Source organism: Centruroides vittatus, unplaced genomic scaffold, assembly GCF_030686945.1.
Source record: "Centruroides vittatus isolate TY-2023 unplaced genomic scaffold, ASM3068694v2 contig_350, whole genome shotgun sequence".
Lineage (NCBI taxonomy): Eukaryota > Metazoa > Arthropoda > Arachnida > Scorpiones > Buthidae > Centruroides > Centruroides vittatus.
In genome coordinates this window covers 284,933-403,441 of record NW_027122173.1, presented here as the reverse complement: position 1 = coordinate 403,441, position 118,509 = coordinate 284,933, and the positions used below count along the sequence as shown (strand labels likewise).

General features: G+C 31.6%; 6 protein-coding genes and 1 long non-coding RNA gene across 7 annotated transcripts; 3 read left to right on the top strand and 4 right to left on the bottom strand.

Moving 5' to 3' along the window:
* Positions 1 to 1,376: 1,376 nt before the first annotated feature.
* Positions 1,377 to 31,913, bottom strand: bys (Bystin). The gene is made up of 9 exons (XM_067269438.1): positions 31,686 to 31,913; positions 30,981 to 31,063; positions 25,891 to 26,002; positions 25,007 to 25,139; positions 17,836 to 18,076; positions 9,686 to 9,764; positions 8,956 to 9,021; positions 8,671 to 8,879; positions 1,377 to 1,620 (listed from the first exon to the last, which is right to left on the bottom strand). Exons 1-9 carry the CDS (start codon positions 31,821 to 31,823, stop codon positions 1,407 to 1,409), a joined length of 1,275 nt encoding a protein of 424 aa, XP_067125539.1. The 5' UTR covers positions 31,824 to 31,913; the 3' UTR covers positions 1,377 to 1,406.
* A 3,314-nt stretch (positions 31,914 to 35,227) lies between these two features.
* Positions 35,228 to 49,275, top strand: LOC136974527 (techylectin-5A-like). The gene is made up of 6 exons (XM_067269430.1): positions 35,228 to 35,317; positions 35,585 to 35,706; positions 35,770 to 35,945; positions 36,025 to 36,130; positions 46,454 to 46,618; positions 48,576 to 49,275. The coding sequence occupies exons 2-6, from the start codon at positions 35,586 to 35,588 to the stop codon at positions 48,824 to 48,826; spliced, it is 819 nt and encodes a 272-aa protein (XP_067125531.1). The 5' UTR covers positions 35,228 to 35,317; position 35,585; the 3' UTR covers positions 48,827 to 49,275.
* Positions 49,276 to 50,902: 1,627 nt separating this feature from the next.
* LOC136974542 (meiotic recombination protein REC114-like) lies at positions 50,903 to 52,565 on the top strand. Its single transcript, XM_067269447.1, has 6 exons — positions 50,903 to 51,061; positions 51,248 to 51,331; positions 51,399 to 51,482; positions 51,777 to 51,926; positions 51,997 to 52,041; positions 52,106 to 52,565. Exons 1-6 carry the CDS (start codon positions 50,966 to 50,968, stop codon positions 52,268 to 52,270), a joined length of 624 nt encoding a protein of 207 aa, XP_067125548.1. The 5' UTR covers positions 50,903 to 50,965; the 3' UTR covers positions 52,271 to 52,565.
* Positions 52,461 to 69,892, bottom strand: LOC136974544 (ATPase inhibitor mai-2, mitochondrial-like). The gene is made up of 5 exons (XM_067269450.1): positions 69,774 to 69,892; positions 63,771 to 63,813; positions 56,924 to 56,949; positions 56,762 to 56,825; positions 52,461 to 52,786 (listed from the first exon to the last, which is right to left on the bottom strand). Exons 1-5 carry the CDS (start codon positions 69,830 to 69,832, stop codon positions 52,634 to 52,636), a joined length of 345 nt encoding a protein of 114 aa, XP_067125551.1. The 5' UTR covers positions 69,833 to 69,892; the 3' UTR covers positions 52,461 to 52,633.
* A 1,554-nt stretch (positions 69,893 to 71,446) lies between these two features.
* On the bottom strand, positions 71,447 to 74,991 carry LOC136974561 (enkurin). The gene is made up of 5 exons (XM_067269476.1): positions 74,767 to 74,991; positions 74,528 to 74,673; positions 74,237 to 74,457; positions 71,790 to 71,936; positions 71,447 to 71,715 (listed from the first exon to the last, which is right to left on the bottom strand). Exons 1-5 carry the CDS (start codon positions 74,883 to 74,885, stop codon positions 71,530 to 71,532), a joined length of 819 nt encoding a protein of 272 aa, XP_067125577.1. The 5' UTR covers positions 74,886 to 74,991; the 3' UTR covers positions 71,447 to 71,529.
* A 3,971-nt stretch (positions 74,992 to 78,962) lies between these two features.
* On the top strand, positions 78,963 to 109,464 carry LOC136974538 (E3 ubiquitin-protein ligase RNF138-like). The gene is made up of 11 exons (XM_067269443.1): positions 78,963 to 79,152; positions 82,103 to 82,156; positions 82,661 to 82,735; positions 82,865 to 82,959; positions 84,633 to 84,730; positions 87,705 to 87,786; positions 100,225 to 100,279; positions 104,706 to 104,845; positions 108,929 to 108,996; positions 109,089 to 109,173; positions 109,250 to 109,464. Exons 1-11 carry the CDS (start codon positions 79,088 to 79,090, stop codon positions 109,360 to 109,362), a joined length of 930 nt encoding a protein of 309 aa, XP_067125544.1. The 5' UTR covers positions 78,963 to 79,087; the 3' UTR covers positions 109,363 to 109,464.
* Positions 85,306 to 85,555, bottom strand: LOC136974560 (uncharacterized). Its single transcript, XR_010880653.1, has 2 exons — positions 85,496 to 85,555; positions 85,306 to 85,411 (listed from the first exon to the last, which is right to left on the bottom strand). It is a non-coding gene; the product is annotated as an uncharacterized lncRNA (long non-coding RNA).
* Positions 109,465 to 118,509: the final 9,045 nt, after the last annotated feature.

Genomic DNA, 118,509 nt, shown 5'->3' with positions numbered 1-118,509 from the left:
CATTGTCTTAATAAATTTTTGTTGATTTAATCAATTGTTATCAATCTGTTATTATTAATACATTTTGATATTATTTTACTAAATTGTTGTTACTATTATTATCAAACCTTTTAGTATTTTTTAAAATTTCCATTAACTAGTTTTTTTGTCAAAACACCATTGATTTTTTTCTTACAACTCTGCCAGATCTTCCCACTATAGACCCTAACATATGGTTTACACAAAGGATCAGGGTCTTAGTGCTCCTGCATGGCAAACTAAACCTTATGCATGGGTATGTGAGAGTACAGGCTAGACCCAAAATCAATCATATAATCTGTATTAATTGATTAATTAAACTCCTTTTCAAAACTGATCTTTATTGATGAATCTCTAGAAAAGGAATAAATAAACAATCTGTTACTGCTCTGAGATTCTTTACCCATCATCCACAAGTTGAATGAAAATAAAGTAAACAGTAGGTAATTTCAACAAGATACACTACTGTTTATACAGCTACACAACATTCCTGGCAACATACTGTAAATCTTCCAACTCATATAATTGAGATGGGTTGATAATAATAAGTGCAGAGCCCAAACAATTAGGAGTTAAAAGTTGAAATTTGGTACACAGGGTACGCCATGAGAATGCACACTAAGAAGGAATTTTCAGAAATTCCACCCATGAGAGAGAGGGTTAAGAATCACTTTGAAGAACCCTGGCTTCTACTGTGATATTTTAGATGTGGTTTTTTGCATTTTTGCAAGAAATCGAACATACTCATATTTTTAGATCCATCTAAAAATTCTCTAATTAGCCTCGGAAGAGGAGGACCCAATTCTTGCACCCGGTGAAAATGGAAAAGATCAGCTGTAATCTAATAATATTAATATTTGCTATCATTACTTTTTGCCCAAGCAATGCTGGGCTCATCTGCTAGTATATGATATAAATGATGTTTCAAGTGCTATTGGATGTATTGTTTATTTTGTGTATGAGTTGGAACATTTGTCTTGTGAGTGAAGTTTTTGAAGATCAAATTAATATTAAAATATCTTGGCAACCTCATTCACAAATTTGAACCTAAACTAACTTATACCTCCAGGGAACAGCAAATAACAGTTGTAATTCTTCCAGTAAAGGCATAATGATGAAGCCAAAGAAGAAACCCATTCGGGCTTGTTTGGATACTGTTGAAGTCACTTTCAATATCTGTTGTGAAAACTAAAATGTACATATTAACAGAATAAAAATTGTCAGTTATAAACTATTTGTCATAATGACAAATTACTTTTATATGGATTAAATGTATAGACTCTCTAGATACTCAAAAACAAACTCAGTAAAAACATTATTCATTCTACAAGTATACAAAAATCAGAACACAAATCAAATCAACTTTTTTAACATTTAATTTTCAATGTTTACAACATTGGCTCATCCGCTATTTCATCAAGACATTTCGAATGTTGATATTCCCGCCGTATTTCTGGAGTTATTAGATAATGAGACTGAATTTTCAACAGTTCTAATAAAGCTTCTTTTTGTTCACTGGATATTTCTGTTTTGTATCTCTGAGCAAAAGTAAGAAGACATTGATGCCACAATACAGGAAGTTCTCGTTTATCATGAGTAAACCTAAACAAAATAATTTAAAGTCAAATTACATTATAATAACTTAAAATATGCACTTATTATTATTTTTTATGCATTTTGAAAAATTTTCTATGTTGAATAATTTATATAGATAGATTATCTTCAACTAACACAAAATGATATCTTAAATAAACAGCATCCTAATAAATTATGGAAATTGGCTAAATACTCCGTTAAAATTGAAAAATATATAAACAATGTCAAAAAAAGGGACTTTTTCAAATTCCCTACCAAAGTACTAACTTTTTGTTGTCAACTTTTTTAAAGTAATTTTTTATTTTTTTTATGCTTATGTAAGCTGATTGAGATAAGTAAATGATGTCCAAATAAGCCCTATTGTAATAAATGTAAACATAGCCTTATCCACTTTAAAATTTTGTATTATGCACCTATTTTACAGTAAATTAACAGTTGGAAAACAATAGTTTTTCAATGTGGATTTTGTTTGAATAACATTATGTTTGCACAAAACTAAACACAATAATTTACAATAACTGCTCAAAATGTCCTTCATGGATATGGGCACATAACTTAATGGCATACAATAAATCAGCTATTTGCACAAACTAGCTAACACATATTCAGAAAAACAATTTTCAACATTTAAAATAAAAAGCTTCAGTTTGTACCATACATATTGGTGCACAGAAGTGAAAAACAAACAATGGTATCTTTTTGATGAGAAAAAGTCTTATTGGAAACAGTCTCAGTAAAAAAGTCTTATTGGAAACCAATTTTAAACAATTGGTTTCCAATAAGACTTTTTACTGGCCTATATCTCAAAAACAAAGCAGATTTTAAAAAATCTTTTTAGAGGATTCTAGAAGCTAGCCCTACAATATTGGCACAGTGTATAGCATTTTTTCTTCTAAATTAATTGATCTGAAAGTGAAGATCAGCTAGATGCCTGAGTAGCACATCTTCATGGTAAAGCAGGAATTACAAATTCAAATCCCATTTCGAATCATAATTTAGAATATTCTAAATTAATGTATTTATTTCTAATTATTAAATTTAATATAAGAGACAGCTTAACCATCTACTTTTACTCAAATTATGTAATGTCATTATAATTAATTCCACATTATAGCCTGATTAAAATCCACTGTCTGTGATTGATTAATTAATTAATTAATTAAAAAAACTGAATAACTGAAGATCTATTATTAATACCGTATTTTATGGACTATAAGACGCACTTTTTTCTTCGAAAAATTGCCTCCAAAATTCAGGTGCGTCTTATAGTCCGTAGCGTCTTATAGGTATTTTTTTTTTTAAATTAAGGTGCGTCTTATAGTCCGTAAAATACGGTAATTATTACATCTTCCAGTTATACAATTTCTGAATTGTGTTAACATGTTCTTTTAATATAAACTAGCAGGTAAACCCAGAATTGCCTGTGCAAAAAATAAGAACAAACATTAAGATTATTAGATTCTTCTAACCCTTCTATTATGTTACATTATAGTACAGTAGAGAGTCGTTCATCTGAATCAATTGGGGACTGAGGTTGTTCGGATAACCGATTATGTATGAAAAAATATATTAACCTGTCCGATGTTCAAATTTTTCTCAGTTGCGCGTCGCTTTGTGTTGAATTTTTCTCCGTTGCGTGTCACTTTGTGTTGAATTTTCGTTGATTTTAAGCCTAACGAAAATTTTTATAATAATAATCGAGGCTATTGTATCGCTAAAAATTATTTCTTTATTTTGTACAAACAAAATAAATATATTGAAGAATATAAAAACATAAAAATTATACTTTAGAAGTAAACCTAGTATCAAAAACGTTTGATTCAGCATGACACAGTCCGACTGAAAATCGTTCGGATTACCGGGGTTCAGATTAATGACTCTCTACTGTATTTGGTTTACACAACTACAAGGGTTATCTTATGTAAGGGTTTATCATACTGAGTTATCAATCTAACACATTTTCAATATTCTATATTCCTCTACCGTACACAATTTAAAGAATTTTTAAAATGTGTTAGATTGGTCACTTGGTGTGATAAACCATTACATAAGATAACTTTTGTTATATAAATCAAATACTATAATATAAGAAACATTAAAACGAAAACCATATAAAGAATTTGGTTATTTTAACCTGCCATGGTCATGTTTATCACAATACTCAGATGGTACAAAATGGCATAATTTCACTGGTCAAGTAGACAGCACTTTTTCTAATGTTAGTTCTAACAAACTGTTCCATTTACAGTTGAATGTGAGATTGTAGGGTTGATTTTGTAAAAAAATTAGAAAATATTTAAACTTAATTCTCCATCACAATTGTTAGAAAAACATCGCTAAAAAAAATGGATTGGATGATGCTCTTTCTGTCAGCAAATGGACGAGAAATCTAACAGCCAAGTGTAAATTGATAACATCCAATTGTTAGGAGAGTAAAAGTCAAGCGTTGAACAAATTAACAGATTAACAGTGGAGGTCCCAACCAAATACGGGCATGACAGCTGCAATCAAACGACATCTTTATGTCATCAATGGCTCACCTCTGATCCAACACCTGCAAAATCAACATTCATCTCCATCAATAGGTGATCACATGATCACTTTCTCAGGCCAACAAGAATAAAAGAAGGACTCGAGAGTTTGGGATGGAGTACTTGAAAGGAGGTATGGAGTACTTGGAAGAGGTGGAAGTACAAAGAAGGTGAAGGTAGTGAACATCCTGAGCAAAGATAGAGGAATTCAACCCTCCAACTACCGAACAGGTCCCCATCTCGCCCATACAGGATTTACCAACCCAACTTCAATATGTCACTGAGCAACCTCCAGAAAATGTCCATATACTACTCCACCAACCAAGAAGATAACATTCTCTCCAAGAGGTATCTTGTTAGCCAATTGTTTGTAAACTCTCTCTCTTAGATAAGCCTGGCACAAGCTTGCAACATAAGAAGTAGGATAGTCTCAATGCCTTGTAATATTTGACTACGTCTGCATGTAATTGCTATATTTAGTTATATAGTTTGTATTTCTTATGTATCCTACATTAGATATATATTAAACTTGTGTTATGTTTGTTAAACCTGTTTGCCTGTCTCTCACTTGGGAAAACTGACATCCTCTCGACTTACCTGGACACATTCCCCACTCAACAGTTTAATCGACCCTCCTATTCACATTTATTTAAGAATTGCGAGTTAGAACATGATTTAGCATTATCCTAACTAGCGTCAGTCCTGACATCAGACAGATCTCACAATTCTGCTGACCCTTCCTCGAAAGCCATACACAGATGAGAGCGTTGCCGATATAGTGGTCACTAGGGATCACCCTCCTTGGCCCCCGGCTTATCTCACATAAATATCAAATGGCAATCTGCCAACAAATCAAATTTTGCAAAAATGGACTAAATATTTAAACTCAGCACCCTTGAAAACCACTTAAAACATATTTTGTGCTCACCAGTAATCTTGCATTATGTAATTTTCCTTTTCAAATACCACCATTCCACTTGGGTCCAATAGGAAGAAGGGAATGTTGCTGAAGGGGGTCAAAGTGAATTGACCAAAAGTAGTTGACCTCTTCCAGAAGAGAGAATGCTCAACAACTACTAATTAATACTGATCTACTATTAATATTTGAAAAGTGATCCGTGTTGGATAGGTTGTGATGGCCCTGCATTTGATCAAAGTTGCTAACCTTAACATCTGAAATACTTCATATAAAACTTACTTAAATGATACAATCTTGTAAAAATGTGAGAAAAACTACTTTTATGTGATCGCATAAAAAATATTTAAAAAAAACTGGTGAAACCAGGTTGAAAAAGAAAAGCTCAGCAAAAACATCTAAGTAAAGAAAACTTTTGAAACTTCTGGCATAAGAAGATGCAGATTTGACAGTAAGACTCAACATGTATAAAGTGCACATTACACAGACTACAACTACAAGAAATTTTGAATGAAGCAATGTTGCCATGATAATAAATATGAAAAATAAACATCGGCACAGAAAAAGACTTTGAGCTCTACTTTGTGCCTTAAAATCGTTGCACGTACAGTACATTAATTTGGCTAAACATTAGAACATCTTTCAACAGTATCAGTAGAACGTTTTGGGCAATTTAGAATTAGTTTGGTTTATTTGGTTACAGCAATGTAACATGTGAGTGATCTTGCCAAAGAGGATGCATCCTGGAAAGACTTTTATGTAAAACTGGTTCCTATTTAGTTGTCACTAATGCAAAGAATACCCAGAAAACTCCACATGGCCAGTTTGTTGACAATGCGCAAACCCACGACCGACTACCAGTGTTTAATGGTTTTATAGGCTCAGTTATTGGAAGGTACAGTATTTATTGGGCTGCAATTTGAAAAAAACTGTGGACCTATAAATTCCCACTGTCATTCCTCTGTCTGTCTGTCTTTCCTAAATCTCAAGAACAGAGTTAAATAGATGAACGTTGAGACTAGAGAAAAAGCTTAAGAGCAGGAGACCCAAACTAACTATATATAAACTTCACGTTATTTCAATTCAAAAAATTTTCCCTGAATGGAGTTAGATACATAACAGGCACAACTCTATTGCTAACAGGAAAAGTGTGATGTACAGGGTCAAAACTCCACTCGATGAAGGCAAGTGCTATGTGCTACCTGTCGCAGTAATGGTGTAATGGCACATCTCTTTCATATTATATCATTGTTGCAGTATTTAAGTGAATATAATATATATTTTTAAAAATTATAGTCTTGTTTTTTGTTAGAATTATATATAGTTTTATTATTTTCTTAAATTTTTTGCCAATAGTTGGCACTACATGTAAAGCCAGCAAATGAATGTAGACAGAAATTAATTGATATATAGAAATCCAATCAATATTTTGGGATGGAATGTACAACATTATCTAAGTTAGAAGTATGTAAATGTAACTGTAGAGTTTTGTAAAAATTGGTCAAATGGTTTAAGCATGCATAGCAAACAAACAAACATCCTCATATATATGAGGATGTTTGTTTGTTTGCTATCATATATATCTGTATATAGTATCTATTATACTATATATATAATTATAATATATATGTTGGCATTTACATACAATTATCTACTGATAAACATTAAATTAAATAGGCTACAATTAGTGAAAATTTCTGGTTTTATTGATTCTTTATATATATTACAGTCAAACCTGTTTTTATGCGCTCTTTTTATGTGCAATTTTATTTGTGCGATTTTTTTAATGCGAATTTTTTAATTTTGTGCGGTATAGTTGGCTGACTAGTCTCGTGCGATTCGTCATGTCTTACGTTGATTATTATAGCTATAATAAACTTATATATAAGCATAAAAATTGGCTCAGCATATTATAAATTGGAACTAAGTAAATTATTGCTATATAAACTAAAAAGTAAATTATTTTATGTAAAATATTAAAATAAATTAATGCCTATAAACAGAAGATTGCCACGAGGTGGCCATCTACCACATCACTATGTAAATGAATAGAGTCATACGCAACAAAACCAATAAGAATTCGTTTGTACAACAGAATCTCTGGCCTCGATGAAAAAGATCGACTAGATGATAAAAAATTAATTAATGTACAGAGAGGTTTTAAAACAATTTTATGTTTGCAAAAATCTGTGATTTAAAGTTGGCTGAAGAGGGGCGTCAACAGCCCGAAACGTGTACAAAACTTAATACACGTATCAACTGAGGAAAACTTAGTGATGAAATTTGCCATGTGTCCGAGAAAATACACCATATAGTTTGTGTTCAAGTTGCAGAATAAGCACCGGCACGGTTTCATAAACACTACAATCCTCATATATATGAGGATGTTTGTTTGTTTGCTATCTATATATCTGTATATAGTATCTATATACTATATATATATATATATATATATATATGTTGGCATTTACATACAATTATCTACTGATAACATTAAATTAAATAGGCTACAATTAGTGAAAATTCTGGTTTTATTGATTATATATACATATATATATATATATAAAGAATCAATAATTGTAAGTAATTGTAGGTAATTGTATTTAAATGCCATCATTATCATACATTCAGTAAATTCTACTCTAAAACAGAAAAATCTGTGAAAACTGGAATCTTATGGTACAGAATATTTTTTCTGGTTTGGCAGGTTTGTTTTAAACAAAAAGAATTATTCCTTTCGGAAGAATTTTTTTTTCAGTTTAGACAGGTTTCATTTTGTTCAGGTACTGTTTTGGACGGTTGCTGGACAACAAACGTGGAAAAAGGTTTATGTATGGAACATTAATTGGAAAGCAAACCTTAAATCATTTTTAATAGCTGACTGAAATAATTAATTTTTTAATATTTTATTTAATGTGATAATTTTAATTTTGTTATATTATTTATTAAAAATTAGATGCAAAATACATTATATTCTACTTGAATTTACATATGCTCAAAAAGTTCAAGTTGGGAAGAGTGAAATTACTTATTTTAAACCTGTAATTTCAGTTTATTTGATGCTTATGCATATTTTTATTTATTTATTCTTCAATACTTCATATTCAGTTCATATTCAATTGTAATTAAACTACAAAATTATGGCAAAACTTTTACCTAAAGCATTTTCTTAAGTTAAACATTTTCTTTGAAAGTATGGCTATCACTTTAAATTTTTAATAAAGGAAATGTGAATTACATTAAATATTCATCAGCATCAAATTATTATTAAAACTGTTCAAAGAATAATAATTAAAAAATAATAATAATCTGCCAATCCCTAATTTAGTAATGACAAGAATTCATAGAACATTTTCTTTGTAAATTATAAATGTTTAAGAGATGGCCAGATGACTGATATGTTAAGGTGGTAGCCTACCATTCTGGGAAACTCAGATCAAAAAACCCCTAGAATTTTTTAGGAGTGGACTGTCTGGATATATTGGACTATGTCCTTTACCAATTGGCTATCCCATTGTGGGCCTGGCCAAACCTATAATGGACTTGCTAAAACAATGCCCACAAAGCAGAGTTTTAAAAAATATGTTTAAAAGGAAAAAAAGATCTTACCTGAGAAAATGATTAACAACTGCATCGATCACTTTATATGGTAGTGCATACTTTTTATCCAATAAAATTCTCATAAATATAGTGTTAGCACCATTATAATCCATTTCTGCTATTTTGATCAGAGCAGCAGCTGAATGTAATAAGGGAACAGAATTTTTACTTAACACACTGCCAATTATAACTGCTTCCTGAAGTGTGCATGTACCTGACTAATAATAAAAAAAGTTTTAGTAAAAATCATTTCATAAAAACAATTGCATAAAAATATATATATAAAATATTTACTTCACATAATGGTAAAATAATTCCTTTAAAAAAAGCACCTGGCTTAAACAAAGCCTTCCTCAATGCCTGAAAAATAAATATTAAATGCCTATTTAATATTTGATATATTTATAGGGTCCTCCAAAAAGAATGCTACCATTTTAAATTATTGTAATTATGTTAATTATTATTCAAGTATGTTGTAGTGTATATTAAAATGTTATAAAGATGTCCATTACAATTTCTCAATGTTTGAACCGTGTGTCACACAGCATACATCCAACCAATACTTAATTCTTCCTACATTTGCTACAGCATATTCATTGTCACTCCTCCAATAGCAGCCACTATTCTACAGCTCCTGCAGATTACTTGTGTTGCACAATAATGAATGATACTGACTTTGCAAACTGCAGAACATAAAATGCCTTCTCTGTTGTAGTGTCACTATTTTCATTTTCAGCACTTCCTATGGTGGCAAGCAAGATGTTTGAATGCAAATGGGAGATGAAATTCAGACAGTTACTCTATAGACTGGTGTGTCACATACTTCTCAGATAATAACTAATATAATTACAGTAATTTAAAATGGCAGCATTCATTTTGGAAGACACTATATTTAGAGTATATGAATCCTATTAAAAATATATAATTTTTTAAGTTTAAACAGTTATAAGGATAATTCTTATTAATTATTGTATTTTATTTTATTTGAAGTTTATTGAGAATTAATATCAAAAATTTTTCTTACTTGATATAAGTGAAAATTAAGTTTTTTAAATTCGGCAATATCATCGCGGACGCGAGGCAATAAAATTAAACTATAAAATCTGTAACAAAATGAAATCATATGTAAATACTTTTATCATTAAATTAGCACTTCTTTAAACTATGCATGTAAATAACAACAATTCAAATGATAATTGTTAAAAATTCAATTTGTCCTGAGAATTCAAGCCAAGAGAGATGCTAATTAGAAAAAATTAGCATCAATGTCACTTGTTATTTATGGAGACATACAAGCTGCCTAAAAAGTTAATGTGCTCTGAGAAATTTGTATTGATATTAGAGTTATATGTATGGTATTATATATAAGACCTGTAAGTTAAATGTTTCATGTTTCCATTTTGCAATAGATGGCATTACTTCTTGCTCAGATATTCTGGAATGTCTACTCACAAACACAGTTGACTGAGTGTGAGTGCAGGTCCATATTGGCTGAATGATAATGATATTGACGATTAAGCAGCAAATGTTCCTGGTAAACCATATCTCAGGCCTATGGGGGACAATTTTACAACATTTGCTGTAGGAGAAACTGCTGTATAACTTTAATGTCATTTACAAATTTCCCACTGCACAGTAACTTTTCAGACCCCTGTATAGGTGCATCCAGTTAATATCAATCTCTTGTATTGGACACCATACAGATATAATATGATATGCATATGAAACTGTAAAATACAATTTTGTACAATTCTGTATGCTTATTATATTAATACACTTATAATAAATATAGTAAATAGCACTTTTAGGCACTTATAATAAGTTTACAGGAATTTGAAACATATTTTCACACATTTTACATTTTCAATACATTTAGATTTGTTATTACAGTCACACCTTGTAGGATGATAAAAGTCCTTTCATAAGCAGAAATGTGAATAGAACATACAAGAGAGTGAATATTTAACAAAACAAAATTTAATGCATATTCTTTGCTCAATCACACTCAGCATTTTGAAAAATCACCAGTGTAAAAATTCTTTATACACAAAACAGGCATTTATTTGCAAATGAAAACATACGATGACATGGATTGCTGTTAGATGTCGATGAAAGTTGTACCAAATGAAAAAATATGATGAAAGCATCCTTTTGCATGTGTGCAGTTTAAATAAACCATTCCCAATACTTTTTGATTACAGTAGTATTTACTTATTATAATGCATGTTTTGTTTTACTTGTTTGTTACAGTACTTTATTTAGGCAGTTGTGCAACATTTATCTTTAATTAGTGTAGCTGGGCATTGGTTAACTGTTAAATTAGATCAATTGGTTATCACTAAAAGATAATCAAGCAAATTTAATATTAAATGCATAAGGTATTCTCCTCAAACACCCTAGTTTTAAATTGTTCTATAAAATCCATTTGTTCAGATATGTAAATAAAATGTATTAGTGAATACTAGTCAATACTCCAAGTTTCACATGCATACACTCAAAATGGCCATTGCTGCTGCACAGTGGAGATCATCAGGACCCCATTTCTTGGTCCACCCAATCATCCAACATCATCTGTTTGAACTTTTTTTCTTTGTGGGAATATCAAGGGTCATGTGTATGCTGCAAAAGTATCAGATGTGGGAGCCTTGTATACAAGAATTGCAGATGCCATTAACAGCAAAGCTCCTAATGTATTAGCTAAGATGCATGCTGCATCTCAATATACAATTGCCACATCAAGAGCATATGTGAAAATGTACTGATTTAATGTAGTAACTAACTTTTTCAGATGCACATTTTATTACCATTGTCTATAGTACTATATTCATGTTTCTTTTCCAAAAATTAATCCACATGTTTATAACCATAGTCTGATTTATCATAGAATGGATGCAATATTAGATAAACACATTATATGGTGTTAACATATGAAGTAGGTTTGCTTCAGTCTTAACTTTGCCCATTATAGGAAAACTTGATCTGGAATGGACAAGGGATGATAATTGATGTTGCAATCTGAACTTCATACAATCATCCAGATAAGGTTCATATATGAATCTTAGTCACTATATACATGATTTTATTCAGTGAATACATGAAAATTTTCCAATAATTAATATGAGCTATTCTGTAGTTGCAAAATCAAAAATTCAAATAAAAATTATAATCTTGTAAATACTTCAATTCAATTAACAAACATATTCAATAGAAAATTATACTCTGAATTATTTCAGATTAATTCACTCTCAAAGATATGATGACTAAAACTTATTAATAATAGTATCTTATTGAATACTTTAGAACAGTGTTTCCCAATGTGGGGCCAATGCCCAACAGGGGGGCTATTTGATTGTTAAGGGGGGCAATTCAAAAATAGACATGTCCAGAGTTTAAGTTAACTGCTGTATGCCATATTTATTGTAAATATTGATTTAAGTTAGTTTTAGTTTTCTTTGTTTTCCTTTCCTTCTAGAACTTTCCTTTATAACCCTTTTCCCTTGGGGTGGGATTAACAATTCCGGGAACCACTGAGAACAAAGAGATGAACAAGGCCCTGAGGCTGGTGAAAGAGGAGAAAAGACATTCTTTGCCCAGACGTCGGAAGTGGACAGACGTGAGTTTGTTGTTTCCCAGGTGGCAGTTTGGCAACTCTATAGGAAAATGCAAGAGACTTTGGTGAAAGAATTGGGTTTTATTGTGGTTACGAGAAAACAGTGTGGCAATTAAGTGCAAGTGAAACTTCAACAAACACAACGAGAGGCCTTCCAAAAGAGTTCAACATGGTATCCCACCCAGAGATTGTAGAGTTCAGCAAGAAAAGAAAACCCTATCAATCTTTTCTATGTTCTATTTCCTATCTTCTCTTTTCCCTATAATTTTTCTATCACTAGTTTTTAAGTTAGTTCATAAGTTTCAGTTATAGTTTTTATATTGTCATGAACGGTATATGTTGTTCGCACTGTATTATTGTATTTTATTTTATAATACTGTGGAGTTGGAATCTAAAATAAAAACCTGTACATTTATGCAAAATAAATTACTTTGTTGACCATACCATCGCATAGTCATTGAAACATGTTTCCTTTGTCAGTCTACAGCTCTACACCATTTCGCGTGAATCCAACATCATATTATGTTTTTTAGTTTCTAACTGATTTTATATTTATTTTTCTAGCCCATAAAGAAATGAGTGGTGCAAGCAAGAAAAAGTTTGTCAGTATTCAGAGAAATATTTAAAATTTGGTTTTATACCTGCTGTCCATGATGAACGATCACCCTTTTGTCTTTTATGCCAACAATGCTTGACCAACAAATCAATGAAACGAGATCGTCTTGAGGCACATTTGAAGGCAAAACATAATGCTCATATTAATTCAGATTTGAATTACTCTCACACTTTGAAGAAAGATTTTGAAAAAAGAGTAACATCAAAGTCTCTATTTACTGCTCATAATGCAATTATCAATCGTACTCTGAAGGCTAGTTATCAAATTTCATTGCTCATCGCTAAATCTGGGAAAAGTCATACTATAGGGGCGAATTTAATCAAACCAACAATATCAGCATTTCTTAAAATGGTTCTGGAAAAAGATGACAAAGATGTTAAAGCTATGCCACTAAGTAACAGTACTGTTAACAGAAGAATAGATGAAATGAGTGAGGATATTGAAAAACAACTTGTTGAAAAGCTAAAATCAAGACAATTCTTGATGCAAATGTATGAATCAACTTTGAGAGACAGTGAGGCGTACTTATAACTTATGTATGATATATTGAAAAAGGTGAGTTTGCTGAAGAAATGTTGTTCTGTAAATCACGAGAAAGCACTACGACCTCCAAAGATATATATAGTAAGCTAAAAAATTACTTAGATGTCAATAATATACAAATGAAAAATATAACATCTTGTGCTGCAGATGGTGCTCTTAATATGATGGGGAAGAAAAATGTTTGCTTAAAATTGATGAAAGATGAGAATCCAAAAATACTTCTTGTGCATTGTGTTATTCACAGGGAAAACTTAGTAGCTAAAAACATTTTACCTGTTCTAAATGAAGTACTAAATTTAGTTATAAAGTGTATCAATACAATTAAAGCAAGTGGCAAATGTGAACGTCTTTTCAAGTTATTTTGTGAAGAGCAAAATGAAGACCATGTGAGACATACTTCACACTGAAGTAAGATGGCTCTCAAAAGGGAACTGCTTGAAAAGATTTATGGAACTATTTGACACTCTTAGTGATTTTTTACACGACAAACCTGAAATGAAAAATCTGTTAGCGGTTGATGGTAAGGCATTTGTGAGTTATTTAGTCAATATCTTTGAAAAACTAAATATATTAAATAAACAACTTCAAGAAACAAATAAAACTCTTGTCAATGCAAAAGTGAAGATATTTGGTTTCATTACCTTTATTGAATTATGTCAGACAAATATTTACAACAAAAATTTTGAAAGGTTCATTGGCTCCAAAAATGTGAAGTTACTGGATACTTGTTATTGTCGATCATCTGAAAATTTTATCGGCTGATTTAAAAGAAAGATTTTCTGATTTGAAAAAAATTGATTTCCCAACTTGGATGATGCAGCCAATGTTATTGGATTTGTCTAATATTTCAAATATGCAGTACCAAGAACTCACAGAAATGAAAAATGATGAGTCAATTAAAACTTTATTTAATATAAAAGGTGCAATGGCATGGCTTTGTGAGAAACCGAAATCAAATATCCAAATGCAACCAATTGTGCAAGAGAATTATTGTTACCTTTTCCATCTTCATATTTATCTGAATGAGGATTTAGTGCCATAAATGATTTGCTGCTAAAAAAAAAGAAATTGGCTGGATATAACTAAACGGGGAGACTTGAGACTAAAGTTAACTAAATTGGAACCTGACATAAAATCTCTGCAGCAAGCATCAAGCGCAAGTGTCTCACTAAATTTAAATAATAAATAATTACTAATAATTAAAATATTATAGAAAATCTTTCATTAAAATTATTTTGTACTTGAATTTCAGTTCGCCATTACATGTTCTGAAAATTTACTTACTGTGTTTTCTCAATAATTTCCTAATGATTTCTTCCTAAAACCTATCATTGAAGTTTCTTTAGTGAACATCTCAATTTTTAAATGTTAAAAATTGTGTATATGTTAGGGGGCATAAGAATTTTAGAAAGACTTAGGTGGGGCATAGCACAAAAAAGGTTGGGAAACACTGCTTTAGAATAAGGGATATTTGCTGTTGACAGAATTATCACTTGAACCATAAATTTTGATATGATAAATTACAACATAGTATGAAATCAGTTGTAGAGCTCTTAAATATTTCTTGTGAGACATTTAAAATCTTTTTTTACTGATTACAATTTACATCAAAATTAATAATTTTATGTAATTTTTCCTAATTATAATATGAGCTCCTGTACAACTGTTATTTTCCTTGTAGTTCAAAAACAATTTCAAAGATATTTCCAAATTTAAAATGTTTTTCTGAAACAATAAAGACCATAATCATTGAATGAAATGCAGTAAATAGGATGAAGTATAGAATATTGACAAAGAGTTATTTTAAATTGATATATTCATTATAAATATTTTTTTTAAATGTATGAAAGTAAATATATATTAACAGCCAGATGGCTGAGCAGTTAGCTTAGCAGCTTACCACTCTGGAGGACCCAGAATCAAATCCAAATCTATGATCAAAAACCCTAGGAATTTTTCAGAGGTTGATCCACCTGGATATGCTGGATCCCATCCCTCACCACTTGGCCACCCCATTGTGGGCCTGGCTGAACTCATAATAGGCTTGCTTAAAAAAGCACTCTTAATTCCCACAGGATGGAAAGAGTTTAAAAAATATATAAATATATAATACATATATAATATATATATATATATACAGTCGAGTCCGCATAAGTCGACACCCGGATAATTCAACACCATTGATTAAGTAGTCACTTTTCTGTGGTCCCGACCGACTTACATAGGCATTAATGTTAAAAAACTCTGGTTTACTTGACACTGTTTAACTCGTCACCACTGGATAAGTCAAAATACTTTTGTCGTCCCACACTCCGATAAGTTGTCACCCCCTCCCAAAAAAATGAATTCACTCTGCACGTGTGGTGCAAACTCATTTTTTTTTCAAGAAGGTGACTCGATTTATTTATTAATATATAATTAATATATTTAATAATATAATAATATATTATTATATTATAATATATATATATATAATATATACAGTCAAACCTGTTTTTATGCGGGGGATAGGGACCGCATTAAAAAAAATCTCACGAAACTTCACGAATGGCTGTAAATAATAGTTTTCGCAACACAATTAAAAAAATAATTTTTTTATGCGGTCAACAGGGACCGCATAAAAAAAGTCTCACATAGAAAATAACTCAAAACCGTACGAAATAGAATTTATTGACAACAGATGTCAGCATTTGACTGCATCGTCTGGTCTATCGTCTGTTTTACATATTTTTGTCCAGGTGGTGTTTTGTTGACTTAAAAAGTAAATTATTTCATTTTTTCGCATATTCATGCAATAATATTACTATAATAAGTGCATTTATGCTATAATAAGTTTATTTAGCTATAATAAGTCAACGTGAGACATGACGAATCGCACGAGACTAGTCGCCAACTATACCGCACAAATTAAAAATTCGATTAAAAAAATCGCACAAATAAAAATCGCACATAAAAAGAGCGCATAAAAACAGGTTTGACTGTATATACACACATATTAATAAAAATGCCTTAACATTTTATGTATAAAATAATCTATATATATAAAAACGAATGTATGTCTGTCTGTCTGTTTGTCCTTCATGCATTACTACACCATTTATCTGATTGCCATGAAACTTTGGGAAGTTGTTTAATACACTCCCGCGAAGGTTTGTGGCATATGTGAAGACCACCATTTCCCCCTTCCAAAAATATCTTTATATATGGATTAAGGCTTTTATGTCCAACAGATGGCGCTAACTTCTGACGACTTAAGTTTGCTTTTCTGTGAGGCATTATGCTTTTCTGTGAGAATAGACTAAAGCAGATCATTTTCTGTCTATCTATATAAATAAAATATAACGTTTGTTTGTTCCTACCGATTCCTTTGAAATTTTGACACAACATCGCATTCGAATACGCACGTGTTTTTATATAATATACATGTCGAAATTCCCCCTACTGGGGGGAGATGGACGGGATTAAGGCTTACCGTGAAGAACTCGGCTTCTATTATACTATTTTACATGCGGTTTTTTTGCGTTTTAATAGGTTACGTCAACAGAATATACACTAGAAAGGGATTTTTCGATATTCCCCAGCGGGAAAAGTGACGAGATTAAGGCTTACTGTGAAGAACTCGGCTTTTATTATACTATTTTAGATGCGTTTTTGATTGCGTTTTAATAGGGTACGTCAAGAGAATGTACACTAAGAAGGGATTTTTTGAAATTCCCCCCACGGGGGAAATGTTATAAATTTATAATAGATACATTTTGAGCCACAACAACGCGTGGCCGGGTAAGCTAGTAACAGATAAACAAAAAGAAAATATACAATCTACATCAATGTCACACCGGAATCCAATTTTGCATTTTCTCACACTAGAGGCATTAAGAATCCATAGACGTTACTTGCCAACAATTGACAATTGCGAAGATGATGTTTTCAAGGTGTTCATGATCATTGAAAGAGAGAAAGTCGAGACAGTTAAGTGCTCAAAACAAACAACACTAAACGAATTTTTCAGTTTTTCATTTACAGAGTAATTGTAAATGGAGGACACAATGTATTGTAAGCCTATACTACTGTATAACGCAGTACTGTATTTTATTAATTGTAGTTTTGTGGTTTTTTCGAACTTTGCTTTAGTCGTCACATCGGATAATTCGTCGACACATTTCCACTTCCCCTTGGGATGTTGACTTATGCGGAGTCGACTATATATATATATATATTTTTAGCAGAATTATGATTTTATACATGTTTGTGGAATACAACAAAATTTATTTTATATCCTATGATTAAAAAAATTATGCAGTAACTATTTCAAGAAATATATATATAAAAATAACTTAATTTATAATTTTTAAATCTTTAACAGTATAAATAAGATTAATTTAAGAAAGGAGAAAAATATATTCACCTCTGAGCCATTTTTTCTTTTAAATTAGAAGCAAATATTCGTGTAGCTTGATACATAGCCGCAGCAGTCCAATTATCTGGATCCGTTAAATAAAGTATCTGTTCCCAATTACTCAGAGATGGTATAATTTTAAATGCTTTAGGAAGTTTGCCACTTCGATAATGTGCTAAAACTTGCTTTACTCCTTTATACATCTCGACTATTTTTTCATCTAAATCAACAACATTAACACTCCCGGCATCTATGTGTTGATATTGAATAATTAAATGTTTAATAAATCATTGCAAATAACTTATAATAAACTGTAATATAACAACATTGATAACTACACATATACAATATTTGCACAGTTTAAAACATTTGCAAGTAATTAAATCTACTCTTATTGATTGTGTAATCTTTTATTTAATTCCAGATTATATTTAAACTACCAAAAATCACATTCTTAAATAAAAATTTCAGATAAAATTATATTGAGATCATTAAGCAAACTTATTCCATGTCCAAGAATGGTACAACTTTGAAATAATTTTCTTATACAATTCATGTTATACAATGAATGCTAATTATATGAGTTAATGTGGACCAGATAACAAAATGGCTATGGCTGTCAGATAAAAACAGCCATAGCCATTTTGGATTAAAAATCTGAATATATCATGGATATAGAACCATATACTGTTAATTATAAAACCGTAATTTTCAGAAAATAGAACCAACCTTTAATCAGAAGAATGTTTTCTTTAACATTTACTTAACAACTAGTTTTATTACATCTGATTAATTTTATTTTTTAGTCACCCTGAGGTTTCTGGCATTCTGGCATGCGGTTGCATTTTTGCATAATTCTGCAAAAATACAGTATTAGCTAACACATTTGCAGCTTTGTTCTGTGGTAGGTATGTGCAAAAATCCCTCACTCCACAGAAATTACAGTGTGTGCAAACAAGACATCCAATGCTGCATTACAAGATTTCTTTAGTAGGGAAGTGTACTAGTTCTTTTTAAATATTTAATAAAGCTGTTTTCAGTTGTTCTTTGCTAGAGTTTTTTTAAATCATGTTTGTGCAAACTGAGACAGGACTGACTGTCCTTAATGCAAAACGATTGCCAGATTACATTGGGCTATAATAATGCAAGACCCTAAATTCACAAACATATACTTGCCATAATAACTGATTGCAACCATGTGCATATGTTGTGATCAGTATGGTTGGCTTTAACAGCACAGAGCTGTAAACATGCATGCTAAGTCATACCTTGTGATTTCCAGCCATGCAGGCAACTGCAACCACTGTTCCCAATAACTAGTAAACCCCTTCTGAAAACCCTCGTGACTACAACTGCAACTATAAACAAAAAGTTTGTTCTACTCATACCAATTGAAATGTGCATCCAATCAACAAATGCCTTTGTGCTCCATCATATAGTGGTATGTTTGAAAACAGTTAGCATCATGGTGGAAAGTGAGAAGACATACAACTTTAGAATTGAGACTGATCTAGCTAATTCAGGCTCATGAATGCCTATGGAATTTTAATTCTTCATTTTATAAAGAAAAGATAAAATAGCCATGTCATAAAATAAGCAAAGTTTCAGCATTGATTGTATGTACCATTTTTAGATTTCTGGATTTAACCTGTCCTGTGTTATTCCCGACGATTCTCAGGGTCATGACCTCTGATCTTAAGTGTTTGACCCGAGATATCTTGTTACAGTATCTGTATGTTTTTGGAACTAGATGTTGCTAATTATAATTTTTATATTAAAACTAACTTCCAAAATATAATTTTTTTTGTTTTTATATTTATTAATATATCTATTTTGTTTGTGAAAAATAAAAAATAATTTTGGACAAGACAATAGTCATGATTATTTTTTAAAAAAACAAAATTTTCATTAGGCTTAACATCGACAAAAATTCAACATGGCGGCCACATGCAACGGAGATAAATTTCAACATGGGATAGGTTAAAATGTTGATTGTTTTTAGTTTAGTTGCAATAATATTATTTTAAATATAGCTATAGAACTAAGTAAAAAGAGCCATCATTTGCAAATGACATTTCTTCACATTAGAAAAAAAAAAAACCAGATGTTAGTTTATTATTAGGTCACATGTTTGTGAGTTGCAATACAATAAACAATGTGACCACAAGACACACAACTCGTACTCATTGCAGTTGCAATTGTCTGAAAGGCTGGAAATCACTAGATGTGACCATTGCTTAATGCAGCTGTTTACATGCTTGCCTGTCCTGACTTATTTTTATCTTAATTTTATATACATAACTTAAATCGACAATGGCCAAATTATCAAAAATTATCTCAAAGTAAACATTCTTCAATACAGTCAAGTCAGTGAAGCTGAAGCTCACTTAATTTTTTAAAATTTTTATTTTTATAGTTATTTCATTTATGTAAGAAATATTATACATAATTATTATCACAAAATATACTAAAATATAAAATTTTCAGATCTCTAATGTAAAGATATTTATTTTTCTTAACAAAAATAAAAAATACCATATGACAAAAAGATAAGTTCATTTGCATATCTCTAGAATTTATGCAGTATAATTTGCATATTTGTCACATTGTCATCAAAAAGATATTATTAATGATTATCTGCAATTTACAAAGCAGTTTTTTGAACACTGAATATGGTCAAAGAAAATATTTGTCGGAATTTGAAAAAGGATAGTCAAATAGAGAAAGTGCATGTTTAATTCACTGTAGTCCTCATGTAGTTAATAGATTTTTGCAAGATCCTATAAATTATGGCCTAAAGAAAAGCACAGGAAGACCATGTGCTATTTATCAACGTGCATCTAATTCCCAAAAATCTGCTAGACAAATAGCTGCTAAAGCAAGTGGGAAACCAACATTAGAAGTGTCCAAAGACTATTGTGATCTAATTCCAACTTCAGTAGAAAGAAAATCAAGTAGAAACCAAGACTTCTGCCAAGACATTTGCCCATTTGAAAGTTGCCAGACAGTAGATGCCATAGACCACTCACTCACTGGAAAAATATTGTATTCAGTGATGAAAAAAATTTAACCTAAATGGAATTGATGGCTTTGATTATTTTCATAACTTAAAGAATAAAAATTTTGTCTAGAAGAAAAATGGGAGGTGGATCAGTGATGATACAGAAAGCAATAGGATTTAAGAAAAAGAACGATCTAAAAATTATTAGTGGACAACAGAATGCTCAAGGATACATTCAGCTAATAAACAAGTATTTCCATGGTTTGGATGATTAACGGCAGGTCCTAAATGGCAGTTTCAACATGACAGTGCTGCAATACACACAGCAAAAGTTGTGTTTGAATGATTAAATGAAAACAGAATTAAATGTTTTCAGACTTCTATATTATCCTGATTTAAATTGTGTAGAAAATCTTTAGTGATTGCTCTCTCAAACTGTACATCAATGGAAGACAATGTACAACAAAACTACACATGGCAATTATCAATGCCTGAGAAGAGACATCTCATAACTACATTAAAAAAATTACATGATTCCAGGGACAAATCCTGACCAAATTTTTTGGGCATGCTGATATAATAATAATAATAGGCCTATCTCTAGTACTAAACAATAGGCAGAAATGTTATTTGGTGTGAATAAAAAGTATGGACAATTATAAAGCCCAATTATATCTATAAATGCTTTGAATGATGTCATGCGCATGCACTTGTTTGCTGCAGCAAACCTTCACACAAGCAAGTGATCGAGTTCCTGCAAGCATGGCACTGACTTAAAACAACTAGCCACTAGCTGTCAATGTAAAAATAAACACAAATGATAAAAGAGGTTACATGTTAGAATAAATTATTATTGGCATATTTGTTCTCAAATAAAAAATATATTAATAATCAACTTTCTCTTAAGCATGTGGCACATGCTAAGCAAGCCCAGAGAATTCACCCCTGCATAATTCAATGCCAAATTATATCTTTGAATTAATTTGTGCAAAAGGCTCTTACAGAAAGTATTAAACTGTAATTGTTTTATTTGGATTTACAGTATAAGCTTTATTTTTGTCACATGCTATTCTTTATTTTTGTTAAGAAAAATAAATATTGTGAGAATCTGGAGAAGTAAAGTAAATGCCTTTCCATAAATTTGAAAGTTTCCTCCCAACTTTATTCAATAATTAATAAAACTAAAAATAAATTTTTGTTACAAACGACAAATTTTTACACTTTCATGAGAAACTGTTGAAAAAGGGAAATAAAACTTCCTTTTTGCCTATCAACTTCCGGGGCAAGATCTTATCACACTGTTGACAACATGTAGTAGTTCGAATCATCATTAATATCCTGTCATATGGACAAAAAGGAAACACCCGATTGGAGAGGATTACGAGATAAAAGGGGAACAATCTGAGTCTTGAGGCGGACTCTCCCATAGAAGCTAGTGGACCAGGCTCCCGTCTGTCCGCCCTCTCCCAGCCCTCGTCCGTCTCCATTCTGAAAGCCAGCTCTACGAATAGAACCTGAAGACATCTGACCATTTAAAAGATATCATGCACAGGTTTATGTATAAGTAGTTACATACTCAATCTCCTATGATATAGTAGCTGACAAAGATGTAGTAACTCTACTTAGATATAGTCTTATTGTATTAGTTCATATGTAATCATTGATTTATCAAGAATATTAAACTTGTTGTTTTGTTAAATTGGTTTCAAATCAAATTCTTTCAAGGACCGGTTACCAATTGACGAACTCCCAGACTCCTCACTGAAACAAACCCTCCTAATACATATCATTACCTTCTGAAATTGTGAGTTAAAAAGCAAATAACAATCTTAACTGGTGTCAGGACCTGACAGGAGAAGAAAATTTCACAATTTTTCTATCTCCAACATATTTAAGCCATCCAGCAACAGACTGAGTGGGATTAACAGTCCCGATGTCGCTAACAGGGGATTTGAGCCTTATACCATGTTTGCACACAATCCACGACTCACTTCAGTCTCGATTTACCTACAGTCTGGATTGTGACTGTCGCCAGTCAAACATCGTGCTGTTTGCACAGGCAGTCCGCTTGAAAAGAACCCAGCTATTACATGCGATGATAAAACTGACATAACTATGCGGTAAGTCACGAACACCAAACAAACAAAATGGAAGTTTTGGTTAGAAATAAATACTTTTTCTTGCCATATATCTAATAAGTCATAGTCTCTTTAAATATCTTTTTTATTTCTCTGTTCATAGCCTGACACATGTTCCGCAGCCATCTTGTATTTTCTCACACACCTGGGATTGTGGGATCTCTCTTAAGACTGGATCTAGTTTCCAAGAACTCTCTTGAGTCAATCGCAATTGAACCTCGTTTCAGTCGAGATTGAAACAGTCGAGAGAGGTTGTACCATGGCATAGTCAACGACCTTGGTCATAATCTAGATTGAAATGCTCGGTGCAAACAGGGTATTAGACTCATTGCCAGCGACTTCTTGTAATATCTTTATGTTAGAGGTCTGAAAATTTTCTATTTTACTATATTTTGTGATAATAATCATATATAATACTTGTCATGAGGTGAAATGATTGTTAAAAACTTAAGAAATGAAGTGAGCTTATCATTTTGTCACTGACTGTATAAGGAACAGTTACTTAAAAACCAAACACATGGTGAAAAGTCACAGTGAGCTTGAGTCAGCTACACGTAGTTATCACACATGTTGTGACACTTGTCCCATTGAGAAATGCAATGAAGAATATCTCTGTGGAAGAATTCTCTGGGTTGCTGCTGAAACCATGTAGGATGGCAGTCTTCAGTCATCATCTGATTTGAATCATTGATCTTTTAGGGCAAAAGAAAAACTTCAACTCTCCAAATATGTGAAAATCATATAGGGACACGTCAGGACTTTAGGAGAGTTGCACAATCATTTCCAATCTGAATTTCTGCAATGTGGCATGGACAATGTTGACAGCATGCAGTTGGGCATTGTTGTGGAACAGAATGATACCATCCAAGAGCAATCTAAAGTGATTTGAATTTATTGTCCACCACAACTTTGTAAGCATTTCAACATAACAGTCAGCATTAAGAGTTGCTCCTTTCTCCAGGAACTTAATGTGGAGGGCATATTGATCAAAAAACAATCTCATCATTATTTCTTTGGTAACAGGAAATTAGCATGTTTTCACTGATGGTTCTGCCTCTTTGTTTTGGGCTGGTAATGATGCCACCATGTCGCCCATCACACGTGTGATATAAACTGGTCACCCAGTAGTTGATATCACTGCAGATGCTGCAGGAAAATGGTCATGCAATAGCTCTTTTGACCATCATCAAGGTTATGGAGAACCCACTGAATGCAGATCTTCTGGTACCACAGTATGTTGGTGATGTGATGAATGGTACCATGACTCAGACCACTAGTGCTGTGATTTCATCCACAGTGAGACACTGGTTACCTCAAATCAATTCTTCTACATGTGCAACAACAATACTCATAGCTTTTTGTGGTTATCCAGCAGGTCATTATCACTGAAGAAAATCCGGCCTTCTAGAAACCATTGTCGCCACATGTGTACTTGTGTCAGGCTCATGCAATAATCACTGTACATTGCTTTCATCCACTTATGCAACTGCCTGGTTCCAACACTTTCCTCTGTTAAAAAATGCACAACAATGCACTGCTCATCTTTACAGGTTTCGATTTTGGCAATTGGACATGTACACTATCACCAGTAGTGTTTGCATGCACAATGTGTCAGATGTACTAGCTTCCTTTTCATGGGACAAAACTCACCAGGATCACAGTCACATTTTTACAATCATATATGTTCAATTTTTAAGTAACTACCTTATACTTTCACTCATAAAAACTGTTTCCATAATGTTTAGAACAATATTAAAATTACAATTAAAAAGTTTTAGCTTAAATTTTTATTTTAAAATTTGTCTGTGTAATTTAACTTCAGAGTAAATTGGATAAAGAGTTTATAATATGCAACTAGTTATTCAGCTAGTTGCTTTTAAACCTAACTTGTTAGTTTATCAATTTATCAAAATAAATTTTAATAAAATTACTTTAAAAAATTTTAAAATTAATAAAACTCTTTAACATAAGAGATGAGTTTAAGAGATGTATCAACAATGTTGTTATATTTCATTTATAGTTATATGATAAATTTTAATACCAGAAAACATTGTATGCATTTCTGTTTCTTTTTCAGTTAGTTTTTCTTTTATTAAATCAGCCAATGTTCTTCTAGCTGCAGGTTCCTGAGACATAAATCTTTCTAAAGCTTTTTCATCCTCTTCATTAATTTCCTAATAAAATATTTATTACAAATTATTTTTTATACAAGATAATAAACTTACATATTTAAGTTTATGGTTATACTGCATAATTCATAGAAGGAATTAATTTTGTTTACTGATTACTTCATATAAAATTTTTGAAAAAACTAAAATTTATGAATTATCAAGTTAAAACAATTTTTTTATATTAAATTAACCATCTGCTGTTTTCTACAAATTATAAAAAGCAAAAATTGCATAGCTGCAATAATAATATCTAAATAAAAAACAATATTTTCTTCCATAAAAAATGAATAATTTTGTTTTTCATACAAAAATTAGTCAAATAAATTATCTCAATGAGTTAACATATTATTTAATTGTTTTCTCATTTTCTGCTGTTTTTATTTTTTCTCCCAATAAAGAGGATCTTGTCCTTTCCTCCAAATTTTTTTTCCTATCTATTTTAAGTTTTGGCTGTGTAGAAATTATTCATCCTTTTATTATTGTATATTACTATTAATTAAATTTCTATCATTATTATTATTTTGACAATTAAAACAAGTATATTTCATTTACATGTATTTAAACAACCTTACAGGGTTCTATAAATTCTTCAGCAAATGATATTTGATCTATCTTAAAGGATAACCTTATAAGGTAGTTAAAATATATGTAAACAAAAAAGTATAACTGAAAATAAACTTACTATATAAATATATAGCAAAAAATAACATTTTCACTATATATTTACATATTACAATTATAATAAATTACTTACAATATCATCAAAGTAATTATCTTCACTTTCAGAAAACTGATCATCATCACTTTCTTCATGTTGTGTTGCACCAAGAATAGTAAACTTTTCAGAAGGTTTGTTTTTGGGTTTACTAAAAACAAATAATAATTATTATTATTATTGTTATATAATTCAAATTTATAGTTTATATTTTAAATATCGACAAATTAAATTTGTTTTTATAATTTAAAAACAAATAATAATAATAATAATTATTATTATTAACTTTAAATATACAGTGGGTGATCAGTTAATGAACAAAGCAAATAACAAACACTTTTGCGTGAAAGATTTTTATGTTCGGATAACAAACACCTTACAGAACAAACACAAGAAGAAGCAATGTAAAATAATAAATACAGGTACTCCTCACTTTACGACCTATCTGCTTAACGACCACTCGCACTTACAACCAATTGAGTTTCGACCTGCAAGTTGGGGAATCTCCTTTTGCAGCTTAAGTGTTAGTCAGTGGCGAATGGTGACATGCACACTAAGCATACTATAATAGTCTTATAGTACTATAATAGGCTAATAGCATACTATAATAGTCTTTTTATGAATAAATTTAAAGTTTGTTGCATAATTTGTATAATTTTACAACGATCCTATATTCCCGGCACAAGCTCCTCGCTTATCGACCAATTCGCTTAATGACGTATTCATCGGAACGGAACTCTGTTGTAAAGTGAGGAGTACCTGTACTGATTAGTCTTCCTCGTCTTCAGGCAACAATTCGAAACTTTTCGGAGTGTGGGAAACGTTGGCATCGACGTTCAACCCAGTATATACTGATTGAATAGTATTCCTCTCAACTTTGAAACTCTCCATTGTAATTCCAGCCTTTTATTTTTCTGACAGAAACAATTCTTTTGTAGTATTCGTGAAACTGTCAGGCGGGCACTCGTTAAGTATTGCATGGTTTTTATTTCCAAAAGGTGAGAGTATAATAGCAAAGGTATAGAGAGTGGGCAGAAGATGTCTGTTGTTGCTTGGCAGTATGGCTTGAACAGTTCTACAGTAGGCCGCAGTTCAATCTTATCTAAGAAAGATACAGTTATAATCAAGATGATTCAAGCAGCTAAAGGAGTAACAAAAATCACATCTGAGAAATAAAGAACATTGAAAGAAGAGCTTATAATGGAACCTGAAACGGATCTGACGACAGAAGAACACCAAGAAACTTGACGAGATATATTTTTTTCTGAAAAAGAGGATTAATGCCAATATCTGCTATTAAAGACCTTTTAAAGAAGTGGGAAGATGTCAGAATGACGATCTTAAAATGGCATCCAAACCAGGTTGAGGTTAATAGGCTCAGGGATCTCTACAATTACAATGCTATTTAATTAATTCTGAAAAATCCTGAAGAAGAGAGAAAAGCAATCAACACTGAACAGATTCTTTAACCCCCACAAACAGAAAAAACATGACTAATAAAAATGCAAGACTGTGTATATATGTATTTTTATTATTACATATAAATGAACGTAGTAAGAAAGTATATATTTTTTATTTTTTGGGGTATCCAGAACAAATTAATCAAATTCCCATAAAAACTTATAGTAAATCGATAATCAGGTTAACGAACAATTCGGATAGCAAACAAAGGAATGAATTATGTTCATTAACCGATCACCCACTGTAATTTAAAATTATATTATAATTATAATAATTGAAGGCTTCATGTAATAACAAGTCAAGTTCATTTTATTAAATTTTTCAGAAGATAAACATTTTACACTTTGAATAGATAAGCACAACACACAAAACAAATATCCAGAAAAAACTACAAAAATATACCTAAAACCAAACATGTTATGCTTAACCCATGTTAAATGCTCACCATCAGGCTAAAAGCAGAGATTATGTAGATTTTTGTAGTTTCTTACTGGATATTGGTTTTACATATAGTGCTTATTTACATATACCCAGTTTCACAAGGGAAACCCAACAGTTTGTCCTCATCAATTTCAACAAAATTTTATGGATATGTAGTTTTTACCTGTACTTAAACTAGCACATACAGTCCTACACAAAAATATAAGTTCAAGTAATACTTTTAGACTATAAATGAATAAGTTGTTTAAATGAAATGATAACATGCAAAAATAATCAATTATACCGTATTTACTTGCATGTAAGAAGAGGTTTTTATTCATTTTTCACTGCTTCAAAAATGTAGGTCCTATACGCACGAGCAAAGAATATTTTGCGTTTTTGCAATAATTTTTGTGAACAGTGTATTCGCATTTTTTACCAGATGCTCAACCTGATGTTTAAAAAACAAAAGTATTATATCTGGGTCGTTTGAATCATTCTTGTGTATTGTCAGGAGTAAAGATGAATAGCAATAGAAAAAATAAAGCTTTTGAATTGAATTCCAAATTAGAATTCCATAATCACATGGGAGCCCGATAAAAGTTCTAATCCATTCCTATGTGAAAACAGATGATTATTTAGAAATCAGAATTTGGAGAAACTCATAAGTGTAATCAACATAGAGTGGATTCAACTATTAAGAATTGGTAAGAAAAATTCCCGATTATCCAGCTTTACATGAACAACTCGTGTTGTTGATTTTACAAGATTTTTCCTTAAAGTTTAAAATGCCAGTAATTTTTGCAAGAGAATGTGTGCATTGACGTGCATTTGATATTTTATTTGTGATTAAATGAAATAAAATTAGAATTGTATTAATAAATATGTTAAATACAGTAGAGCATCGATTATCCGACCCCCGATTAACTGACTTATCGGTTAAGCAACCGTGTTCTAGCCGGCAAATTCAAATGTCTGCTAGTGATGTGGCGCTACAATATTTGGTTGTGTCTTGGCTAGTTTAATATTATTTTTGTTAAATTTTTACATGTTTTAGCTGGCAGCACTGGCTCGACCATGAAAGGGAGGCTAGTATTTAAACCAGGCCTAATACACTATACTAATAATGTATTTTTTCATACTTTTTGGTTATCCAACTTTTCAGTTATCCAACCAACCCCAGTCCCCAATTATGTTAGATAATCGATGCTCTACTGTAGTTTTATTCTCTCAATTATTTGATAATAAAATATTTTAAAAATTTAAAATATTAGAGACAAAATTATACGTTCAGCATAAATTTCATACACAATCATTGGAGAAAATATCCAAATGAAAGTATATGAAATATTTATATATAGCATACAAACAGATACATTACTTTTAATAATTATTGAGAACAAGAAATATTCCATGTGAATCCTGATTAACCTGTCCTGTGTTGTTCTCGAAAATTTTCATGTTGACCTCATTGACCTGCGTAGGCGACCCCGAAAATTTTTGTCTCTGCATCGGAATGTTTTTGATACTAGGTGTCGCTATGCGTCATAATTTTTATATTAAAACGAACTTTTGAAATATAATTTTTTTTGTTTTTATATTTTTGATATATTTATTTTGTTTGTGCAACATAAAAAAAATAATTTTTAATGACACAGTAAACACGACTATTATTTAAAAAAAAAAATTCATTAGGCTTAATATCAATGAAAATTCAACATGGCATCACAGGCAACAGAAAAGAATTTCAACATCAGATAGGTTAAGGAGTCTATAAAAACCTACATTACATTAAATAATACAAAATGTGATTATTATGTTGATATATGTACAGTACTTTCTAAAGATGGAGTGATCAAAGTAAAAAATATATTTTTAATGACCTTAAAAATTGTACATAAAGCATTTTAAAATGATAAGATTAAATTATAAATGTAAAAAGAAAACGAAAAAACAAACTTTGCATACAGGGATTGAACCTAAAATCAAAGCCTCCACACATGTTGTGTAAACTAACCATGCCACACTGCTAGTTTGTGATTAGGTCTTCCAATGGTTGTGAAAACTTTTATCCTAATTTTCAAGAGAATGCTTGAATAATGAATCCCATGTCTTTGGTAGAGTTTAATTACAAGCAAATACTACACACCCACAAAATTCCATCAAAATTGGTGATGACAAATTGCCAGGTTACCTTTGATTTGTTGAATTCATTTAATAGATTTTGACTTTATGATGTTCAAAGATATGCAAGTAATAAAATATTTGGATGTGTTTTTAAACTTTTTTAGTTTTTATTAATTCTGTAAATAAAATATTTAAAACTGTACTTGTCCCATTGTTGCACCAAAAGAACAAAATTTACATTATATAATGCATTTTAAACTAGCTAAAAAGTGTGTTTTATTCATTGTAAGTTCATATTTACAATATTCAGTTTTATAAAATTAAACATTATAGGATGTTGCTGCATATGTCAGAGCTATAAATACTCTTCTGCTATGCATGACTTTAAAGAAAAATTGAGCAGTTAACTTTATCCTAGCAACAGTAGTAAGTTTTCAATGTATCATGATGGTCAAAAGGTACAACTACCGTATATTTCCGCATATAAGACGACCTTCGGATAAGACGAGATATAAATTTTCGTCAAAGTTTTATAGTTTTAGCATATATCTGTCCTATAATATGACCCCCAAACTATCAATGGCCTATGAATTTAGTTTAGATCAGCAATCATCATCTGGATAATAATACTGTATAGCGTATACGGAATTATGTCCTATTCATAATTTTTCGAATGAACAAATTTTATTTTCTGCCTTGCTGTTGTTGCAAACGTTTGCACTGATTTGAGCATTTGGGTAATGACCTTGACGTATGGGTTATTCTATTTTGTGGACATGCCTTACTCTCTACTAGTAAATAATTACAGTTTGTCCAGTTTTTATAATGGTTTTAATTTATATAAATTTCAATCTAATTTTTTTCTATCTGTCCTATAAGACAATCCTGGATTTTGGGGGCCTTTTTTTATGATTCAACTATCATCTTATCTGCAAAAATATACTGTATGTTTATAAAAAAATGTAAAAAAGCAAATTTTAAAATTTTTGTCACTTGACCAATTGTTGTACCAAGTCCTCCAATTATTAAATTATGATTTACTATTGTCTTAATTAACCATTAAAAGTTGACTATTAAGAAAAGAAAAAATTTTAATATTCTTTTTATGTTTGATTTCTTACCTAATTCCAAATTCTTCTTCCAAATCCTCTTGCTGTTTCCTGGCTTGATTAAGAATTTTCTTTGTTAGTTTTTCGTCAACAAGCTGTAAAACAAATAACATATTAATCTTCGGTTATATTTATTTCAATTACATCAATTTCTCAACCCCTTAAAAAATATATTTAAATTAATTCTTATCAAATAAGACAAATAAATTAAAACAAAACAACTCCAAAGGCCAGTTTTTACTGTGTACCAGTACTACTGTCTATTCACCATGCTCCGCGTCAGTCAAGGTGATCATTACAGTTTCCCTCGACCAACTCTCCGCATGTAGTGGTGCACTTTGGTGCTCGCACCTCAGCACCTGCATGGGGGCAAGTTCCCAAACCTCTTAAAACTATATAACAGCAAGTACTCAAAGCCAGCATAGTGATGAGGGCTAAATAGTTAAATGTGATAAGTTTTAGCAGAGCAACTCGACTCCCAATTGCATATGTCTTGAAAATAGGCTAATTTCAGGGGGGCTATATCTCACAAAGGGTTTCAATGTAGAGGTATGGTTCCTTTGCTCCTATGGGTATGGTCTACAGCTCTGTTAAGGTCCCAACCCCCTCACACAGATCTAGAATTGTACCTATATCTCAGGAATTACTGATCAGAACAGCGTATCGATTTCTTTTAATAATAATTAATAATTATTTAAAACCATAATAATTCCTTACTTGTTCGTCATCCTCGTCTTTTCTCTCGCGCAATTTAATTCTAGTAGATGGTTTAGGAATTTTTTCTATACCGATCTGATAATCTAAAGGTACTTTGGTTTTATTAACTGAAACTTTTAATTTTTTCGCTTTTCCCATATTGATATTTTAAACGAAATCAGTATTGCTATTATAAAAACGTGTTCACAATACCCCTACCATGTTGAAATCTATAAAGTGTTGCCAGATTCTTGGAAGAATTAGCATTTTTGCCAAAATTTTCTAAAAGTAGCCCAAAACTAACTAACTCAATTCAACAGATTCTTTTTTGATAAATAACCTGATATCTGACGATAAAATAGAAAAAACACGACTTTCGTACTTTTTCAACAATAATAAGTATTAAAACGTTATCACAAAAATTATATTTTAAAAAATTGCTTCATCAGACATTTTCAATTTTTACTTCGTAGATACATTTTCGTCTTTTATAATAAATAATTTATTTTTAAAAGATATATCTTTGTTTTATTTGGGTATATACAGTGGTGATATTCGGCGGGTTCGCACAGGTTCGGCCGAACCCGTTGTTAAAATTTTCAGTTTCCCGAACCTTGTTAAACACACGGAACATTTCTCAGTGGGGTTTTTTTTTAATATATTAAAATATGCGTATTATACTCTGTAATACTACTAAACTAGGGCCTTATACCCCGTTTGCACCGAGCATTTCAATCTAGATTGTGAGCAAGGTCAGGGTGTATGTCTTGGTGCGATCTCTCTCGACCGTTTCAATCTCGACCGAAACGAGGTTTAATCGCGATCGATTCAGGAGTGTTCTTGAAAGTAGATCAGTCATAAGAGAGATCCCAGAATGCCATGCGCGCGAGACAATACAAGATGGCTGTGGAACACGTGTCGGGCTATGGACAGGGAAAGAAAAAGTATAATGTATCTAGAGAGATGATGACATGTGCCTATTTCTAGAAGCGCCATATTGCGGTAAAGAATTTCTCTGCCTTGAAAAAAAAAAAAAAAAAAAAAAAGGGTCGACAGCTCAAAAATACTATTGTTACCTGGCCTTCTTCCATGGCTCGTTACGTTCTAAATACGCCACTGATTGTTAGATATATGGTTGCAAGAAAAGGTATTGTATTTCTAGCCAAAACTTCCATTTCATTTGTCGGTGATTGTCAGTCAAAAACTTTCTGCTAGCGAACCCCTTGTTAAATATTTCGAATATCACCACTGGGTATATACTTAATTAATAACAAAAACAAAGAAACACCATTATAAAGTGCATTTTTATTCAAATAATACAGTCAAACCTGTTTTTATGCGGGGATAGGGATCGCATAAAAGAAAATGCATAAAAGAAATCGCGCGAAACTTCACGAGTGGCTATAAAAAATAGTTTTCGCAACACAATTAAACAAATATTTTTTTATGCGGTGAATAGGGACCGCATAAAAAAAGTCTCACGTAGAAAATAACTCGAAACCGTACGAAATAACTAGGAATTGCTTTTTTAACTCCTTGGGCCTTTTTCTGCAACACCTAATGGGGAAAAAATCCTCTAAGAATTTTAATTTTTATATTAATTAATTATTTCCACTTAAATACGAATCTAACATTAAAAAGTTAAAAATAATCGTTAAATAATGATTTTATTTGATAAATATAGCTGCAGGAAGTGTTATTTCATTTAACAAGGCGTGAAATTTCACACCCCCAGTCTAAAGTTGGAGGGGAGCTAATCTACCACATCTGTTCAAATATAACATAATATTTATTGGTTTTTATGCTATTAAAATAAGAGGGGACCGAAATAAAAGTATGAGAAAAAAATTTTACTGAATAAAAAATGAAAAAACCTGCTGATGTCATAGAAAACAACCAATAGAGTTTTTAAAAATTTTACAGGAGTCAATTATGTTCCAATTTGATTGAAATTTTCATATACCGCACAAAAAAAATCGCACAAAACAAATCGCACAAATAAAAATCGCACAGAAAAAGACCGCACAAAAACAGGTTTGACTGTATATTTATAAATAGGTATACAGCCAAAAATGTAGTTAAGTCAAATTTTTGTAGCCCAAAAAAAGTAGGCAATGTGCCAAATGATTTTTTTACGCCAAACTAAAAAAAAGGTTGCCAAATTTGATGCGAATTAGCGAAAAATCTAGCAACCCTATTTGGAACAGTATTATCATGTTGTCATTCGTAGCTTTACAAATAACACGGAAAAGATAATTAAAATTTTATTTATTTTTGTTACGATCTTTCAATAAGATATCAAATGAGTGAGATATTACTTGTATAACGTAACATGCCGACTGAATGGCCGAGCGGTTAAGGCGTAACCCGTAGCTCTAGGGGACCAGAGATCGAGTCAGGACTACATCGAAAGACCTAGGAATTTTTAGAAAATAGTTTGTTCCGTATATTTGGGCCATATCCTTCATTACCTGACTGCATCGTAAGCCCGGCTGAATCCATGATGTTCTGTACAGTACATAAGAAAGCCATTTTCCAAGTCCATATTTGGGTCGACCAGGCAAACAATAGTACGCCGGATGACGAGTGACGGGACTCGACATATCTGGTACAGACCTATTACTGCTCCCTGAGAGGAAAGAAGTTTGTGAGCCAGTGGCGGGTAGCGTAGTGGGGGCGGCAGGGGCGGCCCGCCCCGGGCGGCACTTTTAGGGTGCGGCAAAATTTCACAATAAATAATAATAATACAATACACCTGTACAATACACAATAATGATGATTGTTCTTGCTGAAAAGTTCTTTAGAATTACTGTATATTTTAGTCTTTTAAATTGAGGTACCTAAATAAGGGGGCGGCGAATTTTCCTCCGCCCGGACAGCTGACACCCACGCTATGCCACTGCTGTGAGCACATTCCCAAACTTCCGTATCCGGTACATATTGCCCACAAAAATTCCTGGGATTTTTAGCCCATCATTGGTCGAGTAGATAAAATCACTGAACACTAGGTTCAGGAGTTCATGTTTCTCAACAGACTGGTCACGTGGAGTTCATCGGGTTTCTTCACTTCTGTAACGCCTAATTAGGGACACTTTCCCTTAGGCATTCCTCTTCGAGAGATCATCCACGTGTCGCGTTGCCAAGAAACAAGCAATCAATTTCATCAGTACGTAATTACATTTCCTTATTTTAAATTAAATTAAATTCTCATCAATTTGTAGTCATTTCAAAATATATACTTTATTGTAATATAAATTACTTTCTATCGAGTAACATCAACCTATCCAGATTTTCTAAATTGGCTAAAATTATTATAAACTAAGTTTTCCCTTTTCCTGTCTGAATCGATTTCCTTATTTGTCGTTTGCCTAAATTCTTTTATAAGAATTAACTGTTAATTTTGTTTTATTTTGCAACTTTTCATAAAAGAAAATAAATATATCTTTTTATAAATATAAATTATATTATTTAAAAAGAAATAAATAATTACATGGATAAATATTTTCGATCGTAACCAACGATCAGATATACTTGACGGTTTTTGAAAGAACAAGTACACTGTTAAGTGGTGTTTCGTAACTCAAGTGGTATACTTTTGTATGATAGTTTCAACTAATAATTCTTTTAGTCCTTTCCATTGAAAAGCTGCTGAGGTAAGATTTTTAAATCATATTCTGGTATAAAAATAATTATACAGTCAAACCTCTGAACAACGGCCATTGACAAAAACAAAAAAATTGCCGTTGTTTGCAGGTTATTACATGGACAGCTGTTATATACATATACGTTTTTGTTCAATGTTTCTGAAAAAATATCCGTCATTTAAAGGTGACCGTTGTTGGCGGTTAGACTGTATTAGAATAATAATTATATATTCGCATTTTTTATTATTGAAAAAAACTAATTTTTTTTTCATTCAGAATGTTTTCGTCCGTATTATACTTCATATTACTTAATTCTCGATATACTTTGATCGAATCTACTTGTAATTATCAGATATTGTCACAAGTTTTAAATTTTACAGAAGATTATATAAAGAACGGTAAGACAAATTTGAAATTTAAATTTAAAATTTTCATTTAAAGTAGTTCATTTTAATTTCTAGCAATTAACACTGTTCAGCAAGAAAAATATTTTAAACCCGGTCCTATAGATTGTGCAGAAATTCTTAAAAATGGTCAAACTAAATCTGGAATTTATAGAATTTGGCCTGCTAACTGGCAGGTTGTAGGGAGTTTCAGAGTTTATTGTGATATGTCTACTGAAGGAGGAGGATGGACTGTAATTATTATTTTTTCAATTATTTACAAATATATTAAAAAATTATTTATAAAACAATATTTTATGTGTTATGCATAAGGTTATTCAGAGACGAGGAAGATTCGGTAATCCAAAAAATTATTTTTATAAAACCTGGAACGATTATAAAGTTGGATTTGGAAATCTCGAAAAGGAGTTTTGGTTAGGTAAGAATTATTTATTAGGTAAGAAATACTATGTAACTGTATAGCAATGGTTTGTTTGATGGGATAAAGCATTTAATAATAAGCCAACATAAGGATAATCTGTCAACGAAGTGCCTCCCTGGAGGACTTCCTATGGGATACTGGTCCCTATTTAGGTGATAGACAAGTGAAGAAAATCCGGAAAACTCCAAGTGGCGAGCCGTTGGTCAGACGCGAATCCCATGACCAACCTGTGTTCAGTGATTTTATCCATTTAGCTGCTGGTGAGCCAGAATTAGATATTATTCGTGCTTGTTAGTGTTTGTTAATCAATACTATATTCTCAAGAGAAAGAATTTCATTAGCGTTTCTTATTAAACAATTTTTATTTTGAGTTTTTTTGCCTTTGGACACAAGGACGGAAAGGGCCAAAGACACCAAAGAGAGGCATACCCAAAACCACGATGGGGACTATCGGATGGCAAGGGACAGATCACCCATGAAAAATTCTTGATGTTACTTGACAGTGTTTGATTCAGGGTCAACTAGAGCAGTAGGTTAAGGCCGGATGGTCGAGCGGTCAAGGTAGCAGCCTACCGCTCTGGGGGACAGAGTTCAAATCCGGAGGGGTCAGTAAATCCACAGGAATTTTTCGGGGGTGGTCCGTCCGGATAGATCTGGCCTCGTTCTTCTCCATCTGGCCGAACCCATAGTGGGCTTGCTAAAAAGAGGCCGTTTTAGTACTCACAGAACGGAAAGAGTTTTTTAAAAAAAGTAGTATGTTATTAGATATCAATTTACTTCATATTGTACAATTTTTTTTACTATTTAATGACAATTGTATTTTTTAATAGTTAAAATCATCGTGATGGCATTCTCTAATCATAATACAAGATGAGATAAAAGTCATTCAACACTTATAAAATGAAATTGAGTTGGGAAGAGGAAATTTTGGCGTGATATAAATACAGTGATATCTCGGTTTTCGTCGATTGTTTTTGGACGGATTATCGACGAAAACAGAGGTATTACTGTATGTTGTTTCTTTGTGTGGGTCATTGTGTGTCACTTGGTTTTTAATCGACGACATTTTCATATAGATCGTGTCTCAGATGTAATTTGCACAAACACTGCAAAAGTTTCGAAACTGGATCAGTCAAAAATAAGCTACGAGCTGGTCGTTATGTGAACTCTTAATTCCCGGACATCAATATAATCTGGATTCACTATTCATACTTTAGAGGCATCACGATGTTTTTTTAACACATCTAGGAATGAAAAAATTGATTAGATTCATTTCTTTATAACTTTTTACAAGATTAATCAGGTTAAGTCTTGCTTTCTCAAGTTAAGCCGTTCTTCAGGTTAAGCCTTGCTTCTTCAAGTTAAGCCTTTCTTCGGGTTAATGCTCTTCCTCTCCCCCCACGGGGAATTTCGAAAAATTCCTTCATTGTATGCGTTTTCATGACATACCCTGAGTGTGTACCAAATTTCACCTCTTTAAATTCAGCGACTTGCTCTGGGCGATGATGAAACAATCAGTGACTCAGTCAGTCAGTTAGGACAAAAAATTTCATATACTTAGATTAAGGTTGTATTGTATGAAACGATTATACACCCTCTCAAGCGAATAGGATCTTTTTTCTTCGTCTTCTCGGGCTGACTCGGTATGACCGCAACGTTTAAGTAAAAAAAAGTTCATTGTTTCCAGTCATCAGTCAAGGTCAATGCGGTTCTTTAAGTGTGAAAAATACATTTCGAGCACGTTAATTTGTTCTATTACTTACATCTAAGTTACCTTGCTGGTATTTTATTTATTAACGAATAATACAATAAAATTTTAGGAATCCAGTTTTACTTTAAAAAGTAAGGGGAGAAAAAGTCTGTATAGTGCAAACATTTTTTTTTTTTTTTTTTTTTTTTTTTGCAAACTTTGTATACTTGGTTTTAATTCAGAGAACATGTCGTACAATTTATAAATATTGATATGACAGGCTACCCTTTACCAAACAGTTTTGGCCCTGAAAAGGGCCGTTTAATATTATGAAGTTTACTTTGAACTGGTGTACTTACTTACAGCTTTAGTGCCTTCCGAAATGGCGTGCTTGGCCAATTCTCCAAGCAACAAAAGACGGACAGCAGTTTGGATTTCCTTCTTCGCCCAGTCGAGCAGATTATCGATCTTCTTTCTTCACCCCTACAAGCAGACTATCGATCTTCCTTCTTCACCCCTACGGGCTGACTCGGATCTTCCTTCTTCGCCTTGCAGGCAGACTATCGATCTTCCTTCTTCACTCCTACGGGCTGACTCGGATCTTCCTTCTTCACCCCTACGGGCTAACTCGGATCTTCCTTCTTTGCCCTGTCGGGCAGATTATCGATCTTCCTTCTTCACCCCTACAGGCTGACTCGGATCTTCCTTCTTTGCCCTATCGGGCAGACTATCCATCTTCCTTCTTCACCCCTACGGGCTGACTCGGATCTTCCTTCTTCGCCCTGTAGGGCAGACTATCGATCTTCCTTCTTCACCCCTACGGGCTGACTCGGATCTTCCTTCTTCGCCCTGTCGGGCAGACTATCGATTTTCCTTCTTCACCCCTACGGGCTGACTCGGATCTTCCATCTTCGCCCTATTGGGCAGACTATCGAATTTCCTTCTTCACCCCTACGGGCTGACTCGGATCTTCCTTCTTCACCGCTACGAGCTGACTCGGATCTTCCTTTTTCGCCCTGTCGGGCAGACTATCGATCTTCCTTCTTTGCCCTGTCGGGCAGATTATCGATCTTCCTTCTTCGCCTTGTCGGGCAGACTATGGATCTTCCTTCTTCACCCCTACGGGCTGACTCGGATCTTCCTTCTTCGCCCCTATGGGCTGACTCAGATCTTCCTTCTTCGCCCTGTCAGGCAGACTATCGATCTTCCTTCTTCACCCCTACGGGCTGACTCAGATCTACGTTCTTCGCCCTGTCGGGCAGACTATCGATCTTCCTTCTTCACCCCAATGGGCTAACTCGGATCTTCCTTCTTCGTCCTGTCGGGCAGACTATCGACCTTCCTTCTGCACCCCTACGGGCTGACTCGGATCTTCCTCTTTCGCCCTGACGGGCAGACTATGGATCTACCTTTTTCACCCCTACGGGCTGACTTGGATCTTCCTTCTTCGCCCTATTGGGCAGACTATCGATCTTCCTTCTTCGCCCGATCAGGCAGACTATCGATCTTCCTTCTTCGCCCTATTGGGCAGACTATCCATCTTCCTTCTTCACCCCTACGGGCTGACTCGGATCTTCCTCTTTCGCCCTGTCGGCAGACTATCGATCTTCCTTCTTCACCCCTACGGGCTGACTCGGATCTTCCTTCTTCGCCCTGTCGGGCAGACTATCGATCTTCCTTCTTCGCCCCTACGGGCTGACTCGGATCTTCCTTCTTTCGCCCTGACGGGCAGACTATCGATCTTCCTTCTTCACCCCTACGGGCTGACTCGGATCTTCCTTCTTCGCCCTGTCGGGCAGACTATCGATCTTCCTTCTTCACCCCTACGGGCTGACTCGGATCTTCCTTCTTCACCCCTACGGGCTGACTCGTATCTTTCTTTTTCGCCCTATCGAGCAGACTATCTATCTTCCTTCTTTGCCCTGTCGGGCAGATTATCGATCTTCGTTCTTCGCCCTGTCGGGCAGACTATCGATCTTCCTTCTTTGCCCTGTCGGGCAGATTATCGATCTTCCTTCTTCGCCCCTACGGGCTGACTCGGATCTTCCTTCTTCGCCCCTACGGGCTGACTCGGATCTTCCTTCTTCGCCCTGTCGGGCAGATTATCGATCTTCCTTCTTCACCCCTACGGGCTGACTCGGATCTTCCTTCTTCGCCCTGACGGGCAGACTATGGATCTACCTTTTTCACCCCTACGGGCTGACTCGGAGCTTCCTTCTTCGCCCTATCGGGCAGACTATCGATTTTGCTTCTTCACACCTACGGGCTGACTCCGATCTTCCTTTTTTGCTCCTATTGGCTAACTCGGATCTTCCTTCTTTGCCCTGTCAGGGCAGATTATCGATCTTCTTTCTTCACCCCTACGGGCTGACTCGGATTTTCATCTCCCTATCGGGCAGATTATCGATCTTCCTTCTTCGCCCAGTCGGGCAGACTATCGATCTTCCTTCTTTGCCCTGTCGGGCAGATTATCGATCTTCCTTCTTTGCCCTTACGGGCTGACTCGGATCTTCCTTCTTCACCCCTACGGGCTAACTCAGATCTTCCTTCTTTGCCCTGTCGGGCAGATTATCGATCTTCCTTCTTTACCCCTATGGGCTGACTCGGATCTTCCTTCTTCACCCCTACGGGCTGACTCGGATCTTCCTTTTTCGCCCTGTCGGCAGACTATCATCTTCCTTCTTTGCCCTGTCGGGCAGATTATCAATCTTCCTTCTTCACCCCTACGGGCTGACTCGGATCTTCCTTCTTCGCCCTATCGGGCAGACTATCGATCTTCCTTCTGCACCCTTACGGGCTGACTCGGATCTTCCTCTTTCGCCCTGACGGGCAGACTATGGATCTACCTTTTTCACCCCTACGGGCTGACTTGGATCTTCCTTCTTCGCCCTATTGGGCAGACTATCGATCTTCCTTTTTCACCCCTACGGGCTGACTCGGATCTTCCTTCTTCGCCCTATCGGGCAGACTATCGATCTTCCTTCTTCGCCCTATCGGGCAGACTATCGATCTTCCTTCTTCACCCCTACGGGCTGACTCGGATCTTCCTTCTTTCGCCCTGTCGGGCAGACTATCGATCTTCCTTCTTCGCCCAGTCGGGCAGACTATCGATCTTCCTTCTTTGCCCTGTCAGGCAGATTATCGATCTTCCTTCTTTGCCCTTACGGGCTAACTCGGATCTTCCTTCTTCACCCCTACGGGCTAACTCAAATCTTCCTTCTTTGCCCTGTTGGGCAGATTATCGATCTTCCCTCTTCACCCCTATGGGCTGACTCGGATCTTCCTTCTTCACCCCTACGGGCTGACTCGGATCTTCCTTTTTCGCCCTGTCGGCAGACTATCTATCTTCCTTCTTTGCCCTGTCGGGCAGATTATCGATCTTCCTTCTTCACCCCTACGGGCTGACTCGGATCTTCCTTTTCGCCCTTCGGGCAGACTATCGATCTTCCTTCTTCACCCCTACGGGCTGACTCGGATCTTCCTTTTTCGCCCTGTCGGGCAGACTATCGATCTTCCTTCTTCACCCCTACGGGCTGACTCGGATCTTCCTTCTTCGCCCTATCGGGCAGACTATCGATCTTCCTTCTTCACCCCTACGGGCTGACTCGGATCTTCCTTCTTCGCCCTGTCGGGCAGACTATCGATCTTCCTTCTTCGCCCCTACGGGCTGACTCGGATCTTCCTTCTTCGCCCTGTCGGGCAGACTATCGATCTTCCTTCTTCACCCCTACGGGCTGACTCGGATCTTCCTTCTTCGCCCTATCGGGCAGACTATCGATCTTCCTTCTTCAGCCCTACGGGCTGACTCGGATCTTCCTTCTTCGCCCTTCGGGCAGACTATCGATCTTCCTTCTTCACCCCTACGGGCTAACTCGAATCTTCCTTCTTTGCCCTGTTCGGGCAGATTATCGATCTTCCCTCTTCACCCCTACGGGCTGACTCGGATCTTCCTTCTTCACCCCTACGGGCTGACTCGGATCTTCCTTTTTCGCCCTGTCGGCAGACTATCTATCTTCCTCTTTCGCCCTGTCGGGCAGACTATCGATCTACCTTTTTCACCTTTACGGGCTGACTCGGATCTTCCTTCTTCGCCCTATTGGGCAGACTATCGATCTTCCTTCTGCACCCCTACGGGCTAACTCGGATCTTCCTTCTTCGCCCTATCGGGCAGATTATCGAACTTTTTTCTTCACCACTACAGGCTGACTCGGATCTTCCTTCTTTTCCCTGTCAGACAGATTATCGATCTTTCTTCTTCACCCTACGGGCTGACTCGGATCTTCCTCTTTCGCCCTGTCGGGCAGATTATCGATCTTCCTTCTTCACCCCTACGGGCTGACTCGGATCTTCTTCGCCATATCGGGCAGACTATCGATCTTCCGTCTTCACCCCTACGGGCTGACTCGGATCTTCCTTCTTCGCCCAGTCGGGCAGACTATCGATCTACCTTCTTTGCCCTGTCGGGCAGATTATCGATCTTTCTTCTTTGCCTTTACGGGCTAACTCGGATCTTCCTTCTTCACCCCTACGGGCTAACTCGGATCTTCCTTCTTTGCCCTGTCGGGCAGATTATCGATCTTTTTTCTTCACCCCTATGGGCTGACTCGGATCTTCCTTCTTCACCCCTACGGGCTGACTCGGATCTTCCTTTTTCCCCCTGTCGGCAGACTATCTATTTTCCTTCTTTGCCCTGTCGGGCAGATTATCGATCTTCCTTCTTCACCCCTACGGGCTGACTCGGATCTTCTTCGCCCTATCGGGCAGACTATCGATCTTCTGTTTTCACCCCTACGGGCTGACTCGGATCTTCCTCTTTCGCCCTGTCGTGCAGACTATCGATCTACCTTTTTCACCCCTACGGGCTGACTCGGATCTTTCTTCTTCGCCCTATTGGGCAGACTATCGATCTTCCTTCTGCACCCCTACGGGCTAACTCGGATCTTTTTTCTTCGCCCTATCGGGCAGATTATCGAACTTTTTTCTTCACCACTACGGGCTGACTCGGATCTTCCTTCTTTTCCCTGTCAGACAGATTATCGAACTTTCTTCTTCACCCTACGGGCTGACTCGGATCTTCCTTCTTCGCCCCTACGGGCTAACTCGGATTTTTTTTCTTTGCCCTATCGGGCTGACTCGGGTGTTCTATAAATATGTTTCAGTTGATCAGGCGTAATTCTATTTTTGATTTCCTATAAATGAAAACAACCTACTTATTGAAGTTTATTTTTAATGAAAATTATTTTGGAAAATGTCATAAAAAAAAGAAAAACTAGAAAATTTTTTCTTAATGCAAGTTAAATGTTTTGCAGTGTTATTGCAGAGGTATTTGCATATCTTGCGAAGCATGGAGTAAGTATACAGTATATTTATTCCATGCTGGTAAGGTGATACGTTGCTAAATGTGTACAACGTGATCGTTACATGGGGTTTCTTTCAATACAGCGTAAAAGTAATGCTGGTCTGTCTGTTATTTCTGTTAAAAAATAATTGGGCCTTATTGGTATATTGGTTAATGTCACAGATTGTAACCTCTGCTTTTTTATTGAGAAAATGAAATTATTTTTTAGCTAATTTTGAGGTAATATTTTGTTGTGTTTTTTTGTAATTATTAACCATACAGTTCGGTTTATATTTTGATTTATTTTGTATTTAGGTTTCTTGGTTAGCTCACAGATGGCTATATAAGTGTGTTTTGTGTTTTTTGCATCTTGGGAAACTATCCACTGGATTGACATAGAAATTAAATTTTTGTGTTTCGCATTCAAGTATGTAGGTTACAGTTTTTTGTTTTTTCCTAGAGACTTCTCTTTATGATTTAAAATTTTTTAATATTTAATTATTTTTTAAATCAATTTTGTTAATGTAATGTTGTAGTTAATTAATCAGTTTATTCCTGGCAAAAGGCTTCTTAATTTCCACAACACCACATTATGTCACTGAGAATTATTTATTCGCTTTAACGAACGTTTTCAACCTGTTCTACACGTCATCTTTATTTTTTTTTAAATGTATGGAACATTGATTAGTATTTTTTTCCGAATATAACAATTAAGAACACATTTAAAATATAAAAATCTTTTGGAATATATTGCAATATAATATTAAACTTGTAATAATCCTTTATGGTAAGAATACTGTTGTATTACCCGCATTATGTTTGAAATAAGTATACTAAATAAATGAAGTGATAGGCCTAATAATTAGTACGGATTACCGAACGTTTATTTTATGAATTATGTAAAAAGCGGTGACTAAAGGTACGGTTTGCTATGCAGCTCGTTCGGAACGAAAATTATTTTGTTACACGAAGGACGAGAACCTAGCTTACAAGGACCTTTTGTCTAGGGCTCTAGGCCATCGCAGGTTCGGCCGGGTGGTAAGGGACACAGCCCGATATATCCAATTTACCCACAAAAATTTTCGAGTTTCTTATCCCACCCGGATTGGATACCCGGTCTTCAGAGCCATAGGTTGATGTCTCAACCGCTCTGGTTTCACCAAAGACTATTAGTCTATTAGTACCTTTTTTATAGAATGAAACCGTATCCTTGAACTCTTGATTTAGATGGGGAGACATATATTTATACAATCTCACGTAGACAGCCAGACTGTCGAACCGTAAAGGTGACAGCCGGATACCCGGAATCAAATCCGGAGATAAAGGAATTTCATAAGGGAAATCTATTTTGTTTCTTCGGCACAATGAAGTGCAGTTGATTAAGATTCGTGCTGAAGAAACAAAGTAAATAAGAAGACACTGTTTCAAATTTAATCAGGGAAATCCAATAAGGGAATTTTGTTCCCTTATTGGATTTCCCTTCGAGGAAACGTACGAAAATATTCCGATAATCTACATAACACTTATATTAAATAAAGTGATTTACCCGTAATAAGAATTCGTTTAAAATTGATTCCTTCTATAATAATTTGTTGTTAGTTGGCTAATGTCGACTTCCAAAAGTTTCATTTCAGTTTTGTTTCCTTTCTGAAATACGATGTTTCTGTCTTTCCGTCGATTATTCTGCAAGTTCTTAGCTTTTTTCTTCCGTTATTTCTTCTAAGACAAGAAAAAAATTCGTTATTTTTCTTGGAAAGTGCCGGCGATACGAAAATGGAGTGTGGATTCAGACCAACAACAATGGCGTTTGTATTGTTGATTCCGTAACAATCACGGATGAAGCTGATATTTAATTGTTGTCGTCGATGACGTTTGGCGAATGACGTCACGTTATGTATAAAATTTCATAAGGTTTTCTGTCATGCAAATTACGTAAAATTTCGTGAAAAATTTACTCGAATATCAAAGAATTCTTTAAATTGGCTTTCGTAATGTTTTATTAATCTGAAAGAAAATCTCCATTTACATTTTGTACGAGGGAGAGAAAGAAAACTGAAATTACAAGTTTATGTCTTTATCGAAAACATTTGAAAAATTTAAAAGTTTACAAGTACAATAGCTTAACTTTTGCAAATTATTAGAAAGATTAGGGTAACAAAATGTTTTTGCTCGCAATTTGTGTTTGTTTTGAAATATCCGGCCGACATAAACATAAGCTACTCTATTTTTTTTTCTAAATTATTTACTATAAAGTCTAAAACTACAGTCGAGTCCACATAAGTCGACACCCCAAGGGGAAGTGGAAATGTGTCGACGAATTATTCGATGTGACGACTAAAGCGAAGTTCGAAAAAACCACAAAACTACAATTAATAAAATACAGTACTGCGTTATACAGTAGTATAGGCTTACAATACATTGTGTCCTCCATTTTTACAATTACTCTGTAAATGAAAAACTGAAAAATTCGTTTTGTGTTGTTTGTTTTGAGCACTTTTCGACTTTCTGTCTCGACTTTCAACGATCATGAACACCTTGAAAACATCATCTTCGCAATTATCAATTGTTGGCAAGTAACGTCTATGGATTCTTAATGCCTCTAGCGTGATAAAATGCGAAATTGGATTCCGGTGTGACGTTGATGTAGATTGTATATTTTCTTTTTGTTTATCTGTTATTATTTTATACATAAAAATACATAAAATGTTAAGGCATTTTTATTGATATGTATGTGTATATATATATATATTAATAATATTAATATATTATATTATTAAATATATTAATTATATATTAAAGTTAGACGGAAAACAAGTGCACTATTGCACTTTTCTCGAAATTCTATGTTCATTTCACATATCTCACGACTCCACTTCCATATAAACATTTTGAGCTGAATTCAAAATGGAAGCTTCAAGATGGCGTCCGCCTGCTTGACACATAAGAAGACGACCGGATTGTCGAATGATTAAAGTAGCGACTCTGAGGGATCGGGAAATGAATTCGGATGAATCGAAAAACTTCTGGAATTTTTCGGGGGGTCCATTCGGATAAGTCAGGCTCGCCCCTCGGATAATCCGGTGCCCCATTGTGGGCCTGACCAAATCCATAATGGGCTTGCTAAAAAGACCCTTAATCAATGTGTTAACATAGTTATTATATTTAGTTATATATAGTTAACATAGTTTATTATATTTAGTATTTAGTAAATTCTTTTGTCAAAATAAGATTGCTTATTTTTCTTTTTAAAATAATGAAACTATTTTTCGGTTTGATTATTTGTCTTAATTAGGAAACATTCGGATATTTTCTATAAGCAATCAAGGAAATTATTCACTCCGTATTGAATTAAAGGATATGGAAGATGATCATAGATATGCTTTTTATAATAATTTTTGGATAGAAAACGAAGATAGCCTTTTTGAATTGCATATTTCCGACTACAATGGATCAGCTGGTATGTATATCATTTAAATATTTTTAATATACTGTATATATAATGTATTCTATTTTTAGTGTTGCCAGCAGGTCCACAGAGAACCATCTTCCCACCAGATTTTTCTGTCTATGTCTTGATAGTCTTTATTCCTTCCTTCAGGTCATTAATCATATTTATTCTCCCCCTTCTTCTCTTCCTTCTGCCCGTTATCATTCCCTCTAAATTTTAGGGTCTAAAGCATATATACAGGGTGGCCATAATTAAAGCTTCCTAATTCAGAGCATTCAGTAGCTGTACACCAATAAGCAGATCGATAATAATGTAATCTGAAATATGATTTATCATGGGAATGTTGCAGCTTTGGAAAAGTTAAAGGATCGTATTATACTATACGTGCGAAGCATCACTGGAGAATAGTTGTGGTCAGCAGTAGAACACATTGTTCATAGCCTTCAAATTTTACACAAGAACAATGTGGATCACATTGAGCAACATTTCTTACATCCATAAACAGCTTCTATAAAAAGCATCTCCCTTGCGTTTTCATTGTGTTTTTGTTGTCTTGTTTCGTGTATTTTCCTGTAAATCACTTCCCAACGGAAGTTTTGAACTAAATTTTGTTTTTTTATAAAATCCTTTTTTGCATCCTTTGCATACTCTGTCAATCCGCTTATCAGTTACAGCTATAGAGTGCTCTGAATAGGAAAACTTTAATTATGGTCACTATATATTCCATATTTTCTTAAGTCTCAATCAGGGCCGGTTCTAGGGTTTTGAGCGCCCTGGGCAAAACAAAATTTGGCGCCCTTTCATACAAGAATATACGCATGCTACGCAGATTGAGAGGGGCCCCAACATTATCAAGAATGCAGTATTTTTAGTAATTTTTCTGAAGTAATTAATGTATTAGCAAGAACAAAATCACGCTTTAAATAAACATGCATTAATATATGTTCGTGTTTGTAAATTTTTTTATTTTAGAAAAACATTTGGGCCCAAATAGTTTCTTGCACCCGGGCCCCTTTATCGAGAAGGCCGGCCCTGCCTGGGCAAAACAAAATTTGGCGCCCTTTCATACAAGAATATACAAATTTACTGCAAATTAAAAAAAGTAAAAAAAAGGCAAAAAATCAAAACTACACAATAAAGAACTGTGTAAAAAATTTATTTATTTAAAGCACGGCAAGTGTTGTTAATGCAAAGTTTACAGAAAGACAAAGTTATTTAACCATTAAGGCGTATGACAGGCGCCAGTATCACTTTGACTATTCATAATTTTGTTGATATTTGTAATTTATAAATTTGATCTCGTCCATTTTTTGAGTAGATTGTTGTGATACGTGATACTGATTACAAATTATCTTTTCAAAATAAATAAAAATAAACTTTTTAGAGATTAAAAAGCATTTGTCAGCATCAATGTTGTGTGATAAAAGCCATAAAAATTCTTAGGTTTCATTATTTTAATTAGTAAATTTTTTTTTGTCTATTAATTTTTTTGAGTTATTATGAATTCTGACTATACAAATAGTTTTCTTTGAATAATTGTAATATTATTTATATCTGTTGACAATAATAAAATAATTAGCGTTGTGACCTTTATTTGGTATTATTAAAGAAAAAACAATTTATTGCTTGCTAAAAAATCGATGTCTCATGAAAAATGATCAATTTTAATTTATAAAATCTAAAAAAATAATGAATGTAAAAAAATATTTTATTTTTATATCGGCGCACCTCAAAATTTGGCGCCCCGGGCAGTCGCCCGGCTTGCCCTCCCCTTTATCCGGCGCTGGTCTCAATATGTTATTTTTTCCTTTCCTAAATATATATAAAATTATTTATTATTTGTAATTTGATATTATAATAAATAAATGTTTATACTTTAGTTATTCAAGCGAAATTTTCATAATTTAATTAACAATATTTATTTCAGCTATGAGCTGTACTATAAATTTGGCTTCTTTTTCCTCAGGAGACTCACTTTCTTATCATAACGAAATGAAGTTTTCCGCAATGGACAACGATAATGATTTTGCATACGAAGACTGCGCAAATTTGCGTAAAGGAGGTTGGTGGTATAATTCCTGCACCGAATCTAACCTTAACGGCCTCAATTTATTTGGTTTTCATACAAGTTATGCAGACGGCATTAATTGGTATAAATGGAGGGGTTCAAATTATTCTCTATTCCAAGTCGAAATGAAAATTCGTCCCGTTGTTTAATCAATATTAAAAATGTAGGGTGCTTCAATAATAATAATGTTATCACATGGAAAAAGTGCGCAGTCATTGCTGCAGTAGTAGTAGAACATTATTGGCTCGACCAGATCCATAACAGGGCTGCCAGATGATGATGGATGGAGCCCGACATATCTGGATGGACAACTCCCGAAAAATTCCTGGAAATTTTTTTCGACCTGTCCTGATTATATCCCAGGTCTCTCAGGGCGGTTGGTTCCACTTTAATCGCACGACCATCCGGTCTCACAAAATTGGATGGTGACTTCTTGCACTGATAAAGAGTACTCCAAATTAGAAGACAAAGAAAGACTTTATTTTACAGACTGTACATAGCGAAAGCAGGAACAAAAGGGGATGACGAACACGCGGCTGTGTTGCCGGTGCGTAAACTACATAATGCACCCTGATGGTAGAACCTGGCATAACAAAACTTAAATATTTCTCTTTAACACATGGTGAAGAACTATGCAGAGGGCAATCTGTCACTACCCACCTGGCATTAAAAGTTACTTCTGTAAGAATGTTTTTTTAAGCACCCTGTATAAATTTTTGTTTATTTACATTTAGCTACTATATTAATTGTAATTTCATTTATATGGTTATAAATGATACTCAAAGAAGAAAAAGTGTAAACATATAATATTTTTGTAATTATTAATAAAGTAAAATGATATATTAATATAAATTCGATTATTAAAACCAATGGGATCGGTGGTAATATTAACACACTAAAAATAAAAAATTTTTAGTTAAAAAACAAGTAAAAATTATACTCTTTCCATTTCTAGTGTGTTAAAATGATATATTAATTAAGCTAGTATTATTATAGAGCCTACAAATAAATTAACATGAATCTATCTATCTATCTATCTATCTACTTCTCAGCACTGTTTAAATCAATTAATAAATAAACACACCTTTTTTATATTCGCTGAGCTTATTGTTTTATTCCGAACGTTTTCAGCCTACTATAACAGGCCATCTTCAGGCTTTACATTTTTTGTTCGAACAAAAAATGTAAAGCCTGAAGATGGCCTGTTATAGTAGGCTGAAAACGTTCGGAATAAAACAATAAGCTCAGCGAATATAAAACAGGTGTGTTTATTTATTAATTAACATGAATCAGTATGCGATGGCAGAGAAAATTAAATTCATTTTTATTAACGAAATCAGCTCTACTTTTACTAATTATAGTTTGTCTAAACAGAGAATCATCTAAATATCAATACTAACTTATCGAAGATAACTGTTTGATAGTGAATTTTTTTTTTAATTTTTATTTTTAACTTCTGCCCCTGTGGGCATAAAAAGGGCTCTTTTTCCATATCTACAATGGGAACAGCCGAATGGTAAGAAACGGGGACAAGCCCCCATAAAAAATTCCTGGGAAATTGTCTGTCTGAATTTCCTCCGGACATTCCAGAGCTAGCGCCGAACTGGTAATTTAATTGCGCAGACAGGAAGAAAATTCAAACCAATTATCTTGATGCCACTGCTCCACTCTGAGGCTTTTTTAGCAAGGCCCACAATACCCGATATATTCCAAACAGACCACCGACAAAAAGTTCCTGGGGTTTCCAACCCGTCCGGGTTCGAATCCTAGGTCCCTCAGCGATAGGATGCCGCATTAATCGTTCGGCCATTTAAATACAGTAATAATTAAAATTTTCTACGACCTTAAAATTTTGTATAAACCAGTTACATTTTCAAAATTATTAGAATTAAATAAAATTCTAACACAAAAAAAATCTTAGGTTCTATCTGCTTTCATTTTCGTGAATTTTCAGAAAAGCATTTTCCCATAGGAAAAGCCAAGGTGAAAAGCATTAAATTTTCAACGCCATCTGCTGGAGATCGAGTGCATAACCGAAGGTTATAAGCTAACGTGATTTAAATAGATAAGCTTTCGTTTTCTAATTTAACTTTGCCGAAGAAAATGTTTCAGAAAAAAAAATTATTGCCTCCTATTAAAATATTAGCTTTTAAAAATTTTCATTGTAATCCTTTAAAAAAAAAAAAAAAAAAAAAAAAAAAAATCGGCATCCAACTTCGAAGAGAAAATAGCGCCACCTAATTGAGATTTCCAATTACTATTTTAACTACGAGAAAAAAAAAAAAAATATGTCTCTTCAAGTAAAATTTCGATGGCCGATAAAGCGTTACGCTCGATTTATAAACAATAAAGACGAACCTATGAAAAATGAAACAAATTGGATGGTTGTATTCATTCCTTTTAATTTGTCTAACGTATGCTGCGTTCGATTCGTCCACTTACATCAAATTGGTGTGTGGACGAATCGAACGTCGTCATTCCATTTTACGCTAGTTTTAAAAATGGCGCCAAATTGACAAAGTGTACACTTTCTGGACGAAACAAATAATTCTTGTATCTTTTTTCTATAGCATATTATTAGTGAAAATGGCGATTTGGTTTTATTATACCTTTCAACAGAATACTTAATAATTATGAAAAATAATGTAATAGAGGTAAGAGTGGGAGGAAAAGTCATGTCTTTTGTAATAATAATAATACATTGAATTCATATATTTGCAGGAGAGTTTACCGTTAGCAAATAGTCGGTCCACCATTCGTGCCGTAACTAAAGGAGACAGCATCTTAATTGCTACTAAACTTGAGGCAACTCTTGTTTCAAATTAAGCATTAAGGAACATAAGGTTAATGTATACCTAGGTAACTAAAATGGCCGCTTCTGACTGTTCGTGCTCCCGACAGACTCATCCCGAGGGTAGCCGCCCAGTGTTTAACATCACTAGTTATTGATTCACGGTAGTTCTTGAACAAAAGAAGAAAAAAAGGAAACGTCTACTAAAAATGTAGTTAACCTAACCTAACCTAAGCGCTGCCATTTTAGTTACCTAGGTACACTGTAACCGAATATAATTATATATTTAACCGTGTTTTAATTTTTAGAATTCTGTAAAAAGATTTCGGGTTCAATTTGATGGATTTAATGAGAAAAATGGAAAAGAACAATGTGAAGAATTTGTGAAAATATTCTGTCAATTTTTCCCCATAAAATCTACATTGCCTAATAAAGTAAAATGTCTTCTTCCTGCAGAGGTAAGCGTAATTTATGCATTTGAAATTTACACAATGTTTAATACCTTAATTTTTCCCTTGTCTATATTAGAAGTCAAACTTATCTGGAACAGTTTCTCTAGATTCCATTGTTGAAGTAAGGTATATTTAATGTTCCCTAATCTGTTTAGTATCTCTCTCATCTGATATTCAATTTACAGGCAATAGAAGGAAATATCGAATTCCCATCTGTATATAAGAATCCATTAACGAGCCTAGAATCGGATGATCTTCGGTGTCTCATATATACATGTCTGTTTGATCCGACTTTTCCCAAATTCATAGCCGATGTTGATAACGCTTTTAAAAATATTATTGAAAATTAGTGTTTCTTTATAAATTTGTGTATTTGTAGTTTAATTATTACGTGAGAAAATGTTACAGAAAAGTAAAAATTACTTTTCAGCAGCTGGAATTATTTTGGTAATCAGTTTTATTACAATAAATACTTTCCTGTTATGTATTTTGTATTCAAACTATCAGTAAAAAATTACATTTGAAATAACTACATCCATATTTAGCTACTCAACATTCTATGTTCATCCTTTTTCTTCAAATATGAAATTATATTTATTTTTTTTACATAAATTCTATTGTTTCAAACAATAGAAAAAATGGAAATTCACAACAAAAATTGTCATATTTCTACAATTAAATCTTTTAACCTAAGTAGAAAACAATGTAATACTCTAATGCTTTGAAGAGTCATCTTGTTGTTTCTTTAGAGATGAAATCCGTTCTTTATGACGTTTAATTTCATCTTCAAGGTGATCGATGAGATTTTCGTGATGATGTATTTCGTCATCCAAATGCTCTTTTAACTTTTGAAGCTGCTCTTTTTGCTAGAATAGGAAAGAAACCAGTTAAATATTCAAGAAATTTATTTTTCATATAAATAAGCATAATTTTTACATGAATCAAGCACCTTTCTGAAGAATTCACAACGAAAGAATAAATTATACAAACTTTCACTTGAAATCTGAGAAATAAGGGAAAGTGGTGCTAAATTTATATGTATTCTTCTCTGTCATATTTCTGCTTTTATTATATCAAAAATTACATTTATAACATTCAAGATTTCTAATTGAGAAAAGAAATTTTCAAAAGATAAATTTTAATTATATTTGTCTGTACAAATTAAAGTAATTTTAAGCATTGTAGATAATTTTTCTTTGAAATCTTACACTTAAATTTAAGTACTCTTCCCTTAAATCTTGAATTCACATTTTGGATATTTTACATAAAGACCAAGTTTTTAAATGTGAACAAGTACTAAATTGATATTGTTTTTTGATATAATACATATTTGTCATGAATCAAATCAAGTTTTTTTGAAAGCATGAAACAATATAGAATAAAAAAGCGATGGTTATCGTGAAAAAATTTAGTGATCTGTTGTAAATGTTTTGTTGATAAATATAATGTTATGTCAATGAACTAATACAAAATAATAAAATAAAATTCTATTTCATAACTAGCATAATTTTATAACAGCTTATTTTGATCTTTTCTACTAATCCAATTTTTCCAAACAAATTGCTAGATTTTGAAGTCTCACAAAATTGAGAATAGCAAAATGATCAGATAAATCATAAAAGCAAGTAATCAAAACGTGACTTTGAATAATAGTACTTAAAAATGTCAATTTTGAAATAGTATTTTCATACTCAAACTCAATTTATGAGCCAAGTTAAGCTCTCAACAAATAATAGCATATCCTCTTCCTTAGGTCTCAAATGTTTTTTAAAATTCAAAATTACAATAAAAATGTTATTCAAAGAATGGTAAATTAAAAATATCCATTGTAAAAAACAAAAAAAAAATTTAGAAAACTTCAAAAGATTTTTCTTGTATAAATCTTCAATATTGTATATTTTTACATTTTTAAATATCAATTTCCATGTTTTCTGAATTTAGTTTGGTGGTGTTAAATTCAAACTGCATTTTAAATTTTGATTATTCCTTATCACTTTCAAATTCAAAGTCTGCAGGTAATGAAACTTTTGTAACATTTTTTGTTAATTGATTATTAACTATTAGCTTTTTTACACTTTAATAAATGTTTTAAACTATATTTACTTCTAATCATCATCCATTTTCCCATTTTCTCAAAAAGTACCTTTTTAAAAATCTGATTATTGAACAACATAGAAACAGTTTAAAAAAACATGTACCTTGAAGATTTATTACTAAATAATATATAATTCATCCAACTTCAAGAACAATTTAATATTATATCTACGATAAATATATGACAAAATACTACTTTAATGAAGTAGTCAGTGAAAATATTAATAGGAAACAATTATAGTAGAACTCAGATTATCCAAGGCATACCTATAACTGAAAAGCTACTTTTCTTATACCATAATTTGTAAAAGAAAAGTTTTAAACCATAACATATATTATAAAATGATTTATTTCTGTTATTTTTTATCATTTAACTTCAATGTGAGACAACTCATTCATATTAAAACTTAACTATAATAAAACAAATTTTATTCTTAAAACTATTGTACATTAGCTGTATAATAAATGATATAAAAATTGTATTTATGAGGTGTGTCCGGAAAGTAAGTACCGTTTTGGAAAAACTCGCATAAGAAATCTTTTTTCAAAACAAAATTTGTTTTTACATGAAAGAGCATGTCGGAAACTATTTTTCTACATAGTTACTACCATTCTTCAGACATTCGTCATATCAGAAAACCAACTTATCTATACCCTCTTCAAAGAAATGTGAACTGATGTTCAGCAGTGGCTGTCTTCACTAGCGGCATGCCAGTGAAGACAGCCACTGCTGAACATTGGTTGTGCGTCGTCATCACTTGCAAAGCACCTCCCTCCAAAATCACGCTTCGAGTTCAAGAACAAAGCAATCTTATTGTGAACCATCTGTTTTCACGAATTTTCTCATTCACTTTTGCAACCAAATCATCAGAGAACAGAAGGCTGGCCACTCCGTGCTTCGTAATGAACATTGGTGCGTCCATCATTGAATTGTCGAACCCACTTTCTCACCATTCCATCACTCATTACATTTTCACCATAAATCTCTACAAGTTGACGATGAATTTCAACTGGCTTAACATTCTTTGCATTCAAAAACCATATTACAGAATGCACTTCACAGTCGGAGGGATTGGCAATTGTCTTAAACATTTTGAATGCTCACTAACATGTGGAAAAACAACACAATCCAGCTGTAATGGCATCACTGGACTGACAATCAACCAGAGAGACATATGTGCAGGCACTGAACTGCAATACTACCACTGCAGTGGCAGTAGAATGAAACAGTACTTACTTTCCAGATACGCCTCGTATATATGATTAAATTCACTGTGGTATAAAAAAAGCTAAAAAAGATATATACCATATAAATCTTTTCTGTTGGTAATTTTTAATTCAAAATGGTTGTGGCCTCTATACTATCCAAGTTTTCAGTTATCTAAGTTACCATCAGTCCATGTTATCTCAGATAACGAGTGTTCTACTATATTGTTAAAATTACTGCTAGGTGTATATATGTTACTGGCAAAACCTGATTTTACACCAAACTAGTTTAGAATTATTATTCAAGTATATTAATGGTTAAAATAAAATTAAAAGGCAATCAATTAGATGAACAATATTTATTCAAACATAGTCTACTTAATAATTATGGTAATTTATTATAACAGGTTAGTGTGAATGTATGTCTCTTTAACCCAAATAAATAAATATCCGGTAGACTTCCTCACAGCTAAGTCTACCAGATTTATTTACAGCTACCACATCTGACATTGAGAAGAATGGGTTAGGTTAGGTTAGAACGCTCATCCCCACTGTTCCCTGTCTTCTGACTGCTGGACTCGGAGACGAGCTGCCATCTTCGATACGTAGGGTAACATTAACCCTGTTTTTTATAATTAAGTAGACTATGTTTGAATAAATATTGTTCATCTAATTGATTGCCTTTTAATTTTATTTGAACCATTAATATACTTGAATAATAATTCTAAACTAGTTTGGCCTGACACGCTTACGCCAAACTAGTTTGGCATAAAATCAGGTTTTGCCAGTAACATACAGCTGACCCTTGATAATCTGTCGCTTTTGTAATCTGACATGCTCAGTAGTCCAACACACCTCCCGTCAAGGTCACCGTAGTCCCCATCCCGTTACATGTCTGCTTGCACAGAAGGATGTTGCGACATGAATCTCCCCACCCAATTCTTACACGATGACACACATTTCTTGTGTTTTCCGTGAGCAGTTCTGTATTACTGTATTATTTATGCCTATACATACTGTATGTACATTACGTACATTTATTGGCTTCCATATTTCTTTTAATAAACATGTTTTAGTTAACCGAAATGGGTGTTTCATTTCCATATTAACCTAGGCAGCATTTTACTCATAAAATGTAGGAATATTGTAGGCTACTGCTAGCAAAACAATGCCAAATATGTAATCACTTTTGGTAATCCGACACCCCTTTGGTCCCATACCTGTCAGATTATCAAGGGTCAGCTGTACTGATCTTAATTAAACATTTTCCATTATTTTCTAAACTTAAATAATTATACCTTTCAGTACTTTACTAGTAGAAATATTCTTGTTAACAAATATTTCTGACTTTCCTTATAAGCTTTTCTCAGGCCATTCTACTGGAGAATTACTAACAGATCCAAAAAGGCTTATAAAGAAAGCAAATAAACATTTGTCAACAAGACTATTTCATCTGGAAAGGTACTGAAAGGTAAAAATTTTGGTTTTTGAACTCAGTTCCAGCTCTGTTACCTTAAAATTTCATTATTTTCTAAATTTACCTTTTTTCTAAAATATTCTTCTTCTCTTGCTGCTTCCATTTTACCAAAACTACCTCCAGCATCTCTATAAATTAATTAACATTATATAATTAATCATAATGTCATAATTAAATATAAATACAATAAAAATTCTAATTGAATTTAATGTTAACCATCACATACCTCACAGAACCACCAGAACCACCACCCTAAAACAAATTTTAAAAATAGTTTTTAATTGCATTGATAAAGATAATAAATTATTATACAGTGTGTTCTCAAACCTCCGTAATTTTGTGGATTAATTTTGGGAAAAGAATTGTGTGTACTGCACTGTAGACAATAGTAATAGAAAGTGCTTCTGAAAAAGTTACTTACTACATTAAATCAGTATATTTCCACATATGTTTCTGATAAAGCACATACAATATCCAGTCTGTACTTGATTTTAGTCAATGATTGAGCCAGCATGTTAAAAGTCATATTGTTAATGGAATTCATGTGTGCAGTGCTTTCATGTCACACACATTTGTAGTATATGTGAAATCCTTGACAAGAGGAAGTAAAGATACACTGAGTGCAGCATTAACAGCTTTTTTTCCGTTAGCACTTTCAACGGACTTATGTTCATCATCATCAGGCGAACAGAAAATTAAAAATAGAATACAATGTTCTAATATAAGTGGAACACACATTTAAAAATTAAAAAACTAAAACACTGTTATGAGCATGTTACAAAGTTCGATTACGCTAGATGTTATGACATCACACAGCACATGCGTGGATACAGACCCACGTTAAAGGTATGATAGCAGACATATATCACTATTTAATTGTTTATATAGGGCAATTGACATGCTGGGCAGGTCAAGTGTGGGAGTGATGCATTGCTCTAAGGTTGTTGTAAGGAGAGATTCCCATATAAACAAGTTTCCAGTTGCCACAGCATCTGAGTAGCATTGTTTGAGCCCATAATGGGTTGTAGTTCTCTTCGAGCACCTTTTTTGCAAGTTTCATGGTAACTTTCCTTTTACTGTAACATCCTAATGCTTGGCTAGGCGACTAGCAAGCATTTGTGTTGTGGCCCCAATGTCCTTCATATCCATCCCCATTATGGGATTCTGCAATGACACAACAGATTCCCAATTTTTCAAAGGTGGAGAATTTATCCCTATCATTGCAGATGAGTCTGTGCAAATTCAGTAGGGGAGACAGGAGCAGGCAAAGTTATGTTGCCTGAATTTACAGCAAATGTGTATGGAAAGGGGTCTGACGTACAGTAATAGTGATTGAAGTACTGACATCTCCCTCTTGTTTCTTAGTGTTGTGCTTAGAAACACAGATTTCTTAACCATGTTATGCATATGCATGAAATTAGCATGTGAAAAACCAGCTGTGCATACTGCCAATCTGACACTGTTTAACTCAATATTTAAAAGTGCTTGCATTGATGGCAATAAGAAAGCTCTTCTAATGAGGGCAGTGATAGCAGCATTGACATATCGTGAAGATTGGATGATATGAGGCACCTTATTAAATTTATGGAAAACAGAGAAGAGTAGTTCTTCAGGTGATCTATGTATGCACAAATCCAATGTAGTGCCCAGGCACTATACATTTATTATTATTATTTTTTGTTAAGTTAGATATACTCGGTTAACACCGGTGGCTAAGTACTATGCCGGACCAAAGTCAAGGCATAGTAACCAAAACAGAAATTAAAGAAGTGTATCAGTGTGTGTGTCTGTATTCAGGAATTTTCTCACAATATGACATGTATTCAATATAGTGGCCTTCTGTAGAGTGATATATGTGTTTCTATTCAATTCTAATGTGCCCAGGCTTTTGTGTAGTGTGTGTGGTATGACACCTGTAGAAGAGAGAACGACAGGTACAATAAGCACCCTATCCATCCTCCACAGATGCCTTATTTCCTGGGCGAGTTCTGTGTACTTGCTAATTTTTTCAGTGCATGCATTTTGTATATTGTGAGTGTTTGGAATAGATATGTCTATAATGTATGTGATTTTATTGTGTTTGTCAATGAGTGTGATGTCTGGTCTGTTGTGGTAAATTGTTTTATCTGTGATTATGGCTCTGTCGTAGTACATTTTGTGCGTGTTGTTTTCCAATACTGTCTGTGGAATGTATTTGTAGTATGGTTCGTGGATGTCTACTAATTTGTGTTTCTTTGCAAGCTCTTGGTGTATTACATTTGCTACTTGGTTATGTCTGTGTAAATAATCTGTCTGTGCCAAGAGCTTGCAACCAGAGGTGATGTGTTGTATAGTTTCTGGCATGATGTGACATTTTCTGCATGTGTCATTTGTGAGTGTTGCATCTTTGAGTATGTGTTTTCTGTAGTTTTTAGTATTTATGACCTGATCCTGTATGGCAATCATGAATCCTTCCGTCTCCCCAAAGAGGCATCCCCGAGCTAACCAGCTGTTTGACGCAGTTTTGTCAACAAAATCCTGGGCCAGATCGTAAGGATGCCTGCCATGGAGTGCCTTTCGAGCCCACGATTGCTTAATGGTGTCTATGCTTTTTATATGTTGTGTTGTGTCCATATGATGTGAGTGTAAGTTTAATGGTGTGTTATTTGAGTCTGCTAGAGTTACTGCTTTATGTAATTGTGATGTTTCTTGTTTTTTGTAGAAAAACTCTCGCAGTGACTGTATTTGTTTGTAGTGAAGGTTAACTATGTCAATCAGGCCACGTCCGCCATCTTTACGTGGAAGGGTTAATCTTTCTATGGCAGATTTAGGATGATGTTGTTTATGCTTAGTAAGTGTAGTTCTTGTTTTCCTTTGGAGTTGCTCAAGATCTGTGTGAGTCCAATGTATAACTCCAAAAGAATATGTGAGTACTGGGATGACATATGTGTTTATTGCTTTAACTGTGTGTTTTGCATTTAATTGTGTTCTGAGAATAGCATTTAACCTACTTTGGTATTCTTTAATTAATCTTTGCTTTATTTGTGTATGTTCTGTTAGTTTGGCCTGTTGGAATCCTAAATACTTGTAGAACTCGCCCTCTTCCATGGATTCAATAATGTCTCCATTTCCAAGTGCAAAATCTTCTTTCTTCAGGATTCCTTTTTCTATGTGAACTGTTTTGCATTTATCTAGGCCAAATTCCATTTGTATGTCCTTGGTGTATGAATGTGTGATTTGTAGGAGTTGATGAAGTTGTTTTTGTGTGGATGCATAAAGTTTTATGTCATCCATGTACATGAGATGTGACAGTGTAAACTGTGTTGTTTTTTTGTGTCTGATATTGTAACCATATTGCGTGTTGTTTAACATGTTGGATAATGGGTTCAGGGCTAAGCAGAACCAGAGAGGACTCAAGGAATCTCCTTGAAAAATTCCTCGCCTAATAAAAATTTGGTTTGTTTGTATGGAAGTGTTATGAACCCTGAGATGTAGTGTTGTTCTCCAGTGCTGCATAGTGTTTTGGAAGAATGCAATGAGTGATGGATGTATTTTGTACATGTGTAGGATATGTAGCAGCCAACTGTGTGGAACACTGTCGAATGCTTTTCTGTAGTCTATATATGCCATGTGTATGTTTCTGTGTTGTCTGTGTGCTTGCCGTAGAATGACTGAATCTATGAGTAACTGTTCTTTGCATCCCCTGTGGTTTCTGCGACAACCTTTTGTTGTTCTGTTAGAATGTCGTGTTCTTCAACATGTTTGTATATTTTGTTTGCAATACAGGATGTCAATAATTTGTAGAGTGTTGGAAGACATGTAATTGGTCTGTATTGTGTGGGGTCTGTGGTATTGTTGTTTTTAGGTTTCATGTAGGTGATGCCCTGAGTAAGAAAATTTGGCATGTCTTGTGGATTGATGATGATGTGTGTTAGGTGTTTAGCTAGTTCCTGGTGCAGTGATGTAAACTTTTTGTACCAGAAATTGTGAATGTTGTCTACACCAGGTGTCTTCCAGTTGTGTGTTCTGTTAACAGTGTATTGAAAATCCTGTATGTTTATTTCAGCACAGGGCATAGTTGGTATGTTGTGCAAGTTTCTGTTTTCCTCCTCGATCCAGCCTGCATCAGCATTGTGCGTGACAACACTGGACCAAAGAGAAGACCAATATGTTGTGAGTTGTTCTTCTGTTGGTGTGCCACTGTGCTGTGTATCAGTGTTTGCTTTGTTATTAATTTGTCTGTAAAAGAGTTTTTCATTGTTTGTAAATAATTTATTTTGTTGTTTTCGTAGTGTACATGTTTTGTATCGTTTGAGTCTACGTGCTTTGGCAGCAAGTTTTTGTTTTAGTGTATCAATGTATTCTGTAATGCGTGTGTTGTGATGTTCATGTTTTGTGTGTGTTTTTATTTTCTTGAAAATGTTTTTGAGCTGTTTCCTTAATTTGGGTGTTATGTTGTTTTTAGTGTATTGTGTTAGCCTGCCTAATTGCTGTCTAATGTCATTTATTTGTGTTTCTATTCTTCTCTGCCAGGCAGGCTTGTGATAGAATTGTGTTTTCTGTGTATTTGTCTGTGATTGTACTTTCAGTCCATGGTGTGTCACTACTGTGACTGCCCCAGCATAAACTAATGTATGAATGTCTGCGAGTGTAGAAATTGAATGAATGTAGTGTGGTAGTAAGTGAGTGTTTACATAATTTAGTGTTTTTCCTACTTCCTTTGACGTGTTGATTTTTGGTATTCGTGGTCGTTGTGTGGGATCTGTACCTGTATATTTAGTGAGTGTTTCCTGAAATATAAGTGAGAGCGTATTAACTAAATCCAAGTCTATGTTATCAGTGATGGATGAGGAAGTGTCTGTAGTATCATTAGTGGTAATTGTTGTATGTGTGTTATTATCAATGCTTGTTGCTGGATTATCCTGACAGGTTACATGATCTTCATTAATGTTAGATGTTTCTGTCTGTTGATGTATTTGATCAGCAACCTGTTGTTTGATAAGTTCAAGTGTTGTTTGTGAGATAAGGTTGTTGTGTATAATTGTTCTTTTTTGATCAACAACCCTTTGTTCAGTAACAGTGAGGTGAGGATATTGTTGTGTGAATTTATGGTGTAGTTGTTGTCTGTATGCTGTCATGTTTGTTTCCAGTTTTGTGATCGTGTAATAAGTACGGATGATAAACTCGTTCATTTCTACTGTCCATTTCATCCGTTGGCGTGGTTTTCCAGCCTTTGTGGTCTGTGGATGCATTGCCACAGAAACACCAAGGCTGGGTTGGTTTCTCACATCTGTTGAGAGCATTGCAGTAGCCATGCTTGGGCCGGTGCTGCTTTCGCCACCGGTAACCAGGGGAGACTGTGGCCTATTTTTCGAACGTGAGCCTCTGCCTAACCCACGAACGCGGACCTTGTTAACCCGGGCGACGTCCGAGCCGGTATCACACTTTGATCTAGTTATCACCATAATAAATATCTCCACTGAATGTGGGTGTGGTCACTCTTAGCTTCATTTCTCCCCATAGACCTTACTGGCATGGGTGTCCCTACCAGGAGCTTGTGCTCCAGCCTGCATTGCCCTATGGATCAGTAAAATTACTGGGCTCTCCCACCACGACCAGGTGGTGACCACGGGAGAGTTATTATTATTATTATTATTATTATTATTATTATTAATTTTGTGCTTTTAGCATTACACATGTCGTGTCGGATTTTTTTTTTATTTGTTTTGTTGTGAAATTCCGTTTTGTGTGTTGGTATCGGTTTTTTGGATGGATGTTACCCGTCGTGGACGTTGATTGGTCAGTGGCCTAGACCACGTGTCTTGTACGTCATGCCTAATGGCAGGTGTTATAAAAGCAAGAAACTTTTGTGGATAGTACTTTTTCGTCTGATTCCGTCTCCGAGACAGTCAACGGTTAATCCAATTTAGGAGTTTCCGAATAACAAGGAAAAGGACTATACGTGCGAGCTTCGAAGGGATCGGTAGAATCCGAATGCATCGAAGTCAAGAATTCATTATATTACGAAGTGATCATTGACAAAGGATAAGGAAGCAATAAGGAACTGATGTAAGACTTTATTTCCAATGTCCAATGTCCAATGATTTTCATTATATTTCGAAAACCCATGTATAGTGTACATATCATTAGTTTGTAAGAGTTACGTGTTGTGTCCTCCCATGATTCTGTTGTATTGAAAATTATCTGTAATTGTCTATCATTTAATGTTTATTATTGAATATCAAAGAGTTTGTAAGGTCCTTATTTATTGTTTTGTATATCTTTACCCTCCAAGATCTCCTAGCAGACTCAGGTCTACTGTAGGTGTTACACCAAGAATTAGGTTAGGAACTTGATTAGAGGCTTGATGTGTGGCATGTTACATGTGGATCACACATTGAACATTTCTAGTAGGTAAGAAAAAAACTTGTTCAGTTTTCCTTTTTGTGTGTGTAAATTGTGTTTACTTGTGTCTGATTAAACTGAAATAATCAGTCACTGAAATTGGGATCATTATTTAGAATTATCCTGTATATGTATAAACACACACCCATAATGGATAATTCTAATACAGTAGAGCATCGATTATCCAAATCAATTGGGGACTGGGGTTGTTCGGAAAATCAATTTTTCAGATAACCAATTACGTACGAAAAAATACATTACTAATATAGTATATTAGTATATCCCAATAATAGTATATTAATATATTCCATGTTGAAATTTTTCTCTGTTGCGTGTCAACATTAAAATTCAAGACGAAAATTCAACATGAAGCGTCATGTTGAATTTTCATCGCTGTTAAGCCTAACAAAAATGTTTATAATAATCATCGTGGCTATTGTATCGTTAAAAATTATTTCTTTATTTTGTACAAACAAAATAAATATATTGAAAAATATATAAACAAAAAAAAATTATCCTTTAGAAGTTAATCTAGTATCAAAAACATTCGATTCAACACGACACAGTCCGAGTGGAACGCTTTAGGTTAACAGACGTTTCGGTTGATTGGCTTTCAAATAATGGACACTCTACTGTATATACGCACATATATATATATTTACAAAAAGTTAAATTTATACATTTCTTACCTTTCCAGCACCACTTCCCCATTCTCCTGAGCAACGTATTTGACTGAAAATATTAAATATTTTATTGTATTAAGACCTTTTAATTATACTGTATTATATAACCAATATATGTTCTAGAATCAGATTTAAAGGACAACTTTAATAAAGCTTACAATTCTATAGTCTAAAACACTTAAATCTGTTTGTCTGTGTTCATAGATAAATTCTAAACAAAAAAATTGTGTCTGTAAAGATAAACACTTTTAAATGTATTGATTAAGTTTAATGAATTGCACATATACAATTCATTAACCTCATATGTATTACATGTTTGAGAATATAAGTGATATAACCCTGAAATTATCAATTTTGAGTTATTTGCACCATGAGACTCAAAATCATTTACAGTAAAATGTAGTTGAATGTCTCACCACAATCTTTTTTCAAATTTTACTGCTTTAATAACAAACTAAAATTTAAAAAATTACATACTAACTTGAAAAATAAGAAAACTAACCTGCTATAACATCTTCAAGTAGTTGTTATAGCAGGGACAAAGTAGATGTTATAATAGTGACAAAAGAAGAAATGTCATTTGGGTAACTAAAATAGTTGAGTAGGACTGGAAGATTGGAGTTTCAGCAAAAACTTTAAGGCAATTATCTCAAAACAGCATTTTCAGATTTATATTACTAATGTTCTCAGCAGGAAACATGATATTTCATCAAATTAGTTTAATATATTAATACTGATAATATAAATAATTTAAGAAATACATTTTAATCATTTGTAGTTTTATTGAGATGAGAAAAATCATCAATATGTGTTTATAAGACATTTTCATTTAATTACAAAATTTTACGATAAATTTATATATAGTGGAATCTCATTTTAATGGCTTATTTGGGACATCAAAAATCATCTGTTGTTCCAAGAATCCATTACATTGTGAACAATGGATTCTTAGAAATTTTCTCCACACTCATTATTTGAAAAATTTCCATTTTTTAACCCCCTACATATAAGAAATACTTGTACTTGAAATTATTCAGTCTCTTCAGATCTCTCTTCTTTATTCTATAGAAACACATTACAAGATCATACATTATAAGTGTGTACAACAAAGCTGAACAAAAAACTGTATACATTGTAAGTACAAAAAGAGGAAAATTACATATGCTCATTAGCACTTCATGTGACTTCACAATTTGGCAGGGTTCACAGTTCACATTTTGTTTAAAAAAATTCATTTATCTTGGTTTGTTTTGATGCCACTTTTCTGCCTATTAAATACAACTGCTTGATATTAGCAATGTCATGTACTGTACAGCTTTTTTTTATGCTGAAATTTGTCAGGAAGGTCTTCACAACTTGGAAAGGCTCAATTTTGGCACTGCACTTAGATCAGCATCAGAATCCACCTCAACCATATCAGCCTGCTGATTTACAATTCTTCAATTGTACTGTACATATTCCAGATCTAAGAAGTGCATCATCAAACTTTACAAATTCCCAGAAACACCCAAATATTAACTAAACATTGAAGAAATGTGAAGTTTATTATAAATGGGGCTAGAAAAAATTTGTTATTCCAAGTTACAGAGCTGCTAAAAGGAGATAAAATTGCATTGATTTGGCAGGACCTGGGGGGAATCTGTTATTCTGAGAGATCCATTGTTCCTTGATCCATTAAAACAAGATTCTACTGTGCATGTATATTATAATGTTACAATACTTTTAAATTCATATTAAGAATGTTGGGTTTTCAGTAAATTATAATGAATATCTAGTCACAACTACTTCACCTCATAAGGTTGCATATGTTTTACTTAGAATCCCTTAGAAACTACATCCATCCCAAAATGTTATGACAATAGCATTGTTCATTAGAATCTACATTCATCACAAATCATTTAAAACATATACAAGCACACTGCAAGGAAGTTCAAGGATGTACAGTACAGTGTACATTTACACTCCTTATATTAAACAAAAAATGTAGGAAAAAAAAACAATAGGATATAATAAGAATTGTAAAGTTTTCTTAATTTTTTTTATAACTAACATAGCAGTAATTAATTCTTTCAAGTAATTGTTTCATTGTGCACTGATACACCCCCTGAAATAAATCCTACCATCATCACTAATTAAAATTTTGGGCATTAAAACCTTATACAATGCATAAATACAAAAATTGTAGTTATCTACTAGAAAATATTATTTTTATTATTAGTAATAACAACACAGTACATCTTTGATGTTCATGGATGTCAGTGTTTGGGAATTCAATCGTTCGTGATCAGAAATTTATGCACCAAAATTTCAACGTTCATGAAAGATTTCTACCTTTTGGGAAATGGGAAAAATATATACTACTGTAAACTGGAATTGGTGCCTGCACAAACTGGATGTTTGAGCAGGTGCAATGCTAAAAAAAAATTCACTGCACTGACTCATTCATACAGTGTTTGTCATATATTACTATTTTTTTTCTTCTTTTGGCTTAAATAAAATGACTTTTGCAGTAGTATAAGCCATTGCACAGTATATTTATTTAATAAAACCATACATTTTTCTGAAAATTTTTTAAAACAGCAATAATACATAGTTTTGAAATGAATTACAAATCTAACATTAAAAATGGAACTCAAAGTTTGAGAATTTGATGTTTATAAAGGATTACTCAATCCCAATTATTCCCAAACATGGGGGGATTACTAATGTAATAATAATAATAATATTATTGTGCTGTTCAGAAAATTCAAAGATTTTAGAAAAATAAAAAACATTTTAAAATTTAGACTCTTATTCAGTGATGTATATACCATTGTTTTCAATACACTTGAGCACCTTTTATGCAGCTTCATAATTCCATCCTCAAAGAACTAAACTATTCCATTTAATTTTTGCAGACCTCCAAGCTATCAAAGCTCTTATCATGAAGGGAGTTCTGCAAAACCCAGAGTAACTAGTAATCTGGCAATGCAAAGTCAGGTGAATATGATGGATGAGGCAAAATATTCCAACTTCATTCCAATAATTTTCTATGAGTTTTAAGAGGCTTGTAGTCTAGCATTGTTTTGATGGCACATGATCCCAGTGATCATTCAATTTTGTGAAAGCAGCTCGTGATTCCTTTCTAATCCCATATGTAGAATATGACCTTCAATGAAGACCAGCCTTTGTAATAGTTAACAGCAGTTGTTTGTTTGCATCCTCAATCATTTACATTCAACACACACTCAGTGGTTTGTTGTAGATAAATCACTTTCCATCACTTGTAACCAGTTGTTTCAAATATGGGTCATTTTCATTGCATTTCTGAAGCAAATCACATACAGATATATGATCCAATAAGTTATTTTTTAGTCAAATCATGCAGTACTCAAACATCATAGTAAATCACATAATAAAGCTCCTTCAAAATGTTCAAATACAGTGCTGTTTGATGACTTTACTACCTTTGCTATCTCCCATGTCATGTAACAAGGTGTAATTTTGATTAATTGTTAAGCATTTTTAAAGATTGAAATTACCAGTATTGAAATGACTGCCCTCCCCCCATCCTCTCCTAGCTATGCCACTGTCCATAAGTCCAAAATCACAGGAATTATGTTCATTGTTTTTTCTTTTACAGATGAAGAATGGCACTGAGTAGGAAGGAACAGATTCATTATTTTGATGGTGGTGACTTGCAGACATTGAGAAGTTGCAAAGGAGTTTAACAAACAGATTTAGACTGCAGTATGTGATTAGTGAGAGATCTGAATGTAGCCTATTAAACTTTGTCAACTTCACACTGATGCAGGTCCTACCATCAAAATAACATGAACTTGTTCACCCTAACTCAGTAGCATGCTTTACCTGTAAAAGAATAAATGAAGATCAACATAACTCCTATGGTTCCAGATTTATGAGACTATATATTTTTCTTTGGGAAGAATGACATTCATGACCAAATATAATGATTTAAATACTATAAACAAGCTTTAAAATGTATGTGATAAGTCATCACAAAGTAAATGGCAAAATTTCTAAAATAGTACAAATTAAAAATGTTATAAAGATTTCATTTCAAAAATAATTATTAATTGCATTATTATTTATTACCAATAATAATAATTTAAAATTAAAGTTGATACTGACACAAAAGGAAGCAAAATTAATTGAGTATTATTACATCTTTCATAAGAAAATCATATATATTTTAATGGCATAGGAGAGTCAAAATGCCTTTATGCCCCAAATTATTTGATCAAACAAATTACACATGCATGTCACCACCACCATATAAACTTACATAAGAGGCTACCATTTTCCTAAGAGTTCCCTCACTCCTTTTTATTTCATTTTTTAGCCAAGGCTCAAATTGATTCAACTTTGAGTTCAAGCACCAGTTTCAGGATTGAAAAAATTTACAAAAGACAATGTGGGGAAATAACACAAAAGGACCTTATTATAGGATGGGAAATTTTAACTATTCAAATCTTTCACAATACACAAATGTCAGATATTACACTTGCAACATCTAAATTTATTATTTACAAACAGTACTCATTTCATTTACACAATTAAACTTGTAAAATGGCATACACCACATTTACTGTACTTGGTAACAGCAATCAGTTTTCTGGGTATAAGTTAAACATATTAAAATAAAACATTCAAGGTGGAAACTTATGCATTTCTCTCTTCCTAACGTTCGCACAGATAAACAAGAACACACTCAGATTACCATAATCAATTCCATATCTCAATACAAAGTTTTATTTCTGTGCACTTGCTTGTTAAGAATTATATTAATACTTACTCATATGTACTGTATAGTACATTATTCTCTTATAATTTGAATTTCTATTTATATAGGGGAGACCGGGGCAACTTCGGCATATGGGGCAAGTTTGTCAATCGCATTTTTTTAGAAACAAAATAAAAAGAGACTCTCTTTAGAGGTTAGGCAGTTGAGTTTTATTGGTGGCTTGTTGAGTGGGGTGTTTGTATTTTTCTCCAACAAGCACAGTTGAATTAACAAGTAAATTGTCATTTTCATTCAATTTCATGTAATATTTTGCTTCCATTTATATGGAATTGGCATGTTTTGTTATAATTCCATAATAACGAAAGTTGCTTTTCCTGTTAGAAGGATAAAACATTAACTTATTTACGTGACCAGATCATGGCTTAGTACCCTATTCTCAGGGTTCCACTAAATGTTTCTAAATCGTCACTATTGGGGCATCTTCGGCAGCGTTGCCTATCTTAAACAATTTGCTGTTAAGCATATTTCATTTCTACTGTTTATTTGAGTTCACTAATTCATTTTACTTTATATTGCTTTTAACTTGCATTATAATGTTTTCATTTATTATCTGTTTCATTTTTTTCGTAATTAATTTTGTTTTTACATTTTCTTTACTTAAATATGCCTTTGATCTTGTATTTCGTTGTTATAATATTAAATAGGTCTTTGGAAGAGTATTTCTTTGTTTTAATAGTGATTTCCAACGTATACATTGTTAATAACACAAATTTATATACCTCCCTGTCTTGCTCGATTACTGTTGCCAAAGTTGCCCCTGGTATGGGGGGCAACTTCGGCAATCGCTATCTCTCTATAAAGTTGTTATTATTATAATTATTTTTATTTCCAAACTGATTTTAACCAGTTGTATGGTAAGGTTACATTCTGGTAGACAATAAACAATGCTTTTATTTCAGTTTACAGCAGTATTTATTGCACAAAGTTTAACTTATTCTTAACATGCCGAAGTTGCCCCCCCCCCGGTCTCCCCTAAATCACTAGCTAAAAATATCTGAAAACTAATTTAAATTATGTACGTGACGACTTTGTAAACAAATTATTCATACTTTATGCGTAACTTTAAAATCAAGATTAGAAAACATATTCTTTACGGTTTTAATTATTATTAGTATATCAGTAATCAAAACAATGAATAAATTGTAAAAGAATGTATTTGCTTCCGGAAAAATATCATAATATTGATAAAGGATTTTCATGCAGACCTCATGGCCGGTATAAACTTATACAACATCCACGCTTGTCTACGGACCAACAGCGCCATTTTCAGCACCAAATCTAATGAAGCCACCTTCTACTTATTGATAACCTTACTTTAGATCAAATTACGACCTCTCTCGGTAAAAGTATGAAGGTATATTTTTTTGCGGTAAATTATTTTGAATTTATAACTTTTCACAATAATATATGTTTATAATATTATTGTGGTTTTTAATGGTTATATTTAATTTTATTTGATTAATGATTTGAGTCGGCAAGATGTCAGGTTAAATTTTCCATCGCCCTACGGAAGCAGAAAAAAATGTGTGTAAACGTTGTACAATACCAAAAAAGATGTTGATTGTGTGCAAGATATAGCTGCATCCCAATGACTAAATTGACGGAGTGGCATCCACATGGCATAAAAAAAAGCACGAGGATATTCTTTACAAATACGAGCTTGAGCACCTTTATTTTTTCCCATCATATTAGACACGTTGTCATATCCTTGGCCTCTACAATCATCTAAGTTCAATTGAAAATCATTCATTAATTGTTTTATTCTCATGTAATGAGTGGCCTGTTGATTCTTCAATTTCTTGGTAGAGTAATAAAATGCTCCTTGATTTTTAAGTCGCTGTCACCAATATCTACAAAACGTAACGTAAATGAAAGTTGTTCCTTATGACTAATATCAGGAGTACAATCTAAAATAATACTAAAATATTTCGCTTTACGGGTACGTTCCAAAATATCATCACGAACAGATGCCAATAATGTGATTATCTCATTTTGTATTGTTTTACTGCAATAAGTAATTGATGTTTTATTTGATATTATTCGACGAACATGTTCATGCAAAGTAACGTCATATTTACTAACAAGTTCAACCAACCCCAAGAAATTTCCATTATTTTTAGTGAAAAATTGATCGGATGAACCACGAAAAGCCAAATTGTGTTCTGCTAAATATAACACAATATTCATTAGTCTTTCTAATACATTGTTCCAGTGTTCCCGTTCTTTAACAATAGCTGATTGAATATTTTTATCAATTACTGTACAAGTTCGAAATCTTTTCCGTGCCTCAGACTACTTAATAAACTTATTTAAATGTTCAGTAGAATTTTCATGCTGTTTTAAATACTCACTTAAATGTTTCCAGTTAAAATGACCTGTTGTTGCTAAGGCCGAATTGACTTTATCTGTGTAAAATAATTTACAACAAATACAGAATACCTTATTTCCACTTCTTGAATAAGATAACTATGAACGTAGAAAACGTTCTCCATTTGAAGTTATCCTATAATACATTGTTTTATTAAACTTACGATTATCCGAATCTCGTGGATACGTGAAATTAGAATCAATTTCTTTTGTTATCGAAAAATCAAATGCAAGGACCAGAACACTGAACACTCCCGGTAGGTCGCGGGTCGTATAGAGTATTCCGGATTTTCTTCACGTGTCGAACACCTAAAAAGGGCCAAGTTTCCCTTAGAAAGCCCTCCAGGAGACACTTCCCCTTGGCAGTTTGCGCATGTGTTGTACTTGCCCTATCCCATCAAATTAAACCTTTCATTCATTTTTCAACTTTGAAATATTTTGTAAAATAAATTGTCATTTATATAATCGCTATATTTTTAATAAGAATAAACAATAAGCCTAATTCGTTAATTTGAGTTTATTTTTCATAATTAATTGTACAAAATAATTTTCATAACAATTTTGCTAATGATATATAAAAAATTAACTTAAAAATTAAAGATTTTCTTCGGATGGAGCAATACGTATATTTTCGTATTTACTGATTAAATCTATATCACGTTCCAATTGTCCCAAACGTCTTTCCAACTCTTCCTTGGTCCATATTTTTCTCAATGTGTCGGGAACCAGAGGCAAAGACAAATAAATACTATTTAGTTTATTCCAGTTCTTTCTTAACCCCTATAAAATATAATTTATATTAAATTTAATAATGTTTTAAAACAATTTCATTTTATCAATTAAAAAGTGCATACTCTTAAAACACATTCCTTTTCATTTTCGGTTATTTTTGGAAGATCGCTTTTATGATATTCTTCATTAATGTATTTATTAATCATCATCTCCGATATTAATAAATCATAGTTTCTTTTAATCAAGTACTTAGGAATTAATCCATATTCCTACAAAAAATGATAAAACTAACTCATTTTGTAATATTTGAAACGTTGGAATTAAAAACTATACGAGTATTTATGATAAATAATTATTAATTAGCCTGTTCTCTACAGGGCCAGAATCGGATCTTTGAAAATATTCATGAATGATTTAATCCGGATATACTGAAAAATTTTATTAAATGTATAGAAATTTCAGACTAATTACTGGCTGAGTAAAATGGCAATTTACTAAAAATTAAATTAAATTAACTTAATAATTTAAATTTATTCATTTTTATATTTTAAACGCTTTCTTCCTACAAGGGAGGGTTTTCTCATGTCAGTCTTACATTTGGAAAATTATACAATAAATTGACTTGACAGATAAAAGAAAAACTTCAACAACGAGTTGCTTAACTTTTCCGGCTAAATTTTAAAACAGTATGGCGCCATCTGTTATCATATTTTATTTTTAAAAACTTTTTATATTTTTAATTTTTATAAAATGGAAAAAAGCTTAATTTTGAGGGTAGAGGTAAGTTTTATTAAAAATAATATATATATATATATATATATTATATATATATATAATACTAATGAGTAAAATCGTCATTAAGTCCAACCCTACTCCAGATATGACACATGATTCCCCTCTATTTCCCACCCCTCGACCTTTAACCACCAAAATTTAATAGCAATAATCCTCCTAATACACAAATCTTGCAAAATTCCAGAAATTTTCGACAAAATGCACAGGAATTATTAAGCTTCAAAGAGGGTGACAAAATCGTGCTTCCACACATACTGAGATCCATACATACAGCAAACAAAACCCCGATTTTTTTTTTTTTTTTTTTTTTTTTACTTTTTGCATTTCTTGACATTTCAAGGTCCCGAGTCAAAAAATGTAAAAATCTTGGGGATCGTTTTTTTGACTGATCGTCATACTTTCCCTCTCTTATATATAACAGAGCCTAGAAAATAAAAATACAGGTCTTCATATTACTTCTCCGGCTATTATGGATAACAGAGGGAAAGTATAGCGATCAGTCAAAAAATGACCCTCCCCCAATGTTTTTATAATTTTGAACTCAGAAAACCTTGAAACGTCTAGAAATGAAAAACATTCGATTTCCCTCCGCATGTATGGATGTTAGTGTGTGTGGGAGACACGATTTTATTGACACTCTTTCAAGCTTAATAACTCCTGAGCTTTTTGTCGAGATTTTCTGAAATTTTGCAGGGAGATTTGTGTGTTAGGAGGACTAATGATGTTAAGTTTTGGTAGTTACAAGTCGAAGGAGTGGGAGATAAAGAAGATATCTCGAGTAGAGTCAGACTTATTCACAATTTTACTCGTTGTTAGCATTTACAATTTTTTATGAAACCCATCCTTACCCTCAAAATTAAGTTTTATTGCCATTTTATAATACTGTAATTAAAAATATAAAAAGTTTTTTAATAAAATATCGGAACAGATGGCGCCACAAAATGTTTTCTGGAAAGTTAAGCAATTTGTTGCTGGATTTTTTCATTTATCGAATGATATATATTTTATTAAAATGTACGACTAACATAAGAAAACTCTCCTTTGTCAGTGGACAGTAAGGAAGCCTTTTTACTACCTATCGTAGGTTCGGCTAGCTAGGCCAACAATGGAAGTAGTGTGCTGGTGAAGGAAAATCTTGATATATTCGGGACAGACCGCCCATAAAAACGCCTAGAACTGCTCGCATGGAACCGATTCCAGGTCCCCATAACAGTAGAACGGCGACTTAACCGCATCGACCATCTATCCTGCTATTTAGACGGTCAGATGAGCGACGAGTTAGGATGCAACCTATCGCTCTGGGAATCAGGATCGAATCTGCACAGATTTTTCGATCCTGATAACCTCAGAAATTTTCGAGGAGTGGTTTGTCCAGATATTTCGGGCCATGTCCTTCACCAACTGACCGCTCCACTGTGGACCTGGCAGAATCCATAATGGATTTGCTAAAAAAAGTCCTTTTAGTGTCAATAGGGCAAAAACATTAGCGGCCGGATGGCCGAGCGGTCAAGGTTAGCAACCTGCCGCCCTGGGGGACCCCAGGGCGGCAGGCTGCTAACCTTGCTTAACCCGAAAAATCCCCAGGAACTTTTCGGGGGGTGGTCCGTTTGGATATGTCGGTCCCCGTCCCTCACCACCCGACCGCCCCATCGTGGGCCTGGCCGAACCCATAATGGGCTTGCTATAAGAAGCCCACTGGGTGGAAAAAGTTACAAATAAAAAAAATCAAAAAGATTTTTTATTTATTAATCGTTTATAGTTTTTTTACACTTACCTTTTTCCTAAAATATTTAGGTAACAACCCAGATGGTTCCAATTCCATGCAATCTCCAAATCGATTATATACTTGTCTAGGAATTAATTTTGGTGGTGTCATTTGAATGGCGTTTCGTACATTTTCTACTAAAAAATTTTTAACTGGTAAATCTGAGATGGGTGAAATGTCAATTGATATCACAGGTGTTCTATGACCATCTGGATACTTGAATAGTTTTCCTGCAACGATTCAGATTTAATTATTAAAATAGCCAGTCTTAATAATAAAACAAATTCTAGGTTTTCATACTTGGAGGTAATACTGGTTCTTTACTATGCTTTTTTAAAAAATTCTGTGGTGATGGCAAAGGTACTTTCTCGTATCCCATGGTTTGATTTGAACCGATCTTATTGAAATACTCTCTTATCACTATATCTTTGTATTTTGAAACATATCTATAGTATATAAATTTAATTTATTTCTAAAGAATATTATGTATATAGATGCACATAAATGAGAAATTTCTATGTTGCTACAATATTATTTACCTTTTTTCTTTCTTTTCAATAGGAGGCGCCGATTTTATAATTCGATAAATACTTTCCTCGTTTGGAGAATCTTTAATAATCTCATCTGGTTTGACGTAGTTAACAGGTATGCGATGCATTTTACGAATATATAAACAAACAACTGACGAATATTGTCAATGTCGCCTTAGCAACAATAGTAGAGTAAAACAATAGTTATTATTTATGAAAATATGTCAGAGATCAATAATACAGTATCGTAAATTCTAGACGTATGCATGAATAATTTTTATCGGAAGTTTTTTAAAAATCTTTTTGCATAAAGAATGTATATTGGAATTAATTAAACATATGAAAAAATGTTTCTAAAATTTTAAAAATGTATATTTTAATAAACTAAAACAGGAACGATACCTGGTAAAACGGCTTTCATACAACTGGATAAGCAAACCAATGGCATAGTCTGTTTCAAATGAAACAAATTATGCTATTGGTTTGCTTCTCTGGCTGTATAAAAGCTGCTTTACCAGGGGATACAGGTGAGCGGCCGGATGGCCGAGCGGTCAAGGTTCACAAGCCTGCCGCCCTGCGGGACCCGGTATCGAATCCGGACGGGTCGAAAAATCCCCAGGAATTTTTCGGGGGGTGGTGCATCCGGATACGTCGGTTCCCGTCCCTCACCACCCAGCCGCCCCATTGTGGGCCTGGCCGAACCCATAATGGGCTTGCAAATGAAACAAATTATGCTATTGGTTTGCTTCTCTGGCTGTATAAAAGCTGCTTTACCAGGGGATACAGGTGACGGTCCTGGGCGATTTACACTGGCCGACCGACAGAAACTTTGAAATTTTTGCACGCTTAGCAAGCATATGATTTTTGCGATATTATTTATTTATTTATTTTTGTAAATATTGGTAAAATATATATAAATATAAATATGGTTAAGACTTATAAGGTACGAGTTATAAGTTACGAACTATGAGTTATGAGTTATTTCCAACTTAGGAAAAGGAAATGTTTTAGAACAACGTACTGTAGCATCATTAATTAATTACGTGGTACATACGTCGTACGTCAGAAGCGGTTAGTTAACAAAGCACATCAAAGAAAAGCGGTTCTTCGAAAACAAATTCTTTCGAAGAACTTTAGTACTTTTTTGTTAATGTATTCATATTGTATTTAATGTAATGTATTTTTAATTTTATGTAATTATTGTCTTTGTTTTTATGCATATTGCTACTTTTGGGAATAGTCAATTGTCCTTCGAGAATAAATAAATAATGTATATAATACATATAAATATGTTTATTAATTACAAAATCGTTCTTTTACCTCGTTTTTAAAAAAATATTATTTAAATTTATCGGGTAATAGATCAATAGAAAATAATTACAATTTTTATAAAGAAAACAATAAAATTTGTATTTTCGTTATTATTCATCTCTTATTTTGTCGTCTAGATGTCCGGCGCCCAGTTAGCGTTAACAAGAGCCTCTGAGCGAGCATTAGTAAATAGAAAAGTCTCGAAGGACAAATGATATATACTCCCACTCGCTCAGTTGCCGGTGTCCCTTTACCAGGCAACACGCCCATTAACTTTCATTTACGAAAAGCTTACTATATTCATTTAATGGTTTATATGTTACAGTCAAAACCCGTTTTTAGTTAGAACGCGTTTTAACTAGTTAAAACTAGTTTATACTGGACGTCTTTGTTAAAACCCGTTTTGTCTAGTTAAAACTAGTTTTAACTCAAATTCATTTTTGACTAGCAGTAAATTCTAGTTTTAACTAGACAAAACGGGTTTTGTCTAGTTAATTTACTGCTGTACATGTTTTGATTTTAGATAAAACTAGTTTTAACTTTTAACTTTTACATTAGTTAAAACTAATTTTAGCTACATAAATGTGTTTGGGGGAAATAAATAAAGTTGTGTAGTGATTCGGGGAAGATGCCTAACATTTTGCTTATGAAGGAAATTATAGCGATAATTTGGGTTTTGGAGGCCTCTAACGAAAATATCATATTTTTGAGCATGTTTTTCAAATAAAACTTTGGAGTACAGTGGAACCTCGGTATACGTCCAATTTGGAATACGTCCTGTTTGCACGAAACAAATTTTCTCGGTATACGACTTTTGTTCGGTATACGACTTAATTCAATTCAATTATACGCAATTATATGTTTGATCTATGAACAAGTAGCACTATCGGTGTACTAGACCAGACTAGACGTTCGCGGTCCCACGGTTATAACTTTGTTAAATTTCTTCTGATTTTAATTTGTAAGTAAAACCTTTTATTAATCATGAATTGCAAAAAGGCAAATGAAAAGCAACAGAAAACTAAAAAATGACTAGAATCACAATGGAACTGAAAAAAGAGATTGTTGAGAAATATGAAGGTGGCATGGGTGTTCGAGATTTAACTGTTGCATACCGTATTCCGAGAACAACGATATCGACAATCGTGAAAAATAGACATTATTAAATCTGCTAACGTTGCGAAAGGGGTTTGATCAATTTTTAAACAGATTATTAGTATTAAGGAGAGTTTGATTTGATTTGATTTTATGATTTAAATAATATAATACAATATACTGTAATAACTTTAAAAATCTATAATAAAATTTATTTTTTATTAATGTGCTCAAACAGTGTTTAAATTATTTTATAACCCCATTAATATACCATATCAAGAGGGGGTTTTTTACATGAGAACGGATTAATCATTTTTACATTACTTCTTATGGAAAAGGTTGGTTTGGTATACGTCCTATTCGGTATAAGTCCAAACATCAGGAACGGATTAAAGTCGTATACCGAGGTTCCACTGTATATGAAAAATAATTAAATATTGTGTTTGCAATGACGACTTTTTTACTGTCCGGCATTTTAGGCATCTCACCCTAAGTATCCGGGTGAGATGCCAAATGCCATTAGGGTAAGATAACAAATATAATTGCATGAAATTAATTTTCGAATATCTTAATCAAATTTAATTTATTGCATATGTAGTACAGAGTACTTCATAGTAAGTATAACAGCACAGTATAAGTATTGTTAAGTTTTCGCCCGTTCTAACATGCTCTATAGCTAGCTGAAAGCTTTTTTCAGTGCAAAAACCTTTTTGAGAAGTCCTTATATAATTTCTATGCATATCCTGCAATAAAACGAGAAAACAAAAATTTATTTAAAATAGGTATATTGGAATTCAATTAACAAAAAATAGGCATGTTACCCCAAGAAAAATGTGGCATCTTTTCCATTTGTCAGGGTAAGATACCTAGTGGAGTCACGTGTTCTAGCATGTCTGATCGGGATCGGCGGTAGTTCACAATGGAAACTTTAGAACCTTAACTACATCACACATTAATTGTTTTTCGCAATTTTTAATAAATTCTATTTTAACTTTTAGTTTTAAAATGATTCTAGAAACATTTCACAACAAAAACTTCGTTCTTATCTTGCTTTTATTCTTCTCGGATGTAGAAAATGAGGTAACGGTAGCAACTACAGCTTTCCACACTCAATATTGGCCCAACGATTCATCATACAAACACATGACAATATCTGACGTCACCGTTTGAAAATATCAAAAAGTAAGCATCTTCCCCCGCTTACCATCTTATCCCGAATCACTCTATATGTTGCAGTCAAAACCAGTTTTTAGTTAGAACGCGTTTTAACTAGTTTCAACTAGTTTATACTGGATGTCTTTGTTAAAACCCGTTTTGTCTAGTTAAAACTAGAATTTACTGCTAGTCAAAAATGAATTTGAGTTAAAACTAGTTTTAACTAGACAAAACGGGTTTTAACAAAGACATCCAGTATAAACTAGTTTCAACTAGTTAAAACGCGTTCTAACTAAAAAATGGGTTTTGACTGTAACATATACATATACAACAGTTTATAAACAAACTTGAAAATAAAATCAAGTTATCATTTTATATTCATTATAACCTATTAATTTCCATTCGTTTCCGTATAAAAGGCCCACTAGTGGCCGAGCGGTCAAGGTCAAGGTGGCATCCTACCGCTCTGGGATCAGTGGATATTTTATCCTGTAGATTATAATGTAAAAATTGAAAGTCTTTTAAAATAAGATTTGTGAAGAAAATATTAAAATTATTAATTTATTTATTAAAATAGCGATTGAATGTTTATTTTAAAAATTTAAATTAATTATCCAATCATAAGCTAGTTACGAAAAAGAGTATTGAATGACGTCATACGAAGAAAACCCGCGAATGTGCGAATGCTGTTCGGAAAACGTGACTGTAAACAAATCAATAGGTCGACAGTTTTATTCGATTAATCTCGAATATTAGTAAGTTATATTAAATGGCCGTGGAAGAAATAAAAGGACTTGCTTCATCTATTCGGAAGACGCTAGAATGCCCGATATGGTAAATTGTTTATTGAACTTGTTATATATTATAAATATTCTTTTACTTTATAATTCATCACTAAACACCTTTAGCTGCTGAGAAACATTTACTTGCTTATACACTAACGTTTTCAGCCTAATGTATAGGCCATCCTCAGGTTTTTGCAATGTCAATTACAAACTTGCAAAATCTGTTAAACTGTCTGTTACAAAAGTATAGGAAAACCATAAATTTTGTGTTTTTTCAAAATTTATTTTGAAAGTATTACTGGAAATATTAATTATTTTTTATTATTATGTTATCAGGTTTTTTACATTTCATAAAGCAGCATATTTTTTTTCACAAATATTCATTTTTTGATGTGTTACAAAAGTATAGGGACACCACTTAAAACTTTCTTAAAAATTAATTTATCATAATAATAATTAAAATTATCACGACTAGGGTGAGATGTCATCATTTTTAACTATCATGGTGGCTTTTTGAACGTTTTATTGAATGTTATATGAACATTTTCAACAATGCCTTGTGAAACTGTACTTCAGGAGCAAGAAATATGTAAAATTTATTATTTGAGTGGTTCAGGAAAATCTCTGAGGCAAATTACAGATATTCTATAGATTACGCCCTATGGAATTTTGGGACTTTGAGTATATATTTGAACTCTGGAACTGAGACAAGTTCAACAATACCCTACTTTTGGACCAGAGACCAAAAATAAGAAAGTTATCATATTTACGATTTCTTGCCTTTCACGCATTGCATTCTACGTCATTTTAGAGATTTCCACTAGGTGGCACTGTTTATAGTTCAGTATACGTTTCCTTTTTTTTCTTTTGTTAAAGAACTACCGTGAATCAATAATTAGTGACATTAAACACTGGATGGCTGGCCGGCGGCTCCCCTCTGGGAGGAGTCCAACGGGAGTGCAAACAGTTGAATGCCACCTAGTGGAAAACTCTAAAATGGTGTAGAATGCATTGTGAAATGAAAGAAATCATAAATATGATAAATTCCTTATTTTTGGTCTCCAATTCAAAAATAGAGTATCATACTCAAAGTCCCGAAATTCCATAGGGAGTAATCTATAGCACTGATTCTTAACCGGGGGCCGCCAAATTATGCAAAATTTCCTTCAGAATATAATAAAAAGAAAATTGATGTATAACCAAATATCGTATTGAAAAGTTTCCTATTTAATTTTCATTATTTATTTTTTTATTTCTTTCTGCATACAACTTTGTTAGTACAGAAGAAATAAATGCAAATATGCTACTTACACTGCAGTATTTACTTCTTTTATTCCAAAGTAATTCTAAGAAACTATTAAGGCTTGGAATTTTAAAAATAATTAAGAAAAATAGTAGGCTTGGTAGTAGGCTTTGAAAATTTAAATATTTTTGCAAAAGATATGCAAAATCTTTACAAGTTGTGGGTGTTTTAGTTTTAGTTTAGTTTTAGCATCAACTTTGAATTGATTTATCGACCTGTTTCTTATTTTATTTTTTGTTAAAAATTAATGAGTTTTCATGTTTAATTGTGAAGTTTGAATGTTATTTAAATAGATAATAAAATACTGGTAATAAAGTTATGATTTACATTTATTATATAAAAAAATAAAGCAATAATAAAAAAAATCAATTAATTATAGATAATTTAACAAATATAAATTATTATTAAAAAAAATGGGTGTCACAAAAAAATTATGAAATATTTGGTGGGCTGCGAGTATAAAAAGGTTAAGAACCACTGATCTATAGTATCATATATATTTAACATTAACAGATTTCAGAAGTCTATTTCATTTAACTATCAAGCAGCTATGCTTAAGGAAATAAATTAGGCAGATATATTATATCATCTATCTAATTTATAATACACTAGCAGATGAGCCCGGCATTGCTCAGGCAAAAAACAATAGCAATAAAGATTAAGCTTATTAGATTATTTCGTGCTTCTAACCCTTCTACTATATTATATTATAGTACTTGATTTATATTTACAAAGGTTATCTTACATAAGGGTTTATCACACTGAATGACTAACACATTTTAAAAATTCTTTATTTCTCTACCATATACAATTTAAAGAATTTTTAAAATGTGTTAGATTGGGCACTTGGTGTGATACACTCTTACATAAGATAACCTTTGTAAATATAAATCAAATACAGTCAAACCTGTTTTTATGCGGGGGATAGGGACCGCATTAAAAAAAACGCATTAAAAAAAATCTCACGAAACTTCACGAATGGCTGTAAATAATAGTTTTCGCAACACAATTAAAAAAATAATTTTTTTATGCGGTCAACAGGGACCGCATAAAAAAAGTCTCACATAGAAAATAACTCAAAACCGTACGAAATAGAATTTATTGACAACAGATGTCAGCACTTGACTGCATCGTCTGGTCTATCGTCTGTTTTACATATTTTTGTCCAGGTGGTGTTTGTTGACTTAAAAAGTAAATTATTTCATTTTTCGCATATTCATGCAATAATATTACTATAATAAATGCATTTATGCTATAATAAGTTTATTTAGCTATAATAAGTCAACGTGAGACATGACGAATCGCACGAGACTAGTCGCCAACTATACCGCACAAATTAAAAATTCGCATTAAAAAGATTGGCACAGTATAATAAACGCTACATAAGATAAACGCTTTGAAATATAAATCAAAGTACTATAATATAATATAGAAGAAGGGTTAGAAGCACGAAATAATCTAATAAGCTTAATCTTTGCTGCTGTTGTTTTTTGCCTGAGCAATGCCGGGCTCATCTGCTAGTGTATTATAAATTAGATAGATGATATAATATAATATATCTGCCTAATTTATTTCCTTAAGCATAGCTGCTTGATCGTTAAATGAAATAGAGTTCTGAAATCTGTTAATGTTAAATATATATTTTATAGAAATAATAACTAATGAATATTATTACTTATATAAATTCATTTTTCAGTTTAGAACTATTGAATAATCCAGTTTCTACTTCTTGCAATCACAGATTTTGCAGGTAAATATTAAAGATCCATTTATAAAAAATTTATTTTTAAATTTAATAAGCTATTTATAAATTCTTATAAATTAACACTTTTAAATAATTACTATTTTACTATAAATTAATTCTTACACATGTAAAATAATCTTTTATAATTTTCAGTTATTAGTGAATGTCTTATTGTATCTAATATTATGTTTAATATATTATTTAATATTATTATTGCATATATTTTTAAATTAGTTTTGTAATTTTAAATATCTGGGGAGTTTAATTGATTTATGCTTTTCTAAACTACTGCTATGACACAAATAATGGTGAAGTCTAAGTTTAAGAATTTTTCCTTGGGTAAAGAAACTCTTGGACTTCATAAAATTGTAATAAAACATTATATTAGTAAAATCCATATTATATAAATAATTTATATTTTTATTGTTGTAAGTGCTATGTCTATAAAGAAAAAGTAACTTTATTCACTTAAAAAATATTTTTTTTACTTAAGTTTTATGTTTTATTTAGAAATTGTATCATAACTGCATTAAATGAGAAGTTTAAGGTACCTTGTCCATTATGTAAAGCTAAGGTTACTAAAAGGTAAGAAAATAATTAACATCTACTTAAAATTTTTTTATTTTTAATTATAAATTACAGAAAAATTTAGTTGTTAGGTGAAAATAATAATTAAAATTGTTTTATTTTATAATGTGTCATAAATATTTTTAGACAATTACAAAATAAAACACAACTTTCCGAAGTTATTTTAGTTGTGGAAAGACTTCTACAAGCAGTACAAGAAGATACACAAAACGCAGAGAAAAGTAAGTATTGTTTTATCTACGTAAACTGTATTGTTGTTGTTTTAAACTGTATGTATGATTTATATATACATAAATCATACATACAGTTTAAGGAGTGAATTATTAATAATATACTTTACAACATTAATCCATTCCAGAGATTTTTACATATCATGAAAATATTGTAATGTGTACTCAATAATAAATTCTTTGTTCTTGTAAAAAATAAAAGATATAATTGATTTTACATAGAATAGTAAATTAAGTTTTTCTTGTTTTACTATTTAAATTTAAGAAAAAATAAAAGATGAAAAAATATTGGTGGAATCACATTTTCTACTTGCAATTGTTTTTTATGAGCAAAATACCACATTTTCTTAATTATAAGATGCACCATAAAGTAGGAATAAAATTTTAAGATTTCTTTTTATGGGGAAATTTTTTAATAATCAATTTTATTAAATTTTGTTAAAGAGCAATACAAATTCCATCAAACAGATAATGCTAGGTAGTCCAATTTTCATGTCCTTTTTGCATAAACAGAGGTTTTGTTTTAATGCTGAATCATAATTCTGTCTTAAAATGGCCAAGTGGTTAAGTTGGCAGCTGACCACTCTGGGAACCTGGGATCAAATTCAGACAGGTTGAAAAAAAAAGAAATTTTTCAGGGGTGGTTTGTCCAAGTACATTGGGTCCCATTCCTCACTACCTGACTGCCCCATTGTGAGCCTGGCTGAATCCATAATGGGCTTCTTAGTATACACAGGACAGAAAGAGTTTTAAAATATGCCATCTAGAAGGCACTTTAAACATTAAAAATATAGTACTTGATTGCTTACTGTTCTGTTTGTTGTATTTCCTTCAGAATTAGCACAAGCTGTTGAGAACAAATCACACAAACTCTTTTTGAGTGGAAAAAGTAGGTTTATTTTCTATAATTTAAAGGATATGCATTTCAGGCTTAATGCTCCTCTTCAGTCCTATTTAATAAAATATATTGGCAAAAAGTCATATAAGAATTTACTGAATGTATTAAAATATATATAACATACATGTACAAACGTTTTCTTAATAAATATAGTTACCTAATATTATAGTGAAAGTGGAATAACTAAACTATTAAAACCATGGGTAAAATAAGTAAAACTGAAAAAATTTATAAAAAGTTAATATTAAGAGAGAAGTAAATAAATGTAGTAAAATATTATTAAAATAGTATATAGTAAGATAGTATACCTGTAGAAATAAAATTATTTTTGTTAAATCATATAAAATCATGGGATGATATAAATAAAACTGAAGTATATTAAAAATAAAGTAAATACCTATTTACTCAAATATAAGATGAGGTGTGACTTTAAAATTGTTCTGGCATTTTCTCGTTATAACCATGAACTCATTATATCCATGTTCATTATATTTGAGTTCAACTGTATTTAAAATTTACAATATGCCAAAATGCAATATTGATATTTGCTGTTTAGTTATTAATTTCAATGTTTTGAATATTAATGTATATTTTTTAAATAGCAATATTGAGATATAAAAAAAGTATATTCATAAAGTGTCTAGGAATATATTTATCTGTTAATTCAATTATTTCAATATTAGTAATTACATTGGAATATATTTTGATTTATTGTTCAGTTTATAAGTAATGTGATCATTTCTTAATTATAATTTTTTAAATTTAGGCTTAAATATTTCTTTAATGTGTTTTACTAAAAATGAAGATATTTCAAAAGTTTCTAATTCATCAAAAAGAAAAAGATTGAAAGAAGCAACTGACGAAGTAAGTTTTTAAATTTAAAAAATGCTAGAGATAGAAATAATTGTTATAAAAGTTTAAAATTAGATAATTTTAAACTTTTATAACAATAAATGATGGTTAAGATTATATAAATAAAATATTTTTGAATTGCATTTTGATCAGTTAATAACTACTAGAAATTTTAGGATAATTAATTGGCATTTTATTCTTTAATTTTACAAATGAAATTTATCAATAACAATAACATTACAAAGATAATTGACTGAATTTGAATAACAAATGCAGTTTAAAATTCAAAATAAATAAAAGCACAATATTACATAAATGGTTTTTCAAAAAGAATGATATAATTTTAAATTATTGTAATTATGTTAATTATTATCTGAAAACATGATGTACAATAAAACATTTGGAAAACTGTCCAAGTTTCATGTTAGCCCATTTTGAACTTAAAGCAATTCTTTAAACTAAAATGTTTCAAGTTATTAGAAAAGCCTTACTGTCCTTACAATTTATTATCATTTAAAGTCGTCTACGTGGACGTTTTTTATTAATAGGACCTTGTACTGGTGTATTGGCACAGTAATGAGAGTTAATTCAGTAAAATTTCTTTATTTTATCACCTGTAGTAGCAATATCCGTACACATTTTACACGTGTTTCGGGCTAGCATGCCCCTCATCAGCAGTATTACCACTATGTACTATAAATAACAATAAAACATATAAGTTACAATAAAATCTAAAATATTCCAAAAAATAATAATAAAATACAATTTAAAACCTACTGTGAATACATATCTCAATTCCGAGTATGAATAGATGTTTTTCGTTTTACAATTACAGAGATTGTGTAAATACGTATTTCGACTTAAATTGACAATTTCCTTTCCACTATTAAACAATTTGCTGTATAATTAAAGGTAAAACATAATAAACAACCAAAGATAAACTGATAAAATAATACAACACAACTTGTAAGAAAGAAACTTACATTAAGGTTTTACGTTTCGCCATTCCACAGTGTAATAACATAGTTGCTTAATCATGCTTATTTATAACGTCACCGAGTATAGTGTTCTATGATTGGTGGATTATTCTACCCAAATTATTATTGATTCTATTTCTTTCTTTTATTATATATAAATGTTCATATAATTGCCTTTTGTAATTGTTTGATTCTTTTCTCTTTATTTTTATACTATTTTTGTCAATTTGGCATCCATAATTATTACAGTGTTCTGCGACTGCAGAATTTGCATAATTGCCCCTTATTGCTCTTATATGTTCTTTTATTCTTGTATTTAATTTTCTTTTGGTTTCACCTATATATGTTTTAACCGGATCACAACTGCAATTAAATGAATAAATAATTTCTTTTTCATCCATTATATCTAATTTTTTGTCAGACCTATGATATAAATGTTTTTTAAATAAATCGTTTTTTTCCGGTATCAAATTCACTTTTCCTTTAAGTATATTTTTTACTCTTTCAAATAATTTAGGTACATATGTCATCTTGACGCATTTTTTATCTTTATCAAAATTTCTATTTTTGTTATTATTACTATTAATCCAATTTAACCATTTTTCTAAGATTTTTTGGGGGTAGCTATTTAGTAGGAACATTTTTAATACTTGTTTTATTTCTGTTTCCTGATTTTCTAATTTAATTGTTCTGTTTTTAATTTTATCTATATACATTTTAAATATATTAAATTTCATATTCTGAGGGACATTAGATTTGTAATTTAATACTTTTGGTATTTGCATCGGCTTTATAAATTTTTTGAATTCTAATTTATTATCAGTTCTATTAATGGTTATATCTAAATAATTTAAACTATTATTACTTTCTATTTCTGCTTCGAATTGTGTTTGTTTCTATTGAATTAGCTTGCTTTAAACTTTCATTTTCGTTAGTTTTTTGGCTATCAAATAAAATAATGCAATCATCCACATACCTATTATAGAATGTTATTCCTGTTATATCTTTAATTTTTCTATCAATGTCTATCATAACAATTTCAGCAAGTCTTGGACCTATGCATGTTCCCATTGGTATCCCTTCAGTTTGACTATAAAAGTTATCACCATATTTGAAGAAATTGTTTTCTATTACTACCAAACATAATTTAATAATCCAGTTGGGTGCTGAGATTTTCTGTAAGGAATTTTCAATGTTATTTTTGGTTATACTCGAGTACATATTTTTAATATCTAAAGATAACATTTTTGTATATTTATTAATTATAACATTATTATTTTTTAATCTATTTAATAATAAGTCTACATTTTTTAAACTATAATCCGAAATTTCTAGCGTATTAAGCTTAATTTTTAAAAATTTTTCTAAATTGTAATATACATAATTTCTAACATCAATTATAATATTCATACTCGGAATTGAGATATGTATTCACAGCAGGTTTTAAATTGTATTTTATTATTATATTTTTTTGGAATATTTTAGATTTTATTGTAACTTATATGTTTTATTGTTATTTATAGTACATAGTGGTAATACTGCTGATGAGGGGCATGCTAGCCCGAAACACGTGTAAAATGTGTACGGATATTGCTACTACAGGTGATAAAATAAAGAAATTTTACTGAATTAACTCTCATTACTGTGCCAATACACCAGTACAAGGTCCTATTAATAAAAAACGTCCACGTAGACGACTTTAAATGAGAAAAATGTTTCAAGTTATATTTGTAATTTTTTTAATGGAGTAATATTTGTGATTTGAAACACAGAAATTAATTATAAATTATCTTTAGTTTCTTGTAGTACTAAATTACCCTAATATTCAAATATTGAAAATTTTTATTGATTAATTACCAAAATGTTGTTTCATGAACTGATTCATTTTATGAGATCTGTGTTTTAATAAAATATAAATTAGAAATATTTTTACATTTACTGACTATTATGTACTTACATTATTTTGATTATTATAGGATTTATATAGTGATAATATATTATTGTTTCAGAAAATGACTAAAATTTCAAAAGTCACTTTGGATAACAAATCTGTAAGCAGAAATAAAATGAACAACAAAATTTACATTGATGGTGAGTTTAGTACTGAAATATTTGCTTTTAAACTGTATTAACTGTCAAATTTTTGTTTAAATGATTATAGTAGTTTATTACAGATAAAAAAAATCCTCATTTAACATTGTTCCTAGGTTCTTGGAAATTGCAACATTAATTGAAATGTTGTATAATGACACCAATTTTACCGTAGACTGAATGATACAAGCAAGAGTTACATTTCATATCAGATCATGTTTCAAACCTCCAGCATTAACCCTACAATGAATGGCTTGGGTCTCATGGACCCATGTGATTTTTACAGTATATATTCATTATGTAGGCAATTGATATTACACATACCTTCCTACTCAAGGTAGTAGTACAAATTTATGTAAAATTCAAATTGAATAATTTTACTCTGCTGTGGCTAGCAGACAATTTGGGTCTGACAGACCCAGGCATTTATTCCTGTAAATTTTTTTTTTTTTTTGTGCTTTGTATACATGTTTTTTTTAATGTAATATATAGGTTTTAATGCTGTGTCTAGTGAAGAATAACATTATCATCATATGTTCTTTTGATCTCTGTATGAAATGAAGCATTTATATTTTGCTTGCAGTGAACATATTGCTGTATTGCAGTACAGTGATATATATATATATAAATTACATGCTTTTTTCTAATATATATATCTAATATATTACCATGCATAGGTGCATATCTAATATATATATATATGCACCATGCATATATATATATATTATATATATATATATATATTAGAAAAAAGTTAAGCTTATTGAAAGAAAAGGCTTTTACATGTATTAAAACACCTTCTGTAAGTATAATGGAATACCTTTTTTATAACCCTAAAACAACAATGTGGAAAAATACATATGCATTTACTTGCATGGAACTGTCAGACCCAGGACATTCATCCCCAGGATTTTTCAATGCCATTCAGTGCAGAGTTAATTCCCACTTTATAGAATCTATTTTATTGTTTATAAAGAAAATTCAAAAGCAATAGTTGTAAATGATATTTTGATGAATTGATGATAACAAATGTACAGGTACTTGTATCTTTCTTTGACAGTGTTATAATGTTAAGTGAGGACTTGCTATACATAAAACTTAAGATAGCTAATAGAATTTCAAACTGAAGTAAGTTCTGTTTGCAATTTTTAATTTACAATGTTTTTGCACTAAAAAAGCCCAATGATCACTGGATTAAATTGAGCTATGTTACCACTACTATTAATTACATGCTGAATAATTTGGCCTACAGATAGACATTAGGTGTCATCTCTTATTAAATTTAATAGTTTAATTATAATTATTATTTATTAAATAATTTAGAAAATTCTGGAAGAAAAGAATTGTCCCAGAGTGGAACTTGAACCAGCTACTGCCACTTACTGTGGATGCATTGCCAGTTATGCTACCTAAACCTCCATTTGATCCTTTGCTTCCAGACATATTTAATTTAGATATAACCATACTAGTTACTTGTGATGCTTACTAGGGATAGACAAGTCAGTGCCAACAGCCTATATTCATCCACTATGACACTCAGTTGGCTATCACTTTACCCTGGCATAGTGTATATATACATATACAGGATTCCCTTACACCTGGAAAGTCAGGAAAAATCAGGGAATTTGCCTTCTTGGTTGCCTTGAAGTTTTTTGCCAACAATATATTTGACTAAGTGTAGTCATCCAGGAAGCAAGAAGTAATCTGGTGCAATACAACCTATGAAATGGGGTACAGGATATTTTCAGGACCCAAAATTTCTTTCAAGCATACACAATTTCCAAAAAATTTACAAAGTAAAAACATGATAAGTAATTTTAATTTAAATGATATTATTTATTATTTTGCATTTTAATAATGTTGATTGTGTAACAAAACAATTTGATTTTTTTCCAGTTTGTTAATATATTATAAAGTTGAGGAAGTTTATTAAGAGATAAATTTAATAAATATATAGTTTTTGAACATGGATTATACAGGATTTGTTAATGAAAAATAAATAAATGTTTTTTTCAAAGCCATGTAGATCTATGGTTGTGGATTAATAACAGAATAAACTACTTTAATTTAATAAAACATTTTATTTTTAGTTTTAATAATTTGACAATTATAAAAAATATATAACTTAATTAGAAAAAATAACTAATTAAAAAGTTGGAGAAGCAATAGCATATGTGCATAGTAAGTCAAATGCTGTTTTGTTTTGTCAATGTCCCATTGATGAAATAAAACATGTAAGGGACACAAGGGTCAAGGAATTTTACAAAGTTGGTCTGCAAGGTCATGAAATTTAAAACAAAAATCTGAGTAGGAATCCTGCATATATAATCTGGTAATCATTTAGCTTTAATATAATATATAAACATCTCTAAGCCCCGATGGTTATATTAAAACTATCAGGATTAGAGATATTAAAGCCAAACAACTGTCAAATTGTGTGTGTGTGTGTGTGTGTGTGCACGTGTGTGCGCGTGCACACCATGCCAGGGTAAAGTGATAGCTGTCTGAGTGCCATAGTGGGTGATTATAGTCTGTAAGCACAAGTCGTCCATCCTCAGTCAGCATCATGAGTAACTAGTATGGTTATACAGTAGAACTTCTCTAACTTGAAGCTTCAAGAGGCAGGAAAAAAAGCTTTGAGTTACAGATGATTTGAATTAGAGAACAGTAGAGTGAAAAAATGCCAATTCTGAGTAGATTTGTATTTCTACCTCTCTTTCATTATATAAAGTATCTTTGATATTTTTTGTTTTAAACAGCTCTTGTAACTCCTTTCAGCAAAATGGTATCTAACAGTTTTTCAAGTACATCTTATTGAGATAAAACAAGAGGTCCTCTTGCTTTAAACTGGAATGTTGTCTGCAAATGGATGTTGGGCAGTGGATACAACTAACATTCTGAAAATTTCATGGAATACTGATAATTATGATCACTTTGGATAGAATAAATATTAAAATTCAAGTTGGAAAGTAACAAATCAGTATCAGGGGACCATGAAAACCTTTGACTTGGAAAAAATTTGAGTTAAGGAAATTCAAGTTGGAGACATTAAATTTTTGTGCTGTTTCGTTGAGCTCTACCAAGTGATTCGTTTTCTTTGAATTAAAGAAATATTCAAGTTACAGATGTTTGAGTTAAAGAAGTTTTACTGTATCTAAATTAAAAATATCTGGAAGCAAAGAATCAGATGAAGGTCTGGGTAGTGTAACTGGCAATGCATCCACACAGTAAGTGGCAGTAGCTGGTTAGAATTCCACTCCGGGCTGATTCTTTTCTTCCAGAATTTTCTAAATTATTTAATAAATATTAATTTAATTATTAATAGTAGCAGTAATATTGCCTAATTTTAATCTGGCAATCATTTAGTTTTAATATAACTATTGTGCTTAGATGTTTATATATGAAAAAAATATTATCATAGAAAAAGACATTTCTGTTTTTAAATGTACCACTTTATTTTCTTTTAATCAAAAACTAATTGCATATTTCTCACAGGAAATAGTAAATTTGTTAAATAAAATAATATCTCAAATAACTGGATGATAATTATAAACATACAACAAAAAAAATTCTGTGTTTTGAATGTCAGTTGTAGCCAGACAACAGTGGTTTAAAACTACCAAAAACATTTGTTTCAAATTAAAAGATTTAGTTTTGTGATGGATTTTGTTTACGTTCATGATATGTTCATTCATACAATAAGAAAAACTTTTTATACAAATACTAGCTGACCCGGCCACGCGTTGTTGTGGCTCAAAATGTATCTATTATAAATGTGTAACACTTCCCCGTGGGGGAATTTTAAAAAATCCCTTTTTAGTGTATATTCTGTTGACGTCACCTATTAAAACACAATTAAAAACGCAAAAAACCGCATGTAAAATAGTATATATAGAAGCCGAGTTCTTCACGGTAAGCCTTAATCCTGTCCCTTTCCCCGCTGGGGAATATCGAAAAATCCCTTTTTAGTGTATATTCTGTTGACGTCACCTATTAAAACGCAATTAAAAACGCAAAAAACCGCAGGTAAAATAGTATAAATAGAAGCAGAGTTCTTCACGGTAAGCCTTAATCCCGTCCATCTCCTCCCCGTAGGGAGAATTTCGACATGTATATTATATAAAAACACGTGCATATTCGAATGCAACGTTGTGTCAAAATTTCAAAGGAATCTGTAGGAACAAACAAACGTTGTATTTTATTTATATAGATAGGTAGAAAATGATCTGCTTAGATCCATTCTCACAGAAAAGCAAACTTAGGTCGTCTGAAGTTAGCGCCATCTGTTGGACATAAAAGCCTTAATCCATATATAAATATATTTTTGAAAGGGGGGAAATGGAGATCTTCACATATGCCACAAACCTTCGCGGGAATGTATTAAACAACTTCCCAAAGTTTCATGGCAATCGGATAAATGGTGTGGTAATGCATGAAGGACAAACACACACACACACACACACATACACACAACATACATTCGTTTTTATATATATAGATTAGCTATTTACAGATAGAAGTTATCATTTGATATATAATTTTTCATATGCATTATAAAATATGGCACATTTTATAACTGCAAATTGCAATTCAGAATAATATATATGTTAGATCAATATTTAATATTGGTATTATTATGGTGAAAATAATAAAATTTAAAATTAATCTTAAATTTAGATTTCAGAAGAAGGATGCATCTTAGAATGAAAAGAAATATGGTATATCATTAAGTGTTATTTTAACTCAATGATAACTCATTATAAGTGAGTTTTTCACTTACTTGATAGCAAACAGTCAAAGTCAGTTGTAATGAGTGAAAAAGGACAAATGCATTTGCTTGTTATAACTGTTACTTGTTATGTGTTTAGGGATTTACTCTTTTACCTTTGATTATCATTAACAATAGATATAGCAAGCAACAGTTAATGACCATATTTAATTCTTGCTTTTTATTGTTATTATTTACTTGCCTCTATACAATAAAGTTTTAAAATAAATACAAAGAAATTTTTTAACATGCTTACTGCCATTCAAAATATGTCATTCCATTCTTTTCTTAAAAAAAGCCATCTGACTTTAATAGAATATTTTGCTTTATGTGATATTTTATCTGTTTTTAAGATAACTTAGCCATCTACTGTCACAAACAAAATCTTAATGTCCAACTTTTTTGCAAACTTTTTGGCTTATGCTTTTAATATTGGCTTTTCAGTAATGTTATTTCTGCTGAGGAATGGAATGTGTTTTTGACAATACTTTTTTTGACCTTCTCTCAATCATCTGTAAAAATAATTTTCTAAATATTTTAGTAGCTAAGATGTTATTCTCCAGTGCATTCAAATAGACATTCTTGTGCTATCAGTGTTAATATCGTGAAAGACAACAAGCTGAATTTTTATTCCACTTCCACATTTTTTTAATTAGAAATGTTAATTTTAAAATAATTTTGATCTTTTTATGAATTGAGGGGTGCACTCTTATTAGAAGACATGTTTATTGTAAAACTGAAAAGTAAATGTAACATTGAGTCATAAAAGGAGTCACAAAACACTTTTAATACAATTTGATAACTCAACAGATGGTTCAATCGGGTGATAATGGTTTCACTACTCATTAAATACTATACAGGACAAAAAACTTGCTTGTTATAACTGTGAAAATTGCTTGTAGTAACTATGAACTCTCTATAACTGAGCTCATTACAACTGAGTTTGACTGTATAATGAATTTTTCTTAACAAATTGCTATTCAGAAAATATTCAAGAGTTTTGTTCATGAATCTCTAGTACGTATAGCTTTTGTGTAGATATCAGATTTGTGTAATAGTTGGCAATTAGACCAGAGACTAATGTTGTTTTCATAAGGCATGTTCTAGGACGGGTGGCAAACCTATGGCACTCATGCCCAAAGTGGCACGTAAGAGAAATCATCTGGCACGTAATGTGTCATATGATTTCTGTCCTTTTCAATCATCCTTTCTGTTTATCACCTGATCATCCTTTTTTCAATCAGATTTTTACATTTATTTGAATTAAAGCATATTTGTTTAATTTCTTTAAATATCCATTATTCGAAGTCTAAGACTTTGGCACATATTAACATCTTTAAAGCTAAGTGTGCTTACAATATGGCATGCGGACTCAAAAAGGTTCGCCATTCCTGTTCTAGAAAGTTGTCTGTGTTCATCAGTAGTATTGAAATTCTAGGAAGAAATAAGAATATTTATATCAAAATTAACATATCTGATCCCATTTGGAGTTTTGATCTCTTGGTGAAATTAGAGAAAATTCAGTTGCAATATTTTAAACATCTTTATAAATTAGAATGATCAGTTCCTGGACCAATTCTTAGGTCTGAACTGGGAAGATCTCCAATGGAAATTAAGATCATATGAACTATTTTGATATTTTGGTCAAAAATAATTGCTTTGTCTCCTCAAGATTTGTATTACAATGTTTATAATCTAGTATTAAAGACAGAGAAATCTGCTCAAAGAAATCTGTTTCAGTTCATAAAATATTTAATGATTTGGGTTATTTCTTTATTTTATTTTTTTTGAACCAATCTCTTTCCTTAATCAGAACTCATCTGAATAAGGTAATCCAAGTTAAATTTGACCAACTGTGGAATCAAGACCTATCTTACTTGTCAATGTATCAAGGCTATGTTTGTGATGGTGCATTTGGCTGGTAATATTATTATAAGGGGCCATCATTTGGAAATTTTTAGTAATAGACTCTGTCCTTATTGTAGACACTGTTGATTTGGTATTGACTCATATCTTGCATTATTTCATCTAAAAAATAGGATCGTAGGTGAAGAATTTATAATGTATATTCCTTTTTTTACACTTATTGACATATTTGTAATTTGTAATTAATGTTATGTTATCTTTTATGTACTATATATACTCCTTTATGCTATTTGTGTAATATCTAAATTCATTACTTGTTACCCGTTTTTTCCCCCTTATGTACAATTGAAATTGAATCAATAAACTAATAATAATAATTATTATTATTTAACAGTTTATATAACATTTCCTCCATCCAAATAGGATTCATCAATTTCTCAAAATCTTGTATGCTTCTTGAGGAGCATTTTGATATAATTTTACCAAAACTAGAAGCATTATCAACAAAATTCAATTGATTAATTAATTTGCATAAGGAACATGACAAATGTTTAACTATTGTCAAGAAAGTGAAAGAATTAACTGAATTTAAGTCAACCTTTTGAAGTCAGATTTCTCTTCTTTTGTACTTTTTGGACTCTTCAAGCAATGACATTAAAAAAAAAGAAAAATAATAATATCTGGATTTTGGTACAGGGAGCCTATATTTTGAAGTACAATTTTCTAACTAATTTTATCTCCCTCAAAAATTGTCTTAACATACCCTGAAATAATCTAGTAATTATGGAAGTGAAACTAACAAGAAACTGCTTTTTAAGAACGCGAGAAGAATTTGTTCAGATGAGAAATTTTCTAAAATTAACATTTTTGATGACTTGACTTGGTTGTCTAAAATTCAAAGGAAAAAGCTTATTCTCTTCTATAAAGAAGAAAAATAGCTGAAAATGGCTAATCAACATTTTTTTATATCAGAGTCAATTGTTTGATGAATGACAGTGAAAATTTTATCTTTGATTTAGAAAATGAGGTATGTCAGATTAGTACTTTTTTAGGAAGAGGGAAAGCCCCAGAAGAATAAATTTAACAAGTGAAGTGCCTAAAAGTATAGCTGAATTTGACTTGAATATTCTGTAATGGAATTGTCAAGGAACTCTGGCATCTAACTGCATGGATTTGAACTTTTTGGAATTTTCACTAACATTTCATATTGTTGCTCTTTGGAAACTCGGATAATGTGTTCAATGAAACCATTTGTTTTTTTTTTGTTTGTTAATCTCATCAGTAACTTTCTATAAAAGTTTGGCACATCAGCCAGTTGGCCCAGATCATTTGATGGCTTACTATTCATTGTTCTTCAAGTGTTTGGTAAGCTTGAATTACTTAATATATCCAGTAACTTTTTTATTGTTTAAATTTAATTATTGCAAGAAAGCCTTTAAAGACATTGTAGTTTAAATATAATGCTCACATATTTATCTGTTTGTAATTATGAGAATTTGATAGTGGATCTCATAGACACATCTATGAGTATACGAATAATGATTTTTTTTAATATTAGTAGAGACTACTGCTAGAATTGCTATGGAACTAGATTCATTATATATGGATTCTAATGCAAATTTTCTTAATTCTTGATTCTTTGGTTTATTAATTCTTAATGGTAGTTTCATAACAGATTTTCCTGCTTTTTTACATTTGTTTCTTTCATAGGTACTTCAGTTATTGATCTAAGAGTATTAAACTCTAATTTAGTAAAAAATTTGAATAATTTACAAGTTTTATATAAGTTTAATATCAATCAATTTTCTGTTTCTGTGACCTTTAAAATTTCAGATCTATTTCTGGCCAAAACTATTCTTCTCTAAGACCATAGTTCTCAATCTTTTTGAAGTTGGGGAACACTAACTAGAACTTTGACATTTTTTTTTTTTTTTTTTTTTTTGTGGAATACTTACAATAAATCAGCTTTAAAGCAGGGGTGGCAAAGCATTTTGATATCAAGAGCACATTTGGTCTAGTATATGACGTCATTGGCATTTGCTGATTACATTCCCATACAAAAAATTACATTGTATTGATTTTTCTTTTGCAACAATTTTTAATTGTATATTTGATTTTTATGTGGAACACTTGAAGTGGCTTCATGGAGCACCTGTGTTCCATGGACCAAGGATTGAGAACCAAAGCTCTAAGATTCAGAGAATTCATTGGAAATCTTCAAAGCTAGAAGATTATTTGCTTAATGTTAATTCTAGTTATGATGAAATTTTTAAAACTTTAATAAGGAAGAAATAAATTTTTAATAACACAAGGAATCTAAAATTTAAAAAAATTTAAAAATTTAGATTCTATATCTTATTATTTGGCATTTGTATCTTTAGTAGTAGTAGTTTGCATCTTGATCTAGTATATTGATCAAGTACAACTTTTTAAGTTATATGAAAAAACATGGTTTGATCATGATTGTTTGAGATTTTTAAAAAAAACTTATCAATTGTGCTTTGAAATTCTTTAGGAAAGATAGAATTAAAAAAGTATTCACAAATTATTCCAAATTTTAAAAAATGTTGAAGCATTTTTTAAATACTTTTCAAAAATCACCAGGGCTTTACTCTTTAAAGAGATCTTCAAGTCTCTTTAAAGCAGCGGTTCCCAACCAGTGGTCCGCAAGAGCTGAAATATGGTCCGTGAAAGATTTAAAACTTTTATTCATTTTAAATTATTATTCTCACATTGATACAAGCTGAATTTAATTTTTACTAAAAATGTTGTTTTCTATTATAATAGTACTGTTAAAGCATGTTACTCTTGAGTTTAATGATTACTTATGTTAAAAGTTTTGATTAAAGTTTATTTTTAGATTGACACAGTTTATTTTTCTTAAATCTTGTGGTCCCTGCTAACAACAATGAAATCAAAGTGGTCCCTGCCATTCAAAATATGTCATTCCATTCTTTTCTTAAAAAAAGCCATCTGACTTTAATAGAATATTTTGCTTTATGTGATATTTTATCTGTTTTTAAGATAACTTAGCCATCTACTGTCACAAACAAAATCTTAATGTCCAACTTTTTTGCAAACTTTTTGGCTTATGCTTTTAATATTGGCTTTTCAGTAATGTTATTTCTGCTGAGGAATGGAATGTGTTTTTGACAATACTTTTTTTGACCTTCTCTCAATAATAAATTTTGGTGTCTATATTGATAATTAGTCCATGATTAGATGACCCAATTTCTCTTAAGGAATTAGAATTTGTTATGAGTTATTTGCAAAATAATAAGGCCTCTAGTCCAGATAAAATTAAAAATGGAATGGTAAAAATTTCTTTCTAGCAATGTTTTGATGAACAAAATTCAGTCATTTCAAGCTAAACTGTAGATTTCCTTCTTAGAAGGACATCTACTGAGGAGAGTTTTATCAGAACAGATTTTTGAGCATCAAGCAAAGAATTACCTCTGGGCGAGCCCAAGCCCTATTCTTTTTAATCTGTTCATAAATGATCTTCTGGCTTTATGGATATAGTGTTACTGTTACAGATAGAGTTGGATTGTCTTTTGTTGTGGACAATATAATGTTTCTATCAAATTCCATCATTACTCTCTAATTGAAGCTCTATATCTTAGTTGAATATTATAAAAATAATAGATTGACAGTTAATAAAGATAAATTAAAAATGTTGATTTTTCATACAGGAGAAAAGCTTGGAAAAGCTGATCATCTCTATTTGTTAGTAAAAATTTGGAAATAGTATCAAACTTTAAGTATTTGAGCATTTATTTTTCTTCTCAAGGATTGCTTTCCTTTCATTTCAAAAAGATATTGCTAGATTATAAACAGAAATTGTCAAATACAAGGAAATTATTAACAAAAATGAAAATATCTTCTGTTTAGAATTATTTCAGACTCTTTGACTCAATAATTCTTTATATGTTCTCTATCAATATAAGCTACCATATTTACTTGCATATAAGATGAGGTTTTTTATCCATTTTTTCTGGGTCCATCAAAACCTAGGTCATCCTATATGTGCGAGCGAAGGATTCATTTTGTTTTTGTATAATTTTTGTAAACTGTGTATTTGCATTTTTTACCAGATTCTCACCTTCTGGTGTTTAAAAACAAAAGTATTTTATCTGGGTCATTTGAATTGTTCTTGTGTATTGTCAGGAGTAAAGATGAATAGCAATAAGAAAAGCGAAGCTTTTGAATTGAATTCCAAAATTACACGCGAGCCTGATTATAAGTTTTAATTCATTCCCACATGAAAATAGATTATTATTTGGAAATCAGAATTTGAAGAAACTCATCAGTGTAATTGACAGAGTGGACTCGACTGTTAAGTATTGGCAAAAAAAAGGTTCTCAATTGTCCAGCTTTGCGTGAACAAATTATGATGTCAATTTTACAAGATTTTTCCTTAAAGTTTAAAATACCAGTAATTTTTGCAGGACAATGTGTGCATTTACAAGCATTTGATATTTTATTTGTAATTAAAAGAAATAAAATTAGAAGTTTTTTAATAAATCTAATTTTCTTTATTTTGATCTTTAAAGTCACAACCTTGTCCTATATGCGAGATCATCTTATATTTGAATACGGTATATGTTCCAATTTGGAATATTAATTTTGTATAAAAATTAGAAAAGGCTCAATTATGGTTTCTTAAAATGGATTTTCCATTTAAATCATTCAGTTTCTGGGTCCTTGATAAGATCTGGATTGGGTAGACCATGCCTAGCAATTGTCCTTTTTATGAGTGTTTTTTGTTTTTAGTTCTAAACTCTTGATTTACAAGAATGTGATTTAGAAAAATAATTTATAACAAATTAATAGTTATATTGGCTTGGGGTTTTCGTATATTTATCAGTCTCAACTGTCGGATGATGATGTATATTTTTCTGTTGAAGTATTACAGTCATTAAGTGACAAATATTGGTTACAAGATAGAATGCATATTAGTTAGAAATATAATTTATTGAACACTTCCTTTTTTTCCATGGACACGTTGTTACTTATAGTCTAATTTAAATTATAAGATTAAATCTCTAGTGATACAACATTGGCTAAACATATATATTCCAATTTTTTGAATTGTAAAGAATAAATATTATGAAAAATACCAAATGTTGTTGTTTGTTCTTAATATTTTCAACAAATAAATTGCAATCTGTTTATTTTGTGTGAATCTCTTGAATATCTAAGGGAATCTTTGCTGAGACAACTTTTTCTCTTTGCTTGATGATAAAATAAGTTCTTGCACATTATGCAAAATATAAAACATAATATAAAATTACAATAAAATTTTACTTATTAATTTTGTTTAACAAACTTTGGATAAATAATTTTTACAAATAAGAATTGTTTTAAGTATGGATTCCTTACCTTTTTGTATAAGACATATATTCAATTTTGTATATTTATGGAATTTTGTTTGCTTCCTTTCCCTTGTAAAGGCAAAATAAAGTTTATATTTATTATTATTAATATATTGTATATGCAGGATAAATTATTACTAATAAATCTTCATTATATATTTTTTAACATGTACTTCTAATGTCAGTCAATAAAACAAGAATTTCCACTAATTATAATCTTACTTAATGTTGTCAGTATAGTCAAGTCTCCAAATAATTTACAATAAGCAGATTTTACTGTATTATACTTTAATTTTTTAGAGTCCATCTTTATTTTATAGTTTCAAAATATTTTTTTAAATTTATATTTTTATGAATGTATAATAATTTCTTTATATAATTCTTTATTATTATATTTTTATCTTGTAATAAAAATTATAATTTTTATAGATGAATCTAGCAATACTGATAACGATACAACAATGTCAGCAAATGTTAACACCAGGTAATTTTTTAAAATAAATTTAAATAGTTATGAATTCAAATAAACCCACTATGGGTCTGGTTTTAAGTCTGGTTGGGGTTTGAATTTATTCAAGCCTGTGGGACTATTCAAATCTATGAATGTATTTTTTCAAAATTAATTTTTGTGTGTTGATTGTGAGTGGCCGCAGGGGTCATTAAATGAAAACCAAAAAATTTCTATAAAAATAACACATACACAAGAAACATGATGCAATAAATGTGATTCAAATAAATCTTTAGTACTTGAATAAACCCCACATGGGTTTATTCAAGTACTAAGTGTTCATATTTTTTTAATGCAACTGGGACATTTTGTTTAAGCCTATTTGATAATTTAAACTGTGGATCTAATTTGAGTGCATAGTGCATTTATTCTCAACTGTTTTTATAAGTACATATTTTATTATTTAGCTTCTGTCGAGAAAGAGCAATAGTGAGGTTAAGGCCGAAGTTTTAAACGCGAAAACATGTACGTCTGACATTCAGCACCGCTTTCCTGTAAGCCTAGAAGTTTGACAATGGAGTTTGGAATGTCAAGCTTGATTCCACTGACTTTCCAAATGCCATTGTCAAACTTCTAGGCTTACAGGAAAACTGCGCTGAACGTCCAACGTACACATTTTTTTGTTTAAAACTTTGGCCTCAACCTCGCTAATAAAACTTGAAAGAATATTTTTAATACTGAATTTCATATTTATTATTTTAACTAATAATAAAAAAAACACTAATGCATTTTTTAAGGTATTTGTAATCACTTTAATTTTTAACTTTTTGGCTGTATTTACCGACATTCTTCAGGATAAACTTACAAAATGTATAACAGTTGTGTTTGAATATAATGAAAAATTTAAAACATTCCAGAATAACTAATAAATTGACAAAATGTAGTATATCATAGTGTAAATGAAAAATTAAAAATTATCTGTAATATCTTTAGACTTTTTGTTATAATACAGTGGTACTTTGTATATCAAACAACTGACTTTGAAAATTTCAGAGTTCAAACATTCAATTTGACAGAAACTTGCTGTGGAGTTTGAATAATGCTGATAAGTTTGAACTGCATGCACAGTGAAAAAATGCACTTGATATGTAAACACTATCTATTGTAAAGATGGGAAACTCAGTTCTGTTTCTGGAACTGGAACTGTTGGAACTGATTTGTGTGTGGAACTGTTCCATCAAAACCATATATTACATTGGAATTGCTATTGGACTAGATGGTTCCTCATTGGTTTTACATATATATAGATAATAGAATGTCTCTCTCTGTTCTTAGCTTTTCAGTCACTCTGCTTCAAATTTTTCATGCTTATTTTCTGGGAGTCTGACAAAAATATAGACTATCATGAAACCTGAAAACCCCACTCTTCTTCTGATTTTATCTCCTTGATACTTCATGATAAACAATGATAGGCTGAAATAACCAAACTTTTAATATGGTTTTCATTTTAAGTCTTCTTACTTTTTTGGCTGGGCAATGCTGTGGACATACCTGCTAGTTACTAATGAAAACAAATAATTATGAACATCTAATAATATAAATTTTTAAAACATCTTTATAAATTTAAAATACCCAAAACTAATGGGCATTTTTCCTGAAAACTCCTAAACTCTTGGAAAATTCCTAAAATCTCTTCGAACATTTTCATTTAGTTCAAGTTCAAATCCAGATAAAGCATTCACAGTTCCATAAAAAGCTATATTCATAATGATCAAAATGAAGAATGCATTAGTAGTTCTAACTAGAACTGTCTTAACACTCAGTCCGGAACTGTTCCTTTGGAATGGTTTTGACCCAGAATTACCCACCTCTAATCTTTTGTGCATCCAAGTCATCTCTCACTCTTGTTCCTGTGATATGCTTGTGTGTTTTCAGTGCTTTATTCATTTCATTTTTGGTGTGTTTGGGTGTATATATATATATATTACCAAGTATTTGTGTTAAACCATATATTGTGTGTTAATTGTCAAGTTTTAACAATTTCTTCCTGCAATTTTTCTGCATCAACAGCTTTTGGGTGCCCCTAACATTTTGTATCTTTTAGTTCAAAATTTCCTGAACAGATCTTTTTAAGCCAACTTCTAACATATCAAGTTAGAAGTTGAAAGCATCTTCTCCATACACATTAAGAATTGTTTTTACTACTTGTTTGATTTTATATAACTCTCAAAGCATAATATGTCTGATATTGCTTTTTATCTGAAAATATTTCAATTTATTCAAACAAACTGTGAAGAAAAAATTTAAAATATGCTTCTGAAAAGAATACAATTTCACATTAGCAATAATATGTTAAATGTTTGATTTAATTATAACAGTTGCAAAATTTAAGTTAAGTAACAACAGCTGTTAAAAAAATGCAAAACCTTTCTGTTTAATTTAATTAACCATGGCATCCGAAAAGTGTGTGGAAGCAATGAAGCCTAAGAGGAAGATTGGAATATTGATGATTGAGATGAAAAGGGAACTTATTATGAGTTAGCCGATGATGGTGGAGATCAGGGACCTAAAATTCCACTTCTCTGACACCAGTGTGAGTTTGCCGACTTTTGGGGAATGGTTAATCCTGCATCAGTGATGGTCTAGGGTCTGTCTGCATGTGGGTGGTGGCGGAGGAGACAGTGATGACAAGTGTCTAACATAAAACTGTTTATTGTAATTCAAGAGAACTTGCACTATACAAAAGTTTTGATCTGATGACCAGTGGATAGGAGGAGTTCTTTGGCAGTTGGAGGCAGATGGTGGATGATGGACTTCAGGGCAGTAATGATGGGTGTTCATCTGGTGATGCAAGAGATTTAAGTCAGTAGTTTGCAGAGACTTGGTCATTATCTGTACGCATGATGACAGTTGTTTCGAGTGACACAGAGCTGTTCACAACACACAATTGGCAAAAGCTGCATTTTACGTATTGACACATGGTGTCTTGGTTATTCGGAATGTTAACTAACTGAATGCGATGTGTCCTTGATTGTTGGAGATTATATCAATTTCCGTTCCTTTTTTTGCCCATTCTGATTGGTCATTCTCCCTCATTCACACTTTCCAAGCATCGGAGAGGTCAAAGTCGAAGCTTAATTCAATCTCCCACCAATCATAGGATGACATTCTTTCTATGATTTAGAATTCTGCATTGCAGTGTTAATATAAGCAAAAGGTGTCTGACTACAAACAACATTTTTCTCACCTTTCTAAAACAATTAAATTTTTCTTTAAATAAGCTGATTTTTGTGAATTTTGTGACGGTTCAGACCTGTCTGGGACATCACATTATTGTAAAGCATAAATGTGGTATATTGGTGGCAAATCTGGCAGCCATGTTTAAGATGCCAAAGTCAACAGTGTGCAACCAGTAAATGTAATTTTTATTTTATTATAGTGTTTACATATTTATTGTTTTCATAATTTAATTTTAATATTAGGGCATTCAATTGTGCTATTTTTACCTTAAATTATGTATATATGCTGTTTTAAGTTTATTGAAATAGGTATTGTTTAGGGTCTGGGAATGGATTAATTGACTTTCCATTATTTCTAATGGGAAAAATTAATTCAAATTCCAAACAATTCAGAGTTGAACACTCTTCTGGTATGAATTAAATTTGAAGTACAAGGCACTACTGTATTAATTTATTAAATAAGTTCATTAAGATATAAAAATTCATTAAACTATTAAGTTTAATGCTCTTTCCAAAGAAAATATTTACAAATTTATATTCAGTCCACAATAGTAATGATGTAATTAAAGCTATACAGTTCAAATCACCATATGTAGGTTTTAATTCGTAGCTTGTATATGATTATGCAAAGAAAGGCGAAAAATAATTTTTCTTTAGCTCTCTCTGTCCTGTGGACAGTAAGAGGGCTTGTTTCTATGCCCTTTGTGGGTTTTGCCAGGTCAGAACAGGGGTGACTGAGTGATGAGTAATTTACATACAATATGTATACATACTGTATGTAAATTAATGATAAATTTTAACATTAATCCAGTTATAATTTAAATTTGTCAAATTCTAACTTATGAATTAGCATAATAATAATTAGCTTTATTAAATATATTATAACAATTGTTTATCAAATAGTTTTTATACAAATATAATTTTTGAATTACTGTAGTTAATGCATAAATCTCAGAGGTCATTTTCAACTTAAATGCTAATTTCATAAGAAATTTATGATTAGAATTCAGATTTGAGCAAAAGATTCTAATTAGAGCTGCTTCATAATTTTATTTTTAACTTTTATTTTGAAACTTCTAAGTTTTTTAAATCAAAGAGGAAGGAAAGTATTCTAAAAATATTTGTATTTGTTGTTTTAAATTTTTTTTTTATTAAAAAGAATGGTACATTTAGTATTTCAATTTACTATTTAAATTTTAATTCTATTTTTTTGTTATTTCTAGAAGTGCAATTAAAAGACTTACAAGAAGAACAAATTTTTTTACAATAGAAAAATATTTAGACAAAAGTTTAAAAGTTTCCAAATTAGAAAGAAAGAAAATAACTGATGATCAAGATGAAAAATCTTCAAGAACATTACGTTGTAAAGAAAACATTTTATATAATTATTCCACTCCAACTGCAAATAATAAACAGAATACCAAAAATGCACACAGGCATACCCTACCCAAAATAAAAATTCAGAAGAAGAAAACTTCTGAGGTATCTGCTAGTCCATGTTTCCCAGATACAATATTTAAACGAAGAGTCTCTAAATTAATACCCAAAGAACAAAAATCTCTTAATTTAGATAAATCAACTATATATTCACAAAAAGACATGAAAGTTTTTACGTCAAAAAATGAATCTCTTGATTCTGCTGATGTTTCAGAACTTTTTGTAGAAGAAACTGAAGATCCATATATGTTTATAGCTAGTCAAAATTCACCCAAAAAGCAAAAGAAAAAAAAAATTAAATCAAAAATTTTAATTTCAAAAGATAAAAATTCTGATACACAAAAATCAGATATAAAATCTTGTAATAAATTAAATAATAAATCTGTTAACAGCATTGATTCATGTATCATTATAGATGATGACAATTGCAAAGTGCAAGATAAAATTTCAACTGATATTAATGACAAAAATCTTAATGAAAATAGTGATTGTGATTTATTTTTGACACCAGCTTTGAATATTGAACAATTGAAAAGTATAAAAAAGGATTTATCCAATAGCTTATCCAAAATGGAAACTAGAAGTTCCAAGAGAAGAAAGAGAAGCTTAAAAAGTCAAACATCATATTCAGAAGAGAATTATATAGATTGGATCGAAGAGATTTCAATGGCAGAATCACATGCTTTAGTTATAAAAAAAGAAACAAATTGTAGAAATAAACAAGATTGTCAATCGAGTCCAAGTGTAATAAATGAAATGCAGAGAATGATTGTTCAAAATGAAAATGTAGTAATTGGAAATTTCAATGAAAAATTTGATTTAAACACAGAAAGGGCTATTTCTGGTGTTTCTAATTTTACAATATTAGAAAGTATTGAAGCTGATCAAATAAATAAAAATCTTTCAACACAGAAAACAAGCACACATGTTGAATTGCAAAAAATTCCTACTGTTCCAGGAAATAATACTTCTGATATTGAAACTAATTATGGAAATGAATCTAATTCTCAGAAAAATCAACTTTCTTCAAGAATTGAAGTCAATAATCTATTAAAAAATGAAAACAATCTTAATGATGATAAAATTATTTTTTCTTCTGAAGTATTTTTAAATGAGAAATTATCTAAATCTGAAACTGAAAAATGCCTTATAAATGATGAATTTCAAACTGACAAAAACATTTGTAAAAACAATGATGAAAATGACAAAGTTGAAGAAAATACTAATCACACTTTTTCTCATAAGAATATTCAAGAAAATGAAATAAATAAAATTTCAAGTAAAACCACTACTATAATTTCTGATAAAGTAAATTTGGAAGAAAGTTTTCCTCCTTCTACAGTTCCAGAAACTTTACAACCAATTGTTTCTTCAAATAAAGAATCATTTATTACTGAAGACAAAAATATTACAGTTACTCAGAAACAAATGGATTCAGCAGATAATTTCTTCAGTTTTAATTTATCTAATGAATGTAATAGATCAAAAAATATTACTGATATAACTGTAACAACAACAACAAATAATAATAATAATAATAATAATAATGATGATGATGATGGTGGTGGTGATGATTCAGAAGACGACATTTTATACACACCAAAGATGAACTCTGATAAACCGAAAAGAAAAACGTTTTGTCTTGAAATCGAAACGCAAGATTTAAAAGAATTAGTTGAGTATCGAAATACTCTTGATTTATTAACTGAAGTTTGTTCAGAATTTGCCAATAGTAATAAGAAATCAGATCATTTACCTGATGAAATTAAAAGTACAATAAATGAGACACAAAATATTTGTAAAACTTTAGATAGTGCAAACAAAACAGATCTAGAATTAATTAGAAAATCTGAATTTAAAGAAGACAAAAATTATTCAAATTCTTCTCAAAATGAAATTATGACTGAATGTGAGAAAACATGTAATCAGTTAATAAATTTTGATAAAAATATTTCTGAAGATACAGGCAATTTATTTCAGCTTCATGAAGAACCTAGCACTCAAAGTATTGGTATGCACAAAACTCTTTCAAGTTTAACTCCCACATTATCATTAGAAACTAAAAAATCAGGCATTTTTAAAGAGTTTTCTAAAGATACACAAACTGTTAATGTTACAATTCCATTAGATACTTTAATGGAAATTACAAAAACAGAAAATAGATTCATTGAAACAAATTGCCCAGGATGCCAGTGCAAAATAGATATAAAGAAGAAAGAGAATAATTTAATAATTACTTTCATTAAAAATAGTGGAGAAGTGCACACAGAAAATCACAGATCTGTTGACACGGAAAATAAACAAGATTGTCAGTTGAGTCCTAGCATTATAAATGAAATGCAGAAAACAATAATTCAAAATGAAGAAAACAACAATTCAAAATGTATTAAAATTGATAATATAAATAAAAATTTGCATTACGAGCTTTGCAAAAATACACCAATTTCATATTCAGAGGATCATCTTGCTGATCTAAATAAAGAGATCTCTCCAGATACAGCAATTAAAAATAAAATATCTTATTCAGAGATTAATGAAGAAAATGAAATTGACAAAGAACCAATTCATGTATGTCTAAGTGGTAATTCTAAAATATCTTCAGAAATGAACAAAATTAATCTTGATAATGTAAACAAGATTAGCTGTGAAAACACATCTTTGGATAAAAAATATTCCAATGATGATAGTGATAAATTTCAAACTGGTACAATAACTACAGATTCAGATCTGCTAGCAAATGTAAACAAAGAAATTATGGAAAATGTAAATAAAATAAATCGTTCAGAAATTTATGAGATAGTTGAAGAAAATAAACAAGAAGTTTATGGAGATCATGATGATATTAAAACAGTGACACAAACAAGAAATATTGATTATATTGACATAAATGAAACTGAATTTGAGAATGAAAAGGTATTTGAAAGTGTATCATCAGAAGAAAATTGTAATATAAATGAAGTTGACAAAGAAATTAACAATTTTCAAATCAATACATCTGCTTTGGATACAGATGATCTTACCAATTTAGGAAAAAACCATAATGAAAATAAAATGAATAGAATAGAGGCTTACAATGATGATAATAATTTAAAAATAACTTCACAAGTAATTGAAATCAGTGATGAAACTTCAGAACAGCCAGATACAGAACAGTTTTTAGTTTCTTCAATTCCAAATAAATGCAACAGTTTACAAAATGATAAAAATAATTTATTAGAAAAAATTAACAGAATAAGTCAAGAAGATACTCCAGAGGAAATTAATCAAATATTAGGTCAAAATGATACTTTGATTACATCTTCAAATAGAAACTTAGAAAGATTTTTGAATGAAATGTCTTGCCCTTCAAGTGACCCAGATATGATATTTGCTGAAAGTCTTGTAGCACCACTTAAAAATCTACAACATCCAGAACAAAATCAAACTTCTAAAATAAATTCGATTAAAGATATTCATCCATTTAATGTCAAGCTTACTGTTAGTCAAGATAAAAATGAATTTATTCAGAATACAAATAAAAATAAGTTAGATGAAACCATAAATCAAGATGATCACTATAATTCAAAAACATTTAATGATGCAAAAAAGACAAAAAATAAAATTAATGACAGTCCTAAGAAAGAATCATTTTCTTTGAAAGTAAATAGTCATTTGTCAAATAGTTTAACATCACGAAAGAACTTTAATGTATCGAATGATATGGGAACACAAGTGACCTCTGAAAAGTTTAAATGTCGAAAAAATTTTCAACGCATAAAAAATTATATATCAGATTCCAATAGTGAATCTGACAGTGATATGTCTCAAGAAGTAATAGAAGATAGTAAACCAAAAGATACAAATACACAAAATATAAGCCTAGAGAATAAAAACTTGATATGTCCGACCAATTCATTGCATGGTAAGTTAAATATCTGATTTAATATTTATATATTAAAATATTAATAAAATAAATTTATTGCTATTATTATTTTAACATTTTCATTAAAATATATTATAATTATTTCAGCTACTCAAGTTTCTCTTACAATAAATTCTGAAAATACAGTATCAAGAGAATATTCAAACCAATCAAATGTATGTATTTTAAATAAAATTTAAAAATATGACTATTGGAATTATGAAAATGTGAATTAGTATCTCATTTATATATATTTTATATTCAATAGATTCAAGAGAAAATACGTCTAGAGATACAACAGATGAAGGAACAGATACGTCAAATGGAAATTCAACTGCAAACGTCAGTTTGTGGTAAGTTTGAATAATAAAGTTTAATGTTTAACTTAACACGAAGAAAATTATATAAATGTTTTTTATATAATTTCAGAAAATGAAAATAAATCATTAAATGCACAAACTGAGGAAGAAACTGTAGTAACTAGTGACAGTGAAGAAGGAAGTGATGATCTTTTTTCGCCAATCCCTCCAACTCCTCCTTAAATATTTGTGCATTTAGTAAATATTATTCTTTAAAATATTTATAAGCATGTATAATTTTTACTGTACATTATATATTTTCATTTGTTGTTATTATTTAATAATAATTTTGATTTGTTTTTTTTAAATCATTAGTTCTTTGTTTCAATGAATAAAACAAATTTTTGTTATAAAAGTTTGGTATTATTTTATATTTTGAAATATAACCAGATTATATCAAAATTTATGCTTAATTGAATTATTTTGATAGAAAATAATCTTTATTTAAGCAAATAAAATTATATATTTTGTTTATTAATCACTTATAAAGTGTATTTTAATAAACCTAATTTGTAAAAATTTGCTAGATTTTTTTTAATTCATATGTTTGAAAATATAAAACTTTTTATGAACTGTCATTTTATAGAATTTGTGTGTGCATCTATTGATGATCTAATTTTGTAATGCAGATCAGATCATTTAGTCAACAATGAAGGTCTCATAAGATCATAATGGAACTGAAAAGTTGCCTGTATCTTTTCTATGTTTAGATACATAAATACTTATTGTATTACAGCTGTTACCTATAGCCTTTATGAGTATGACTATACCCTATACAGTTTAGCAACCATTGTAGTGTACTTAGACAATGACAAAACATTTAAACCAATTTTTTGGAATATATCTGTCATTAAGTAGTGTAAATATATGTATTGAGAAAACAATGATGCTTACCAATAGTTTAAAAAATGTAAAATCTGTATGGATAATGAGAATGATTTATATATTTAGTTAAGCTTAAAACTTTTTAGAATTACATTTGAATTAGAATTCTGTAAGATCATTTAGTAATGCAGTGTTTCTCAACTGTTGCTCCACAAAGAAACAAGCAGAACTTTGTGAACCATTCCTCGACAAAAAATAAAACTTTTAAAATTTTAGTTTTCTTAATTTATAAGATTTTCATTAATGTCTATCTACTTAATGTAAACATCTTATACACCTATATGTATTAATGCCCCCATAACAGGAAACACTAAAAGTGCTCTACCATTTTCAAAAAATTGAAAAATGCTGCATAATTGTATGATATACATGGTCGAGTATATCAATCTGTTGGTCTGATTTTTTTTATTATTTTATGAAAATACAGTAGATGCACAGCAGTGACAAAATAGAATTGTCAAGACACATTATTTGTCTTGACAATTCTATTTTGTCACAATCTACTGTATTTTCATATATATATGATATAATTTAAAACATTATATAATATATTATTTATCTAATGTAAGGAATGCATATTATAATGCATCTACTTCATATTAATCTGAAGATTGAGTTGAAAAAATGGAAAAAGTTGGGTGGCCAGAAGGCTGACTGGTTAATTTGTCATATTTTAAATATTGTTGATTTTTTTACATGCTTTAATACTTAAATAAGTATATTTTGATATATACTTATTTAAGCATTAAAACAAATTTTTGTAATTATATGAAAAAGCTGAATATAAAAAATATTCAAAAATAATAATAAAATAGAGAATTTTATGATACTGAACTCCATATAAATACATAATAATAATCTGTATAAACTAGTTGTTAGATAGTCACGTGAATATTACATTGTTTTAATAGTTTAAAATGCGATTTTGTAAGAGGCCTTTAGCCTGTTATCCCTATGCGACACAACTCGCGACGAATGCGCTGCCTAGGACGAATTCAATTTACTTACGTGACGCATTGGTTGTGAGGTCATGGTCGAATACATTATTTACAGACCGTATTCACTATGTTTTTGTTTATAATAAATTAATGTTATTTTGTATTTCAGCACATAACAATTTATATCAACGTTTGTAATAATTATAATAGAAAATGGACGTAAGAATAACGTTTAAAAAGTTCACCCGCAATCGAACTCAGTTCGATCACTTTAATCACTTTGAATTAAATACGTGTTAACATACATCTTTTCATCAAAATGTTTAGTATAAATTAGTGGGGGACAATTTGAAAAATTTTTCGTCATTGTTTATAAGTCTGATTGTCTGGTTCAAGTATTATATCAGTAAAAATTTGCCCTATTTTATACCCCTTCCTCATCATTACCAGTCATCAGAAATCAAGGTTCCCCTTCCCTAATTACATCATCAGACCAGATGTTAAAACCATTCGCAAATACAGGAATTATTTTCAGGCAGTTTTTTTTGCCATGACTGAGGAGAAAAATTAACATCTTACATCATCAAAGATTTGCCCTTCTACCTCTGTCGTCAGCAATCATCAGTTACAAAGGAATCCCCCTTTCCCATAAACTGCTGATGTAATACTTGAATGTGACCGCCCCATTCAGTTGTTTGAACGCATGAATATGCTATGCTATCCGTTTTTACTTGCACATGCTTAATGTAACGGATGTAGGCTAATAGTGTAAACGCAGTTTAGTGTGTTATTCACTTTACTTGATTTTCTCGTGTTTTAAATATCGGCTCCCAGAAAAGGCCACGCTTCGTGTTTTTCCTTTTCCATGTTCCAAAAGTCAATCCCTTTTCACCTTCATTTAGTGAAAGGTTCGAAATTCGAAATACCAGGCACAGATATTATCTTTTCACAACATACCCGTAACTGTGACGCACTTTTATTTTTATCATATTGGTTAAATTAATGGATCGTTATTATATATACAAATGTTAATAATTTTCGAAGGACTACAGGATAAATTATATGAATCATTGATAAAAACACATTCATTTACTAATTCTTATTTAATTGTGATGATACTTGTCTAGTTAATGGCAAACATGAAATCTTGTTTGCTGAAAGTAACCTGAATAAATATGAGAAATGTATCATCGTTATTAATATTAATTTGTTTTATTAAAAGTAATATAATTCTGAATCAGTTTATTAAGAATTATATTATAAATCTATAGATAATCGAGTAAAGTTCATCGTGGAGTTGAATAAAGAGGAACAAATTCACGTTATTTTGATGTCACAGTCAACATGACTTTGTGAAAATGTTTAACAGGCTTCATGCAGCCTGATAATGTGTGATTGGTGGGAAGTTGAATACAGCTTGTAAAACTCTTTGGCAGTTTAATGCTGACTGCAGGTCCCCACCATGTAAAAGAATAAACAAAGATCAACATATCTCCTACGGTTCTAGGCTTATGGGACATCACGCATACGCACATGATGACGCACTGTCTTGACAACTATCTTTTTCGGTAGTGTTTTTAAATAAGAAAACGTGTTCTTTTCCCAAGGTCTTCAAGTAAATTCTATCTTGTAGTTCATCCAATGACTGAATTGGTAAAACCACTGAACACTGGTAATTGATCGCAGGTTCGCGCCTGACTAACGGGTTGGCCTCGTCGAGTATCATACTTTGGGTTTATTAATTCAGGTGTCTAAATCAGGACCGGTTTACCATAGAAAACTCTACCGGAAAGCAGATCGCCCACATGCCTTGTTCCGTCAATTTCAATCCCCAATATCGGGCCTCGGGCCTCGTTCCTCACCACCTGCCACCCTCATTATTGGCCTGGCCGAACCCACGATAGTTATGCTTAATATACCCAATTAATTCCACTGGGAGTAGAAAGATGGCAGAATAAATAAAATATTAACAAAAATAAACTATACGGGAACTTAAACTTAATTTTTTTTTATAAGTTTTAAAATTAATTAAACAAAATCTCATTCGATGGCTTATTAACTAGCGAAAATCATGGATAAATTCTTGAAGAAATGAATAAATTTTAATATTCGTTGACGACAAACTTTAATGATTCTATATTTTTTTTATTTATCAAGAAAAGAAAATCCGTATTTCGCGAAATAAATCTTCGTGACTAATCTGAAGGTTCAAAGTTTCAACCTGTGGGTATTAAAGGTTTTAGCCAAACTTTTTCCAAAGGAAGGTTTCATCCAGTCGATCTAATCTAAAGTGACTCAACCAGACTTAAGGGTGTCACTTCCGAACGAATCGCTACAAGTTTGACAGATGAAGCTGATTTTTTTCCTTTTGCTAGTCTTTTCCTGGGCAATGATGGATCACCGACATTGCCACTTGTTGCTTAGGCTACAGTGATTTTGACAGATCACTCTTTACTTCGATTTCTCTGTCCGCAACAACAAAAACAAGCTTTGAATTTGGATAAATATTTTTCTCGTTTGCAAATGCTTTACTGTAAATTTTATTATTCGCTAAATTCAATTGGTCTCTAGCAAATAAAAATTATATTTTCACCTTCGAAATTATAAAACATTGAAATTAATTAGATTTAAATTTCTTAAAAAAATCTCATCCATTTTAATTAATTATAATTTCCAATTTAACGTAGATGTTGTTGAATAATATATACAGGGGGAAACCTGTGTAAACCGGTACAGAATATTTTTTTTTTTTTGGTTTGGTTGGTTTTGAACAGCTTTTAACAGAAAATCGCTTCGTTCCGTAGAATTTCCGTTTAGGCGAGTTTCCGTTTTGGACAGGTTTTACTGTGTGTATTTTTTTCCTTGCATAAAAAACAAGTAAATTGGTAGTAATAAAATAATAATTTTTTGTTTATTGGAAGTATTTTTTAAAAAATAGTTAACTTATCCTAGGGTAATAATTTTGTATTTATTAATATTTGTAGAATATTGCCTAAGTAATTCAAGTTATTCGAATTTTAATGCTTAATAATTTTGTACAATAAAAACTGCCGAAAACGGAAACCTGCCAAACCGGAAAAATATTCGGTACGGTACAATTCCGGTTTACACAGGTTCTGCTGTAAATTTAAATTGATCGAAATAAAAAATTTCGAGCATTGATATATTTTCATTAAATTATCCTTAAATTATATGTTGTTGCGATACAATATAATGTCAACCAACGATTTATCTACATTGAACCTCTACACGGCGGCCACTTTTTCACGAACGTTAAACAAAAAATGCATAAAAGTAACCTTCCAACAACGGCCGTTATATTGGTCGTTGTTCAGGGGTTGACTAAATTAAAAATCGAACAGTGTAGAAACTTCCGTACTTAAAATTTAATCTTATTTAAATTAAAAACTAATTTATAGATTAAAGAAAACGGTATTGATGGAAAACTTCCGGCGTAAAAATTAGCAGGGGAATAAAATTACTTCAAGATTAAAGTAATTTTACTTTCCTGTTTCACGTTACAACACTTTCCCGAGTTACGTGTTATAATTGTGTTAGATTTGGTCCTTCGGGCGTTCTGTCAAATTCGACGTTTTGATACCTTCTGAACCCAAAATAATCAAAAAGTGGGGATTGTGTGTTTGTGTTTCGTTTACTATCTAAGGATGGGGCTAAGATTGAGAAATTTGGCCTGGTAACTTGTATATAAGGGCATATATGCTATTAAATTTTGGAGTACGGAATTGGACCGGTTGGGAGATAGAGGAGGTCGGACTTAATGAAAATTTTACTTGTTGGCATTTACAATATTTTTTAAAACTCGTCTCTATCCTCAAAATTAAGCCCTTTTTGCTTTTTATAATAAATAATAAAAATTATATTACACTAACTTTTAGTAACAGATGGCGCCACACACAATTTTAACTTTGAACTAATGTCAGTGTTTTTTAAACAAATGGGGATTTTTTAGCACTGTTTAACATAATTTAGAATATGATTTTATTACGAGGGAAGGGGAAAAGAAAAGCAATTGTTATAAATTCGTATCAGTCGAGAAATTTATTTTAGTTTTTTTTTTTCAAAATAAAACTTTGTCCTATAAATTAGTGAAAAAAATAAAGTTTACAAACTCTTATATTTACAAAATAGCCTTATTGTTCCCAAATAATCGCGGAAGCAAATAAATGCGATGACGTCCAATGGAGTTGTCATTGAAATGACGTGACTCATGTTCTGAGTAGGACAAATGATTTTCAACTTCTCCCTGTGGAGATATACAGAAAGAATCAGAGTTAGGTCACGTATAAACGTTTGTTTTTCTTATTTTATTTTTGATCATCTTTCGCCAACAATACAACTGATATCAATCATACGTCACTGTTAACATACATACACGACCACCCGCTCAAATACATTGTTACAAAATCGATTTATGGAATGGTGGACGTATTTGATGATGGATGAAAGTTCAAACTGATAAATTATAAATTATTAAATACCAATTTCTTTTATAAAAAAGAGAAATGAAGTGAAACGTCAATTCTATGATCAATTTTTTTGTTAATGAAAGAGCATCCCTTGCTATTTTTCTTCCTTTTTCTTGGAAAAGGATTGGTGGGATATGGCAACGCGACACGTGGGCGATCTGCTAATGGAAGTTGTCTCCAGGGAGGACTTTCTATAGGAAACTGGTCCCATAGTGGTATGCACCAGTGGCCGCATGGTGCATACTACTGAACACTGGTAGTTGGTAGTGGGTTCGCACCGAAGGGCTGGCCCGCGTGTAGTTTTCAGTTTTCTTCGCGAGTCTAACACCTAAATAGGGGCCAGTTTCTCATAGAAAGTCCTCCCAAACCTTCTCTTGACAGATCGTCCAAGTGTTGCGTTTGTCTTATTTTATCGATCCTATTTGGGTGGTAGACACTTGAAGAAAATCTGGTAAACTCCATTGGCCCGTTAATGTGGTGCGAACCCCTCTAGTGGTTTTATCCACTCGTCCCTGGAAGGCTCTTGGAAAAGGAAAATAGTATAAAGCATTAAATTACAAATCAGTTAGTTAAATATTGTTAATTATTAATAGAATCTAACTCGATAATCATTTAGTCTCATTAATTTTGAAATTTATAATGATTTATTTAATTATTTTATTAATTTTCTTTGGATTTTATTAGAAATTCAAATATTAAATTTAATATTTATATAAAATCATTAAAAATAAATGTTAATTTATCCGAAATTTATACTTAAAAGATGTGTTACTCATTTCCAAATAAATAAATTTTGACGAGAGAGAAATTGAGGAATTAATTAATTTCATCAGCATGAAATATACCATTTTACTAACATAATTTAGCATTATAATAAGTTAATTATTAATACATAAATATTTAATAAATTAATTTTGCGTAAATATGTTTTGAAATGACTTAAATGTTTAATTTTATTAAGAACTAATTAAAACTTTAGACAAACAGTAAATGTAATAATCATAATGAGAGTGGAAAGATTTCATTTTTCCTATATTTCTCTTGATTCTATGTACTTATATTTATGAAAAACTGCATTTATCTGAAAAAATAATTGTAAATTTTAATACATTTTCATGTTTATTATAAGCCAAATTTGATAAATCACGAAAATTTAAATTAATATAATTTTATTTCTGTACCTTTTGAATGTGGATGTACATTTTTAATCAATATTTTTTTGAAATATTTTAATGTGTAATAAATAAATGTTACCTAATGACCGAGGCGGTTAAGGAGTTATCCTATTGCTCTGGAGGCCCATCAGTAGCGGAATGAACAAGCCAGATGGTTGGGGAGGTGCAGGTTTGCACCTCCCCAACCATCTGGCCGCATGGAGTTTTCACGTGTCCAACACCTAATTAGGGGTCAGTTTTCTGTAGAAAGTTCTTCCGTGAGGCACCCCTTTGGCAGGTTGCCCCAGTATTGCATTGTCTTACCCCATCTAATCAAACTATTGCTCAGAGAGACTCTGAATCGAATTCAGGCGAACATCTACAGAATTTTTCATGGAGAGCTCCGTCCCTCACAACCCGTTCCCCCGTTTTGGGCCTGACCGAACTCAAAGAAAGGCCCTCTTAGTGCCCGCAGGAGCGAAAGAGGAGCAAAAGAAAAAAAATGCCGTAAATTATTTTAAGAGAGAGAAGTAATTAAAATTAAGCGATTCGCCAAATTATATAATTTTCCATCATTTGGCTTAACATTAATGAGTTTAGTTAAACTTATTAACACGAATATGTACTAGATATTGCATATATTCATTAGATGTGTTACTGTCGATTATTACAGAAAACGATTAATAATTTTATACGTTTATTAATAAGAATTAAAATATTATGCAATTAACGTAAGAAAAACAATATTAATTACCATAATATTCGTGCATAAATACTGTACAGTAGGAATATAGCCACACATTGAACACGCAGCACCATGTTCTCTGTTCCGTAACGATATCAATGGCATTGATTAGACCGATCGTTTCTTAAAAATGCCATTAAAAGAGGGGGGCAGGGAGAAGACGTGTTTAGTTATTTGAATTACTTAAATCATTATAAAAATAAATTATAAGGGATAATTCATCTACGCCAGGTAAAAAGGCGTTGCGATCTTAGGTTTTTCCTGGGTTTCAGAGAGATTAGTTGCCCCTGTTAAAAGCAATAGAATTTTTTTCCTTCGAATATCGGAATTCTAATTATTCGACTTCATTATTAATTTCCGAGAATGCAACTTTAGCTCATAACTTTTATTCTATAACGTAAACAAACAGAAATATCGCTTTACTAAATGCATAGAGACATCATATGTTGTTCATTTTAATGATTAGAATCTATCCTAGGTAATTTATATAATATTAATGGATTCAACTAGAACCTCATTATGTGGGAGATAATGTAGATAATTCTAGTTAAAATCAATTCTCCAGCAGCTATCTTATCTTTATAGTTCAAATTTTAATATTTAATTATTTATATTTATTATAATAAGCACATGATTATGCATTTCTCTCTATGATATTTCTATTATATAATTTATAATAGACTAATCTCATTAACTGTTAGAGCACTGCTCACATGAAAGCCTCATTTTAAAGATTATATTGTCCTCTTTAAAGAGGTTATCTAGCAGCACAGAATACTTTCTATGAACGGAAATTCTTTCAGAATACCATTTCAAAAAATGAAGAAAAAAATCCTTAAGAAGTATTTCGGTTCGTTGCTTTCTGGTGAGGGTGCTCTGAGAAATTTCTTTATACGTCAACAATATAAAAATCTTTTTTAACAAACAATTTAAATATAATTATTTAAAAAATAGCATTAAAATGTAACCATATTTTTAAAATATTAGCTTAGAAAATTACATTGAATACGCTTTTAACGAAATATAAGGCTTGTTCGATTGGTTAGAATTGTGCACAGTATCACGTCAATTTGACGTAATTGTTTAGAATTTTTCATTGTAAAACTGAAGTAATGACGTCA

Bases quoted from the DNA above. Each gene is read 5' to 3' on its own strand.
- LOC136974561 (XM_067269476.1), bottom strand. From the start codon at position 74,885: ATGCATCGCATACCTGTTAACTACGTCAAACCAGATGAGATTATTAAA. The intron at 71,937-74,236 runs GTAAGTGTAAAA...CATTTTTTGTAG, and splicing joins CTAAATATTTTAGGAAAAAG to GAATATGGATTAATTCCTAA. The intron at 71,716-71,789 runs GTATGCACTTTT...TATATTTTATAG, and splicing joins AAAAGGAATGTGTTTTAAGA to GGGTTAAGAAAGAACTGGAA.
- LOC136974527 (XM_067269430.1), top strand. From the start codon at position 35,586: ATGTTTTCGTCCGTATTATACTTCATATTACTTAATTCTCGATATACT. The intron at 35,707-35,769 runs GTAAGACAAATT...TTTAATTTCTAG, and splicing joins AGAAGATTATATAAAGAACG to CAATTAACACTGTTCAGCAA. The intron at 36,131-46,453 runs GTAAGAATTATT...TGTCTTAATTAG, and splicing joins CGAAAAGGAGTTTTGGTTAG to GAAACATTCGGATATTTTCT.
- LOC136974542 (XM_067269447.1), top strand. From the start codon at position 50,966: ATGTCTCTTCAAGTAAAATTTCGATGGCCGATAAAGCGTTACGCTCGA. The intron at 51,483-51,776 runs GCAACTCTTGTT...TTTAATTTTTAG, and splicing joins TAATTGCTACTAAACTTGAG to AATTCTGTAAAAAGATTTCG. The intron at 52,042-52,105 runs GTAAGGTATATT...TTCAATTTACAG, and splicing joins CTCTAGATTCCATTGTTGAA to GCAATAGAAGGAAATATCGA.
- LOC136974544 (XM_067269450.1), bottom strand. From the start codon at position 69,832: ATGGCGCTGTTGGTCCGTAGACAAGCGTGGATGTTGTATAAGTTTATA. The intron at 56,826-56,923 runs GTATGTGATGGT...ATTAATTTATAG, and splicing joins GGTTCTGGTGGTTCTGTGAG to AGATGCTGGAGGTAGTTTTG. The intron at 52,787-56,761 runs GTAAATTTAGAA...TTCCTATTCTAG, and splicing joins AAGAATATTTTAGAAAAAAG to CAAAAAGAGCAGCTTCAAAA.
- LOC136974538 (XM_067269443.1), top strand. From the start codon at position 79,088: ATGGCCGTGGAAGAAATAAAAGGACTTGCTTCATCTATTCGGAAGACG. The intron at 82,157-82,660 runs GTAAATATTAAA...TGTTTTATTTAG, and splicing joins TGCAATCACAGATTTTGCAG to AAATTGTATCATAACTGCAT. The intron at 109,174-109,249 runs GTAAGTTTGAAT...ATATAATTTCAG, and splicing joins ACTGCAAACGTCAGTTTGTG to AAAATGAAAATAAATCATTA.
- bys (XM_067269438.1), bottom strand. From the start codon at position 31,823: ATGGGAAAAGCGAAAAAATTAAAAGTTTCAGTTAATAAAACCAAAGTA. The intron at 8,880-8,955 runs GTAAATATTTTA...TTTTATTATTAG, and splicing joins TTATTTTACCATTATGTGAA to TCAGGTACATGCACACTTCA. The intron at 1,621-8,670 runs GTAAGATCTTTT...TATTTTGTTTAG, and splicing joins GTTGTTAATCATTTTCTCAG to GTTTACTCATGATAAACGAG.